Source organism: Telopea speciosissima, chromosome 11 (assembly GCF_018873765.1).
Source record: "Telopea speciosissima isolate NSW1024214 ecotype Mountain lineage chromosome 11, Tspe_v1, whole genome shotgun sequence".
NCBI lineage: Eukaryota > Viridiplantae > Streptophyta > Magnoliopsida > Proteales > Proteaceae > Telopea > Telopea speciosissima.
In genome coordinates, this window is record NC_057926.1 from 55547534 (window position 1) to 55661757 (window position 114224).

General features: G+C 38.9%; 8 protein-coding genes across 12 annotated transcripts; 5 read left to right on the forward strand and 3 right to left on the reverse strand.

The window, feature by feature from the left end:
• Window positions 1-254: 254 nt before the first annotated feature.
• Window positions 255-6826, forward strand: LOC122645887. The gene is made up of 5 exons (XM_043839288.1): window positions 255-903; window positions 1622-1780; window positions 6064-6162; window positions 6300-6455; window positions 6564-6826. Exons 1-5 carry the CDS (start codon window positions 310-312, stop codon window positions 6696-6698), a joined length of 1143 nt encoding a protein of 380 aa, XP_043695223.1. The 5' UTR covers window positions 255-309; the 3' UTR covers window positions 6699-6826.
• A 1774-nt stretch (window positions 6827-8600) lies between these two features.
• LOC122645886 lies at window positions 8601-23336 on the reverse strand. 2 transcript variants are annotated; one of them, XM_043839287.1, is made up of 10 exons: window positions 22906-23336; window positions 22684-22761; window positions 18702-19053; window positions 18373-18596; window positions 18078-18180; window positions 15775-15875; window positions 15479-15653; window positions 9230-9400; window positions 9006-9106; window positions 8601-8829 (listed from the first exon to the last, which is right to left on the reverse strand). In XM_043839287.1, the coding sequence occupies exons 1-10, from the start codon at window positions 23218-23220 to the stop codon at window positions 8770-8772; spliced, it is 1680 nt and encodes a 559-aa protein (XP_043695222.1). In that variant the 5' UTR covers window positions 23221-23336; the 3' UTR covers window positions 8601-8769. The 2 variants fall into 2 exon arrangements, with proteins under 2 accessions (XP_043695222.1, XP_043695221.1); XM_043839286.1 differs by having other exon boundaries at window positions 18373-19053.
• Window positions 23337-25861: 2525 nt separating this feature from the next.
• On the forward strand, window positions 25862-36705 carry LOC122645728 (elongator complex protein 2). The gene is made up of 10 exons (XM_043839067.1): window positions 25862-26191; window positions 26318-26405; window positions 26571-26656; window positions 27185-27338; window positions 29989-30152; window positions 30269-30946; window positions 32462-32783; window positions 34063-34277; window positions 35769-35946; window positions 36145-36705. Exons 1-10 carry the CDS (start codon window positions 26048-26050, stop codon window positions 36654-36656), a joined length of 2541 nt encoding a protein of 846 aa, XP_043695002.1. The 5' UTR covers window positions 25862-26047; the 3' UTR covers window positions 36657-36705.
• Window positions 36706-39726: 3021 nt separating this feature from the next.
• LOC122645729 (UDP-N-acetylglucosamine--N-acetylmuramyl-(pentapeptide) pyrophosphoryl-undecaprenol N-acetylglucosamine transferase) lies at window positions 39727-65127 on the reverse strand. Of its 2 annotated transcripts, none has more exons than XM_043839068.1 (6): window positions 65098-65127; window positions 46762-46920; window positions 45825-46661; window positions 44915-45023; window positions 42799-42934; window positions 39727-39846 (listed from the first exon to the last, which is right to left on the reverse strand). In XM_043839068.1, the coding sequence occupies exons 2-6, from the start codon at window positions 46908-46910 to the stop codon at window positions 39731-39733; spliced, it is 1347 nt and encodes a 448-aa protein (XP_043695003.1). In that variant the 5' UTR covers window positions 46911-46920; window positions 65098-65127; the 3' UTR covers window positions 39727-39730. The 2 variants fall into 2 exon arrangements, with proteins under 2 accessions (XP_043695003.1, XP_043695004.1); XM_043839069.1 differs by having other exon boundaries at window positions 45825-46664; window positions 46766-46918; window positions 65096-65126.
• On the forward strand, window positions 53499-54236 carry LOC122645401. The gene has a single exon (XM_043838708.1). The coding sequence runs from the start codon at window positions 53499-53501 to the stop codon at window positions 54234-54236; it is 738 nt and encodes a 245-aa protein (XP_043694643.1).
• Window positions 65128-66194: 1067 nt separating the features above from the next.
• Window positions 66195-68797, reverse strand: LOC122645983 (DNA N6-methyl adenine demethylase-like). The gene is made up of 2 exons (XM_043839426.1): window positions 67605-68797; window positions 66195-67469 (listed from the first exon to the last, which is right to left on the reverse strand). The coding sequence occupies exons 1-2, from the start codon at window positions 68771-68773 to the stop codon at window positions 66554-66556; spliced, it is 2085 nt and encodes a 694-aa protein (XP_043695361.1). The 5' UTR covers window positions 68774-68797; the 3' UTR covers window positions 66195-66553.
• A 17953-nt stretch (window positions 68798-86750) lies between these two features.
• LOC122645911 (lipid phosphate phosphatase 2-like) lies at window positions 86751-100387 on the forward strand. Of its 3 annotated transcripts, none has more exons than XM_043839315.1 (9): window positions 86751-86917; window positions 88688-88912; window positions 89030-89117; window positions 89243-89352; window positions 89476-89566; window positions 90303-90491; window positions 90591-90650; window positions 99092-99320; window positions 99907-100387. In XM_043839315.1, the coding sequence occupies exons 1-9, from the start codon at window positions 86846-86848 to the stop codon at window positions 99953-99955; spliced, it is 1113 nt and encodes a 370-aa protein (XP_043695250.1). In that variant the 5' UTR covers window positions 86751-86845; the 3' UTR covers window positions 99956-100387. The 3 variants fall into 3 exon arrangements, with proteins under 3 accessions (XP_043695250.1, XP_043695252.1, XP_043695251.1); XM_043839317.1 differs by having other exon boundaries at window positions 99910-100387; XM_043839316.1 differs by having other exon boundaries at window positions 86752-86917; window positions 88691-88912.
• A 3168-nt stretch (window positions 100388-103555) lies between these two features.
• On the forward strand, window positions 103556-104317 carry LOC122645912 (60S ribosomal protein L26-1-like). The gene is made up of 2 exons (XM_043839318.1): window positions 103556-104063; window positions 104112-104317. The coding sequence occupies exon 1, from the start codon at window positions 103608-103610 to the stop codon at window positions 104061-104063; it is 456 nt and encodes a 151-aa protein (XP_043695253.1). The 5' UTR covers window positions 103556-103607; the 3' UTR covers window positions 104112-104317.
• Window positions 104318-114224: the final 9907 nt, after the last annotated feature.

Below are 114224 nucleotides of genomic sequence, written 5' to 3' on the forward strand. Positions count from 1 at the left end.
AAGACAAGAGAAGAACTTAAAAATCACAGATCACACAGGATGAAAATAAAGGGTTCCTTTGGAAAACTTTCTCCATAATAATAACTTAAAAAATAAGAGAGCCCAGAAAAAAAAAAGAACAAAGCTTATCATAAGTTTGTTTGCCACCCACAAATCCAATCTTTAAAAAGAGAATCAAACTTAGACCCTGATATGAAAAAAGCAAGAACCAATAAATCCCACTACCACAGTACCAATCAAACTGTTCAAAGCTTAAAATTTCGGAACTATTTTTCCTTTTCTTTCTCTGCGTCTCCTCTTCATTCAATCATGGCTGATGGTGCAGAGAACTCAACGGCAGCTGAAGAGATTAGATTTAGGAGACCCAGGAACCAGCCCATGACAGCTTCAGATCGAGACCCACAAATCCCTTCTATCATTCAATCTACTCGCAGTAAATCCACCATTTCTTCTTTGCTCTTGTCCACTTTCACTAATAACACCAACAACTCAGACATGAACAACATCAGAAACAGCAACACCAGCAACAATAACAATGTTTCCGATGTGTCGTCGACATTACAGCATAAAAAGAAGAACTTCACATCCTCAACATTTAGAGGGCTTGGGTGTGCGACGTCTTCACAGGTGTCAGCTCCGGAGGTTATTCGGTCTTCGGCAGATTGGCAAGCTAAGAAGGTGAGGAAGAAGAAGCAGCGGAACCCACACACGAAGAAGAACCAGCAGGGTTTGACGACGCACACCACGGTGACGAACCCCACGTCTGTTGCTGTTGTTCCTGATGTTTGGTGCTCTCCGGGGATAGCTTTCGTCGCCGATGCTGACCCTGTTGATTGCGTTGTAGCGAGAAGACCTGTGGCGGCAAGAGGGAGAATCGACGGAGAAAGGATGAATCACAGAGAGGTTTGCCTTCCCCTCCTCCCCCCCCCCTCCCTTTCCTACTTTTGCTTCTGGTATTGGTGGTTCATTCATATTGGGTTCCTGCCCTCATCCATGTTGACCTCTTCTCTGAGCATTTCTTTGTCTTCTAAAAATTTGGGTTTGTGACTGATTTCTGTTTTTTACTCTTTCTATATGATCATAAGCTTTCACATGGATAATGGAACATTGTTTTTTTCCCTCTATCTCTCTGCTCCTTTGCCTTCTTAATTTCTTTCTGGTTATTTTTGCTGGTTGGTTTGGAATTTATCCTGTACGGGTATTCCCTGTTTTTAGGTTTGCGGTTTGGTGCATTAGTATCCTAAAAGGGTGAAAAAATCTTTCCAATTTTGGTTTTATTTATCTGTTTAATGCACAAACTGCTGATCGATACTCAATAAAAGCTAGCTTTGATTTTCAGATTGAGATCATGTGGGCAATCCCACTGCTCTTGTTTGGGAAGTGCTCCTGTGGATCCATTTCCCTTCTTTATCATCAAATCTAATTGTAACTATTTGGAAGTTCGTAGTTTCTTTATTTGCCCCTCTTGATACTTCTTAGCCTTCCAATGTCCATATATCATTGTAAAATGAATTTACATTGCCCCCTTTCAATAAATGGTTGTACTGAGTTTGTGTGTGTGTATATATATCTATTTGAAAAGAAGGTTCTGAAACTCTTTTTTTCTTGGTTGCCTTGATAGCGTTCCTATACCACGAGGAGAACTTCCAATCTTGAACACTTCTCAGCATTAGATTCTCCATCTGTCTTTGAGACACTACACTCAGGATCTGATGTATTTGGAGATAGAGATAGGCATTACCGTCATTTCCGCCATCGTTCTCCAGGAGGACTTGCAGAGGTAAGCCAATGTGTATTCTCTCTCTCTCTCTCCCTCCCTCCCTCCCCCAGTTGTGGGGTTCATGTTTCAGTATTAGGTTGTTTTCCTTACTTTGATACCATGGTTCAACATGATCTCCATGATGCAAGTGGGTATAATAACTTGAATTGCTTCCTGTTTTCAAGAACTATATTTCCTGGTCAATGGTATCCCCTCTTAGAGCTTGAGAAGGCTCTTTTTTCCACAGTGAGGCTAGATCTGATAGATTCATTAGGCACATATATAATGCTTCTCTTCCACAGGATACATTTGCACTTCGAGAAATGATCACAGATGATTTTAGAAGAGGGCCTTTCAACCTACACCTTGTTACCCCCAAGCAACCGTCTGGATTGTTGGTTCTTATAGCTCTTTAGTCATAATCACTTAAGAAACCATGCAACCTAATTCCTCCTCAATGCCACTTCAGTACACCCTAATGTTTATAGAGATGTGGTTTTCCCCTGTATTCATGGGGAAAAGCAGACTTAGGAGTCCGTCCATTTGGGATGCTGGCATGCCAACCTGATCGAAAGCTCAAATGATTCAAACAATATAGGGTCTTAATTGGATTTGATCTCTGGCATTCTCCCAGCTGGTTTGAAATGATTTGTTGATTACGCCTATTTTTTTGCCTCGGAACCTTACTGTTATACAGATACAATGTGCTTATCTTTTGTCATTTGTCCCAAAATAAGAATATCAGGACCCAGTATTAGATGGGTCCCAGAGAACATATTTTGTTAGACCAAAAGGAAGCTTGAATAAATAATAGCTACCATGTCATTTCTTTTTTTCCTTTATTTGTTTTAATGGTTGCAAATTTTTCACGGTGCTAGGAAAGACAAGACGTATATACTTTACTCTACCAAGACTTATCCCAACTAAATGGGGTCAGCTACATATATCCTATTTCACCGTCCATTCAACTCTATTTTACGTTTGTTATTAAGTATTAACCCAGGGCTATCCATATCTATTATCCACTTTTTCTAGGTTGATTTTTGTCCCTACCCCTTGTTCTTTGAACCCCTCTATTCTGCACCATGAGAAAGACTAAACATATATCTGGTGGTTAATAAGTTCAATGATCATTATTCTTTGTTTCCCCTGTATGTATGCAATCATTTAAGTGGGATCAATCCAGTCATTGGCCCTGAACCTCTAACATAAGACACATGGTATGCATTGGCTTCCCAGCCCAAAGATGTTCCTTTTGCACAATTGGACCGACAGCTCATGCCATTCTTCCATGCAGTGAGTTAAAGAAAGGCTGCCATGTTGTAGCTTAGTTGATGCTCAGATTTTGTGGACCGGATTTCACATCACCATATGTCCATCTGGTTATTTTCCACCCATATGTATTTTCCGACATGGCAATTAAAGCTTTAGAAAACGATTTAACTTTTGCATCTTGGTTTAATGGCTGAAACTAGGGTGATGGTTCAATGCTTGTTGGGCCATAAGGTTGAGATGGGATCCAAAATGTTGGCGAGTTGCAAATTATAGGGGTGTAACAGTGGACGCTGGCCCAACAATTATAGTGTAAATAATCCAAAAATATTATACTAGCCAAAACTTTGACTAAACTCCTAAGATTTATTTTGGACAGTATGGCAGAGGAAGTATTTTACTTAAATTCGTGATGTGACTGAAGTCATGGGGTTTTTGAATACTAAAATTTGATTGGGACTTTCAATAAACATTGGTTGGCTGTTATATCTGAAGTTGATGGTAAGCAATGAAATAATTGGGAAGTTGTAAGAAAATGTTATGCACTAACCAGTCCCAATCTAGAACTGGAAAAAGACTTGCAGGAACTCAGGATCACCAGAACAGTGAATATTGAACAGTTTTAAGAGAAATTTTGTAACTTGAAGCAGACATAAGAACAGCCCAGAAAGCATATCTGCAAAATATCTTAGAAAACAGAGAACAAATATGGCCTGCATAGACACTCATAGTGCTACTAAGAGGACAGAGTAGCAGAACTAGAACTAGTACTCTAGCTAATAATTCTAAGTTCTTGAAACCGGAAATCAACAGATCATATGATCAGAAACTAATATGTCAAATTTGAGTCAAATCTGATCAGTAGCCTGATGATATTGAAGAAGAATGTAACCAGAAAATTAGATGGAAACAGGGGTGCAGCACACATATGGAGATAAGAATAATCTAACATATTATTAGAGAGAGAGAGATGACCCCAAAAAAAGGATAAGAGAATAGAAGATAAACAGGCCAGGAATCCACCCGAAAACCCCTTGGAATTCACGAAGTTGAACTTGAGAAATCCCCACAGAGAAGTACCTAATCCACAATACTTGAAGAAAAAGTAAAGTCTATTAACTCGTAAAATCATGGGGTAGGCTGTCTGAGGATTCTAAGTTCCCCTTTTTAGCACTTGGAATGCAGCTTGCCACACAGTTTATGGATTGAGAGTACCCTTGTCGGAAAGGCTCCATCAATGGAGCTATTGACGGCCTTGTGAGGTCCAGTTGAATCCCCACAAAGACACCAAATTGTGGGGTAGGCTGTCTGAGGATTCTAAGTTCCCCTTTTTAGCACTTGGAATGCAGCTTGCCACACAATTTATGGGTCGAGAGTAACCTTGTCGGAAAGGCTCCATCAATGGACCTCTTGAGGGCCTTGTGAGGTCCAGTTGAATCCCCACAAAGACACCAAGTCCACGCTCATCTCTAGGTCTAGGCCCAGGCTAAAATAAAGCTTAAAGCCCGAGTGTTGCTCTGGTCCCCTCTGTGGTAGGTGTGATAGGGTTAATCAACTTCTGATGCTTCCTCCTTGCATCATGCAATCATATCTTGGAAATAGCTCTTGTTTTACAAATTAGGTGGTGCTTCTCTGTGTGTGTACCTTCCAACTTATGGGATGATGACTTGCGTCTCAAATCTGGAAGGTTTTCTCCACAGTTATGGTGAAGAGAAGAACGAGGAACAGGAGGTTTAGTGGGTCAACGGATGCTCACTCCATTTTCTCTTCTGCTGCTAATTAATGAATTGCATGAATTTAATTACTCTAGTACTATTCAAACTAAGGTTAAAAACATTGTCCACAATTCCACATACCAGAAAACTCTGGTTTTTAACTTTCTCCAGTACATAAGAAAGGATTTATTTGATGTCAATGTGTCTACCTGTTTGATTTTGAATATTTTCACTCAAGAAGGGATAATAAAACAGTACATTGCCTTTCTGTGTTTTATGCTTTCGTTAAAATATTTGTTTGAGCTTACTATGTGATTTTTGCAATCCAGTGCTATTGGGACTTGGGAAATAACTGAATATCCCCTACTAAGAGAGTTCCTCTCATTGTTGGACAATACATTCCCTGACACTGAATCTTATGATGAAATTTGCTTCTAGTGTTAAAAAATCTAATTATATCCTTCGAATGTAAAGTAAACTTCTATGGATATGAAATCCATTGAATAGGAGCTGGAGAGGTTTTGAGAACTCAAAATCATATATACACCCTTGAGAGAAGTTGTATGTACGTTCCAAGACTGGTTTCAATGTTTTGTTCATTCTCCATAATAATGGTAGTGGGATGGGCCTACTTTCCAGTCAAATCTCTAATAAAGTCTTGTAGTAATGGAGGCAGGCACTTGCATGACAGTATTAGTTCCTTGTAGACCTGGTATGACGATAGAGAAGCACTCAACAATTTAGTCAAATATGCAAGTATCAGTGTCTTCACATTGCTTATAGAACGTGAGGGTAAATCTTCCTTCTTCTTTTTTCCTGTGAATTAGTGAAGAATGCATGGTCCAAGACCTTCAGAAATAATTCTCAAACCACTAGGAGTATACAATAAAACATGTCTACGCTTAGGCATATCCTACATAGAAATTTAAGTTTTCCAACTTCTCATTTTGGATAGTGCCATTCACGAGTTCTCTGTGACCTGCAAACTGTTGAGAGTCAGACTCATAATATGTCTGATAAAGCATTTCAATGGCAAGAACCACAGTAAAGGTGGTTAGGTTCAGCTTTAAGGTTGATTTTGCCCTATGTGTCCTTTTGATATCTTAATTAAAAAGTCCAGGCAAAAGCATCACATAATTTAGTCATTATTCCAGCAGCACTTAATCTATGTCAAATTTACACTTTTAGAGGTGTCAATCAGACATTCCTTTTAGTGTAAGACTGTGATATGTGAATAGAACATTTAATTATTGTGTGACTTGAAAATTTTTTATATGGTTTGATGTTGCATCTTTTGAATGCTATAATTGACTGCAGATTGTGATGTTCCAAAGTGGCCTGCTGCTTGGAGGAAGATCAGATCAATATGACCAATATAGAGATTGGCGGCTCGATGTCGATAATATGTCATACGAGGTTTGCATGTTGCAGTCCTCCCTTGTTATTGACCACTCATCAAACCTTTGTTCTTATTTGGTGTAATAAATTATATTTGTTGCTGGTGATACTATTGCATTTCTATGATTGAAACTTGATTCTGGTGATAAAAACAGGAGTTGGTTGAGCTGGGTGATAGAATTGGTTATGTAAGCAATGGGTTGAGAGAAGATGAGATATTCCGCTGCCTTAGGAAAAGTAAACACATGATTATGGATGATTTGCCATCATCTCTTCCAACCGAATTCGAATGGAAATGTAGCATTTGTCAAGTGGGTTTATCACTTGCCCTCCTTTCCTTTCCTTTCCAACTTCCTTCTCCCCTGTTGTATTCCCCTTGTTTAGAAAGAGTTATTTATGTGTATCTGTGGATTTTGTAGGAGGAATATGAAGCAGATGACGAGGTGGGGAAGTTGGATTGTGGCCACAGCTATCACATATGTTGCATTAAGCAGTGGCTTCTGCGTAAGAATGCTTGTCCTGTCTGCAAGACTGTTGCAAGAGTTCAACAGTAAAACAGTGGACTGGTTTCTCCTTTTGTTTCAGTAACCTCAATGTTTTGGATCAGCTTTTCGGTCTCATCTATTGCTTTGTGTATAGATTGAACTCCAAAATGAGCAAGTGTTTATTCTTTGGTGTGTAATCCACCTCCCTGTTTGCCTAACATAAATTTGGGGGCATTTTTGTGGTGGGAGCCAAGCGCTTGGATCGGCATTGCGTTTGGTTCGTCGCTCGGTACTGTGATGTTGCCATGTGCTTTATTATAATAGTAGGGATGGGGTATTAATATCATTTTATTGACGTAAGCCTCCACTCTCTTCAAAAGTATATTTCTTCCAGTTTTTCCTCATGACAAGAAACATGAAAACAACCTGCCATTGGCAATCAGTCCTGTAAAAGGAGCTGATGGTTTCAACTCTGTATACCTGATTATATGCTACTGATGTTACTACTTGACTGTTCATTCATCAATCAGATTTCAAAGAGAACCTCTCCTCTGTTCAATGCCAAAACCAAAACCATGCCTTAGGCCCAAACTCTGCAGTAGTACTCATAGTAGAACCAGGGTACCGTATGGAACCTACAAGCATGGTCAGGTCAAGAAAAATTCTATCACTGCTTGCCAGAGCAGATAGACTGAGTTGACCCATCTGCACTTAGATTGAAGTTGATGTTATTGAGGTGCTTCACTTTCCAAAGTAGCTGAAAAACTAAATGGGATAAAAATGTTTGCAGGGGACGGGGGATTTTTTTTCCTCAGGTTTGCTGTCAGGTTCGGTTGTCCGGTTCCTCTCATTGGGGATAGAAATGATGATTTAACCTCACTCGGGCAGTGTGTTCGGGCAGGGAGTTAGGTCGTCATTTCCACCCCCTCTGAGAGGAACAGACAACTGTACCAGGCAGGGTACCTAAGAGGATAATGATCCGGGGACAGGGCCGTTGTGTGTGTGTGTGTGTGTTTTGTGTTTTGGGACAGCAACCAAAACAGAAGTCAATTACTTAAAAGGATCTAAAATAGCTTTCTCAATTGATTTCAAATATTGAGCTACAGGCGCATCTAAAATAGCTTAAACCTCAAGTTTCTTTTCTACTGAAAATGGGAAAAGGGTGGGTGTGGATGGAGTGAGCCAAAAATACATGGAACAAAGAGCATTTTCAGATTATAAATGTGAATTACTATTGATATTATATTCCTTTTATCTGAGTATATAATTTAAGGGAAGCAGTTTTCTGTCCGGGAGTGTGGCCTACACCAGCACTCCCACATGTCTATATCTCTCCTCCTCAAAACAAAGGGCAGAAGTGTCTCTTTATATGGGAGGAGAGAGATAGACTCGTGGGAGTGCTGATGTTGCCCACACTCCCTGACAGAGTTCTTTGTCCCTTTATTGAGAAACATTCTCTGCGTGGGACGCAAGGGCCACGCTGAGACACATGGAGGGCGGAAATGACCAACGCACCCCCATGAATGGCAGAATTCCAAACCCCCCAATGTGCTAGTGCATGGGCTCTCATTGGCTGCTGTGAGCAGCATGGCCCCTATGTTCCACGCAGAGAATACTCCCCCTTTATTTATTTAGCATCTTAAGCAAAGCCCTTAATCCCCCCTGGACCGCTAATGAATAGTACGTCTTTCAAATTCTCACAAGGTAAATCACCATGTGTTGCTGAGAATGCGTCAATGAATACTTGGACATTGGCATTTCTCTTGTTTGTTTTCTATCCACTCACAGTTTCACTCAATCCAAGCAGTAAAAGAGATTTGAATCATAATAATTAGGTCACCATTGCTGATGAGTAGCAAGTGCACCATCTTTTCTCTAGCAACATACATGTAAAGGATTTATAAAATTCTGTTTCTCGATCTAACCTTGATTTACAACCTAATTCTTGTAACACATATTCCTTTCTTTTTAATCCTCATATATACATATACACAGTACACAAGAGTCATTTTTGGCATCTTCCCTCATAATGTACATATCAAGCACTGGTTCGCATGCCAAAAAATAAGAATGGATTGCAAAGATATGGAGAGTATGAGAAGTTGTAACTAGAATGGCGTAGATATTTCCTCCGGAATATTCATGTCACATCATGGCGATTGAGAAACTCAATTATACAAGGATGGACTTGATCTGCAGCCTGCAAGGAAAAAAAAGCAACAAATAGGAACTGTGAAACAGTCCACCTCCATGAAAATCTAGTTAAAGAAAAACTCTACAGAGTCCATACCTAATGTTGCACAACACAGAAAACTCCACTACTCAACAGGAATAACAAAAGATCCTTGAAAAAAAAAATAAGGGAAAAAGTAATACCATGCGTCCTCCAACCAAATCATAGTGTGCATAGTGAGGACCACCGGGTTCTCCAAAGATTTTACATGTAACCAAGTGCCCAGAAATGATTTTGGCTGTTTCTGCTCCACTCATGACAGAAGGGTAAATGACAAGGTAAGATTATATAATTTTATCATATTGAGGAGCTTGGGAAGTGTTGGGGGTTGGGAAGCATGGCATATGTGTGTGAGCTTGCAACCTACCATACACAGCTTCTGGTGGGCATATCAGATCTTGATCTCCAGCAAGAGCCAATACAGGGACATTGTTTTTATGTAGATGATCCTTGTAGAGAAAAGTACCACTCCTGTCACATAATCCACCTTCTCGGAAGGCTGTTGTTAATTGCAATACAAGCTTATAAGGTATTGTACCTGAGAATTGTGATCGACAGTCAATTAACAACTGATATTGATAAAGGGTTTTTTTTTTTTGGGGGGGGGGGGGGTCAGAAATAGGACACCTGATATAATCCTTAATCAAATGATGGTTCCTCCAGAAGGGAAAAGCACAAATAAATTTACAATCATGAAATAAAGCAGTAGGAACAACAGCTCTTTGATAGAGATAGCCACTTGCCTCCCCTTGCTCCAACAATCAAATTCATGTATAAACTCACTGACAGGAACTTCCCAGTCAATGGAGGAATAGAATTGAAGAGGTTCAAGCTCCATTAACTGTTTCTAATCCAGAATGTGCTCATGAAATCCAAATATTGATCAACCAAAACAATTTGATAAGTTTGATAGCTCACCTTTGATTTTGTGACATTATATGGATAAAATGAGGATGTGAGTACATGAAAAATGGTATACATTATATAAGCTTTTACAATTTCATAACTCTTCACAATGGTATTTTAGATTTTCCTTACAAGATATCAGCAAGTTCATGTTTGTAATTCTTGGGTTAAACGAAGCATAAACTCAGCCAGATAGCATTATGAGAGTTCAGGTTAGAAAGTGACTGTCTAAAGTTAAATGGGTTTGATGAGAGTTCAAGACATAAGAAAAAAAAAAATATATATATATATATATATATTGGTACTTTTAGATGCAGTGCCATTATTATAATTATTGTAAGTGAGCTCATGGGCCTCGGGCTTGCCTTGGGTTTTCACCTTCAAGACTTTAGAAGTGGCTCAGCTGTTAACTAAAGGTTAGTGTGTTTGTTTCTAGGAAGTAGTTTTTATTCCTTGTCTTAACAAGCAACTATACTATGAAGGGTTGTATGTACACTTTTCTGAAGCACGAACTTGAGCTATAAGTCTATAACAAGTGAACTTTCCTTTCAATTGCAACTCACTGTTTTGATTCACAAGAATTTAAAAGGTGGGATTCTTATGTGCCTTAACTTCTTATCTTCTTTGTCTTTTCCACTTTCTATTGTCTAGTTCAATTTTCTGCAACTCCATTCTAACCACAGGATCAGCCATGATTCATCATTCTTCAACAACAATGCCATCAAACCATCCGGAAACTACCATTTCAAACCCTACTCAGCCCCAACTAGACCTAGGATAGGATAGGAGTAATTAATTTGTTGGCTGGACCTAGGACAGGGTGTAAGGCCCCAATACACAAGCCCACCAGAGGATGGGCTGGCAGGCCAGGTCCAATCTTGTGAGGCTTTCTTAAGTAATATGTATTTTAAAATAAAGAACCCACCATGAAACTTTCTAGCTTAGTTCATCAGTTTACATGCATGTCCTGCGATTATGGGATTGGTTTTCCAGGAAAACTTCCACCATTATGCGAATACTTAAATATGCAATATTAAGGCATACATATACATGCATAATATAAATGCTCATATGCATTCATAAAGAGCATAGCTCTACATACAAATACTTGTGTATATTCACTACACAGATACAGTATATTATATTATGTATATCTCAATCTATGTAAGGCCAGGTCCAGCCATCCAGCAGCCTTTTGCCACCTCTACCCAGACAATGTAGCAAATGACTGCTTTCTCACTACTCCCAATTTTAGGTTCAGACCTAACAAAAATCGTTGCAGCCATTATTCTCCCATTAAACTTCATATGACCTAACTTTTTGGTGCAGCCTCATTGGAAGCTACGGATTGGAAGAGTCGAAATCACGTTCCCTACGTGACCGGGAGTTGATCAATCGAACAAGAAAATCAAAATTGCAACGGGAACTCCAATTGAGAGTTCCAAATACTCAACTGAGCAATTTTCATTAAACTTCATAATCTGCCTTCATTCAATCATGGAGGATTACATATATAGACTTAAAGCTGAGTATGAATAAGGAAGAAAAGAAAAGATTCCAATCTCTAATCTTCAATCAGCCAAAAATACTTCAATCAGAATCCAATCGTCTCTTCAATCAACCCAATATAATCTCAATCAGAAATCCACTCTTCAATCCAATCTTCAATCAAATCTTCAATCAACCCAATATACTAGCTAGCTGATTGATCCTTTACTTATTTAGGCATTATTTATTTAGAAACTGAGATAATCCCAAATCAGTCCAAATCTTCCCTCTTTTAGGTGCAACTTCTTTCCTTAAAATTATTGGGAAGATAAGGAATGGATGGACTATACCTGTAGGGGCTGGCCTTGCCTGGCATGCCTCTCCTTGACCCGAACCGATCTTCGAAGAACCTTAGGGTGTGAAGTAGCGGCTTCTTCATGGTCCAGGTCCAGGGCTGCATCACTTTTCCACAACTCTACATCCCTACCCCTTCTTTCTATCAACAACCATCCTACCAGAACCCAAACTCCAATATGATCCTAAGAACTAAGGTAGAAATTTTCAGCCTGGTCTGCCTAGCACCTGCAAATCTGCCTTATTAACAGACTCTAATTGCACTGGGCCCAGTAGCCCTCTTATTAATGGGCAGAGATCAGGCATAGGCTCCAGATCCAATAGACTAGTGCACCCCCCTTAAACCCATACCAAACTCACCTAATTCCCAATTAACATATTTTTATTAGGGATAAGGATAGGTACACCGCCCATGTGCGGTAAGCTAGCACGCAGCACCAATGGGGGCGCAAGATGGGGTATCATACAGGAGGAGAGGGGGGTCATTTCAAAGGAGAGGAGGAAGAGAGATAGACACAGTGTGCGCTAGCTTAAGGTACACCAGCGGTGTGCCCAGCCTTTTCCCCTTTTATTATGATATAAAAAAAAATCGTAAATTAATAATTATTGTTATTAATTGGTAATTTAATACTAAAGCAGGCTACATGAACCTGCCCAATTATAAATGGATGGAGCATGGGCATGCCTAACCAAACCCATTTTAACAATCAGGTAGGTCCAGGCTGGCCATATAGATCGAATACCCCAGTTCAATCAACCCAAACCCATTCAGTTGCAACCCCTACCCAAAAAACACAAATTTCAAAATTCCTATTTCCTAGCATTGTGATTTTTGCTTCTAACACCAACAGTGGCCATTGTTTCTCTACTTCTCCCAGACAATTGTTTCCCTTTCAATAGATCCAAACCGTCATGGGAAACCCCTACATCAATCTTTGGAGTACAATGTGTTGACTGTTAACCAATCAATGCCCATGTAAGTTCATTGAAATACAATAATTACCCAAGAAATGCCACAATGGAAATTTTCAAAAATTGCATAGGATATATATCAAAGTACAAATTTATAGAGGTAGCTTTTTTTTATACTTCGAAAATAAATTAAGGTTTATTCTTTTACTTTAAAAAATAATTAAGGTTTCTGTGTAAATTTTCCTTTAAGGAAAAAAGACAGTAAATAAGGGATAACAGAATAAAGAAGAAAAAATTACTCTGAAGACTCCCGACTAGATGTGAGACACCAATGTAATGGATCGAACGGCGTCATTAACACAATAAAAGTACAACCAACAATCACATTTGTTGGATAGGTATTCTATAATATGAAGGATGTGTTGATACTTCAAACCTGATCACTGGCGTACCTCAAAACAACTGATGCAACTGAAAGCATAGTTGCACTTTTAAGAAGAGACACAATCTACTAAACTCTCTTTTAAGCTTCCATAGACGCTAATCGAGATTTTGATCGAAACCACCGAAATCTTGCGAAAAAATTTGGTTAAGATCAAAACGAGATGCAGTGCGACTCACCAGGAATACATAGTTCGGTCGAGATTTCGTTGGTTTTGGAGATATTTCGGTATACAAACCAGTGCTTTTATAAGCACTGTTTCGATCGAAATGTGTCGAAAGTTCTACCCATTTTGTTAGTTTTGCTGGTTTTGACGGTAAGAGGGGAAAACTATATTAAAAAAAAAAAAAAAAAAACAGATTTGGTGATTTTTGGCCAAATCACGTACATATCTTGGCAGAATAAGGTGTTGGGGCCTACTACAATGCATCTGCAGCAACGAATACATATCCTAGGTTGGCTTACCTAGAGTATGTTGACGACGACACATAATGGCTACTGTGTTGGACTTCAAACATTTCTTCAGGCATAAAATGACATGGCAGTCTTTTGTGACAGTGTTGGAGGAAGGGTTCGTCGGCAGCAACAATCTTCTAGAGGTTTTGAGGCTCCCTGGAACTCTATGTGATACTGACATAAAGTCGGAGGAAAAGTTGTAATTGACAACTTGTAAGTGTACTATTAAATGGTTTTTCTTCATTCCTAATGCATATTTGAGTTGTTTTAATTGAATTTTGCGTTATATAGTGCTAAATTATGTGTAGAAGAGAAAGTAAACAACTGGGTGTGGCATACACTAGCAACCTACGGTCCAAAACATAACTACCATTTTGGGTGTTTTTTTATTTGAAGGTTCTAATATTTTTTTAGAGATGCTTTATTAGGGTTTCCATAATTCAGGCCAAAATATGGCCATTTGAACATCAAAATGATCAAACGAAAATTGAAGCCGACATGGTACAAGTTTCGGTCAAAATCTGACCGAGACCCAAAAAAAATTTATTTCAACTAGGTTGAAACTGACTTCTTAAACCTTGTCTGCAGCTGACTTATGTGCAATGTGAGATTGACATATATATATGGGACCAAATTAACTTCTTTCAATTACCAATTTAGTGTGCATGCACTAGACTAAGTAAACTAAACTTTTCTTTTCCTCCAGAAGGGTTTCCTACTACACTAGGAAGCCATTCCCACACCAAAAGTTGTTTAGGCCAGGTGGAATTGTTTGTGGGGTTAGGATATGTTGTCCACATCAACATTTAGTCATGGTTAATTTTTAAACTAATTTTGACTTCTCCATTCGTCAATACAATGTATGAAATTTGTTTGAAAAAGTCAAAAATCTATTGAAAAACAGGAACCTTTGAGAAAAAAACCCAAAACAAAGACAAAGAAAAAAGTCCCATGCAGGGTGGGCCATACAATTGAGATAGGAAACCAAATTTAACACATGACTTGTCAAAATAATTCCAATCTATCCAATGGCTAGAATGACCAGATCATTTGTCCACTAACCAAATCATTTTGTCCACATGGTAAAATAAGCCCTTGGTGTGGGAATATCTCAGAGGGCGGACCTTGGTGCAATGGTAAGGTTGCTCCATTGCAACCTAGTGGTTGCGGGTTCGAGTCAGGAAATAGCCTATGCACGAAGCCCGGGGGGGTAAGGCTGTGTACTTATAACCCTCTCTATCTCAGTCTACTTGACCGAAACAAACTGACTGGACGAGCCTTGGCGCAACAGTTAAGTTGCACTACTGCAACCTGTTGGCTGTGGGCTCGAAACTTGGAAATACCCTCTCCTGCGAAGCATAGGGGGTAAGGCTGCGTACAATTGTCCCTCCCAGCCCTGCAATAGCGGGAGCCTCGTGCACTGGGATGCTCTTTGCTCTTTTTTACTATCTCAGTCTACCTTTGTACATATAGAGTAGCTATATCTGCTTGTTTCAAGGCTAAGAATGGTGTAGATCCCACATTTGGATATCATATAAAATTTATCCCAGTGTAGTTATTCAAAAACAAAAATCTACCAACTAGAAAGAGAAAAATTAATATAAATTTAATGGATAAAGTTTTCCTAAATGGACTGTGTAGGAAGACAACTTTTTTACCATCTGGATTTATTATTTGGCATTTTGATTGTTGGATAAATGGGGAATCCTTTGGATTGACCATGTGTCAAATTTGGTGGCCCATCTCAATCATATGATCCACCATGTATAAGTTTTTCCCCCTTACTTTTCAATTGTCCTTCTCCTTCAAATGGCGAAAGTGTATTTGAATTTTCAATCAAATTTGAAAGCATCACATGACATGAATAGATGTTAGACTGGTTTGAAAACTAAACTATGACTAGACAATGGCGTGGACAATGAGTCATATGTCTAGAATGTTTGAGCTCCAAGTAATAGATCCCTAATTATATTAAGTGTTAATCTCTCAACAGAAACACAGAAGGAGATGCATAACAAAATATTTGAGTGAATGGGAGAAAAGGTTTTATAAACTTACAAAAGTTGGTCAAGACAAGCTTTTCAAATAGCTCAGGATGCATCATGTCCTGCGCTGAAATCTGAGGATTAAGCCAAGACAAGACATAAGGAGGGCGGCTTGAAAGAGGGTAAACAGCTGCCAGTAATGCCCTCAAGGGAAGAACAGGAACATTAAGAGCTTGTAGAGGATCCGCCTACTTTGCAAAGTGAATACCATCATTCTCAAATCACATTCCAAGGTTACAGGTATAAATTTGTCACATTTGAATGGAAGGGTACTATTCACTAGAAGTTGATGGTTTCATTTCCACTTACAAGGGGTAACAGAAATTTAAGTGATGAATTTGAAGAAGTATAGTCCAGTGATGATGCCAACGTAGCAACTGCTGCCAATCCAGAGTCTCTACCTTCAAAACCTTATACAACGAATGTACCATTACATAATATAAATTTATAGTGAAATTGAAACACCAAATTAGACAATCCAGCACACAGTTAATATCCAGTTAACCTAAGGAACTGTAATACTGCTTACTTATTGCATACAAACTTTAGTAACATACAAGCCAAAAAAGCATAAACTGGACAAGTAAGCCAACAATCCATGTTGAGTATTAGATTGCAAAAGCATCATCCAAACACCTTAAATAACTGGAATGTATAAAGATCATCAATACATGTGCCTTGACAAAGGCTTTTACCAAGTTGAATTAGATTGCAATGCCATCAGCCAAACACTTTATAGATCTGAAGTGCATCAAGATCAAGTGATCAACAAACCTCTATCACAACAGAATTACACACTCAGTACCTAGTAATCAAGAAAGTTGAGTAGGAAAATAATTTTAAATATTATTGTGTCTTAAAAACCTGCAAGGACTACGAATTGAGAACTGATACCAGAAAAATTACTGCAATCGATACCAGAGAAGTTACTGCAAACTTTTTTTTTTTTTTTTTTTTTAAAGGGGGTGGCGGGGATTGGTTGAACAGAAAGTGAAGGAGAGGAAGCGGGGGGAGAGGAACCCTGCAGGAGACCTTAAGACAAAAGGTAGACAAAAAAGGGGAAGTTACAAGATACCTAAAAATGGGTTTCAGTTTACCAAATTACCCAACCAATCTTTCCTTTAACCAAATTACCCAAAATTAAGGAGGGTATTACAACACTACCAAAAACAGTGTCCCTTCCTCAAACCATTTTGACATTTTTACCCCTCCTAAATTGCATAAACGATAACAGCTTCCAGCAATTGCCATAAAAGGCAATAAACAAACAGCAGCAACTCAACAAGAGGAAAAACCGATTCCTCAAATATAAGAAACTAAAGGTGATGGGAATTAAAGTTTTAATCAAAATTGTGAGGAAGATTCATTACTCAAGTGCATGTGATCAGAGAAGTTAGAGCTGTTTCACCAACTTTTTGCAATCTCAGAGCCGATTCCATTGCCAGAAAAAGAGTAGTTCGGATGGGATTAGAACTTAGAAGGTGGAGTGGAGGAAGAAGAGGTTCGCTGGAGAGGAGAGAATTTTCTCCCTGGAATATGATTTGTAGAAAATGGCTTGATCGATGACTCTGAAGAATGGATCTGAGAATCAGTGAAGCCATAGCCATGATTGAATCGATTCTCTCTCTCTCTCTCTCTCTCTCTCTCTCTCTCTCTCTCTCTCTCAGTGCTCCACCAGCACGGCCAAGAACACCTGGTGCAGCTCCTGGAGGCTCCTCTCCATCTCCTTCACCACACCGTGCTTCTCCCGAATCTCCCATATGGTGTCCACTATCTATCCCCTCCCCTGTTGCTGTACCGCCTTCTGTAGGAACGTCTCGCATCGCTCTCCCCCGTTAAAATCAGCACCTCCACCATCTGATTGTCCACCCTCTCTCCCGTCACTGTGTAGTACATCCGCTCCACTGTGTCCTTGTACTCTATTTTCTGAATCCTTTGTTTCTAAATTTGAATCACTCTGATACTTGTTGATCCGGACATCAGTTGTGGCTAGACTTTTGAAGTGTGGAAGGTTTTCTATATCCTTAACTTAGACCAGATCACAGCCCCATCAGGGTTGGTTTAAGGTTGATTTACTGTTGTCTTCAGTTTCCATTTTTGGGAGTTTCTTGTTCATTAAGTTTCTGGTTTTCCTGCTACTGCCGACAGTGAGGATTCACCTTACTGTTTGTTTCATTGGTGTTTAATCTTAAGACAGCATATTGATCTTGATATTTGAGGTACCATAGTGTCAGAGAGTCCTATATTGTTAACCTTGCTATTAAAGTCTATTTACTGGTTTTCTGTTACTTTTAACAAGAGACTACCTTGCTGTCAATTAGTCCTATTGGTCCTATTGTTTTTTAGCTTGCTGTTTAGTGACCTTAGTCCCATCAGTTCTCATCCGATCCCAGCATCATTAATAGAATCTCCATCAGCGAAAAATAAAAGATGAGGAAACGAGAGAGAAGCAACTCTGATGAGCATATATACAAACTACAAAGTTTGTAGCCAAATCCACATCACCATGATCAGCAAAACAATTTCAATTTTGAAATTCAACAACATGGCTACGTTGTTACTAAAGCACAGACATAGTACTGAGACAAATACAACATAGGTCGGCATCTTACCACATCGTGACAGCATTGCATACAGCAAGATTCCCCCCATAGAGTGTCCAATTGCAAGCAATTTACCATCCTTTGGCTTGTTTTGACTCCTTATGTATTCCATCTATATTGACAAAACTCATGACTGTCACAATTTATCACATAGGTGCCTTTAAGAAAATCAACTTTTTATACTATGAGCAGTTTAAGTTTGCACATCAACAGGAAGATGCATCAAGAGGTATCAAATGGCACAATTAAACTTAAATGAGTTATCATATTCATATCCTTTTAGCCAGAGGATATGTCACCTCACCGCGGCAGGAACATCCTCTTCCAGATAGTTATCAAAGTCCCAATCATACTTCACAATCAAATCAAGTTGTTTCTGGAAATCCTCAATGGTTGTAGTCAAACGCTCTTGCAAATCAAACAACTGTGGTGAAATAGATCGTTGTCCTTCAATAATATTTACAAGCCTTTGACTCAAATCCCTGATTTGGCCAGCAATAGCAGACTTCTGCCTTGCTTCTAACAAACCTGAAAGTTTTTCCCTGATGTCATTAAAGCGCTCAGATAATTGAGCATCTTCTAAGAGTTTTGATATTTGATCAAATAATCTAGCAGACATAATCCTTGATTGACCTTCACTGAGAAAGCCAGAGAGTTGTTCTGACAAACGGATAAATGTTTCTGTCAACTTTGTGACCAATTGTGATTCATCCCAAGGTGTCAACACATCTGTCCTGTTATCCTTGACAGCTGAGGCTTCAGAATCCGGCAAAGCACTGGTACTAACAATTGACTTCTGCTCTGTAGATAAAGCACCATTTATCAGGCCCCTGGCAGAACATTCTGTCAGCTCAGTTATTGCACTATTACTGGAAGAAGGATCAACTGCTTTGGAGTCTTCAACCCTTGTGCTCAATCCAGAACCTCGAACTTCAAGAATCCATGTATCATATCCTTGACTTGACATGTAACGTGCAAACGAAGACTGTAAGCAGTGAACTCACATTAGTAACATGTTGAAGAATATGAATGACAAAGATTGGAAGGGTACCAAGTTAAATGCAGAAAATTTACTCAATCAACTGATCTTTTCTTATGCTTCTGTTGATTGGAAAATTTTTAATGTTGAGATTTCGACCAGAATTAGAAATATACACGTGATACAATTAATAAATGGCCACTCTACTGGTTCTGGCAAACACAAAAAAAAAAAACAGCTAGTACAAATTAGTCTAGAATTAGAGAATCACGACGATTAGTAGACATAATGAATTGATAATAGAGATTACAAATAGAAAAGGAAGGCATTGGACAAGAAATGACTAGAACAGGCTTCAACTATCATTAGCAACATAATTCAAGATTCAGCCAAATCATTTTTCAGTCTTTCTTTGTCCTAAAAGAGTCTTCAACTTTCCCCAAATTACTCTTTGGCAATTGGTGCACATTGTTAAATCATCATTTTTAGTAACATAATACTCTGATGTGATTATGATGCAGTATTCTCTTAGAAAAAAGAGAGGAAAAAAATTCAGTCCCAAGGTTTAGGCTGATTGGGTCCAGATCTGACCTTTTCGGCTTGATTTAGTTTACTATAGAACCAGTTTACTACAAACAACAACAAGGAACTCGTGACCATCCTTGCAAGTGGAATTTTCTGGTTTCCTTAACACTAGGATTTGTGAGACCCATCAGAAAGAGGTTTAAAGCTTGCGATTTGGAACTCCTGAAAATCAGGAACATTATCAACATACAGCTCGTTGGAGGTCTTTTAAAAAGGCTTATGGTTTCCAGAATTCCAGGATTTCAGGAAACTTATCTTCAGCTCAATCGTGGGCTAGTTTTTAGGAGGATATTTCTCTTATTTTTATTATGTTTAGTCGTCTAATTGGGCTGGGATAATGCTTATAAATTCCAGTCCTGATTATTGTCAGTTTCCTTCTTTTATACAGTGCCATTAATGCATTAGGACACTCCATTCATAGTCTACTGCAAGAGGAGTTAGTTTTAATTTGGGTGGGTTTTTCTTATTTTATTTCTGTTTCCTTTTCCAATCGTGGTCAAGTTTCATAGCTGGTTATAAAATAATGTAATGGAAAAAAGTTTGTTTGTTTTAGGAATTGAGGTTGTTGCCTCTATCCTGTGTCCCCCTCCATGCTTGGGATTCTCTTTCTCTCTCCCCACGATCTCCCTTCTCTCCTCTCTTTCCATATTGCCAGCTCTCTTCTCTCCTCAATTTCTTTCTCTTCCCACTGACATATCCTTCTTTTGATCTGCATTATACTCTTTTTTAAATTTTTTGTTACAAAAGAAAACTGTTTTGTTTCTTAAGTTTCCCTCAGTGCTTTTTCTTTCCCTAGTTTTTTCCGGTCTATTCTTGCAACTCCTTTTCCTTTCCAGTAAATAACACAAATTTATTTCAGAATTCGAAACAAGGAACAATGAAGAGATACAAGAAAAAGATAAGCCCCTTCCCTACCCCCTCAACCCCAAAGGAGAGAGAGAGGAACATAAAATCCATTAAGGGGCCTTTGCCACCAATTATGGAAGGGCCAAAATCACATAAAACTATTAGATACCCTGTACCTCAATTAGCTTGTCTTCCAATTTTGTCAGCATCAGCCTACCAAGGTGCCCATTTGAAACCAGAAAGAGAACCAAAAAAGAGGCAATGGGTGAGGTTTCCCTAAGAATATAACCAAAACTTTGAAGGGCCATCACTGTAAGTCATCGAACGTAAGTTAAAGTGCTCCACTCCCCAATAAGCCATACAAGGAAGCACAATATACTCATCTCACAATCACCAGTTATAAAGACAACTTGTTTCCTGATTTTGGAATCCTCTACATAATGTATGGCTAGTCTTTTTAATAGGTGCTTTTGCACCATGGGTGAAGGAAAACTTTCTCCTTCATATAAATTCTTAAAGGAACAACGCAATATTCCAATTTGCTAGAGACTTCTCCCTTACTAACACCAAGTAAATAACCTCCCTAAAAACTCCACCAAATGCTTACTCTAATCACAAAAATTTTAAGCCATCTGGAAAAAATAAAATTCTCTTCCCTCTGGAGATACATTTATTTATTTAATTTGTAATAGAAAGAGATTTTATTAATGCAAAGATAGAAAATAAAACCAAAAGGTTTGGGGCTGAGGCAGCACCCAAGCTGCATAACAAGGTATATTTTCCATCTAGATAGTCTCAAATCTCAATTCTTCACTTTGGTGGCATGAAACCAATGTGTTTTTCCCCGCCTCATTGTAACTCTGAATGTTTATTTCTATCTTATAAAACTCACAGGTCTGATCCAAGATAGTTGGTACAAAACTTTTTATGTCTTTTTTGTACACAAGTACCATAAAACTTTTAGTTTTTCATTCATTTAGTGATGTTGTTATCTTTAGAACCTCACTGAGCAGCTTAGTCAACCAGGACCATCCGAAATCATTCTTTCAAACCTTCAGTAGGAAAGTAGCAGCATTTGGAATGGCATGATCATCCTGAAAGCCCAATTGCCAGAATATTTGAAACCGCAATATGGTGCATTCCTCAAATATATTTAAGGTTTTTTTTTCTATGTTCTAGTTCCAAATTAGAACAGTTTACCTAGTTCACATTTCAGGTCAAAGAAAGGGTAGAAAATTTATTGGCATGCATTTTTTTGGCAATAGTTAATGGATCACGAAGCATTGGGGATATACAGGAATCAAGATAAAATGGCTTCCTAGATACATCAATCTTCAAATACCATAGATGATCGCCCCTACCCAAAAAAAAAAAATGCAAAGTAGTCACATAAATATTAGTACACTCAATTTTCATAACAAAAAACAAGAAACTATTGCCTTTCGCTTTTAAAAGATTATTACCTCCAAAGAGAAAAAATGGACATAGAACCCAAATATTGTAAACTGTTAGTTGAGCAACTCTGTTAACATGAACAAAATTCAATAGTATATTTTAATGCCAAGAAGAAAATAAGTAAATGAATAAAAAAAGACGATGGTCAACTGGCAATTGACACATTAGAGACCCATACTACATTGATTATTCTTTGGGTTAATAATATTGTAGGACCTTAAATGGAACTAGGACTACAGTAGGAAGTTGTTAGAATAAAAAATTGGAAAGGTTCAAACTTCCAAATAAGACCAGAGAAAATGTGGCTTCCTATCGGTTCCTCCTTTAGCTACCTCACACACACCCCACCCAAATAAAAAAAAAAATTTAAACACAATGGGAAACTCCAAACTAATAGATTCTGTCATGTTTTATTAAATTAAGGGTTGTACTGATAATGAAGTCAACAGGCGGGACCAAAATAGGGACCAAACTAGTGATGGCGCTCATGAGTTAAGAGTTCTTGAAGTACCAGACGGTTGGCTAAAAATTTAACGGGGTCTCAGATAGTTAATTGTTGATTTTAATTGTGATGAGTTGATAATGGTTATTAGCAAGACAAGGACATGGCATCGTCCGTAACAAGGCTAAGGTAAACGACTGTCCGCCCCCTCTGTCTTGAATCAAATGACAAATTCAGCCCAAATAAAAACCTTATGCAAACTAATCACAAAAGAATTGAGAGAATGAGGAATGAAAGAGCTAGCTCACCCCAGGAGAGAGGTCAAATCCAATGGCATTCGTTCCCACCCCGGACAAAAGCAACAACGGATGATTCCTCAGAGGGGCCTGAAATTGTAAGACAAACCGAAAAAAACACCAAAAAAAAAAGGAACAAAATGAACAGTAAATCCCTTACACAAGTTAACAACGGAATTTTAGCGGGGGAAACAGGAAATAGATGCAATGAGCATAAATCAAGTCAAAGTAAACCTTGGGAGGAGGGTTGTAGCGCCAGAGAGCAAGCCTCCAATCGCCGTTGGCAACAGATACGTAGTGAAGCTCGTCCGCGGTACAGATCGAAGACTTTGTGTTTGGGTTCTTCTCTATAGTCACCTCACTCACGACGGCTGAAGAGGAGGACGACGACGATGTCGAAAAGGCCCTTACCCTCAGACTAGAACTAGACATCAACCTCAACCGCTGCGACTCCGCACGCACGGCGGTTCCAGACACGGCGATACGTAACTCAGGCTTCGTCCCCGGCGTAATTGGGTTCATATAACAGGTAGTGACCGCCATATGCATCGCCGATCGAAGGTCCGGTTGGATTAGATTCAAAGTATCCTACTTTCCTTCCCTTCCCTCTGTTTTTCAGCCTTTTTGCAGATTTGCATAAGAAGATAAACGGCTCCGACAACAATGGATTTTGCAAAAATGGCGCTTCGCTTTCGCTTTTGCTTTCTCCCTCGTTTTCTTTTTTCTATCGTTGAATTGATGTTGAGAAAGGACGCGGGTCCACCCTTCTATTCTCAAATATGTAAGGCTACTTAGGTCTTTCTGCTCCCTCCTGGCAACAGGGTCGAGTTGAGCCGGGCCTTTTAAAACCCCAGCCCAACCAGAGTCCCCATAACTGAGCCCAAGCCCGGCCGCCAAAAAAATCCAACCCTGATCAGCCCTCAGGGTCGGGCTTGGCTGACCCTGATTGGGCCTGACCATGGGAGGGTGAGAGGAAGAAGAATAAGACAGAGTCGAGTTGGGCTGGGCCGGGCTCACTTGATGCCTCATCCCTATACCGGCCCGGCCCTGACTCAGGACTAGAAATTCCCAACCCTAACGCACCCTCGGGGCCAAGATATATCAACGCAAACCCTATTTGGGCTTAGGGCGGACTCGAGTCGTCAGTGCCAAACTTGCACCCCTAATTATATTCCAAGAGTGTGATCATTTTTCAAAATACTTTGTCATTTCCATTCTATAAAGGCCTTATACAGTTCGTGAGAGTACAAAAATTGGCTAATACTTGCAAATCATTTCCCATGCTTTTTTTCCTTTCACAAGTATAAAAGAACTCCACCAAAGTGTTACCACACGACTTCAGTAACATCCCGTATGCTTGAAATTTCATTTTGTATCATACATGAACACAACTTTTCTTCAATTTCTTTCCAATAAACATTGAAAATCTTTGGAACTTTCATCTCATTACAAGGGGATTCTAATGGAGACATTAAAGCCACGACACTAAAGAGGAAGCAGACAATTGTAAAGGATCTTAACCCCCCAAAAAAAAAAAAAACGACAATTGTAAAGGATTATGGGTTAAATGGGAAGTGTCATTCCCTCCATCATAAAAACCTAATTTTGTCTTTCACTGTTTCCATCTAGAATACATTCTTTAGCACTTCATTATAGTTTTGGAGAGAAGCTTGAGAGAGATGTTAGAATGACAAGATAGTCCTTCGTTCTCAACGATCTCATAATTCTCATTACAGTAATTGACAGGCAAAAATAGATTGATAATTAAGAAACAATTGTTACATGAATCATTACCCCAAACTAGCAAAATAATTTGGTTCAAGTTTCCCTTCACCCATGATGAGGGAATCCCTCCTTCACCATGGCATAGGTACAGTCCGCTAGGCAAAGGGAGGGATGATTTCAACCCGTAACAATAGGGGGTGAGAGTTTGTGATGGGACAAAAGAATCTTTTCCCTAAAATAGAGGGAAAAAGATCCCCACACAAGCTATGCGGGGATGCTTTACTACAATTCACACATCCTTACCGTGTGGGTCATGCACTGACGCTTTCTCTCCTTTTTCGATCCTGTGGGTTTCCTATTGATGAAAACATTTTCTGCACTGTGAGTGGAGATGGAATGCTTTTTATAAATAAAGATGCAAAGAGGTCGTCATTTTATACGGAAGAGATAGAGAAAGAGGTTGTCAACGTTCCTTCCATCGCTTGCTTATAGAACCTTTTCCCTAAAATAGAAAAGAAAAGATCCTCACACAAGCTATGCGAGGAATGTTTTATACGGAAAAAAGAACTATGAAGGGGAGCATGCACGCTTTGTCTGAGGTGGGCAAAATGATCACCCCACCCCCATGAAAGACAGAAAAGCCTACTCTATTGATGCTTCCATGTATATTTCCATTGGCCCCCATGCATGCACAAGGACCACACTCTCCACGAAGAATTCTCTCCCAAAATATATTTAGGGAGAGGGTTGGGCATGTTACCAGCTTTTAGTAATTATCACCTCCAATTTGCGGACACCTCCAATTCCTCCAATTCCTCTAATAGGGGGAGTGGACCCCACCTTGAATAATGTTTTTGGGCAGGGGTTAAGGTGGTCATTTTTGCCCCCATATGAAGAATTGGAGGACTTGGAGGAGATAGCAAATTGAAGGGGATAACGATTCAACAACATACACCAATCAAAGCACTAAACACAAAAAGGGTAAAAAAGGTCTTTTTCAAAGGGCGAAGAGAGAGGATGACACGTGCTAGGCACCCCTGGCATGCCCAGCCTTTTCTCATATATTTAACTCCCTAAAGAAATACTTATATTTTCCTTGCATGAAAACACAGAAAATTATTATTATTATTATTATTTTCTGTAATTATGCATATTGGGAAAAGGCTATGCACAGTCCACACCACCGGCTGCTGGTCCGCATAGCGAAACATACTGGTGCATGCCGCTAGCTTGGGGGAAGCGAGCGGCGGCGTGCCCAACCCTCGCCCAAACATATTTTACTTTTTGGAAAGTATCTGCATTTCCTTGCAACCAAACGGAGCCGTGGTGTTTACGCATACTTTCCGAACAGCGAAACTCATTCATAGGGTTGAGTGGTGAAAGAGCCTGAAACTGTTTGATGCGGCGTTTGGTGTTGGCCAAATTGAAAGAACAGAGTAGGAGAGTACTAACTACTAAGTAGTGAGTAGTGAGTACCGAGAGCTTGCAGGGCAAATCCTTTCTCGTTATCACGTTAGCATCTCTTGTTACTTAATTTGCTCGTCACAGCAGAGAGACAATCCGTCGTTTGAACCTTCTAAAACGAGGAAGTTACCCTTCTCTGCTGGTTGACGGTTTACTTGTATAGTTTCAAATCCAAGAGAGGTAAACAATGTCTTCTTCTTCGAGTAGCATAGAAGTGGAGAGAGCGTTCATCGGAGCTGGTTGCAATAGAGTCGTCAATAACGTCTCCTGGGGCCCCTGCGGTTTAGTTGCCTTTGGCGCCCAAAACGCTGTCGCTATTTTCTGCCCCAAGGTTAGACCTTCCTATGTTGTTGTCGTGTTTTTTATTTTTAAATTTGAATTTCCTTGTATTATTTGCTCAAAATCTTCGCTATTTTTATTTTTTTTGATAGATTCAGTTCTTTGATTTTGTATACAGACTGCCCAGATTTTGACCACGCTTCCTGGGCACAAGGCTCTCGTCAATTGTACTCAGTGGCTACCGAGTTGTAAGGATGCATTCAAAGGTACGAACTTTTCTATTCTTATTCCAAACAGATGCTATAATGTTTTCTGCCTCTTCGAAGTCGACCACTTAATTCACTGAACTCAATCAAGACGTTGGGGAGAAGCTGTTTGATTAGGATTAATTGTGACTTTCTTTAATAATGAATCTCCTTGTTTATCCACAGTTCAACAGTTGGAGAAGCATTTTTTGCTTTCAGGGGACACTGATGGTGTCATCATTGTATGGGAATTATCTCTTAAAGACGGAAAGGTGCGTGCTGGGGTATCTTGCATTTGTATGAAATTGAAATGTTATACATGATATTGCCTAGAGGAAACTGAATGCACTGGGCCCATTCCCTGTTATGTGTAGTCCGCACCCCTCTCCTTCCCAGAAAAAAAGGCAGCATAAAAACCATTCTTTGATATATCATACTGTGAATCAGAACTTATCAGTGGCATGTTACCCCATCAAGATTCCATAATTCAGGGTTCTTCCATCTCATAACATCAAAAGGAGCCCAAGGATAACCGTCTTATGCTCATCTATATTGAATATTTGGGAAATACTATTAAATATTTCTGACAGCTACATTATCATTGTCTTTTGAAAAAATATTCTATTACTAATTTTTGCGCTTGTTATAGGTGCAACCCACTAACAAAATTTTTACAACAAACTCTGACATTTTACCTATGACAAAATTTTGTTTATTTCAAATGTTTGCTGGACTTACATCACAATGAATGTTCTCATCTATTATTATTTTAACTGTCTTCTGTTGGCTCATTTTCACAGTGGAGGTATGTGTCACAAGTACCACAATCACATAAGAAAGGCATCACATGCATCACTGGAATTATGGTTTCTGGAGCTGTTTCCATATTTGCTTCCACTTCTTCAGATTGTACTGTTTGTGTTTGGGAAATGACCTTCTCTCCTGCTGTAGGAGGTATGCCAATGTTCATTTGTTACAGATTATAGGTCATTGCATATGATCTTTATTAAATCTTGCAGTGAGCTGCATAAACATTAGATTCCTCAGTGGTTTGCCATCTCCGATGTTTGTTAGCCATTGCCAATATTGCTTAAGGAAAACTTGTTATGTTTTGGTTGCTAAAATCTTTCAGCACAAGATTTATAGAACATGTTACTATTCCAGTTATCAGATATTTGCATCCCAGAGTTTATAATTATTTTATCTCACATATTCTTTTATTTTTTACTGATATTTCTACATCTCTGTCCATTGTATGGTTCGCAAAGAGATGATTTCAGCTTATTTAGTTCCAGAGTATTGCTCCAATTTTTTGCTAAAATTATCTGGCTATAATCCTGCTATTGTTTCTTATTTGAGTTATATTATTCATATGTCCAAGAATCTCACATGCATCTCTCTCTCTGGGTTTAACAAAGCAAACCTTAGCTCTTGAGATGTTCGGGTCCCAAAAACTATGTTAATCTGCAAACACAGGTGATATTGGGTTTTATCTTGAAATGCCGAATTAATGCCCATAACATGTGATTAGATCAAGTCGTAATGTTTCCTGTGGAGCATATTTACGACTACTATTTCTTGTGCATGTGCTTGCTTACACATAACAGTTCTTTAAATCTACCGAGTTTCTGAGATAAATAGATAATTAGACCTACTGATGTAGGACAAAACATGAAGAACAAGAGACCAAAACACTGTTCACGTCACTGTTCACATGAACAGTGTCACAGCCCCTATATTACCTTGGTGTGAATGCTACTAGAAGATCCTGTGGGGCCCAGGACCAGATCGTGTGAAGACTTTTTAGAAGGGTCAATTTTGTCTCTGTGTGGGGGGGGATTAGGAGTTTAGTTTAGTTTTTATTTTTAGAATTATTCTCTTAGATATTTTGTGGTTGTTTATTAAATAACCATAGCTCTTTAGTTTCTAATTCCAGATTTAGAAAGTAGGCTTAGCTTTTATTTCGAAGTTTCTACTTTCCTTAAGTTTCTATTTTGTTTGTTTCCTTTTCTTGCAAGTTTCTAATATTCTCTTACTGGTAAGGCAAGCATAGCTGCACATAAATATGTAATGCCCTTAGAGGCCCCCACAATGATTATGATGAATGAAAATATGCTTTTGTGCAAAGTTTTATTGTCCTATTATGTGGATGAAGGGCTGAGAGGCCTGGCTAGTGAGAGCCGAATCTCCTTATCCTTTACCTTCTATTTCCCTCTCCTTCTTTCTTCTCTTCTTTTCCATTGATCCCCTTGTGTACTATGATCTTTGAGTTTGCGGCAAACACTGTGAATACCATCCGAAGGCTGCTATCATCCCTCCAACACCCCAGATTATTGTTGCTGTTGCTACTTTTGCTGATCCAATAAAACAAAGGCTGCATAACTCCACTCGATCCCAGTTCTGGCCTGTTCTGTTGGCTGGATTGCTCCATCTTCATAATCTATTTTCATTCCACCTTCATAGCTTCACTTCCATCCATCAGAACCTCACCAAAATTGCAGCATAACATCACCTCTACAAGGCCTGCACTTGATCCTTCTAGGAGGCCAAGTGCAGTGCTGATTTGGCAAGTTTTCTACAAACCTTCTAATTTGGTGTTTTCGCCATATCTCACAATTCATCCATTCAAACTGAGTGAAACTTCCAGCAGTATTTCACCACCATACAAGCATCCTTCGATCCAAGTTTGGTTGGATTCCAAAGGCTGGTTTGGTTTGAGCCCTAACTTTCTAATTCTTCTCTGCCTTGTTTCTATTTTGGATTTGCGGGTTTACTTTGGACTAAATTAACCCTAATTTAGTCTTACATTATTTGGTATCAGAGCCTATCATCTCTAGGGTTGATGTTAATACAAGGAAGATGAAGTCAGAAGTTCCTTTCCTGGGCAGAGGGATCTATCCTTCTTCTTTGATTGGTTGGATTCTCTAGAGGAATATTTTGACTGGTACAACCCGACAGAGGAGCGGAAGCTTAGGTTTGTTTACTCCCGATTGACTGGTTATGCTAGAAAATGGTGGAAACTCCATGAAGAGAGACTCGTAGCTAGGAGACGTGAACCTAGGACTTGGGAAGAGATGAAGTACAAGTTGAAGAACAAGTACCTAATGGATCATATGCGCAAAAGGCTCTCCCTTTGACAAGATTACCCCCCAAAGCCACTTACACTTGAAGAGATCGTGAAGCAACTAATAGATCAAGTGGCCTCTTTTGAGCAAACATTTAAAGCCACATTTGGTCCCCATCGCCCTCCACCTCCAACAAATGCTACCATGTAAGTCGTTGAAGTTTTGAAGATGGATGAGCAACAAGAGAAGGCAGACTCAATGATCACAACCATTGAGTCCATTCCGGAGAAATGAGAGAACTTTTCATATCTTTTTTTTTTTGGGAGGGGGGGGGGGTTGGTGGCATTGGAAAGCTGGGAGACTCTATGGGCCTAGCCTTTTTCTGATTTGTCAGCAGCTAGTTTGCTCCTAACATAGATTTATGGATTTGGGTTGCATAGATGACCATGCTTAATTGGTTTTCATCATTTCCATCTTAATCCACATTCTGCAGTTGGTACAGTTAAATGTTAATTAAATAGTTTGTGTGATCATTGTAGGTGAATGTAAACTTTCGTGTCTGGAAACTCTATCTGTTGGTTCAAAAGCTATAGTTGCAGTTTCGTTGGCAGAATTGCCTGGGACTAGTACTGGTCATTTGGTCTTAGCAATGGGAGGATTAGATAACAAGGTTCATCTTTATTGTGGAGAGAGAACAGGGAAGGTTTGTATCCTCAACTAATACCTGTTTTTTCCTTCCCTCCCTTCCCCAATTTTTCCTTTTCCTATATCCCGTGCATATTTTTTCTGCTGTTTGATATATTGGTTTTCTCCATCCAGTTTATTCATGCTTGCGAATTGAAAGGTCACTCAGACTGGATCCGAAGTTTGGACTTCTCATTACCTATTTGTACCGGGATTGAAATGGATAGCCTTCTCCTTGTAAGTTCATCTCAGGATAGAAGCATTCGCATATGGAAGATGGCCTTGCATAGTTCTCCAGATAATACTAAGGTACCATACAGAAAAGAAGAAATAGGCTTAACATCGTATATTGAAGGTCCTGTACTTATAGCTGGTTCTTCCTCCTATCAAATTTCTTTGGAATCCCTGCTTGTTGGACATGAAGATTGGGTATATTCAGTGGAGTGGCATCCTCCTTCATTTTCTTCTGATGGGGGAACTGATTTTTATCAACCCCTGAGCATCTTATCTGCATCTATGGACAAGACAATGATGGTCTGGCAACCTGAGAAAACCACTGGCATCTGGGTGAATGTGGTTACTGTTGGAGAACTAAGTCATTGTGCGTTAGGTTTTTATGGCGGCCATTGGAGTCCAAGTGGAGATTCAATTTTAGCTCATGGCTATGGTGGATCTTTTCATCTTTGGAAAAATATTGGTGTTAACTTTGATGATTGGCAACCACAGAAAGTTCCATCTGGTCACTTCGCAGCAGTGATGGATGCTGCATGGGCCCGATCTGGTGAATATTTGCTGTCAGTGAGCCATGACCAGGTAATATATGGACCAGTTATATTTTGCAGTTTCATGAACATATTTTCCTGATTCAGAGTACCAATGGTCCTTCATTTTGACTTGATTTGCAGCATAATTTTTTTTTGGTAGTTTCTTCTAGGTATTCTCAGTTTGTTGAAAGATACAAACTGAAAATCTGCTACTGTTGGGTAAAAGAAGGGGGGGGGGAAACCGGTGTTCAAAAATCTGGCTGGGCAGTCAGACCATTTGACCTACCAACCCTTTTCATTTAGCTTCGTGTAAATTCGTTGATTTGGTCAATAGAACATCCAACCCAGGCAACCATTACTTGACTGGTTCCCGGAAAATACTTATTTATTGTTGATGTGTGTTGATATACATTGTTGTAGCCCTTACTTAACAGCTCGAGCTTTTTGGGATAATTGGTTGTAACATGGTATCAGAGCCAGTTGGTCGGATGTTCGATACTTGGTAAGTGTGAGGGGTTTGTGTTTTGTGTTGTTGTGCTCCTACGCTTTGTGCCCTTTGGTGTCACGTGAAGAGCTGTGTGTGTGGGCCTGCACATGCAGGGGGGTGTTTATGTGTGTTGATATACATTGTTGTGGCCCTTATTTAACAGCTCGAGCTTTTGGGATAAGCGGTTGTAACACATATAACATTTGTATTGTATACGAATATTGACATATGAGAAACAATTGTCTGAATGGTGAAATTTGAACTTTTATACCCTAACCCATCTCTAGCACACTCTAACAGACTCCTCATTTTAACAGGTTCAAACTATATCACAGTATTCGTAGTATTCATATATTTAACAGTGTTGAGTCGAACCCATTTTTGAACGTTCTCACTGGCCTGGGAATCGGTGACCTCCCACCCAGCCTCATTATCAGATTCAATGCCCACAGCCAGTTTCTTTGAAAATCGTGAAACACTAATGCTCCGTCTGATTTGTCCCCTTAAGTTTATTCTCCGTAAAAATTATATTTAAGAGCAGAATTGCCATTCAAAAGAGGGCATTTTTAATTTCTTAATAAGGGTATACTCTCTTTTGTTCTGTTTCAGAAACATTTTATTTTGTTATCATTTTTCACATATATTTTTTCTTTTTTGAAATCTAGTCTCATACTTCACCGGAGGTTTTCTATCATGACAATGAGGGCTTTGAAGCTCATAAAAGGAAAAAGGGGGGGGGGGGGGGTTAAGCCCACACACGGGGGTTTGTGGCCTCCAGTTTGTTTTTATAGATATTATAAAGATTTTATCTTGAGAATTTGAAATTCCACATTTTCAGTCTTTTATTCTTGGGATTTATCTGTTGCAAACCTTCCTAGGACAAAAGAAGCATGTCAACTTTCTGAGTAACTTGGCCTTGAAAGTGAAGTGATAAATCTTTTATCATTGTATAGAGGGGGTTTGTCTCTGACCTGGACGGCTGGACCTGACCTGATCAACCCTCATCTAATGTTGGAAACTTTGAATTTGTTTCATCACTTTATATGGATCTAATGTGCAAATTCTTAAAAAATGCAGACTACACGTATTTTTACTCCTTGGAAAAATGAAGTTTGTCTCAGAGATGGACATTATTGGCATGAAATAGCTCGACCACAAGTTCATGGTCATGATATTAACTGCGTTGCGGTCATTCGGGGAAAGGGTAACCACCGGTTTGTTAGTGGAGCAGAAGAAAAAGTTGCTCGAGTATTTGAAGCACCTCTATCATTTTTGAAGACACTGGCTCATGCAACTGCTGAGAAATTTAGTTTTCCTGAAGATCTTCAGGAAGAGATTCAAATCCTGGGTGCAAATATGTCTGCTCTTGGGTTATCACAGAAGCCCATTTACAGCCACTGTAGGTTCTCTCTCTCCCTCTCTCGCCTTGCTCACTCGTGCACGCATATAGATCATTGAAATAATTTCCTTGTTGCCAAATGAATGCTGATTCATCTTAGTTCTGGTTGAATCTTAATGCTTTTTTTGGTCTTAGTGTATTATCCTTTATTCTCATATTCGAAATTCATAATACCAGAATTTAAGGGCAAGAATGTTGGAGGTTCATCGTTCTTGTTATTTCTGCCCTGATCCAACACTTTAACCTACCCAAGTCACGCATTTTGCTTCCTTTATGTTTGTTCCCCGACCCCATTCCCCTCTGAATGTAATGAACAAGTTTTATTCGAATGGCTAATGGAAAGAAAATAACTCCCCCTTCTGCAATTCTCCTTGTCATTTCCTACTATGATTAAGGACTGATGAAAATACTAATGGTCTTTGAGGTGAAGCAGTAGGAATCAAGTTGATTCCAATTTATTATTTTTTAAAATCTCATTGTGTAAAAACTCATCTTTGCTTTATTTTTCTTAATCTTAAAAAGAGTTTTACTTTCACTTCCCAACCTTTTTATCAATTACAACAGAAAACAGGGAGGGGGTGGGCGTGGGAGTGGGTGGAAGTATTATCATACATACTTCTGTACAATTTCATTATTGTATCCTCATTGACTCAAGAGTAGTAAATGATGACATACAGTATTATCCACGGCTTTATTAACTTTCTCTTGAGTTTGGGAATTCTATGTCTGAAATATCTTCAGAAGGGGATTGACTACGGATGCAATTTTTTTTCAAATCTTTAAGCACATGATAGTTATTGTTTGGTTTACAGTTTTTCCCCTCCCCAACCTATTTTAGAAAATCTATGTTCAAGTGATCGTATGTTATATAAGCCTTGATACGAGCCATTGTTGATTTAGAAAGATGTACCGAACATGATTTCTTTGCCAACACACTCTCTACTTTGGGATGCTTTTACAATGTTTCTTTTATAAGCAAGAGATTGCTGCTTGGTCGTGTAGCCCCACCACCAGCGTGGGGGCCAATAAGAGCGCACGCACTGGGGCATCAACATGGGTGGGATTTTTTATTTCAGAAGGGTCTGGGTGGTAATTTCGTGTGTTACTGTGTCTGGGCATAGGAGCGATGCGATCAAGCAGCATTCTTTTTCCCTTCTTTTATATATAATCTAGTTTGATGATTTTGCCAGCATCATGCACTCTTACATCATTGCAAGTTTTATGACCATCGGATTTCCCCCCTTAACTCTCTCTTTTAATGTATCACTTGTGAATGCAGCTGCAAATGATGCCCCAAATGGAAATGGAAATGTTCTAGACACCCTAGAAACTATCCCTGATGCTGTTCCAATTGTTTTAACAGAGCCTCCTATTGAAGATCAACTGTCATGGCATACACTATGGCCAGAAACACATAAGCTTTATGGTCATGGGAATGAACTATTTTCTTTATGCTGTGATCATGGAGGGAGGCTTATTGCTTCATCATGTAAGGTATAAAATTTCATTCCTACTATTATCTTTCTTACTTGAGCTTTATGGGCCATTATACATCATATTTAGAGACATTACCTTGGATGATATTTCCTTCTTTATTGAGTCCCAAAAGCTTCCTATATGATATTCATATAGACTAATTTTTAGGTGGATAATTTGATGTTGGTCTGCCTAGTAAAAGTGCCTAGAAAAGTGAGGAGACAAAGGGACCCTGGGGTTGAGATTCATGGTTTCAGAAACTGATTGATTGGCTATTAAAAAAAAGTTATACTTGGTCCTTGAAACAACTAATAAACAGGTTTAAATGGTGGACAAATTAGGCGTGAACTTAAGTGGAAATGTCAGAATTCTGCAAATTCAGTAGGAAGAGTAAGAGAAAATTGGGAAACGAAGGTTGAGGTTGAAGTTTGGCCAAAACCTGAAAGAGCAATGATCTCAAGAAAGGGTACAATTAAGGTGTTTATGACTTCTCTACACATTTTGGACGACTTGAGGCTGTATGATTATAGGTCATGGTTGTTAGTCATGGATATGGGAGATTGATTTGGAGTTGGAAATTATAAATTGACTTCAGAATATCTGTTGATAAGCATCTATAACTTATTTTATTTTTGATAAGCGACTGACATTTTTCACTATTAAGTGTGGCACGTAAAAGCCCACCCTACCAGGAGGTCTTGGGTTCAAGCTTCCTGGTTGTCATCACCCATCCCTCCCCTTATGTATGTGTCAGACCTATACTGTATGAAATGAAATGAAAGATACAGAAGATACACTATTAAGGGATTTTATTTTATAATTGGGGCTAGGGTTCAGTTCTAAGGGATGAAACAGAAAATAACAGAAAGAAAGGGCATGGAAAGCAGGATATGATATATTAGAAGATGGAAGAATAATATAATAGGAAGAGAAAGGGGAAGGATTGAGAACTAAGAACCTTGCCTAGGTTTTCAGCCTAGTGTTTTCTCTTATCTGAGATCCTTTTCTCCAAACTCAATCACTTTAATCCACATTAATTCCCATGTTTTGGAATACTACTGTATTTGTTACCTATTTTTGATAAGATAATTACATTGTTACCTGTTTCAAAACTTGCAAAAAGTCTCTGTACATTTGCCCCTCCCAGACCCTACAGTAGCGGGAGGCCGGGAGCCTTGTGTACTGGGACGCTCTTAATCACATCTCTTACTCAATAGTGACAGAATTTCTGGATTGTTTTCATAAGATATTATCATTTTTTTGGGGGGGAGGGGGGAGGGGGGAGGGTGAGGCAACAACTGTCTTCTGTGAATTGCCGGATTGGTCTTGTCTGGATAGATGCTGGCATCTGGACAATTATATAGTAAAAAGTGAATGCTATTACTGGTGTTACTTTTTTTCATAGTGGGTGCTGCATCCATGTTTCTAATCGGATCATTAGTTTTTAAGTTCACGCTGTTCTATCTGCTTTTCCGTTTTATAAACTGTTCATAAACATCAATCTTGCAGGCCCAATCAGCAACAGTGGCAGAAATATGGCTGTGGCAAGTTGGATCGTGGAAGGCAGTAGGGCGCTTGCAGTCTCATAGCTTAACTGTGACACAGATGGAATTCTGTCATGATGACTCTTTACTTTTGGCTATCTCCAGGGATCGCCAGTTCTCGGTGTTCAGACTCACAAGGACAGGTATAATCTCAAGTCCAATTGCATTGCCTTCTGATAACTCTGATGGGGTTACCCATGCACTTTTTTCTTGATCAGCTCTCCAACGAGTGAGCCTGGTGTTCACAGTTGAGCTGTATGATAGTATTTTCATATTTTCATTTTCTATTAAGCTTTAACCATTCATGATAACTGAAACATATCTGGTTCGTTATGAAGTAGGGGTAGATGAAGTCAGTTACGAACTCATTGCGAAGCAGGAGGCACACAAAAGAATAATATGGGCATGCTCATGGAATCCATTTGGTCATGAATTTGCAACAGGCTCAAGGGACAAGACTGTCAAGATCTGGTCTGTGGAAAGTGGGTCTTCAGTTAAGCAGCTCATGACTTTACCACAATTCAGCAGTAGTGTTACTGCCTTATCTTGGGTTGGTTGCGATGCTACAAGGAATCAAGGGATTCTTGCAGTTGGAATGGAAAGTGGACTCATTGAACTATGGAGCCTTAATGGCAGAGCTGATGGTGATGGCATGGCACTGCCTGGGTTCAATGCTGCTCTTGCAGTTAAGCTTGATCCATTCATATGCCATGTTTCTACAGTACACCGTTTGGCATGGAGAAACTCAGAGAAGAGTGCAGAGTGCAGCACCATACAGCTCGCATCTTGTGGAGCTGATCATTGTGTTAGAGTGTTTGACATAAAGGTTGATTTAATTAATTGTATTAGTTAACTGCTACTGTGGTATGAGGTAGCAAGCCATTACCAGTTTAATTCTGGAATTATCATAAAGATGTCCAATTGTTGTAGAACTGCAGATTGTAGAGCGAATTGGTGATGGCAAAGGGAAAAAAAAAAGAGTAAAAGGTGCGGGAATGGTATAATCCACATGGGATCCACATGTTCAAGGTAGGAGAGAGAAAACAATAAAAAAACCTATGTGAGAGGGCAATGTACACTAGCATTGCGGGGGGTGGGGGGAGAGGAACTTTTTCCAAAAGAAAAATAAGAAGACCCTTTCACCCTTTTGCCTCCAAACAAAGACGGTTGAAATGGTCTACGGAAATAAACCTTTGATTGATCAAGGTGCTCTAACCAAACACCCCAGGAGGACATCAGTTGGTCTATTTCCTGGACAGACGGTCTGCATCTTAAATGAACCATTGAAAGGGTAATCCAAACTTCAGTCCAGAATGCCAAGATTGCGCATGAGGTAGAGGTCAGAGGTCATGGAATGAACATGACATACCTGTTGAGCCATTTAATCACATAGAAAACAGTAACCACATATCAGGGTAGCCTCCTATAATTTGGTTCATTTAACATATAATTTCTCATTGTGTCTGGTACTGTAGGCTTTGATGAACACTCCCAGATATTAAAAAATCCCAAATCAGATAATATTTAGTAGTAAGAAAGAATAATATACTTCATCATCTTTTCATGTTTTTGGAATCCTAAAATGGTATGATTCTGTTTTTTTTATAACTTATTAAATCATCTTACTTCACTATAATCATTTTGTATACACTTCACTTTTCCCCCGTATTGCACTAGTATACGGAGTAACAAGATCACCAACCATCATCGAGCAAGTTAGGGAGGTTTTTTAGCCAAATTACTATGAGCATCATCCATAAGGCTTCTTCAATTACATGAGCCACCTACTCATACCATACATAATTTTTTTTAAATATATATAAATACATATTTAGATGGGTCCGTGGATCTTCTGCGTAAGATTGCAGCTGCCAGTATCAATCCACTTTGCCAGCAAAATAATCCTGATTACCTCTTCCAACTGCCATCCCATCGTTGACCCGGTCAATCTGTTCTCGAACACCATATATAAGATCACAAAGATTTCTATGATTATTACACAGCAAGCATAGTTTATAGCCTTCTGAAGTTAGAAAAGAACCTATATATATCATCAGATACAAATATTTCGCAGTAAGAACTTTGGGCATCATTTACCAAAAAAAGAAAAAAAAGAACTTTGGGCATCCTTAATTAGTATTCTACCATGTGGTGGTTAAACTATTTTGCAGACTGTTAACTTCTTGAACCCCACTTGGTGTCTGGTCAAGAATGCAAGTTCAGTCCATAATGCTAACCTTCATTTGGCCCCAAAGTGAAATCCATATGAATTGTGCAGCAATGGCAGTCATTTGACATTCACAGACCCACACAATCCTGGATGCTTACATCATATATTGTCTTGTTTATGCCTTCTGTTCCCAAGGTTTCGATTAAACTGTACTGTAGGAAAAGAGCAACATAAGAGTACATTCCTTAGATTTCTTGCTCCATCTTACATTATGGAACAACTGAGGGAACCAGAGCTGTGAAGCAACTTAAAATGGTTCGGAAAAGGATTAATATTAGACGCATTTCAACTCGAACAGTCAAAAGTGAACAGAATTTTAAGAGACCAAAACCAAGAACATCTGACAGGGCAGGTTAGGTAGGAAGCCTGCCTCCAAATGCAGACTTCGCAGAAAATTTTCCATTCTTGAATCTTACCTCATATAAAGCAAAAAAGGAAGCACCGGCATTTGTACAGCTTACTGGTCAAATATGCTTGGAAAGAAGTCTTTGATTCTACCAAATCTAGGATTTTGAACTGGATGATGGTCCATGACAATAAGTGAAGATTTACTCATGGGACAGTATATCCTATTCTGGAAGAAAACCAATAGTAATCCCTAAAAGAGTTGGATCTTTCAGAGATTGTCTTGTCAATTCAAATGAACGGACTAAAGTGTCTCTCCAAGTCTAACTTTACCGCATCAATTTTTTTCTGAGTTATGTATTTTGCTTATGATTTCTGGCTAAACTCAAAGATGGAGCGGGACAAAGTCTCCAACTGCTTTAGCCATCACCATTACCCCAAGTTCCGTGTGATAGATCATATTCTCAATCTACTCCCCCCCCCCCCCTAATTTTTTATTTTTTTATATAAGAGTGAATTTGGTCCCATTTGAGTAGGAGCAGACTTTAGTTGCTGTAAATTGATGCCATCAGAATCATTGATATCAACCAGATTCGCCAGTTCAGCAAGTTGAACCGGAATGAGGACCCAAAAACAGGTCATCCATTAGAACAATCATGTTAGTTCTGCATTAAAACATTGATTGTAACCACTACTGTATCAAAACTCTTTCCCAGGTCAAGAAGGAAAAGAAGTTCTAGGTTTGGGACCTTGTGGAGGTTTGACTCATTTTACCATCGGGCCTTGCCGTATCAAAATTCTTTTGCAGGTCAATAAAGAAAAGAAGGTCAAAGTTCTCTTCACCAGAACCATGAGGCTCTGATCATCAATTATTCTGAAACAAAGCCTCAAATGATGGAAGCTATGGTCCAAGACATGAGGCATTGGTTATGCTGTTATGATCATAAAAATGTTTGTCAACTGACTCATAGCATGCGTTCACGGACATTAGATTGATCATTCAATATCCCCAACCTAACTCAAAGTTATATTTTATTATTCTTCTTAACCACAAGTGAAAGATCAAACAGAAAGAATCTGAAACATCTGGTCTATGGAATCCTTAAAAGGATCATATGCAATAAAGAATTAATAAGAACGGTTGATTTTTGACAATGGTAGCTCTAGCCACTTTTGTGCACCAAGTGTACTGATAGTTAAACTCATGTTCTAGGACACATCTGATTCCAAGGAAAAGAGACGATGTCTTTGCCTTGAATGTAAGTATGTGGCATAAACTTCATATAAGGGATGTTAGTCGTCGAGAGAAAAATGTACCTCTTCCATCATTTACAACTTTATTACCACACTCCCTACACTGTTAATAACTTCACAAGAGAAAGAATGTGTTGAGCAATCTCTACAGAAGCACCAGGTCGTGCCGCTTTCATAGCCTTATCAGACATTTCTGCCATCAGACTCTCATTCCCTGTCCAATATATAGAAAATTGTGAGGGGTGCTGGAGTACAACAATCGAAAAATAAATAACAATAAATAAAGTTCCTCATAAAACCTGATAAACGATAAAAAGTATTGCATTGCCTTGGTTATTCAGCAAAACAAACAAACTTCGCTCCCTCAAAAAAAAAAAGACACCCTAAGGTTTAACATCTTCTTAAGGTTGCCTCCATCACTCCCCTTCTCATATCCATCCATATGCTAGCTTAACCTGTTTTACTCAAGAACATGCAGCTTTTATACAACCATCTCACAAATAAAAGCCTTATCCTTTGGATTCTCTCTATCCCAGCCCTCCCTCAATTCATCTCATCCCCTCTTTAATCAGTAACAGTTTCATTAGAAAAGGTGAAAGAGATGATTACAATACCAATGAACAGGACAAATGCATGACCAATCAGGCAAAAGACCACATACAAATTCATTGTCCCAGATATGTAAGACTACATCAATGTTAATACAATTTCATAAATACATAGGTCTTGAACTAAGTGTAAATGTTCAAGGACATGGACACGGACACGGACACATGTGGGCGCCAAACATGGATCCAATGTCTAACAAGAACCCTCAAACACGATAAGCATGCACATCTATATAAATGCAATCACCTAGGAGTTTCTCTCTCAGAAAACCTATTCATAAGCTAGCCCGGTGCCATAAACCAGCTGTCATCAGGATGGCCAGTGGGAGAATGTAGTAAATGAAAGTTCCAAAGCCCAAAGAGGCTGACAAGCAATAGCATCTAAATTGCAGTAAAGAACCCATTCTTGCATAAAAGTGGTTATAATACAAACTCGTTCTATTTTCTAATGACCTGCCAAAATAAAAAAGGATACAACAACAATAACAACTCAGCCTTATCCCGACTAAATAGGATTTGGCTAAATGGATCCTTGCCCTCCAATCAGCTCCATTCAAGGTCATACTTGATACAAGGCCTAAGCTATGCATGTCTTTCCTCACCACTTCTCTTAGGATCATTTTAGGTCTTCCCCTGGCTCTTTTAGTTCCTTCAATCTGAATCAAATCACTCCTCTGTATTGGAGCATCCAAAGGCCTCCGTTGAACATGGCCATGCCATCTCAAACGACTTTCTCGCAGCTTATCATGTATAAGAGCTACTCCACAATCAACAACAATATGAACCTTAAAAGCTTGAGGACACTTGTACTCACACACACAACTTCAAAGTTGATAAGGAACTGAATTAGGTGTTGCCTTGGAATAGGGAACTCAGATAATGATAAAGGCTACTCATGATAGTGGGAGTTTCCCTACCGTAGTATATGTTTAGTTGTGTGGTGTGTGAGGGTTGTAGAGTTGTGTTTTATCTTTACTTTGCCTTAGTTATTTGTTTTTAAGTTGTAATTAGGACAATTATTGTTAATTAGGTGTTGTCTTGGAATAGGGAACTTGGATATTAAAGGCTACTCACGATAGTGAGAGTGTCCCTTAGTTGTATGGTGTGTGAGTTGTAGAGTTGTGTTTTATCTTTACTTTGCCTTAGTTATTTGTTTTTAAGTTGTAATTAGGACAATTATTGTCAATATATCCTTTTGCTGATCTTTTGCCCCCCCCCTAAAAAAAGTTATAATTAGGACTTAGACTCTTAGTAGGTTTCCTATTAAGAGTATATGACTGGAATATAATATAAGAGGCACGGCTGGTCCATGATAGGAATTATTTAGTGTCCTATTGTGTTCCAGGATTCTTCTCACATCATCTCATTTGTTCTCTCTTGAGGACTAATTATCCAATTCTCTGCTTCTACATCATATCAGAGGAGTAAAAAACATACTACAGTGGCTCGGTCAAGTGCAGAGGCTGAATACAGAGCCATGGCACATACGGCAGCTGAAATGATGTGGCTGAAGTCTCTTGCTAGGAGTTGGGATTCTCAGTTACTAAACCTATGGAGATGTATTCTTCTCCCTTTCTCTCTTCTCACTTTATCTTCTTCCTTCTCTCTTGAGGGCTGGTTATCTAATTCTCTGCAGCTACAGATAACATGTACAGTTCCCTATTGATTAGGAATAGGCCAAATGTCAATTAGGGTATCCCTTCTATAATTAACATCGCGGGGGGGGGGGGGCGCACAGTCCATAAGTTTTTCTCTCTTCATTGAGTCTGCAACTGCCAATTGTCTTGATAAACATGCAATGCAACTTAGAGATGCCATGATTCATGTACAAGGCAGGCAAATGTAGACTATGAGCAAGGGCATTTTCCCACAAGTAAAATAGATGGTGGGTAGAGGGCAGACCTCGGCGCAACAATAAGGTTGCTCCATTGCGAATTAGTGGTCATTGGTTCAAGTCAGGAAACAACCTCTCCACTAAGCAGGGGTAAGGTTGCATACATTATGACCCTCTCCAGACCTTGCAGTGGCGGGAGCCTTGTGCACTGGGTACGCCCTTTTAAAATAGATGGTGGGTCTAACATATAAAAGGAAAATAGACATTTCCTACGTGGGATGTTTGGAGATTCCAACAGGTTTTGCATTTTAAGGAAAATTTCAGCAGTTCAGCTACAGATGCTACAAAAATTTCATGGAGTTTCATCGCGAAGGAGTATTATAAATTGAGTCAATTCTTGAGTTAAAAGAACCAAACAAATAAAAATCAAGGATAACAAATTCAAATCAACTTTATCAAAAATCCCCCAATCCCCATCCCCCCCCAAAAAAAAAAATCAAATTTCAAACCCAATAAACTAATTAGGGGCATATATGCATATGCTTTTCCAAGGCTGCAATGTTTAGGTGTGATTCTTAGAGAGTTGAAATCAGTTTTGCAATTGTAACACTGGTTTTGCCTGGACAGAAACAAAGTGAAGCAAATAATGTAGTACTGCCTACCATTAGAACTCTAATATAAAAAATTGGAACCTTCATCAAGGGGAACTATATGGATGACAAACCTAAGATCTCTTCAATTGCAATTGCAAGAGTAGTTGAATCAAGTTCATCTTCTGTTATAACCTTTGAACCAGCTATATCTGCCATGATAAAAGCATTTTTTGTTTGATGTCCCTCAGCAACATTTGGTGACGGGATCTACAACATTAAGAGAATAATCATTTCATCAAACAATCCAATGAATCCACTTGGGACATAAAAAAAAAAAGGGATAATAACTTTTTCAAACTAAATTTCAGCGTTGAATGTTGATATCATCTCATGCAATAGCAAAGAGATAAAAGGACAACTACTCAGCAATAAGATGAGCTGGACAGGATAGGTAACAATACAGTTTTTTTTCTTTCAAAAAGGAATTCTCTGTTTGTGTTGATCTTCACACGTTATCAAAGGTTTGAACTATATATTGACCCACAGAGTGGATAATGAGGATTGACGGGCTGCAGAGTAATATACCATGAACAAGTTCAGCTTGATAAAGCACATGTCAGATTTACAAAATTAATGGCATCCAAATAGCAATGCAGGATGAAATACATAGCAAAACCACCTTGACTTAACTCAGACCCCTTTGGTTAGTTTAAATTCCTGACCTCATTCAATTTGTCATCAAGAATCCATAATCCATCTACACCTCTCTCCTTAACTACACACTTTTTGGAGCCTTTTATAATCATTTTGGGTGCATTGACTGATGCCAGAATGCAGGACAAATGCCACGAAGATGGAAGGTAATGATGTTTATATTAAGGAAATATTTTTCCTGGTCATTTCCTTTTGTAGGTGTTTATGACAGGAAGAAAACAGACTGATCTTTTAACGAAAAGTTCAATACATTACATTCAATGATGAGACCATGATAGTGCAAAGATTGATAATTTTGGAAAGGGTTTAAAGGTGATAATTATTTTTAATTTTCTTTTAACTTTTTATTTGACTATTGGAAAATACAGCAGCAGAGCCAAGGAAAGCTAGTGCAAACAAAAGGATTGGCCAAACCCCATTCTGCAATGACCAAATACTAAGGAAAAAGTATGATCCTCCCATGTTATGACATCAACACACAAAAGAATGATAACTCTGCTCTCATTTCTCTAAATTAAAGTTAAAAAGGGAAGCGGTGGACCAAAATGTCACATCATGTTACCTATCACAGCTTCAATGGAAGTATAATGCACCTTTAACAATATATAAGAGGAAGTAACCTGAGCTGCAGGGTGGCAAGGATTGCCTTCCCAAAAGCATTATTTCAGACACCAGTAGGACCAGAAGTCTCCAGGTCACCTTATTACTATGGCCTACAACCGCCAACAAAAATTTGTGAAGCATAATGAGTATGATCCCTCTCCACCCCCGATTTTGATCAGTAAACCTATAATAACCATATCATTGGGTCCCTAAACTCTATAGACTAATGTTGATAATGGATCTCGCCAGACGTATCCCCTTAACATTTGGGATCACAATTTGCAATATAAAAACAAGTGCCACAAATCCCAAACCCTTGGAAGCAACATGATTACATGAATCTCCAATTTACCAAATAAAGGCATAAAGTTTTATTGTAGTAGGTTTGAGTGTCCACCAAAATCATCATTTCCTATGTCGAGAATCTCATCATGCTTAAACTCAAAAGCATCTTCTATTTTGGAAGTCACATTAGCTTCCTAGCACTAGATGAAGACAATGGTTACGAATAAAGACACAAAGTGCCAAGGCACAAGGACCTCAACAAGACCAAAGTGGCCATAAATGCTCTTGGCTCATTTCATATGTCATAGATATGTTTCTTACCTAGGTTAGTTCATCATAGCAATGTTTTGTAAACATACTGGAGGCCAGATCATTATATTCCAAAAGTTCAACAGTTGAAATAATTCAAATGTATAATCTAAACAGTTTGCGCTGTTGAGAAAAGAAACAATAGAAATAGATTAGGAGTCAAAATATAAACACATGGGCACTTGGAACCACAAACAATCCTTTCTTTTCATTTCAGATATATGCAAAAGAGACAGTTCATGTTCATTTGAGACAATTCCATTATCAACCATAGTTTCAATAAAGTGCTTTAACGCCTTAAAGGGAAGAAAGCTTGTGGTCAAAATGTATGACTACCAGAATAGAAGGTTTTCCAGTGGCCAAGATCTCAGAGCAAGTCATTGCACCAGCTCTAGAAACAACAAGGTCTGCAGCCGCATATGCCAAATCCATTGAATGCAAGAACCTTCAAAGTGTGAGTACATTCAGATTCAGACTCAAATTGAAAAGCTACAGAAAGAGAAGGTAAATATGAAGTGAAATGCTAGAGGTGAGAATTGGACAAGATCACTAAACAACACCTCAAAAAGTTGTCCAGCAATTCAATATCAAATTTTAAAAAACGCTAATTTTATCAGTTTGTCCTCGATTGCAAACAAATTTAAGGACTCTAGCAGTTTAGAAATCAACTTAAATAGAATCATATATCAGCTTGAAGTCTTCATGGAGGATAATCATTACCAGCAGTTTTGAGGCAGGAAAGTTGCTAAAAATAATGAAGGAAACATGAAAACACTTTCAAGAGAGTTTTTTTCTTTTCTTATTTATCCAAGTAAACTGGCAGAATAATGTATCATAATTTATTATTCTCTTGTAATTTATTTCCATCTTCTGTTAGTTTGTCATCATGATATATCCAAAAAGTTTTGGTACTAGTAAACTTTGATATAGATACATTATTCGATATAGATACATTAGTATGAGGTTTGGAATTCTTATATCATTCCTCTATCAGTGTCAGGTAGACAGAATTACCACGTAGTTACATATATATTTTTTTATCTCCCCCACCACCCCCCCCTAAAAAAAAAAAAAAACTTCCTCCTTTTGTGAGAGTGTGTGTGTACTTGGGGTTTCCCTAGTCTGCAGAGTCAGTAGTCTCACTTACTAATCTCATCGACATACAAATAGTAATAATTTAGAACCAAAGGAAATCAACGAAATGAAATGACAATAAAAGACCCAAAGAAGACAGAAGAAGACTCACGAACTCAATAGCAAACGGGGATGATCCCTAACGAGGCTCTCCATCTCATCAAATGCTTGAACACCCGTCTGCCATATGATGAACATGTTCTTATGTTCCTGCAGCATCTGGTAATAAATGTTCAGAAGCGCAATGTTAATCGCATTGGCACCAAAAGATCCCCCGAGCACCAACACAACCTTGGCCTCTGAATCCCCAGCTTTTTTGGCTGCCTTCGGAAATAAATGGGACCTTGCCACGGCCTTGGACGCATAATGCCTCAGAGACAACCTAACAGGATTCCCACTTACAATACATTTGTGCTTGGGAAAATACTCAAGTGACGAATTGAAAGCAACAAAAATAAGATCAGCAAAAAGCGAGAGAATTCGATTAGCTATCCCGGGCATAGAATTCTGCTCTTGAATCACGAGCTTCAACCCATTGAGTGCCGCAGCTAGGCACACAGGCAAGGAGACATAGCCACCAGTCCCGAAGACGACCTGAGGATCAAAATCATTCACCACCTTCCGACACTGTACCACATACTTGAACAGACGGAACGGCAGGAGGAGATTTTGGAGAGAAAATAAGGGACGGGTCAACGGCACGGCGGGGATAGAGACGAAATCGTAGCCCGCGGAAGGGATTGCTGTGCTTTCCATTCCATGTTTGGTTCCAACAAAGAGGACTTGAATGCTAGGGTTAATAGTCTTGAGTTCATCAGCAATGGCGACGGCAGGGTAGATATGGCCACCGGTACCTCCAGCGGCAAACATGATCCTTAGATCATCGCCGATTCTAGTTGGAGGGGAATGATTCTCCCTATCAACAGCTAAGCAGCAGGAAAGCTTGAGACTCCTGAAACCACAACAGAGTAATCAGACAAGACTAGAGAGAGAGAGAGAGAGAGAAAGAGTCTGTTGGTGTGTGTCGGTGTGTGAGGAGAATGAAGCACCTGCCTTGTGATAGATGTTGAGAAGGAAAAAGAAGGGGACTTGAGCTTGAGTACTGAGTTGGAAGAGATGGGAGTGAGTGAGAGAAGAGTGATGGAATCCATTGAAGCAGAGATTGAGGTTGATCGAAGCTCTGCTTCATACAATGCATTCGTGTAAGTTGGAGAATCGAGGAAGGAAGCTCCGAGGTTGTGTGTGTGATATGTCAACAGTCAACCTCTTTCTTTCGGGCAGCAGTAAGAACATGGGAGGGAGTACGGTCCGGATTAAGACCATGGAGGACCAGAGTAGCTGTGGCCCTGTACGTCTTCCAATTAGTCTACCATGAGAATGATCAATGGATGCTCCACCATTTTCTGAGAATCTAGGGCTGATCTGTAGCTAGCCCGACGAATCGGAGGCCGAATATTACCGACTGGGGATACTCTGCTCATGCCCCACCCCCCACCGTGCTGCTTGTGGTGGTGTTCATGTAGCCCAATCACGAGTGCGCGACACTTTTCACTTGTTAGAGACTCAGAGCCCGTAAATTCGCCAACCAATGATAGAAAATGACACTTCAAGGTGAATGTTCTCTGTCCGGTAGTTTGGTTGAGAATCTACCACACAAACATGAGCAATTTAGCTCTCTGTTCTCCATTCTCGGGTCCAAAACTAATAATAATAGCTGGCCCATTTCAAATCCAATTCTTGTGGTGTCTTCTATCACCTCTACCTTACATCCTTATTCCAGGCCCATTTCAAATCCAAATGTTACCGAACCCATTCAAAACCCAGCTGAATTAACTGGCCAATTACCTTTTTTATCCTCTTCTTTTCCTAACCCTAGCCCATGATCCCTTGTTGGTTCGAAACCCAGCAAACCCACAGATAACAACCGCTCAACACAATCCATCACACATTCGAAACCCAACAACCTGCACACCTCAACCCAATTCTTCATCTTCTTCACTCGTTTTTTCACACACCACAGCTGCCATTGCCCCACCAGACCCTGCCTCCCTTCATCATTTCCTCCTCCACCACGCCCTACCCTATCTGCCACCAAACATCCCCTCCCCGATTTAGTTGAACCGACTTATCATACACAGGCATTGAAGTCGCTGGAGTGGCATGCGGCAATGTCAGAAAATTTAACGTTATTTTTCGTACTGAAACCTTGTCTTCGGTGCCTCTCTCACAATGTTGTAGGTTGCAAGTGGGTGTTCCGCATCAAACAACACTCGAATGGTACTTTCAAGTGCGTCTTGTCACTAACGGGTTTCACCAACGCCCTGGTATCGACTATGCATAGACTTTCAGACCCGTCATAATGCCTTCCACTATTCGTTTGATACCCTCTATTGCTATTACAAATCAGTGGCCACAACTTGATGTCCAAAATGTCTTTTTACATGGGGAGCTCGCTGAAACAATTTTCATGACCTAGTCACCAAGCTTAATTTGTTGATCGTTTGCATCCTGATTATGTTTGCCATCTTCACAAATCATTATATGGGCTCTTTGGTACAACAGCCTAAATGGCTTCTTGTTGAATTACGACTCTATAGCTTCAAAACTGACACCTCTATGTTCATTTATAGAGTTGGGGATGTAGAACTCGATTTTCTCATCTATGTCGATGACATACTTCTCTCGGGAAACAGTTTTGCAGCATTACAAACACTTATTGGTGCACTGTTTGCCTCCTTTGCTCTCAAGGATCTTAGAGATTTGCATTACTTCCTATTCATTTCCGGTTGTCTGCTGGTATGCTTCTTTATCAATGAAAATACATAACGAATTTGCTACAAGGCTCTAATATGGTTGATGCTAAGCCAATTTCTACGCCTATTGCATCCAAACCTCCTCTTACACTTCAATCAGGTACTCCTTTGTCTGATGACATTGAGTAATGTTGGGCCGTTAGAGCTCTCCAATACCTTACCATGACCCAGGCGCCAGATACTAGCTTTATAGTAAACAAGGTTGCCCAATTCATGAATCGACCTACTATATGCATTGGACAGCTGTTAAACAAATTCTTCGCTATATTAAGCACACGCACTCTGAGGGATTGTTTTTTGAATCGTCTTCCACTCTCACCCTTACTGCCTACTTGGATGCCAATTGGGCGGGCTGGCTTGCTTACAGGAAATCTACCACTGGCTACGCGGTCTATCTTAGTTCTAACTTGGTTTCCTAGTGTTCGAGGAAACAATGTACTATATCCCGCTCTTCGATGGCGGCTGAGTATAGGGTTGTTCAACTTTGTCTCACCTTATCCCGGCTCCTTGTGATTTGGTGTGACAAAATTTCATGCGATATATCTTTTGACGAATCCAGTGTTCCACGCAAGGATGAAACACATCTAAATTAATTTTCATTTCGTTCAAGAAATGGTCGATTCTCATCAATTGGTGGTTTGGTTTAATTCTATTCTTGATCAAATTGTTGACATACTCACCAAGGGTCTCCCTCGTTCTCGCTTCACTCTTCTTAAAGGCGCTCACAGTTGGGTCTCCCCCGCTGAGTTTGAGGGGGCTTGATAAAGATAGAACACATGATCCATGTCCAGCTCATCTTTTCTGAATCATGTCTACCTCATCACATTATGTTACTTTTGTGTTTGTTACACAGTTAGTTATTCGGATTTTTATCTGTTCCATTACTGACACGCTCCATTTTACTCCATTACACTCTTAGATGATTGACACGTGTATATGACTGATCCAACGGCCAAATTTGAAATATAAAATTCCAATTGTTTTACACTTTTCATTTTTTTTAACTTTCCATTTTCAATTTTCCCTTTCTCTCCTCTTTCACTATCTGAACATTACGTGTTTCTCTCTACTCCAGCCTTTCTCAAGAGAAACCGTCGGAGATGGAGCAGCTGTGAGCGCAAGGATCCATAGAGAGACAGTCGGAAACGTTGCCGTTGTGAGTGTTGTGGCTTGCCGACAAGCCCCCTGCTCCAACCTCTTCCGTCTCTCTCTCTACTCTTCCCAATCTCAAGAGGATCCGCTACGAACCTCTTTCTGGTTTTCATTTTCACTTTTCCTTCTCTCTCCTCTTTCACGAACTTCTCTTCCGTCTCTCTCTACTCCTCTTCTCAACAGAAGCCACCAAAGACATTGCCACTGCGAACCTCTCTCCGTTTGCTAGCAAGACCCTGCTACAAACCTTGTTAGATTAATCCAATCCCTTTGGGTTTAACAAGGATAAACCCTAGAACTATCATGCCCATATGAATCCTAGAACACAACAGTAATGGAAATAGAAAGGAAGAGATTGTACCTTTCACCTTCGTATGTTGATAAAGAATAATAATAGAATACCCAATTAGATCTCCTCCTTAATCTGCAGTCTTAGACCAATAAACCTTGAAGGGATCTTCTGCAATCCCCTGTTTTCACTGTGAGCGCCCTTTTCTTTCACGTTTCTTTACCTCACATTCTGCAGGTTTTTTAGGAAAATGAACCGTAAGCTATGGCAATGAGGACGACATACTCCAGGCCCACTCGGCCATTCAACCTTCCGGCGAAAGGACGCCGTACTCCGACGGGCCCTGCTGGCAATCTTATGCCCGGAAAGTGCCTCTCCGGCAGACAGAAAAACCCAATAAACATGCTGGTTTTTTTTAAAATAAAAAAAAAACTGTCGCTGCATCCGACTAATCACCCCACCGTAGGCCATTCCGTCACCAAGTGCGAGTTCGTCGGCCATCAATGATGGTCAACAGCCATCCAGGGTATGTATGGCAACCATTCTGTTTCAAAAAATTGGTTCTGAGTCAGAATCGATTTTTTCTGTTTCTAGATTTGTGGAGTAATTCTATACAAACAAATGTTGTATGGTAAAAAATTGTTTCTACTATTACAGAAAAACAGAAATATATATGGATTTATGGTTTCCTCCTCCATGAGGATGCTCCACAATGGATTCATGGCAAGAAAAAAAATGCTAGAAGGATTTACCAGACACTAAAGCCAAACCGAGTTTAATAGAATGACATGCTATCTCTCTCATAAATCTCATCAAACAACAAAGATGATTTTATGGACTAAAAACACCCATTCACAAATCCCAAATCGATGACTCCCTAATTCCACCAAAATAAAATAAAAAATCAATGACTCCCTATAACCACTCTCCTCCACAATAGTAGCAACACTTTCCTCCCACATCTCCTTGGGTCCTTCCTTCCATCCCCATAGCTTTTTATCTGTGAACTGCCCCCCGACCCTAACCTTCTTCCCCGCAAACAATCCCCCAATCACCCCCCCACACTCATAGGATCTCCCCCATTTCTTTTGAGAACTGAGAGGAGGTGAGCACCTCTCTTCACTAGTCCTCTCCTTCAAGAGAGAAAAAAGAAAGTGAGATAAAGTTGCACACACACACACACAAAAGAGAGAGAAAGAGAGAGGAAATGACAATGGTAGAAGCAGCCGCATTGCCCCTATTCATCCTTCTCTTCATCTCAATATCCAAATCGAAGCTCACCACCAACTATTACTAGAAGACTTGCCTTCAAATGGAGTAGATCATTCAAGATATCGTCACCACCAAGCAGATCAACAACCCCACCACTGCTGCTGGCACCCTCCGCCTCTTCTTTCACGACTGTGTGGTCGACAGCTGCGACGCCTCCGTCATCATCACCTCCACCCCCTCCAATAAAGCCGAGCGCGACCACGACCTTAACCTCTCCCTCTCCGGCAACGCCTTCGACGTCATTGTCCGCAGTACTTTGGATGTGAAAATTTGGATTTCGATTAGGATTCCGACGATTTAGGTTTCGACGACATCGACTTCTCCAATCCTCTATGCAAATCACTAGCGCCCAATTAAATTTTTTATAAAAATTTCTACCACCCTCTATCCAAATCACTAACACCTAATTACAATTTCTGTAAAAAAGGGGGAAAAACCATTTTTTCTGCCATGAGGAGATCCAGAACGATCTAAAGGCAAGTCCTACTTCAAGCATATTAATAAAAACAAGGAAATCATACTCGCCAAGAGCCAACTTGCGGAACTCACCATCGTCGCCATGGAAACACAAGCTCGAACAGTCTTCCTCTCTCTTCTACTTCACCATCTTTAGGGTTTCGTTTCTGTTCTCCTTCAGTTTTCCTCTTTTTTCAATCTTTGGAGTAAGCCGACGAAGAAGAAAGAAACGAGAGAGAGAGAAGTCGAGTTACAGGAAGGTTTTGTTATGTTTTGATAGTAAATTCCATCAATGCCCTTAATTCACTTAAGTCCACTTGATTCACCGAAAAATTGGTAGAATCAATTCTAAAATGTGAGAAACACCATTTTGGTGTTTCTCAAAAGCTTGCTAGAATCTATTATATCACGTGGTCCGTTTCAAAAAATCACAGAAACGGACCGGACCTCCCATACATAATCTGTTTCAATTCTGCCCCCAGAATCATAAAAAAAACACCATAATCCATTTTTTGAAAGGTTACCATACATACCCCCAATGGCCAGAAACCCTTGTACTACTGGCCAAAAAACCAACAAAACGACCCCCTTTTATAAAAATTAAAAAAAAAAAACTATCAAACTAGTTTTCACAAAACACAACAGTAGTGTTCCAATAGTGATTTTCCAAATCAAAACGTCTATGTCATCTTTAATCGCTTACCGAGCATACAAATTAGAAGCTATTAAATAAAAAAATCCCAATTCGGACAGCGGAAACACCTTAAATTTTTTATGCAAAACATTCATTGTTGATTCTAAGTCATATGGGATGGCTCTGATGCCACTTGTTAGATTAATCCAATCCCTTTGGGTTTAACAAGGATAAACCGTAGTACTATCATACCCATATGAACCCTAGAACATAACAGTAATAGAAATAGAAAGGAAGGGATTGTACCTTTCACCTTCATATGTTGATGAAGAATAATAATAGAATACCCAATTAGATAAAGGGAGAGTGCAATCACTCTCCAACTTTGACCGGCTCGTGGGAGCGTGTTCTAGGTCCGTTTTGGCTGTTTTCGGACTCTGTGGCTTCGTTTTTTTGAGGCCTACGTTGTGGTGCCCTCTGTTGGTCAAAACAGTAAATTTAGGGGCACACTTTTTGAGGTTTTGTGTCTCTCCCTTTGTGGGGTTACATTTTTTAATTAAAATTTTGAATTTTAGCATTATGCTGATCATTTATGTGAACTTAAACTTGCCAAAACTTCTATTTGTACATGACATCATTACACTATAACATTGATAAATTTATTTTAATTTGTGTAATTCACATTATTCCACATTTTGGCTGCAAAATATTGTTTATGGGAGTCGTAAGGGACTGAGATGTTGAACACCAAAGTGACACTTCAAGTTTCTCTATAGTTTGTCAAGGCAGCAAAGTTGGTAGTATTTATCCAAAGGTGATATTTTCCAAGTTTAAAGAATATATATATATATATATATATATATATATATATATGCACATACATTTTTGGGAAGGAATGATAATTTAGGGGTTCTATATGCCCAAAGGTGATAGAATTCTTGAATTAACATTTCTTTCACGGTAAATGTGGTATTATGAGTGGACCAGTACATTTTATGCCCCAAAGGGTAAAGATGTAGGCGGTTGTGATTCTCATTTGGATGATATTGCTAGTATTTTATATTCTCTCATACTAGTTGATTTGATTATTTTGGTGTGTTTATAACATACCTAAGTTATGCTCCCATTAGATTTAGTGTGCATACTTATCTAGGTTGTACTGTCTCTAGGATGTCTATTCAGGGTAGTCTATTCTCTACTGTTCCTATCTTATTTGGAGATAACTATAAGAAATGGAAAGAGGACCTGGATGTAGCACTATGTCTAATGGAGTTGGACTTAGCTTTTAGAGAGCCTAATCCCATAGTTACAGCCACTAGCACCACTGAGGAGAAACAGAAATTAGAAAAATGGAAAACTGCTAACAGAAAGTGTGTCACCTTGATGAAAATATCTATCCCTGAGAATATAAAGGACAGTGTGAAAGAGATGAACACTGCAACTGAATATTTGGCTGCCATCAAAAAAGTTTTTGAGGTTTCCCAAAGTGCTGAGAAAGCAGAATTGATGAATCAAATCCTCTCAGCCAAATTTGATGGCAATGGAAGCATGAGAGAGCATATTCTGGAGATATCTTCCATGGCGAAGAAGCTGAAAAATCTGAAGACTAACCTAGATGATGATTTTCTAGTCTCTCTTACACTGAAATCTCTTCCAGAGCAGTATGCGACTTTAAAGACCACCTACGCGGCCTTGAGGGAAAAATGGACCATGAAAGAGTTGGTCTCCATTTGCACACAAGAAGAGCATAACAAGAAAAGTAAGAAGAAAATTGAGAGTGCAAATGTCACCACTTCTAAGGGTGGTGTTGGACCTTATAGGAATAAGAAGAGGTTTAGCAAGAAATGCAGGTTTAGGCCATATGATAGGGCTAACAGGGAGAGAGCACCTCATCGGGATCAGTCTTAAGCAGGCAAGAAAGATATGGGCGGTCTAGAGTGTTTCTGGTGTCACAAGAAGGGGCATATGAAGAAGGACTGCAGGGCTAGGCAATCCTGGTTGGCAAAGAAGAAGGATTCTAGTACTCACTTGTCCCTTGTTTGCTTTGAATCCTTTAATGTTAATTGCCCTATGGATTCATGGTGGATTGATTCTGGATCCTCTATTTATGTCACTCATTCCTTGCAGGGGTTCATCAGAAGGAGGACACCAAGCAAAGATGAGGTGGAGGTGTTCGTTGGTAATAGAGTAGAAGTTGTTGTTGAAGCCATTGGAGTAGTTAGAATTATCTTGTCTGGTGGTTTATTTTTGGATTTAGAAGACATTGTGTATGTTCCATCCATGAGGAGGAATTTGATTTCTGTTTCAAAACTTTCGAGAGTGTGATACTTTTTTAATTTTAATAAAGATGGCTTCAATTTATTACATAACTCTGTTATGGTTGGCAATGGTAGTTTTGTTGATGGGCTTTACAAATTAAACTGTGATTCTCCAGTAGTTTTGAATGTTGGTTCCAAGCGATCTTCCATGTTGTGGCATAAGCGCCTGGGTCATATATTCGTGCAGAGGATGGAGAGACTAGTCAGAGATAAGATTCTTAGACCTTTAGACTTCCATGATTTATATGATTGTGTGGATTGTATGAAGGGGAAGATGACTAAAACAAGGAGGATGAAGGCAGCTCGTAGTAGTGGTTTACTAGAGCTAGTACATACAGATATTAGTGGTCCATTTCCTACTCCTTCACTGGGTGGTCAGCGATACTTCATTACCTTTATTGATGATTTCTCACATTATGGGTACCTCTATCTCATTTCTGAGAAGTCAAACTCTTTGGATGCCTTCATGATCTACAAAGCTGAAATGGAAAATTTTCTTTCAATGAGAATTAAGACAGTGAGGTCTGACAAAGGAGGAGAGTATTATGGCAGGCATGGAGATTCTTCCCAACTACTTGGTCCCTTTGCCAAGTACTTACAGGAGCAAGGTATTATTGCCCAATATTCTATGCCAGGCACACCACAGCAGAATGGAGTTGCAGAAAGAAGGAACCGTACTCTGAAAGACATGATGAGGAGCATGCTTAGTCACACCAATCTTCCAGAGTCCCTTTGGGGGAAGCAATCAAGACAGCTGTTTATATTCTAAACAGAGTGCCCAGTAAATCAGTTCCAAAGACACCTTTTGAACTTTAGACTGGAAGAAAGCCTAGTCTAAATCACTTGCATGTCTGGGGTTGTAGAGCTGAAGCGAGGTTATTTAATCCACATGAAAAAGTATTGGACCCTAGGACAGTCAGCTGCTTCTTTGTGGGATATCCTGAGATGTCCAAGGGTTATAGATTCTACTGCCCTAATTCAGTGAACAGGATTGTAGAAACCAATCATGCCAAGTTCATTGAGGATGGTGGTGGATTTCCTAAGCCTAGAAATCTTATTTTTTATGAAGAGAACACTGTTGCATTTGATGTTGTGCCTAGTACCAGTCTCCAACTGCCTATTATTGTTGATCAGGCTGCACCTGAACTTGCTGAAGAGGTGCTGGTTGAACCAATGGCACCTGTTGAACTAGTGGCAGTAGCTGATCCCATTGATCCCATTCAGCCAGAGGAGATTTTGAGAAGGTCTGCTATCGGATCCGATTACATGTTGTACCTGACAAAGGGTGATTTTAACATTGGGCAAGAAGAGGATCCAACCAATTACAAGCAAGCTGTCAGTAGTGCAAATTCTCAGAAGTGGTTGGAGGCTATGCAGGATGAGTTGTTGTCTATGGATAACAACAAGGTTTGGGAATTAGTTGATCTTCCAGAAGGTTGTGCACCCATAGGCTCCAAATGGGTGTACAAAACTAAGACTGATTCTCGAGGTAGAGTTGAGCGCTACAAGGTCAGGTTGGTAGCAAAAGGCTTCACACAGAAGGAAGGTGTGGACATTTATTAGACCTTTTCTCTAGTGTCCACAAAAGATTCTTTCAGGATTATCATGGCACTTGTAGCTCATTATGACCTAGAGTTACACCAGATAGATATTAAAATGACATTCCTGAATGGAGATCTAGCAGAGGATGTTTACATGGTTCAGCCAGAAGGTTTTGAGATTATAGGGAATGAGAGAAAAGTTTGCAAGCTGAATAAGTCTTTATATGGTCTAAAGCAAGCCTCAAGACAATGGTATCTCAAATTTCATGAGGTGGTAGTCTCTTTTGGGTTTTCAGAGAACCCAATAGATCATTGTATCTACCTGAAGGTCAGTGGGAGTAAGTTCATCATTTTGGTGCTTTACATTGATGATATCTTACTGGCATGTAGTGACATGGCGTTGTTACTTGAGACAAAGAGTTTTCTATCAGCGAGTTTTGACAAAGTTGGCCTCACCCATGTCCTTGGTGTTGAGATCAGGCGCGACAAGAAGCGGGGATTTCTAGGACTGTCTCAAAAGACTTATATTGAGAGGGTTCTCAAAAGGTTTAACATGTCTACTTGTTCAACTGGTGATGTGCCAATCAGCAAGGGGAATAGACTGAACAAGATGCAGTACCCTAGAAATGACATTGAGAGGAGTTCCATGGCTGACAAACCCTACGTTTCTGCAGTAGGGAGTCTGATGTATGCGCAGGTTTGTACTCGCCCGGATATAACCTTTACAGTCAGTGTTTTAGGGCGGTTCCAATCTGGTCCTGGTTTAGCACATTGGACGGCAGCAAAGAAGGTCATGAGGTACTTGCAGAAGAGCAAGTATCATATGCTAGTCTACAGCAGGGGTGATACTCTAGAGGTTGTGGGGTTTTCTGATGCTGACTATGGAGGTTGCACTGATGACTTGAAATCCACTTCTGGTTACATCTTCAAGATGGCAGGTGGTGCCATCTCTTAGAAGAGTGCCAAGCAGTCCATCTTGGCATCTTCTACTATGCAAGCAGAGTTCATTGCTCTTTTCGAAGCTACAAAGCAAGTTATCTGGCTCAGGGGCTTCATCTCAGAGTTGAGGGTCGTAGATTCCATAGCTAGACCCACGGTATTATATTGTGACAACACCTCAGCAATTTGCTTCTCCAAGAACAACAAGAAGTCTGCAGGTTCCAAACACATTGAGATAAAATATCTCATGATGAGAGAAAAAGTCAATGAGAGGCAGATTATTGTGGAGCACATTGTGACTGACAACATGTTGGCAGATCCTTTGACAAAGGCATTGCCAGTGGGAGTGTTCAAGAAACATATTTCTTATATGGGTGTTGTTGAGTCTTTTGACATGTTTGTTTAGTGGGAGTCCTGTATTGGTTTGCCCTTACTTTTGTCTTTTAGACATCTATATGAGCATGGTTATTTATCTTATATATGTGTTGTCTTGCTCATTAGTTTTGCACATGTGTAACTTATTTTGATTCATTCATCTGATATATCAGTTATTGGCGGTTTGCCAAAGTCATAGGCAGTTTGCCAAAGTTATAAGCGGTTTGCCAAAGTTTGATATTAACCCAAGGTTATGGCGGTTTGCCCAAGTATTGGTTAATATCAAAGTATGTGCTTATAAGGTTGTTCAAGGCACTCTGATTTTGTAATCAGATATAGGACCTAAATGAAGTTTCAGCTTCATGGTTACACATCTCAAAGTGGTTTGTTTGACAAGTATGCCCTGTTCGTGATGACAGAAAGTTGTATACCGTATATTGAGGTATATCTTCTGCTGTTATTCAACATGGTATGTTGTTGAGTAAATCAACGTTGTGACATATAAAGGTAGAGGGATTCCATGGCCACATCAATTGATAAGGACTCAGTAATTAATCTAGCCCAAGTGGGAGGTTGTAAGTAATTTCCAAAGTTGTGGGCTTAATTAATTACTTGGACCGGTTAATTGATGGGGATCCTAATACTAGAGCTGGTTCAAGCATGTCACCCGGTTTTAATTAGGATGGGCCAGCCCTGGCCCATTATGGAAGTGGGTTAGGGTTTTGGGACAGTATTATTATAAATACTGATAAGGAGGGTCCCTGCAGTCACGTCATTCACTTCCCTATTTCTCCTACAAGAAAAGGGCGCTCACAGTGAAAACGGGAGACTGCAGAAGATCCCTTCAAGGTTTATTGGTCTAAGGCTGCAGATTGAGGAGGAGATCTAATTGGGTATTCTATTATTATTCTTCATCAACATACGAAGGTGAAAGGTACAATCCCTTCCTTTCTATTTCCATTATTGTTGTGTTCTAGGGTTCATATGGGTATGATAGTTCTAGGGTTTATCCTTGTTAAACATAAAGGGATTGGATTAATCTAACAAACCTCTCTCGGTTGCCGGTGGTACCCTGCAGTAAATGGATTTCACTCTCATGGTCTATTTCGCGAACCAGAGCCCCTGCTCCAACCTCTCTCCCTTGCTGGTTTAGAGCGCGAACCAGAACCCCTGCATATGATAACAATGATTAGAAATGATTTTTTGTTTTCTTCCTCGCAGAAAACTTGACTAAGTTAGGCCGTACCAGCCTCCTATTCCTAATAGTAATGGAAGTGGATCGGTTTAAAAGGGGGGTTCCAGGATAGCTAGGTCTTTGATAGTGCCAGAGTTGTCGGTGTCAAGCTGCCATTGTTTTTAATGGACTTTCTTGACAATGCTTTCTCAAGCTTCATGTTTTTAGCTTCTGGGTTTTTCTCATAATGTTGTTCCCAATTATTTGGCTCCTCCTCAATTTCTCTCCACTTTCATTGACTTCTCTGTTCTGTATACCTCTTGTTCTTCCACCAGCCTTAGCTCTCTGATCTTTCTCTTAGCTGTTTCAGTGTTCACCAATCTCTCTTTCTCAGAGGTTCTTGGTGCTTCAAACTATGCTTGAGCTGCAGCAACCTTCTTATGTGCAATTTCTTTAGCACCTTTGGCACAGCTAGTCAAGTGCTGGTATTCAAAATTTGTGATGGTTATTGAAGAGTTATGTTGAGATGCTAAAGCTCTTGCCTTCTTGATTTTCTCTGTATAAGTTTTTAAGCTCTCAAGAGCTATAGCTTCTGATGCTTTGACCACTTCAAGCTCCTTCATAGCAGCTTGTAACATGACCTATGCTAATTTACTATCACTCTCATTCTTTTGAATTTCTGTTCTGATGCTTGCAGCTTCTTCACTAAAAAGTTCCCTCTTTTTATTTGCATTCTTTGTTTCTGTTTGTAACTTTTGTAGTGTTTCTGAAAGATTGGATGCAATTGTTTTTGCCTTATTTTCAGCTCTATATGCATCTTCCAACTTGGATTTGTCCCTAAGGAGCTTAGATTTTAGGTTCTAAACAAGCAAGTCTGTTTTCCCTTCTAAAGTCCTCATCTGAGCACTTTCTTCAGACACTAGCTTGAGTCCATCTCGTATGATATCCTACTTTATTTTGATACGGGCTAATTCTTTCTTTTCTGTGTCCAAATCTTCATTAATTGACTGTAATAATGAAGTTTTAGTGATTCCTCTTCCCTTCCCTCATGTATTCTGAAATCACCTGATTGTTCAGTCTTCTCATCCCTTTGATCCATTGCCTTAACTAGTTGCAATTCATTCTGTAAGACTTTAACATCTGAAATCGTAGTAGCCAGTTTGCTCTCCAGTTCCTCTGCATGGTCTAGTTCCTGGGTTATGTCCTTGATTCTATTTCTGGTTCTTCCCAATTTCTCTGGGAACTGAGAAGCCTCCATTCTTCTTTGAGATTCAATTGCTCCAAGTTCCTTAACTGCTTCTATGAACAAGCACTTGCTCTTCACTTATTTCCTCAATCTCTTTCCTTGTGTTTCCACAGTGCTTGAATGAAACTTCAATCTAGATCTCTGAACCAGCTTTGGTTTGGAATGCTGTAAAATATTTAATGACAACAACAATGGGGTCAGCAGGTTTAGTAAGTGCTACAAAGATTGTGTTGATTGTTCAGACCATTACCAGTGGGCTCTTGTTTCATGCTGATGTTGCAAATTCTGATGAAGGACTTCAACCAGAATTTTAAAGAACCAAGGAAAATAAAAACCCCTCAAGAAATCAAATTTCAATAGCAGCATCAAGCTGGCAAAAGAACATCTAGATAGCTCAACATCAACCAAGAGAAAGACCATGAGTTTCATCTATGATTTACTAGTGAAACTCAGTTTTGCTCCTCTAATTTTGAAAAGAGACTACTTGAGATATTACACATCACTTCATGTATTGACTTTGCCATACAAAGAGAGGAGAGGAGAAGGGGGGTGGGGGGGGGGGGGAGAGAGAAATATTATATGACTACATTGATGTTGGCACATGTCTCCTAAAAAGAAACCACCAATCCAAAGAAACAAAAAGAACTTCAATTGCACCAATGGCCATTGCAAAAATGAGATTGTCAAGGGCATTCAGCTCTCCAGTTGAGTTTTTGGGTTACACTGAACTTCAGTAACTGGACTGAGAAAGAAATTAAAGGAGTTTAATAGGCAACAACTGAAGCCATTAGGATCCTAATAATAAGAAGGGCTAAACCAGATACCTGCCTTGCACACTCTAGAGAGATTATCAGGCCTCAATTTCCACCAGTTTCCAAAATGACACTCATCCTATTGAGTTAATAAATTACATATCATTTCCAAAGTATCTCTAAGCTATTTACCTGCTGATGGATTTCTCCTATTACATCTAGGACTGTCATAACTTTCAAATTTCAAGCTGGAAAACACAGTCCTAATTCCAGCCAACATTGCTAGCAATTTAAATATCAAAGTCATAGGATTAGCAATAGAAACTAACAGAATATAACCACTGAAATTTCAGAACAGTGGAACTAGGGAGAAATTTAGTAATTCAAGATAGGAAGATCAGAATGAACTGAAACTAGCCTAGAAAACAAAGGTTGCTCCTTGCCTCTTCTTCACTTTCGAATTCTTAGAAATAAGACTGACTCTATATATTAATCAAACTCAATCTTGGGCTTTGATGATTAGGTAGAGCTGTGTTTTCAATTGTTTGTGTTTGTTATATGGTTGCAAACCGATGAGAATGTAACCAAAGAGATCATTAACCACAAATCTCTTCGACACCCACACATAATCCAATTTAAGGAGGCAAGTTTTCATTCATTATTTTTATAGTGTCCGTCTTCTCTTTTCGAAGACATTTGAGTAGTGATCCTTCAATGTGGTTTGTTGCAGGTCATGTTGACTTCTACTCATCTAATTACAGTAATGGAATATGCTTCAGGTGGAGAACTGTTCGAGCGAATCTGTAATGCCAGAAGATTCAGTAGAGAAAACGAGGTTCACTCTTTTTGTCTACTCTCTATTGCTTCTTCCTTCTTCTTTTAAATTTTTTTTAACTCGTATTTTTCTTTGAAATTTTCAGGCGAGATACTTCTTTCAACAGCTCATTTCAGGTGTCAGCTACTGTCATTCAATGGTACAATAAGCCATAAAACGCCATTTTTACTCTTCACAACCTCACAAGTCTACCAGTCTTTGGTTGCCAAAAATGAAAGAAAGAAACATCAGGCCTTAATGAACCTCTTCCTTTACTGGCAGACAACCTTTCCTTTACTGGAACAAGACACTTCTCAATGAACGTCTTCACTTCAGGATCCTTCACCTTAGATAACCCATCAGGCCTTATTCCATCCATTACCTTCTTATATATCTGAGCTGGGTTCTTACATTGAGCCTACTGGAAGAGGTTGGAGCAGGGGCTCAATCGCAAACGGAGCTCTAGTTTGTTGCTTCTTTCTTCTCAAATGCAGCTTCTCCTCTTGAGATTGGGAAGAGTTGAGAGAGACAAAGTGGTTGGAGACGGAAGAGGTTGGACCAGACACCTCGCCGGAAATCCTAGCTATTCACATCACAGGTGCACCATCTCCGACGGTGACTTTCTTCAGAATGGCCGGACACCAGAGAGAAACGAAAGGTTTTAGATCGGGAAAGGGGAGAGAGAATAAGAGGAAAATGTAAGAATCAAAAAGTGAAAAACCAAAAGTAGAAAAACTGAAAGTTAAAATGCAAAAATAAAATAAAATAAAAAAAATATTTTAATTTGATTTTCTAACCGTTGGATCAATTAGATACACATGTCAATCATCTAAGATGTCAATCATCTAAGAGTGTAATGGAGCAAAATGAAACGTGTCAATAATGGAGCCAATAACAATCCTAGTTATTCTGTTAAAGATTCCTCATATCTAATGTTATATATATGGGTTTTTTCCAAATGCCTCCTTAAAAATGGTCAAACTTACAGATGTCTTCTTGAACTTTCATTAATTTCACGTGCACCCTTGTTTTCCAAACTAAGTACCACTATAGTCCCTCCCGTTAGACAGAGACGTTATGTTCTAACGTCTGACATTTTTTGTACATAGTTAGACTATTCTGCCATTGATAAAGTGAAATGACAAAAATGCCTTTACTTTAAAAATTAAAAAAAAAAAAAACCTGCAACCTATCTTCTCCTAATCGATTAGGGAAGATGACTTGCAGGTATCCTTCAACCCCCATTTGCCTTCCTTCCTTCTTCGATTTCTTCCAATCTTCCTTTTCTTCTTCTTCCCTGTGTTCTCTCGCTGCTTCTCCCATCTTCCTTTTCTTCTTCTTCTTCCCTGTGTTCTTTCGCTACTTATCCCATCTTCTCTGTTCAGCCTGTCAATATTCCATCTCTCTTCTTCAGTTATTCTTCTTCCATACTTCTTTATTCTATTCTTTTACTTCCTTCTTTCTTCCTCATCTTCGTACATCCATCAGTCATTTAGTTCTTCCCTGTTCTGGCGGTAACAAAGCCAGCAGCAAGGTTGTTTCGATCTCCCTAGTCCCCCCTCTCTTTTCTTTTCAGATCTGGGCTGTAAGTTACCTTCCCTTAGGCGACCCTAACCCTTGAATATCAGACCCAAAGACCTTCCCAGTCCTGGGAACCAAGTGGGAAACAAACCTGCAACTCCCTTTTGTCCACCAGGTTTTGATTTCAACAGTTCAGTCCTGCTTGTTAAAAGGAATCATTGCAACTGTTGACGATATATGTGGGTTGTGAATTATTCGTTACCATTTCATTCGCATCTCTAGTTTGCTTTAATTTCATTGTTTGGAGAAACCATAAAAGGTTTTAAAGTTAGTGAAGAATGAAGTAGAACAACAATGGCTGAAGCAGATGTGCAACGACAACCAGAACTAGTAAGAACGCAAATATGATCCTCTCGTTTCTTGTTTCTTTGTTGCTTTAAAAATTCCTTGTAACTTGCTCTTCCACAGAAGAATCGAAGGTTGTGGATCGTGTTTTGTGATGGAGATCGATCCTGATATCTAACGGATCTTGTTATAGTCGTTAGATATCTTTTTTTAGGGTTTTAAGTCTTTAATTGCCACTTTTTTTTTGGGTTTTTTGGGTTTTAAGGTTGTGGATCGTGTTTTTTTGTAGAGCAAATTACTTAGACCTCCCCTAGTCTTTCTGACAATTCAGGGAACCTCCCTTGTCCTTCTGACAACTACTCAAACCTCTCCTGCTTTTCAATCTTGGTTTCACTTAGCCCATGTCCTGTAGTATTTTAACGTCAGCTAACGGATAAATTTGAAAAACCTAAGAAATCCAATAATTATACCTATTTTCCATTTAAGAAATTACCCTAGTACCCTTACACCCTTTCCCTTTCCCTTTCCCTTTCTTCTTCTTCCTCCAGCAAACCCACCTGCTCGCTGCTCCCACCCCTGTGCAACCCCATCCACAGAAGAATAGTAATCGACGCCCCTGCGCCACTCTATACTGGTCTAGAGATCGCGAAGAGTAGAGCTGGAAGAAGATCTGATGGCATCGACAACAGCTGTGGAGGTGTCGATTTGTACATCCCACTGGCGATATTGAGATTTTCAGGAACAGAGAAGAAACAAAAATCGCCGGAGTTGCAAGAACCACTGGTACCCATGACAACGTAAGCGAATCGAAGAAGGAGAATAGCAACTGCAAACAAAAGCATTCTAATCAGTATGTTTTTCAAGGGGCTTGATTTTCCGGTCATAGGCTCCATGACTGCGCGAGAGACTCTTTCTTTCCCTTGAGAAAAACAAAATAAGAAGATACAAAAAACACAAATCCCTTAATATAATTCTTTACAAATTATTGGCCTTCCCATACATCAAAACTGTCTATTTAAAGGGTAAACAAAAACACATCCCCAGTTAGCACAAATATCTGCACTGTACATAAATTCTTTACAAGTAGAAGCCTATGCTACAAATCCCTTAATTTTTTTAAATCAGTCTACATGTTGTTTCCACATAACTATTGTTTTAATATCCTCATCAGCCACAGGCTCCATGTAATGGTTGCAGGAAAGCAAACCCATAATTTTCTGCTCTATTGACTTAATCCTAATTCTTTGGCACTGCAAAACCTCGAACAAACCTGGCAATTTTTTTGAATTAAGCAAAGCTCTTAAGCTAACAGACAGTGTAGAAGGAGGTGTGGAACAATCCCTACAAGGGTCTGAAATAAAGAAATCATTGATATCAAATTTAGGATGTGATCAACAGAGGCAGACCGGATTTAAAAAAGAAGGGAAATCCTATTTTTTTGTCCACATCCACCTGGGCGACATGGAGCTGGCCACGGGCTCTCTAGCCATCGCCTTCGCTAACATCACTGGCTACTCTGTTGTCTTTGGCCTCTCCTTAGGTATGGAACCTCTCTGTTCGCAAGCCTTCGGTGAAGGCTACCTCTAAAGCTTTATGCATCGAAACCCCAACCGGACAAGACATATTCTCTCTTAAGGAGATCGGTGTTCATGATGCCGTCGGAATTTCCAAGAAAAAGTCAGGTGGTTTCCGATTAAGTGGTTCGTCAGCCATTCCATGATAATACTTTTGATTGCAGAGGGGTGGGAGAGGAGGGTTTGCAGGAGGAAGAAGAAGAAGAGGGGAAAAAAATGAAAGGGTACATTGGCCTTTATAAGTAAGGGCATTTTGGTCACAACAGGTGTTTTACTAACCATTAACGGACTGGGGCTAAGTGAAACCAAGATTGAATAACAGGGGAGGTTTGAGTAGTTGTCAGAAGGGCAGGGTAGGCTCCCTGAATTGTCAGAAAGACTAGGGGAGGTCTAAGTAATTTGCTCTGATTAATTTTTTAAGGTCAAATGAGTCATTCTATCCTATCAAAGGCAGAATGGTCCAACAATGTTCAAAAATTAGGATCCATTATAACATATCGTCTCTGTGGACTATAGTGGTATTTAGTTTGGAAAGCAGGGGTGCATGTGAAATTAGTGAAAATTTAGGGGGGCAACTATAAGTTTGGCCATTTTCAGGGGGACATTTGGAAAAAACCCTATATATATTGATTAGCACTGTTCCTCTCCAGTGGAGAGAGAGAGAGAGAGGCGAGCTTTTGAAACGCAGTCCACAGTCATGGAACCATCCAAAACATAATAAGCCATAGCCCACAAGGACTCCAATCTCGAGGTCATACATTACATTGTACATTCACACACTTTTCACCTTTACCTAAACAACAATTACCTTCCCAGGTGCGCCCACATGACAACGTACGAGAGCTGGCAATGGCAGCTGCGCAATCCCATAATCCAAAGTCCAGACACACATGCCGACGATTTGGGCACCTGTGAGAGAGTATCCTGGCTGGACTGCGTGAGTTGGGACGCTCGAGTTTTTAGAGCATAGTTTAGAGGTACCATGAAGATCTAACCAAGAGTTTTGAGTCAAACCAAGCAGACCTGTTATTATCAATTTTTGACCTGATTATGCAAAAGCGCAAAACCACCACCAAGGAGACCATGCATGGAGTGGCTGTGTGTCAAAGCTCTGGATCTGATCGAAATCCCTCTTGAAGCCTGAGGCCCTGAACCCCACTATTGTATAAGGCCATAGGCATAGCTGCTGGTGAAACCGTGAAAAGGAAAAGAGAAGAGAAGAAAAGAAATGGATTGAACAAACACCTGACATGCTGAAACCAAAATAGAATTTCTAAAACAAAGCTTGATGTATATATGTGTATTTATTTCATGACTGCTAATACACAGACTGACCAAACACAAACATTTGATGTTGATATCCCCTATCTGACCAACTTCTATTTTCTTTCTAAGATCTGCATTACATTATAATCTATAAAACAGGAAGAAACTAGAAAGAGAAGACGACCCACTCCCTTATTTCATATCACAGATAGATTAACATTTTTTTTTTAAACACAAACCAATACCTATAACCATACAAAGAACAAGATTTCACAAAGTAAAAGAGAACAAAAATCTAAAATTTACCCAAACCCATCCCTCCAAAATCGTTACTTTTCTTCATCAGCTATGGATGACGACTCACAGTGTTTGTGAAGTTCTGATCTGCTGCTGATGCTTAGAGCTGTCTGTGGCCAACTGGGTAGAAGCCTCCGACAACCCTACAGCTGATGCTGCGGTCATAGTTTGATACTGAGGAGGCAATGTAGCAGCTGAAGGCTGAGTGTAGTACATCTGCGCGTGGGTAGGATCCGCAAACTCGTATGCATAGTTGGCAGCACCGGCGGCAGTAACAGCCATAGACTGAGATGGGTGATGCATCTGATGGTAACCCAAAATCTGCTGCTGATGCTGATCAGGAGCCATTTGAATGAGTGGCGGTGCTACTGCAGCGGCAGTTCTGTACACATTCGGGGCTAAATCGGGCTTCGAAGGAGCTGAGTTCCTAGAGGGATAAACAGACGCTGCGGGCTCTTTATAAGCAGCAGCAGAGGGAGGGATCATGACAGGGCTGGGTGGCGTTGGGGGCCGACTGGATTGGACGGTTGGAGCATCGCCAAGATTAGATTGAACAGGCAAATTGTAAGCTTGTGTTTGCCTAACAGGCAAGTAGTACATTTGGTATTGCTGATCGAGCTGCTGATGGGGGTGTTGCAGCGTTTGCTGCGCCGAATGGTACAGTGGGTAGTATGACGAGATGGGTACTGGTCCTGTGGGGTGATGGTGGATGTACTGCGTGCCTGCGGGGATAAATTGCTGCTGTTGCTGTTGTTGCTGTTGTTGCTGCTGAAGCTGCTGCTGCTGATCCAATTGTGAAGACAAGAAGTAACCAGCATCTTGAAAATGTTGTTGTTGTTGTTGTTGTTGCATCTGGATCCGATAGCTAGGATCAGAGATGTTACTCTTGTTAGGGAAAGCAGGAACCCTATTGTCTCTAGCTGTAGCAGCTGCCACTGTGTCTTGATAGAACACTGTTTTTGGGCCAGAATTGGCATCTCTGCAACATTTCAGAAACCCATTTCAGAAATCTTTCCCAGTCAAATAAAAGCTAGTTTAATTTAACCTCCTAAGTTCAAAGAAATGGAAAGAAGAAGAAGAAAAATAAAAGCAGAGAGTGAGAGATTGAGGGTGCCTGGCAGCTGCATCTGGCGATGGTAAATCCACACCCCCACTAGTCCTCTGTTGCAATTGAGGTTGTGGCGGTTTCCGAAAACCAACCGGGGCCCCATGGTCTGATCGGTCTGATCGCTCATCGTCCGAGATAACGCGGCCGTGGTTTTCACTAGCAACGGTGGTAAGATTAACCGTAACAGCTGATGATACCATTGCTGCAGCTGCAACGGTGGTCGGAACTGGTGGCGGAGAATAAATGGTGACAAAACCCTCCTCTTGCTTCTGCGTAGCAGTAGCAGTAGCAGTAGCAGCAGCTGCGGCAGCTACGTTCAGTTGCGAGAAATGTTCCTCCAGCCCAACCATCTGATCATGCAACCGAACCCCAACCCCACCATCCTCGACATGAACTCGAATCGGAGGTAAATTGGACTGAGAAGGCGAAGAAGACGTCGAACCAAACGACGAAGTAGTTTCCATCATCGGAGAATCCGGCACCGATTGAACATCTTGCCCTTGTTTATTACTAACCTGCTTGTTATGATTACCTACAGATTCAGGTTGAGCCTCCACATCAACAGAAGGGTCGACATGGATAACATCGTCGAGACCTAACAGGCAATTAACGGAAGCAGCGTCAGCGGAAACCCCTCCAGGCAGAATTCCAGAACCGTTAAGGGCATCCAAAAACCAGTTCTCAGACTTGGAATCGTCGAGGAGAGAACCGATCGAAGAGGCAGTATCGGGCTTGGTAGGGAAGAGAAAGAGGCGGAGGCGAGAGGGCTTCAACGAAGAAGTGGTGGTGCGATCATACTCCTCGATCATATTCTCAAGATCTTCGTCGGTGGTGACGGAGATGAGAGAATCGAGGTCTTCGTTAGGAAGTTGGTATTTGAGGGTAAAGTCACGACCATGGAGAAGGCTGCGAGAGAGGCGAGCGGAGAGGTCGGTCAAGGTGGAGTGGCGGTCCACGACAACGATGCGGGTCTCGCCGCCTAGGTAGCAGAGGAACTTATCGTGAGGGCGAGGGACGATGTGGCCTCCATAGCTGCACATCAAACGCAGCTTAGCGCCTGGGATGGGAGGAAGGGGCTCGTCCCAGGAATCGGCGTTGCGCGACCGGGGAGACGACTCCACTGAGTCCGGGTAGGCGAGATGGGTGGCGGAAGCCACTGCCGGTAGTGGGTCCATTCGGTTGAACCCAAGGTTGGAGTGGAGATAAAACTAACTGCTCCTCTCCCCCCTTCCACTCCTCTAGTCTTCCTGTTGGCTCTCCACTGAAGCAGTGGAGAAAGAAAGGGGAAGAAAAGAGAAGATGGTTAACGGAGGCGCAAGTTCTTATAATAATTTCTTTTCCCCCTTATTTTAATTATATATTTAAATAAATAAAAAAATGAAATCTTTTCCCAGCTTTCTTTCCTTCCAATACGGGGGGCTGTAAGAGAGAAACGGAACCCAAGAGAGGAAAGGTAGGGAAAGCTATCGGGGTTGCCGTAATAACAAAAGTTCGTAAATTGGGTGCCTGGTGGAAATACTTATGCCTCTCTTTTTTTTTTTTTTTTCTTTCAAGCCAATCAAAGGGGTGTTTTTTAAGTTTGCCTTTTTTTTTTCTTCTAAAGGTGGGTGGTGGCAGGAAGGATGTCCTGCCTATCCGTCCTGCCAACTCTTTCTCATGTCTTAGATTGTAACCAGAGATCTAGTACAAAATTAATCTAAATCGTCCATTGAATTTCCACATAGTTACTATTTTCGACTGAAAAATAATAGATAGAGAGAAGGCAGAGGGGAGAGGGGGATGTGTAGAGAGGTGGAGAGAGAGAGAGAGAGAGAGAGAGGAGGGGGGGGAGCAGGGGTGGGAGGGAACTGCGTAGAGACAGGGTGTGTGTGTGTGTGTGTGTGAGGGAGGGAGAGAGAGAGAGAGAGAGCAGGGCGCGGCGCGAGGGAGATGCATAGAGGCTGGGGGAGAAGAAGATGTAGAGGAGAGGGGGCGGAGAGAGGTTGAGAGATCATTGTCATAGCTTGTTTGAGGTAAAATGCTCAATAGTTGAGATTCAATGGGGTTAGATCGATGGTTATCAATCTAAGAATACCCTACCAATTTATTGTTATATTCATATTGTAAGGGTGCGACAATTTAATCTTTTTTTAATTATTATTTGAAGAGAAGTTCTACAATTTTACTTAAAAATAAAAAGTATGTTGCCCTCGAACCAAATTTGATTCATCTATTCGTAATAGTACATTTTCACTTACGAATAAAAGAAGGCATCTATCCTTTTGCCTCTATAAATACCTTTCCATGCATTCTTAAAAGGGAGTTTGAATCACTTGCAAGTTTTCTATACGAATGGGTGTCAACTCCTGTTTCTTTTGTTTCCATAAATGTCTCTCTTCACTATGCAGCCTGCACGATTGCACGTTCATGCTGATAATCCAAATTTTATCCCCTAACCGTACATGTAGCATACACATACATTTACAGTTTCATGATGTCACAAGGCACATATTCTATGACAATTTTGTATGGAGAGAGAGTAGATGAGAGTCTTGGGTGATGGGCCTGGACCATGTGAACCAAAGATAGATTTTTGGACCTCATAAGTCAAGAAAGTGCATAATATTCAGTGAATGGACCCATAAATAGCTCTACATGGACCATGGTAGAATTTTTTTTTGGGGGGCAGGGTTGGGGGCGGGGGCTGCTTCTAGATAAGTACGCACAAAATCAGCTTGTCAAATAATTTAACCTTCTATATATAATTGTGGAGAATTTTGAAGAATTTATTAATTACATATTATGGAGATTATCTTAATACGCATAGATAATCTCATCAGGTGGGACCAATACAATGCGAGTTTATGAATTTTGAGTTTGGATATCAGACATCTAGCACGATTTTTGGGGGCCTAGATCATTCTATAGTATTTTTGAGCTCCACACACAAGATATATAGCATAGAAAAACTCTAACTATAGTGTTCCTGCATATAAAATTTTACCTTTTATGAAAGTGATTGGATGAGATGTACACAATGTGCCATGGACTATGATTTTGTTACTTAGTGTGTGGGGTTGTAGAAGGAGGTTGTGTTTTAGCACACTGATTTTTTTTTTCTTGAATTTATTTTCAATCAATGAAATCACACAATTTCAATTTCTAACTAGATAAAAAAAAATAAAAATAAAAACTATTTTCTTTAATTTATTTTAAGAAATTAATGAAAAATTTAAATAAAAATTATACCAAAGAGGAGGGCCTTAAGATGCATAAGATCTCTAAAATCTAAAGAAAATTGAGATTATATAACTGATTATTTCGACCAAAAATTTTCATTTATTTTACATTGGATGCACACAAAAGAGATTTATTATAATTTAAGATGGCAAAACCATAAGAATAAAAAAAAGGGTAAATTACACATCACCACCTGGTTTTCAAGCGAAACTCAGATCACCCTTTGGTTTTTGAAAAAACTCAAATCACCCCCTGTACAATAACGATGTTAGTCTATTGTTAATTATTGGCATGACAGGACTATTTTACCCTTGTACTAAAATATTATAATTAAATTTACAATATTACCTTTTAAAATCTATGTTTGGATGTCAAGGGTAGTTTAGGGATTTAAATTTATTTAACTGGCTGACATCATCACTTAACAGCATAAAACTAATGGTAAGGATTAATTTGTCATATTGGGGTCTAACTAGGGGGTGATTTGAGTTTTTTCAAAAACCAAGGGGTGATGTGTAATTTACCCAAAAAAAATTTGTACCCCATTTGATACTTGCGGCAACATTTTTTCTCTCCATTTTAGAATGAAGAGAAGGAAGAGAGGAAATGGGAGGGAGGGTCATCGTCCTAGCTCTCCTTAAAATTAAATTAGGATAAGACAGTTTATTATTAAAAATAAGGGTCATGTTTTCTATGTCGCTGCGTAGGTTGCATCCAAACACATGGGGGTGGTCTTTCTGCCATTCAGGAGGGGCAGGTCGATCATTTGACCCACCCCTATGTGTTTGGGTGCAGCCTGTGACCCCGGCACAAAGAACATTGGCCTAAAAGCAAATTCATTGTAAGGTTCTAAAAATCCCCAACAAATAGTAATTATTATAGGTCAACTCAGCATTTTTGAATGGGTCTTAAGCTTTTGGACAAGAAGCTGAATTGAATGTTAATTTTTCTTTTTTTTTTGGTAAACAATTGAATGTTTATTTCTTACTTTAGACCAAGACGGATGATGACAATGATGCCTTTGCTCAATCGTCCATTCCTCTCATATAAAGTTATTGTTTTTTTATCCATTTTCATTTTATCATTTAAGATACTAAGATATTAATGGGAGTGGTATGGGTGAGCATAGCTATATATTAAATTCATTGATGAGAAATTGTAGAATATATGATACATTCAAGGGCGATCGAAACATTAATAAGGCAAACATTCATGAATAACACATTCACGATATAAAGTATCGATAGATATGTTTGATTTATGTATTCATCAAATCAAATTTAAATAGTTTAAATAATAAATTGATTTACATTTATACTATTGGGTGTATGATTGTCTTAAGGTTATGTCTTAAATTGTTTGTAATTAGGGATTTAATTGAACATTCTATTCAAATGTTTGTTGCATTGTGTATTGATGCAAACGGTGATTCCAAATACAAATATAAATATTCATAATTATGCATATTGAGCTGGGTCACTTGGGAATCTTGCATGGGTTAATGTTACATATTTGTGAAATAAGATTCTTAATCATATCTTGTTATTGGTCCTTAGATCTGAGAGGTTCTTATTATTTTTTTGATAGAAGAGAGGTTCTTATAATTAAATCCCTTAATGTTCCAATGTTGCATGAGGTAAGATTCGTGATTTAAACATTTTCAATTTGGCATCTTTAATTGGCAACAAGACGTTGATACTACTAGATATAGAATAGCATAATTCTTTATTTTCTTTAATGCTTTAAATTTTTAAAATTTAAAAATAAAAATAAAAAATTGAATAGTGAAAAGTCAAATAAAAAAACCCTAATACTAAAGTATTAAACACAGCTCCATCTACACCTAATTTTCCTTTTGAAACCAAATCTCTATGACTCATTTTGGTCATAACCCTTAAAATTCAAAGACCATAGTCATATTTTAAAAATAACTTCTATGAATATGAGTCATAATCAAAATGAGTTTTTCAAAACCCCACTATCATTAATTCAATTGTATGGAAACTATAGATCATAGAATTATAGAAATGAGTGGGGGGACCAAATATAATCTTCTGTATTCTTATACGGTTCCCCACGTAATGATCGATATGATTTCTCTTGGAACATACGTAGAGACATAACGTATGAATGATGAACCCTTCTCTCTTCTTTCAAAGGATATATGAGAATAAAACATCATGACATGCATTCCCTCTAACAATGTGTTTGGTGGGCAAGAAAATAAAAGAAAAAAAAAATTTTCAATTTTTTTAGAAAAAAAAAAGGAGAAAGAAAGACAGAAAAATTTATTGTCTTATTATATTCTTTTTTTCTTTACTTACTAATCAAACACATCCTTCAGATCCACTGGGCTAATAGAGCCACCGGCCACTACCATCAAGCATGATATATTCCATGGGAAGTAAGGTTTATAAATAGTGAGATAAAGGTAATCCTAGTTTGTCTCTCTTCTCCATCTCTATTTTATGTTTTAGGGATAACCTAATCTAATAATTCATCTCCCTTGTCGTAATGGAACTTACTTTGAATCTATCAATGGAGCTGTACTGACATATATAAGAGATGTGACTCAGATCCACCCCATCAGCTATCTTATACCTTCTTGGCCTCTCTCATCAATGTCATGAAAGAAATCATCTATTTTGTCCACTTGATGAGTTGTTATTTTATTAAATCGAGTATAGATTCCCAACCCCACTCCTAGTTTGCTCTCAATTTTCAATTTTCCACAAACACTTTTGTTTCTTTTTGTTTGGTTAAGTGATGTGGATGGTACTCTAAAATTATTTCTTCACCATGAGTGTGGTTTTTGAAACACTTGAATTGAAATATAAGGTCCTTGCAGTAAAAAAATAACTCAGTAATTAAGAATTATATATTCAGGACCTTTTTATATATATATATGCTTCTGCTATTATTTGGTAGGTGTTACTAAATCTAGCTTAGAACCACAAAAGGGTTCAGTTTTTGTCTTTTTAATTCTAATTGATTGGTTTTCATTTAGATTTAGGATCAAAGAAAGATGGTTTATTTATTTATTGATTTTACTAGCTAGGGTAAGCCCACTTTGGCTTAGAACTTTCATAAACCTGTCACAAAAAGCTCAAACCCATGAAACAAATAAAAGAGAAATAATTTGGGAATGAAGAGGAGGAAGGTATAATTTGGGAATTTCTCAGATAGATCTCCAATTAAATTAATACAAAACACTTTCAGAACTTTTGGCTTTCTAATCCATATTGGGTTAGTTTTTGTTTGAAGTGCCTAAATTACTAGGCGAAAGATTTTCATCACACAAGGTGAAGGTCTGAAATATTCTTCCACAGTTGAATTATATAGTTAGATCCCGTGGCTGAAGATAGATTTGATCTCTCTTCACGATGGGTGAAAGAAATTAAACTTAATCCTAATAACAAATAAATGTATAAATATTCAAGGAGTACTTTTTGATAGACGGCAAGAAAATAAAAATACACATGCAGTAATGAGTAAGGATTAGTATAAAAAAAAAAAAAGTTGAAAAGATATAGAGTGTGGGAATAAATAATTAATTTGAGGTCATCTACATTGAATTGGCTCCCAGGTTACTGATTTCTAATAATTAATGCCCCTAGTGGTCCTTGTTGGGCTCTTAATGAGCCTCTAATATCTTCTTATATATCTTAAACCAGAAGAATAATAAAGGGATTGAAAATCAAATTAAGGGTTCTGCTTGGAATATTTTATAAGTCTCCATGGTTACAAAGTGTTTCAAAGAATTATATTTAGGACTTTTTAACTTAAACCATGCAATCAATCACTAGCAAGCATCTCATGTGGTGGTCCTCTTGCATGCTCTTAGACTAAACAGGTAAAATCTTATCTGATAATGCTAAGTACTAACCATCCTATAAATGGATACCCTTAATATTCCTGTCTTTAAGCCCTCTAATTAGAATGTCCTCCCAAGGAAGAAGGTAATTAAAGAAGATAATTAAGTGGCATGCACTAGACACGTTGAAGGATCGATTATGCCTTAAAACTTTATACAGAGTAAAAAATCAAATGATTCTATTCCACATGGCTCTCACACGCAACCTTAATCTTTTCAAGTAAAAGTATCATTAAGGCCAAACTTAAAGTTTAAGGTGATTAATTATGTTGTCTATCCTAGTACTATTATCGGATCACACACTGCCAACTACACATGAACAGCTTTTCCAGGTAATTAAAATGTAAATAAATGGATTTTCCTTGAAGTTTTTTTTTTTTTTAATCCTTTTATGTCCTTTTTACTATGATACAAATAATGAAATAGAACCATTGGTTGTGCATATGCTTTTCATCAGTAAATATTTTTTGTACCAAAAAAAAAAAAATACAGCCTTAAAAAGAAATGATATTATTTTAGCAAATAAATCAGTTAAGAAGAAACAAGTTTTTTATGTTAATATCAATTTCGATAGGTAATAATCTCACCGTTGATGTGGCTCTTATACTTGTTAGTCTAAGCACCCACAGCCGATGTAGGATTATTATCTGGATAAACCCTATTCTCCATTGATAGTGAAACATGTCTCATTTTACTCTGGATGTTGGCAATCGATCTTGCCGAACCATGAAAATCCATACGTTGTGTAACTGTAACTGTGGGTGCAAGGAGAAAGCTTTGAATCTGGTTGGATCCCAGTCATTACTCTTTAAGGAACAGCTAATCACCCTCAAGGCTGGTTTAGAATCCGAGACAGAAAAAGAAACAGAAAGTGAGAGATTCGTCGATCACAGACAATGCCAATGGCGGGGGGATGTAAAGGATAAATTAAAAATGTTTTAACACTTAATATGTCATCACTTTTCTCCATTAAAAAGCTCACGTGAGCTTATAAAACAGTTTTAATATTTAAGGTTGCAACATTATGGCGAGCTCGATCTAATGGATTCCAAAGCATATTTGCTGTTTAATAAACTTAATTAATTACGCTATAGATCTGGATTTCCTTCTTCATCTTCAATTTTTTAACAAAAGTAATTGTTCAACGATCGATGGAGATTCTGTTTATAAGTTGTATACGAGGAATACGAGGAAAATGCAAGGACAAATCTGACATAATAAATTAATAAAACTCATCAAGATTAAAGCAATTCCATCCCCCCTTCCATTTATAAAGAATTTAAGGTTTCATTAATTTGTAATCTGTACTGAGATCTCCGAGACCAGGTTGGCATGCCTTAGACTTATTAGAGCCCGTAAAGCTAATTAGTTAGATTATGTATGAATTAAATTATAATCTGTACAAATGTAAGCTAGCTAGTGGTGTTGAATTGAAATATTAATTATATTAGGTTTTAACTTTTAAGAGGGTATGAACTTTAATAGGTAACTGATGTGATACTCTTCCAATAATTAAAATTGTAAATGTTAATATCTAATCCAAAAGCTCGAAGTATTTGGTGGAGGGACTCATAGGTATCTGAAAGGATAGAAAGTCTCAGAGATAATCGATATATATGAGACTATTCCCTCAACATTCCCCCTCACACCCCCTCACGTGTAGGTAGGACAAAACTGCCTACACGTGCATATGAACAGAAACAGATCTAGGGAAAACCAGTTCTAATACCTCATAAATATTTAACCCGTAAAGCTCGAACTATTAGATAGAGGGATTCACATGTATATGAGAGGATAGAAGATCTCATGGGTAATCGAGGGAGACTATTCTCTCAATAGTAGATATGAATTGTAATGAAATATATAGGATAGTGAAGGAAGTGTAGAGGATTATAGATTGCTTTCTTATTCCCAATTGCTATTTTATAATTAGCAGCCATCAATGACTTATATTCTTTCTTATGCGAGAGAGAGAGAGAGTCATTCTTTCCTTGTCAACAGTTTGGGTCTCTTCCCGGCGCCCCCACCCTTCCCCACTTCATATTCTATTTGATGATTGATGTAGAAGTAGAAGGGTGTGTAACACCTTTTGTATCACTTTCCAATCAATAGAGTTCCATTTCCATTTCCAACATCTAAGTCTAGTGCGGTTGTTTAAAATTATGGTCCAAGTCTCAATCTAGCTACCTCACCTTTCACACTATAAACAATAAGGGCAAGCTAAATTAAATATATGTCATCATATGGTATATCTGATGGGACTCAATTTCAATTTTGTGAAAAAATAGATCACAAGGTCCTTTATTTATGTGTAAAATTAATTTTATAAACAAAATCGAGTTTTGAACATTTGGATATCGTTGAAGTACTTCTAGTGTACGTCTACACAGAGATATATATATATGTATACATGGAATGCATGTCAATATATGAGAGATTATTTGATTGGAAAAGATTTTGAAATTTAACTAATGGTTGAACCAGGGCATGTAAATCATCGATCATTCAAAATTACTACAAGCTTGATAGGGTTACCATGGCCCGTCCTCATTCTCAATTTGATTGAAATTTGTTATTTTATTCTATTGTTTAAATAATTTCTTCTGTTAATAGTCATGCCGAAAGTGGAGAAACAACTAAAATCTATTTTTTGTATTTTTGTTAGGGTGAAACAGGATCGGATTGGGCCGGATTTTATAAAACCCTAACCCAACCCGGCATGAGTCCTCTTAGCTTAATCCAAGTCCAATCCGACCATGATTGATCCTGATCAAGCCAGGTTGGCCCTGATTGACACTGATTTTCACCAAGGACTGGGTTGGCCCTTTGACCTTGATTTTTATAGGAGCCAATTTAAATGAAAACTTGATGAAATTTAGTATGAAAAATCCACAGGAAGGGATCGGGTAGAGAATAAAGTACAAAGGGTAAAGTAGAATAAATTCCAGTTCACCAGAACGTAAAGAAATAGTTTTTAAGTGGTCAAGTAGTGTGTGTGTGCGCGCGCGCGTTCTTTGGGAGGTTTGAGCCCCAGTACAGGTCAAAAGGACGGTGGCCACAGCCCACGTTGGGTTGTGGTGCAAGACAAGCCAGAAGCCTGAAGCCTGCAAGCTTGGAGGAGAGGAGGACACGGTAACCATGTTGGGAGTAGGATTCCCTTCTGCAATCTGTGCATGGACGCTTACGGTTGCCACTGCAGGTTACAGCGTTTTCTAGTTGGATTTCAGAGAATTCAACAAAGGATCACAATATACATAAGATACAATGTCAGTATTGGAGTGGGTATGTTGGGTCTCCGTCATTGATGGGCTCTGATGAAGACAGAGCCTAGAAGACCTGCACGTAAAGGAGAGCATTGAGGTAATTCTACATCGGTTGTAGATGCTCCGACTATCAAGTATAAGAACCACAAGAGGCCATCACACTTAGAACCGATTGATTTTAAGATGGATGCTTAATAGTCAGTGACAACTAAAATGTGTCATATGCAGACGTTGGACACTTGGATCTACTCTTATAGCATCTACACGATCCTTGCAGGGGGATATTGACTGCAGCAGAAGATCTTGCAAGTGGACTGGGCCTGGAGGGAGAAATTGATAACTTAAGTGGGCCAAGACTGAGCCTAGAAGCTTGGCCCTCAGATAAGTTTAGTTCAAAGTTGAGCCAGAATTCAATCCAACTTGCAGCCTTTTTAAGTGTTGAGGATTAATGTCTTGTATCATGTGCTTTGGATTGTGGGCTGTAAGGCAGTTAAAGTTAAAAGTCCGTATGTTTTATATGAAAATTTTTAGGGTTTACATGGGGTAATTTTAAAATTGGAAATGTTATGTTTTTTCTTTTAAATTGGTAACGAGGGAATCATTAGGGTTAGGAGGGAATTCAATTTGTTAAAAATAAAGAGGTGAGAGGAAGAGAGCTTGTAACCCGCTCTCATCTCACCGCAGACATGGCACCTACCCAAGGCATGTATATCCTTGCATTGTGGTTATTTGAATGTTATTTGATCTACTTTCAAGTGAATATATTTATGGCTATGGTAGACTGATATGGCAGTCACCAACCTTGGTTATCTAAGGAATGGTTTAGATTGGTTATACATCAAATTTTAATCTCAAATCCCTCCTTAGTCCCTCTAGCCTTCCCCCAGCTCTTGCTCGTCTAGTGAGTGATGATGCTAGGGGAAGAAAATATCAAAGAATGTAAATATTCTATTTGTAGTTCGATTCTTTATTTATAAAAGCTCCTTTTTCCCCAAAAAAAAATTTTAATCTCAAATCCTATCATTTTACCTTCCTATGTAATGGCATATCATCCCAGTTATGTCCATGCACCCTTCTATGGTCCTATGCACGTTCTTTATAGGCTCTTTTTTTTTGAAATTTTTTTTTTTTGTTTTGCCATGACTCCTTTGAATGAAAACTTAACATGTGAATTAGAGAATCAGGATTCATTTATTCATAAAATCTTAGCATCATCAAACTAAACATGTGGCAGAACTAGGTGCTCGAGCATATATAGGAGTATGGAAAATCCCACACTCTTGCTCCAATTTTCTTTTCTTCTACTTCTTTTGAATTTTGGGGCAGGTTTAAGCATGGGCTAAGTCATCTGAGACAGGCTATTTTGGATAAGTTTCTTAGGAGAACCCAAATATTTGCCACGTCGTAGATTGAATGAGACCTAAATTTTTCTGGATAGATAGAACCAAAAAGTCCTTTACCCCATTTGTCCATTTTCATCCTAAATAGTTTTAAATACTTAGCAAAATAAAGCTTTTAAAACCCAAATTCTTCCTTTCTTGAATTGGTTAAACTTGATCAATTAAATGTTTTCCATGTTAACAAGATCTTCCATTTACTAATACCTTTTCAAGCCAATCATATGTTATCTTTTTGTATAGTTTAAAGATGTGTTTGTTTGGTGAGATGCCACCCTTGGATTGGTGGTCTTATCTCCAACTTTGGAGACTTGGGATCAAATCCTACCTTATGTTTGAGGAGGCTAAATTAGAGGTCACGAGATGGTGGGGGATATTATCCTTGTACCAAAAGAAATGATCGAGATAAAAAAGAAATCGACACTTTTGTATGAACAAGAAACTGTAAATACTCTGTTCATACCTTAATATATATATATATATATATATATATTATTTCTTTGCATTAAAAGAAAGAAAAATGATCGAGATGGTAGGACCTATGTGACATAGGGTTGAGAGGTGTAGGACCTCTTTTAGGTGAAGTGATGTGGTGGCATGTAGGTTAGGATTTTTCTTTCCAAGGAAGAGAGAGGGGGGGGGTGTTTAAAAAACATAACCAATAACCAAGATTGGAATCGGGTTGAGTCGATTTCGATTTGAATAGGTTGGAAGCAATTGATTTTAGCAAGTGATTCCTCAAAATTAAATTAATTTTAAGTTTAGTTTGGAAAAAATGGACCAAGTATGCTTTCACCCATTGTGGGGAAAACTAAATAGGATTATTTTTATAAGGAAAGTAAAGTAGTAGCTAGATGAGGAACCACAATACCCTGTACATCTAAAGTTGCAACATAGGAGTAGGAGGAGTGAATCTCGCAATATTCCCCAAAACTAAGGGATATAGTAATGATACCAAGGTGGAAGAACACATTCAAAATGGATTCATGCCATAATTCATCCGAAGAGAAACCAGTATATCAGAGTTGAATTGATGCATGAGTATAGTTACCAGTTAGCTAGAGAATGTAGTCTCAAGATTATTTTAGAGACTTTAGCTTGCAGACTGAGTTTCCATCTACCCACTTCGCCGTGGGCCTGGAGAGGATGAGAAAGGGTATCGGGAAGATATTTTGAAAGATACTAAAACTCTAAGAGGGGTTTGTAAACCCTAGGATAGTGGGTGAACCGTCCTTTTTGGGTGGAGGGAAACTTAGTCCTTACCTTAACGTTGTTGTTAATGAAACTTTCTATTTTTTTTTTTTTTTTGGTGAATAGAAAATAAATTAAAAGAAAAGAATAGAATACAATGCAAAACCAAAAAGCTAACCACTGGGGCATCCCCAACTAACTAAAAGAAAACAATGCGAAGGAAGTTTCTATCTTATTGTTGCCAATTAAACAAGGAGTTCAAAAATTACCACTGTTATACCCGTACCCCGGGATATAATTAAATATCATTTTTTCTCGTGACGTGTAGATACCGCTGCCATGTATGCTGGTGACCTGTTCTCCATGATGGTCAAACCTAGCTACAAAATCGTTGACCACAGCACGGGTTTGCCTGTGGAGGAAAGATTCCTCAACCGCCAGTGGGGAAAGTTCGTTGACGGCGACTTCGTCGACTACCCTCCAAGTACCAGCCCGGGAAGCGAGGAGTTCAGGAGAGAGCATCCTGGACCGTCACCTCAGTTGGATAATTCGTTCGGTGATGAGCTTAGCATTGCCGTGGCGAAGCTGTTCGGGGTCATGGGTAATAAACCATGACAGGGGAAAAGTAAGTTCTAGCCTCAAGACTTATTAATTATTCTTCCCTTGGTAACCTCGAAGTGCGGGTCCGGGCTTGAACCGCTCGAGCTATTTCATGAGAGAAGGGAATAATTTAAGTTCGGGTCCCGCGTACCTTTAGGAAGTACATTGGGGACTTATACCCATCTCTTATGAACCCATCTAAGAATGGGCTTTTCCCTAATTAAGGTTGTGGGCAGGCCCATTTAACCTATTGACCCAATGATGGGTTATTCCATCCACTTACCCACATAGGGCTAATGGGTTGACCCATTAAGCCTCATGACCCATTTGACTAGAGGTACCCAAATACCCATTTATTATAAATGATTCCTTGAGGGAGAGAGAGAACATTACTTCTCCTTCATCATTCTCATCTACCCTAAATCGTGGAGGAGAGAAAGAGGAGAGAAAGAGGAGAAGGGAGGTGGAGAGGCTTGGAGGAAGGTGGAGACCCCATCTCTTGGGCCATAAATCGTGGAGCTCTCTCATCTTGGGGGTAGGTAAGCTATTGAAGCTTCTTCCTTCTTCTATTTTGGATTTTAAAAAGGGGTTGGGTAATGGGAGAGATTGACCTAGATCTCTCTTGGAACCTAGGGAGTCGATGGAGCATTAAAGCCCAAGCTATGGTGGAGTTATTTCACTCCATTATGAGCTCTAATGTAAGGGTTCTCATTGCCATTTGAGAGATTTAAGGTTGGACCCTAATGAGCTTAGGATGGAGTTCCTAGAAGTTCTTGTGCTTTAAAACCACTTGAAAATGGGGTCCTTGGAGGGGAATCCTTCGGATTTTGGACCTGAAGGTGTGAGGGTTTACATGTGGTTTCAGACCTGCAAGAAACCACCCTGAAATTTCCTTCCTGAGAAGGCCCCTGTGAAGGTCGGATTTACACTCGGTTTCAGTTTTCTGAAACCACATCTGCATCCGACCTTGACTAAAATTGTCCTGAGCCCCTGTGAAGCTCGGATTTACACTCGGTTTCAGTTTTCTGAAACCACATCTGCATCCGACCTTGACTAAAGCTGTCCCGAACCCCCGGTTTCCTAGGATTTACATGTGGTTGCAGAATTTGGGCATGAAACCACTCCTGCAACCACTTTGTTCCTGAAACCTTATACTTAAGTGATTATGGGAGACCTTTTGGGGATCCTTTCCCTTCGCTCGTTTAACCTTATTTCACTCTTTGTTTAGGTTAATATATTCATCTTGTGGCTTATTGCTTGATCGAGGCGACAACCGATAATCTTGGTGCTTGGCGTATACGTTGTGAGTGGGTTTGGTTGTTTGGGCTTGTTATTATTATTGCACTATATATTAGGTACTCATTATAATTAATAAGCATGTTTGCGCATATTGCATAATTTTATATCTATTTGTTATAATGTTGATTGGTAATGTTGTACCTTGATGGGTCTCGGTCGGTGGGTGCAGTTAACCCCGAACACTATATACATTTATGAAGAAATTATGTTGAATGTCATGTTGAACGTATGCGTCGTGCCGTCTTGTGTAAGGCACTAAACCGGATGAAAAGTTGATGCGCCGGATTACCTCTCGGGACGATAGGACTTGCATGTAGTATATTGTGGCTAGGATTTCACACCCTTATGCTACGACCCTTACCAACAGGGGTTTAGGTGTTGGGTAATCAGTACACCGGATTCTGTGGAGGTGGGAGAGGCCGTCATGGTAGTATTGGTTATCGGGTCCGCCACCGAGTGGTCTTGGAGGCTTCGATCGGCGTAGGTCCCACGTGACAATTGAGGTTTCATTGTGGCGATAAGTTAAGTGACCCATGTGTCTCCCGAGTTGTCACGAGATATGCCATTGACTTAGTTGTTTGTTAGGTGGAAAAATGGACTTAACATGTGCATGCATCATTGGACTATGTGAATTGCGTGTTTGTGCATCCCCATCCCCTCACGGCTCGGTGGAGCTAACCCCTCGTGCGCACACTTTTTAGATTATGATGCGGGTGACGGATATCTCGCGGGACTTGGAGTGCGGCTCTCGGGTACGATGAGATTGGTGAGGAGGAACCGGAGGCCGTGTTTGAGGAACATGGCGACGGGTGTCCTTGCGATGATTGTGCCTACGGGCCGTGAGGATATTCGGGACTCGATCCCTTTTTGATTTACTTTTGAGGCTAAGGCCTATGTTGAAATACTTACTATTATACCGTTTTTGATAGTTATTAGATGGTCATTGGAAATGTAACTAATTACTGTATTTATCATCTAGCCTTTGAACATCTTGTAACTATTCGATTTATACGCTTCCGCAATACTACTGATCCTTGGAATGTAATATTCCTCTTTTCTGCATTCTAATATTATATTGTGTTAATATTGGTTATGACTGTGCGTTGGGACACTGTGTCTGTGATCCGGGCGGTTTAGTAGGATGACACGCGTCGTCCTAGTCACCCTTTATATGATATTATATTCCTTATCTGGAATAGGGGCGTGACAACCACAGATTTTAATAAGGGAAGGTAAAAGTTTGCATTTGGATGTAACTCATATATGATTTTATACTAAGTGGCAAGTCGAGCGAGCCACAAATTTAAATGGGAGGGTTGGCTTACCTTCCCCTACTCATATGCCAAATTTGGGTCTACTTGATGCATGAAAAAATCAATTGGACAAAATCACTTATGGTTAGACGATTTTATACTCTTGAAAAATAATAAAAAATTATACATAGTGGGCCTTTCAATGTAGTTAGGACTCACATATCAGTATCTTTCCATTCAATGGTCTCGATTTCATCACTTGACATGTCATGCCATGCAACAAAATAATTAAGGACAACTTTGTATACAAATAATACATGACGGATCATTCAATTGATTTTTTATTTACCTTATAAGCTAATAAGGCAAACAAATGAAGCGAAAAGATAATTTTAGATAAATAACATGAGAAATTGTCAACAATATTTCGTATACAAACAAATGAAGCTTAATATCATGTTTCAAACCAATCACTATAAAACAATAGTCTCGTACTGAAATATAAAATAATATAATCCCACAATGAAGTATAAGACCAACTAGACGGTTGGGAGGGCAACACCTAGCTACTTCTTTTTGCCTCAAAAGTAAATAAGTGTAAACATGTGGGTAGAACTAATCTCAAATAGATAATTTTAGATAAGTGACATGAGAATTCTGATCAATATTTCATATACAAGCAAATGAAGTTTACTATCATATCTCAAATCAATCACTATAAAATATTCTAATTCATAATGACTGATGAGACTGACTAGCCAGTTGGGATGAAATTTTTATCCTCTCAAGTGCACCACACTTGAGCATCCCGCGGTGGGCATGAGATTGCGGGGATGAACATTAAAGGCGCACTGCCCAGTGTACCGTTGGATGTACAAATGAGGTGCATTGGACGATGCACCGCACCACACTTGAGACAATAAAACTCTGCTGGGATGGCTTGAAGCATGTGAAAACAAAACTTCCCATATATGCAAGCTGTTGGATAATTGAATGAGAATCATTATGAACTTTGGTTATGGTATCTCCTTTTCTTAACCCCACCCGCCTCCTTTTTCCAAAGTTATTGTGGTTCCTTTTCATTTTTATTTTTTTTGGTTCCTTTTTATTTTTATTTTTTTTTGTTTTCAAGGGAGGGTGGGGCGAGGGGAGGGGAGACAGGGATCTTTGTCCCCTCTAGTTCCCTGCCCAGCCCAGTTCCCAGTGCCTGCAATAAGGAGGAGCACAAAGACTCTTGATTAGACATATGGATATAAATTGCCAACTTAGAAGTTCAAACAATCTATGGTGTTAGGTGTACATAATTCTTGTGGTTATTGTTTGGCAATGTTACATTTTCTCAAGGGTTTGAAGGGACACTAATATATTGATTACATGTCATGTCAACATCAGATATAAATGTGGTCTAATCAAATCACTTGGCAAGTCTATTGGGGATCAGATATTTCTACAAAGTAAGCTTCTAGTTATCCACTTCACAAATCAAGTTTTAAATCAAATAGAGTTCAATATTTCTCATGAAAAGAATGCAATAGAAAATGAGTCATTTAATTAATTGAAGTTCTAAAATTTAACATGTGATTAATCTAAAGATCTTTTCATACATCGAGTGGCTGCTAATCGCATCAGCTTCTTCATAGTAAAAATGAAGTTTGGTATAGGGTTAAGTGATAATGAGCCATGAGAACAATTGCCTAGTGCACTTGGTAGGAGTGTGGGAGAACCTAAAGCCCACTCTATCGGGAGGTTTTGGGTTCAAGCCTCATCTTCTCTAATGTATCTCTTGAGTCTTGACCAAACAAAATTAGAAAAATCCCTATTTCTAGGGCAATGGCAGGGTGCTAGCTAGTGGAAATTAGCGTAAGTCCAAGAAAGGTCGCATGTTCAATCCAAGTGTGTCCCATTGGGTCAGCCGTCTAAAATAACTTCCCCTTACATCTATGTTGTATACCTCTAACTGCCAAATGGTTACACTTAGATGCGAATGAATGCATTGGACCCATGGTTCTAAGAATTGGTATCAAATTTGTTAATTCGATCAATCCGCATTGCCATATTGGTGGTGTACTGGTATCGGGAGAGGCCAATACCTATTCTTGGCCAATCTTGGGTCGGGGATTTTCCAATCCGATCCGGATGAAATTGTGAATGTGGATCCAGGTCAATACAAACTGATTGATATTCGACTGAGACCGATACGGTATCTGATACCGATTCCTACAACCATGATTGGCCTCATCACCTGTCGTTCCTAAAACAAAAAAAAAATAAAAAAAAATTATATTTCTGTGACTACCAAATGAGAATAAATGCATTCAGGTGGTTGTATCCGTTTCGATTGATAATGGATTGATACCGATACGAATAGATTATACCATAAGTTTACCCTAAAAATATTAATACCATCAATTTTTGGACCATTTTACCCTCCAGCGATACTGATATTATATCGTATCGGCCAATGCAGAGACCCAAATTCACCTGTCATACTATCTAAAACTGTTAATGGAGGTGGGACAACCACCATCAATGAAATGAAGTCCGAAAACCGATTTTTGGGCTTTTATTTATTTAACCCCAACATTGAGGAACTATACCGGCTGGCGCCAATATTGTACGCAACTGCTTTTCAGATTTCAAAGTTCAAACGTGGATGTTGGGTCCCCCTTTCTCTCTCTCGTTCTCTCTGGCTGGCGGGTTACTCCACTGTTCTTGGGGTCCCATTTGAATCCTTTTTGTCTCTGAATCGAACTGTCAGATTTTCTTTTGCAATTCCCAAGCTTCCCCTGGAAAGTTGAAACCCTTGCAGGTAACAGAAACATTGAGGTTTTGCTTTTCTTTCATTTTCTTTTTCTTTTCTTTTTTTTTTTTTTTTTTTTCTTTTTCTGTTTCTTCTCAATCTTTGTAGGCCAATATTGATCTGTTCTTATCTTGTGGATAAGATTTTGTAATCTTGTTTGATTGGCCATTGTCTCAACTTTCTCTTTCAGCAACTTGAGTTATTTTCCCACATTATTACTGGCATAATTGGTGTTTTGACACTTTTGACTTGATAATTGACGTATTTCTATTTGGAGGGTAAATGATGCATTGTTTCTGAGAGTCCCATTGTTGTTACTGTCTTTGCATAATTTTGTTCTTTCATGCCTTCATGATGCCTTGGAGGAAATTGGGATCGTTTTGTTGCTTCTTCAAGAATTTCAATTTCCGGGTTTTGCCCCAGGTGGGTATGATTCTTCTTTCTTTGTTATGCATTCACTGCTTCTCCATTGCTGGGTCGATATGCCCCTGATTTAATTTTAACAAGTTTAGCTTCCGCTATTCTGCTCCGTTCTCTATGGAATGAAAGCATTTTATGATTTTTTCTCTACCTAGCCGGTTAAAAAGTAAATCATAACTTCAACCTTCTGCCCCATCTTGAGTTGTTCTTTGCTCGTGTTTCTGGTGCCACTGTTTGGCTGCTTGTTTTCTTACTCATCTGGTTCTTTGGACATTGAATTCTTCCAAAGTTTTTGGTTAGATGAAGTGGGTAATTTTTTTTTTTAAATTTTAAACTCGCTGCTATTAATTTGATTCAGTTTCAAGTTCTTTATTTTCCCTTCTTTTGCAAATTTAGGAATTATAGGATGCTTCCAAATTGCTCTTTTATCCAATGATGAGTTATGAAGGATGAAAGGCGTGAATGTTTCATGGGTTGCAATCTTCATGTGGGGAGGGAACGTTGATTTGCATGTGAAATATGTTAGGGCTAGACTTTCTAGTATTAAAATTTTAGAATCAAAATATTTACCTGAACCCCTTGGGGGACGAATTTGCAGTCTCGATCAAGCTTCGGTCTTTACAAGTTGAAGGGACTCTGTTGAATTTAATTAATTATATATAGAATTCTACATTCATATTTTGGTAAAATTTTCTTAGCATATAACTTTTTTTTTCTTCTGATGAAATACCTTGTAATCTTCGACGATTGGGAATTGTTCTCCTACTTAGCTCGTATTTTTTTGTATTCTCTGTCTCATTGCATGGTTTAAGTTAAACTTGTGATTTAATTTGGGACATTCATCAAATAGTCTTGCCTTATTGGACTCCTTAGCCACTAAAACCTATATTGCCCATAGGATTAGTTCAGATTTTCTGATTCAGCCTTTGGTTCATCCTTAGATTTTCAGAAGCTATTCCACCCCCTAAATACTGAACTCAGTTTGAGTTTCAGCCTCATCTATCTATCTGATTTTGTGTTATCTAATTTCTCCCTAACCTAGACGTATTCTTTGATAAAGGTCTTGTTATTTGGTACTCTTTTGATCTTTCAAATACATTATTACATTAATTTTGTTATGAATCATCTGCATTATTTTTTTAGCAATGTTACCATTAACTTCTGCCTGTGAGAAACCATCTCATGAAATACTTGCAATCCATTTCCTACACAATACTAGTTAATTCTGGTGGTTATTATCTCATGGAGGTGGATTTTCAGACCTTAGTGGTGACTGCAGTCATGTATTTTGTTACTCCCTCTGTTCCACAAAGATTTGCATTTTGAAAAGAAAAAAAAACACACATTTTAAGGAATTGTTATTAGTAGTAAGTTAGTACTCTAAATGTCTCACTTTATCTAAATTATTTCCCAAGTTTGTCCTCATTTACAACACAGAAACTAAGTTTGCATTAGTATGATGATGGGTAAAATGGCAAAACTACTGAAATCCATGCATTAAATTCTGGTAGTGGTAACATTTTGAAGCAATTAAAAGGTCCAAATTGGGCATTTTCTTAAGAAACAGAGGGAGTATGGTGACATTTTTTTTTTATGAATCATTTTGTTATATTGGAATGGCTGCTATTTCAGTAACATTGAAAGGCATTATTTATATTTTGCAGTACCTAGTACCAGTGTGCAGGTTTTTTTGCTACCTGGGTAGCAGTTTGTATTTGAAAATATCATAGTGTCGCTGACATAATCTCCTGTGATGTTACATTTCTGTTCTAGCAGGAAAGAATGAGGGAGGCCCAGCTTGGTGCACACACTGTAAGGTCCCATGGATTTGTGGTTGCTAAGTCACACAAGCATGATTGGCTTATCCTGTTGCTTCTTGTAGTGATAGAGATCATTCTCCTTGTCATTCATCCATTTTACCGTTTTGTGGGGAAGGATATGATGACTGACCTCAAATATCCCCTGAAAGCTAATACTGTGCCTGTATGGGCCGTGCCGGTAAGTTACATATTCTATATGGTGCTGGTTTCATTAAGTAGAATTATGTAGGTATAACTGTACTCACCAGTTGTAAGCTACCTCAATTGATGAGCCTCCTGTTTCATTTATAACCAGCTGTATGCAGGTGTGTTGCCCATCGCCATTTTTCTTGTCTTCTATCTCCGTAGGAAAGACGTGTATGATCTCCACCATGGAATACTAGGTACTGTACTTCTTCTTTTATAATATTATGACGTTGGGGAACTGGGGAATCCTTTTGTGCACTATCAGCTAAAAGAAACTACTTTTTAAGATTGATCTGATGGTGTAAGCTATATGCAAGAACAGGCCTTTTATTCACCATATTGCTAACGGCGGTTTTGACGGATGCAATAAAAGATGCAGTTGGTCGGCCTCGACCGGATTTCTTTTGGCGTTGTTTCCCTGACGGGAAGGAGGTATGCTCTGTCTCTTCAGATTCTTCTAAGCTATCATTTAGTCTTATTCCTTCATAGTAGTTTTTATTGTAGTTTTCACTAATTACTTGATGACATCATTGTTTTTGGTATTTGGTTGCTTAGTTATATGATAATTTGGGTAATGTCATTTGTCACGGAAAGGCCAGTGATATAAGGGAAGGACACAAGAGTTTCCCAAGTGGTCACACTTCATGTAAGCAGCAGTTGGTTGTATCTATTCTTCTGTATTTACTTACTGTTTGGTTTAGGATGAACATGGCAAAGAGATTACTAATGTGCAATGAAGGGAACTTTTGAATCTTGAGCTACAGTGTATAAGGAACCTTATTCCTAGCTGATTCTTTCTTCATTCTCATTGTTCATCATGCATGTAATGTTCTGTTGGTGTATACATTGACGCTGCACTTCCCTAATAGTTCGAGCATTTAGGTGAAATGGTAGCGAACATGGAATCAGAGTAGGGAGGTCAAGTGTTCAACTCGTGGGAAGTGCATCAGAAGAGTTTTCCCAACATTTCTTCTCCCTCGGTGCCATGTGAAGGAAATGCCGCGTGAGCTCCACATGCAAGGACTATGGGATCTTGGCATGCACGTGCCTGGGAGTGTTGGTATATTCCTTGGCATGCATGTGCCGGGGAGTGTTGGTGTATTCATTAACGCTGCCTTTCCCTAACAGTTTGAGCTTTTAGGTGAAATGGTAGCAAACATGTTAGAGATATTCATTTGACATTAATAGTTTGTACTAAACAGTTAAAAGGGACTCAAATAGTGTCAAAAAAAAAAAAAGATGAGAAATATAATTGGTTTGACATGTGGCACTGGTTTTTCAGATATCTTTATATCCCATCATTTGTAGCAGTCATTGTCTATGTTATCTTTTCCGATTGTTGGGAATATATGATTCATGAACACCTCTATTTTATAACGCAGGGTCCTTCGCAGGTTTAGGGTTTTTGTCATTGTACTTATCAGGAAAGTTAAAAGCTTTCGATCGTAAGGGTCATGTGGCAAAACTATGCATTGTTTTCCTTCCTCTTCTTGCGGCATCTCTTGTTGCCATTTCTCGAGTTGATGACTATTGGCACCATTGGCAGGATGTTTTTGCTGGAGGCCTCTTAGGTTTGTCCTACTAGGGTTTATCACTTAATTGTTGCTGCAACCAGTCAGAATGCCTTTTAGTATTGGACTTGTCATCTTTTTTACATTGCATTTCTGCAGGTTTCGTAGTGGCAACATTTTGCTACCTACAGTTCTTCCCACCACCATATCATACTGATGGTAATATTCTCAATTTTGTTGTCTTTTCTGTCAATAATTATTTATGCTGTACTTTTCCTTGTTAAATATTTCCACATAGAGAATTTATTTTGTGGTCTTTGTTTATTTAGAATGTAGATGTTATTCATGCCCTATTTTTCTGGATGTTAGATGAATGATCATCACATTTGTCTAAGAGACCACTAGAATTGGGTAAGGGTGGTCGTAGATCAGCTATAGATACACTATGTTAGGTACTTGACCGGTACGCCAAAAGCTCCAAAGCTGATGGAACACGTTAAATCAAGCCATTTATCCTATCCCATACTAGGCTGGCCCAATCTAGTGCCCATACGCTAGAGTGAGCCCCACTAGGCACATAACAAACCACCACACTTCCGCAGCCATCGTCCTTGGTGGCTCTCACTCTAGGCAGCTTTCACTTTGGCGGTAGGTAGCCCTTTCCAAGCAGCTCTACTCTGCTCCAGGGTTTTTGCCGGGCGGCAGGTAGCCTTTTCTTGACAGCTTTCACTCTACTCTAGGTAGCCCTTTCCATGACTTGAACCCGTGACGTGGTGACCAGCTCTAATACCAAATGTTAGGTACTTTACCGATACGCCAAAAGCTCCAGAGCTGATGGAATGCGTTAAATCAAGCCCTTTATCATATTCCATACTAGGCTGGTCCAATCTAGCGCCCATACACTAGAGTGGGCCCCACTAGGCACATAACACACTATCTCTTCCGATGGGGGAAGGGAAGTGAGATCTAATGATTGATTTTGATATTAGATGAGCAGTCATGCTGTGATCGTTCGGGAAACATGGCCCCACGCGCTACACACAAGAATGAATTGTTATGCGGTCGGTCAACTATTTCTATAGGGTAGCCTATCAAATCAAATCACGTATATCTTTCCAAGTTACAGTTTGAAATAGGTCTTTTTGCCGTTCTAATCTCAGATTGTCACTGTTGAAGTGACTTACTTAGTTATCACGGTGTCTAGGTGAACCAAGGCATTGGAGGGGCCCTGGACGCAAGGTGGCACCAACAAGGCGACCAAGTTGGCCAAAACGCGACCAAGGCGACACTAATTGTCAAGGCGGTCACCTAGGCGACGCCTTGACAACTATGGTGACTTAATCCAAATGAGCTAGATATTTAAAAAAAATTCTTGCAGCTAATCCTCTAAAACTTAGGAAAGTGAACTAAATTAATAAATATTCTGATGCCTCTCATACTTGGCAAAATTCCATTTGGTTGTTCTTCCACTTTGATACTGTCAGAGCATGATTTTTTCTTAATTTTAGGATCTGCTTTGACGTTCCATAGTAGTTGCTTCCTGGAGAACGCCCGTTATTGTTGAAGTTGGTTCTTTTTCCCCTATGGGCTTCAATGTAAGCTGAAATAATACCAACACCTTAGGCAACCAGAGGAAGAGAGAGACAGATAGGGAGAAGAAGAAGGAGATGATGAGAACTGAAGAGGAGAGAAGGCTGGGCTTTAGAAAGATGATCTCCCTATCGGTGGCTGCAGCTTTATTATATCAGCAGACTCTTCGTAGGCTTTAGTAAGAGTCAAAGTCTTAATCACAATTACAAGGTAAAGTATAAATAAAAGTCCTACTTAACCTAACAAGTCTACTTACAATCGGAAAGATAAGAAACATCATCTAAACTACTTAGACATAACCTGAAATTATAATCCCACAATATAGAGGTCTATGGACACCCATGGATCCCCAACTGAGACACACACACACACACCCCCACAAGCTGGAGTATATATGTCTCCCAAACCTAGCTTGGAACAACCACTAGGAAATGCAAGACGAAAAGAACAGAGAGTGATCAGAGAAGCATTGAGTGAATCCATAACCACATATAACTTTGCTGAACTTATCAATCCAAGCACGAGGAGACAAGTTAAGTAGGAGTCTAATTTTGAGTCTTCTATATAGTTTGTAAGGGAGGCCATCATTGTACACGGATTTGATAAATAAAGTTGTTTTGCTGCTCTTCTTCTCCATTGAAGATCTCTTGTGTTTGATCAAGATCCCTTGTGCTTGATCAAAAGAACTCCTTGTGTGCGATCAAGGTAGGTTGGTGTTTGATCCGATCGAACCACCTTGCGATGTGAAGCCCAGGTTTTATTTTCTGTTGTTCTTATTATTCCATCTTCTTCTTCATCCATTAACAAGTAAGTATTCTTCTATTTTCCAAAGATTACATGTCACATGTTTTTTGAGATTAAGCAATGCAAGCATTAGATTCCTTCAAGATTTTGACCATAGGTTCAAGAATCCTAATGGTGCACTCGTAATAAGTTTGACCTAATTCTGACCATCTGATCTGGAGTTAATTTCATTATTCCAATTCTTCCCTTTATTCCCAGATCTGGATTTCTGCAATTCTGAGTACTGATTCGATTTTGATTATTCTGTTGGGTTAATATTGCTGCATAATTCTGTCACATGTCAGATTTGATCAGTGATCAACATTCTGTTTTCAATTTGATAAACTGGTTTGAGATTTGACTGAAATACCCCTTTCCTAGTGCAACAAGGACTGGTTCATAAACTCAGATTTGTCCATGGGATTGATCTGAGATTTTCAGCAAAGGTTCTTCCCCCATAGAACAGTTCTCGACCTGAATTCTGTTCTGATCTGACTATCTGATTTGCTGATATTAGTTATTATCCTAATCTGAATTTATTCTCTGCGAAAAGATCTTGTTTATTGGTATTATTTTGAGTATTCAATTACAGTACTACATTAAATGGCTTAGGTGGAGAACTAAATGGGAGAATCAGTTAAGGGAATAAGAGCAGGAATTAGTGGAGAAAGAATAACATCCACATCTAGCTGAAGGCTCTCATCCGAGAAATATCATGTAGATTTAAAATAATAGCACTGACAAAGTGTTGACGTGTAATAGGATCATAACATTTATAGCCTTTTTGAGTGTAAGCATAGCCATGAAACTCACACTTGGTAGTACGCAGAGATAACTTATCAATACTAGGGTGAAGGTTATGAAGAAAATAGGTACACCCAAACACCCATGGAGGTAAACCAAACAGAGAGGCATCAGAAAACACCATCGAAAAAGGAGTTTAATTACTAAGAACAACAAATGGCATGCGATTGATCAATGAACAATCAGTAAGCACAACATCACTTCAAAGTACTTGGGAACATGCATATGAAACATTAAGGAACATACAACCTCTAACAAGTGTTGGTTTTTCCGTTCAGCAACACCATTCTATTGAGGAGTATAAGAGCAACTAGTTTGAATGAAAATTTTTATGTTGGGTACATTCTAAAGCATTATTTGAATGAGAAACTTTAATTGATACATCAAATTGAGTCTTAATTACAGAAAACTATTTAAAGGTGGATAAAAATTCAGAACAATCCTTTAACAGATATAACCACGTCATCTGAGAATGATTGTCAACAAAGGTAACAAAATAGACAAATCCCAACTGACCGTTGGCACGACACAGACCCCACACATCAGAATGAACTAAGGCAAACTAGGAAGAACCACGAGGAGCGTCACATGGCGGAAATGAGGTATGGCGATGCTTTACAACCTCACAGTCTTCATACTCAAGATGAGAGATCTTCTTGTTACTGGGAACCATTTGTTGTAGCTTGGAAAGAGAAAGATGCCTCAAACAATAATGCCATTGGGGCGGAGAGGTAGCAGAAGTAATCGTAGTAGTGGAGTCATCAAGGTAATAGAGACCGTCCTTCTCACGCCCGCCACCAATCGTCTTCCTTGTCTAGAGATCCTAAAAAACACAAGTAGTATTAAAGGCGACTGGGCATTTAAATATTTCGTCAGTTGACAAACAGACAAAAGATTTAAAGATAAGTCAGGAACATGAAGAACATATGTTAACATAGGAAAATAGAGTAAAGAGAGACCCAAATGCAAATACAAGAATAGAGGAGTCATCAGCAAGTATGCCTCGAGAGGGATGTACAATCTTATGAAGGGAAGAAAGAACTTGAGACTTATCAGTCATATGGGTAGAGGCACTTCAATCAATTATCCAAGGAGTGGACGAAGTGTAAGTAAGCAATGTGGAAGTACCTATATGGGCCAAGGTGGCTGTGGATGACGAAGCGTCGGTGGACTGTGGATGGCTAAAGATTCTGGAGAAGCTTAAGTATTTGATTGTAGTAATCACGAGAATTGGATGATGCAACTTCAGAAGAGTATACAATATTAGTGTCGCAAGAAGGTACCCTCTTTGACTTGCCCTCAAGCACAACAGGATTGGCTAATGGTGGAACCCACTTTGGTCGATCATGTTTAGCCCAATATATATCAACAATATGATTTAACTTACCAAGGAACACTGTCTGCTGGATCGGTCACCCTATTGTCCACCTATAGGACCACCATGACCTCCCAAAGAGCCACCTCCTCTCCAAGAGAAGTTGGAACCACAGCCGCTTCCAGCAACAAAGGCTGAGCTGTCTTTAGGAGAGGTATCAGCTCGGGAAGGAGTAACAATTTGTTGAATATGGGCAAAGGACTCATTAAGTGAAGGAACTTTCTCCCCAGCAAGCAGCTGACTCATAATAGGCAGATAGTCAGAGTTCATTCCAGCCATGAACTTGGCAGTATGAAATTCTTTCAGTTGTAGTTTCAATTGTTCCATATTAGTAGTAAGGGGCTGATGAATTTTGAGCTCTTTTGTCATACCCTTAAAGAGACTGAAATACTCATTCAAGGAACGATCACCCTGTTTCAAGTTATAAATTTTGTCATATAAATCATAAGCACGGGATATATTCTTTTCTTGGGAGAAGGTTTGCTTCAAGTCATCCCACACTCCTTTTGCAGAGTGGTGTGGAACAAGACATTGGTTGCAAGAGTAAGATAAATACTGTTCCACAACCAGATGAGTAGGGTGTCATTCGCATGCATGCATTCCTCATAAGTTTTCACATCAGCAAGATCCTTTGAATAAGCAGGAGAGTCAGATTGAAGATATTTTAGTTTCTGATGCAGATAAGTCACTTAGAGGACTTATTTTAGTGGAAATAAGCCTTGGGATGGGTTATGTATATATTGGGCCTTTGATTCTATGTGTTTATTTTGTAATTGGCCAATTTAATAAGCCTAAAATATGGGTAGAAAGTAGGAAAACGGAATTTTACTTCATTAGTTTAGTTAGAGTCCGTTTTCTTTATTATTTCACTGTTCTAGTCACTTTAGGATACCTTATTAGTTAAGGATTGTGTTAGGCCTTTCCTTTTTAGTGTCCAAGTCTATTTTTGAGTCTTCTATATAAGTTTGTAAGGGAAGCCAACATTGTTCACGAATTTGATTAATGAAATATTGGCTTGAGCCTTTGTGAAAATCCTGAGATAGATACCCATTCCCTTCCCCCATCACCTTCCATCGATTATTGACTCCAAGCTTAATTCTATTCAACTCGATTTCAAGAGACTACCGAGATTGCTGGAATTCAGAACAGGGGCCAACCCCATCATCGATTTGAGAGAAAATAAAGTTTCCCAAAACCCTAAAAGTTGTTCGATCTATTTTCTCTCTATTCTGATCAGTTTCTTCTATTGGGGAGTTCAACTTAATTCTTCAAGAGGTCATTCAACTTCAAGTGCAGCTTCAACAGGTTATTAATTTGTGGATTATATTTCTTGTGGTTATCAATTTGAGATCCCATTGCTCTCTGAAATTTTTTCTATTTGATCCTGTTTGGGATTAGACCTATTCTTGTTCTAGTCTTACATTAGTTTCCCTTTTGAGTTGATATAAACTTTGACTTCTTGAGCTCATAGCAGATAATCAGCAACTCTTGTGAGTTTGATGGTAGTGATCTGAACATTAACATTGTCTATAGTTGATGTGGGATCAGCCGTTATGCACCAATGGAAAATAATACCAATCACATCATCTGATCTGATATAATAGAATAGAACGGGATACAAATCCCACAAGGCAGCACCTTATTGGAAAGGTTCCCTACCAAACAGCAGCAATAACTCCTTGAGATTACCCAAATTGGGATGAAAATTAGTAGTAGCAACAGATGGTGGCAGATGACCACCAGAATAGGGGAAAACAACCCTAAATTCTCAGATTGATCTGATAAACAGATTAAAGATAATGCTGAAATCGATTCAAAAAAATGTGCCAAAACAGGGTATCGCAGGCTATATAAGGAGAAAATTTTTACAAGAAATCAGGAGCCCATATTTGCTCCAAACTGAGATCGAAGAAGCCTTTATATGGGTTGAACAAAACCCCAAATTTTCAATAAGATCTGCTGGCCAGATCAAGAGTAATTTTAACTTCCTGAAAAACTACCTAAAACAGGGTATCACATGGAGGATTTGTGAGCAGCAAGAACATAAGATCAGCAAGGCTGATCAGCGCCATAATCAGGTCTAGTAGTCTTCTAGTGAGGGATAATCAACCCTGAAAAGGTGGTGATGATATGCTGGGTAGATAAAAATTAATTGAAGATCTTGATTACTCTTCAAAATAGAATTCCAGAATTGCCGCAAGCTTGAATATGGAATTAACTGAATCCAATCAACTGCTCACTCCATGTAAATCAATAAAAAGGTAGTGCCATAGTAGAGACCCTAGTTTATCATAATATCACCATCAACTAGGGCCTAAAATATATTAGGCAGCATACGTTGCTGCAACCATAACGAGAACCTTGTAGGCCTTCAAAACCAGAATCGTGTGTTGATACTGGTTATCAAAGGTGCTCTGATACCATGAAATAATACCAACACCTTAGAAAATCAGAAGAGGAGGGAGAGATGGAGAGAAGAAGAAGATGATGATTAAAAGCGAATGGGAGAGAAGGCTGGGTGATAAAGAGATGATCTCCCTATCGTAGGCAGCATCTTTATTATATAAGCAGGCTCTTAGTAGCAGAGCACTAAGAGTCAAAGTCTTAATTACAAATGCAAAGTATAAATAAAAGCCCTATCTAACCTAACAAGTCTACTTACAATTGGAAAGATATGAAACATCATTTAAACTAATTAGACATAACCTGAAATTATAATCCCGCGGTATGGAGGATCCATGGACACCCATGGACCCCCAACCAAGACACTCACACTCTAACTCTAACAGAAGCAATACTTTTAAAACAGGACTAAACATCAGCGTTGCATTTGGTAGTTCAATGGTCTGACCATCCGGTCCCACAGATGATCGGAAGTAATGGTTATATCAATACACAAATCTAATGCTTACTATGCAAATGGCCTGTTTGGCATGTTGGATGAGGCTGTGCTTTCATGCTTGGCATGTTGTGTTCTCTGTGTTCAAGTCCCCTCATGTGCATAAATTTAATAATACTTTTAAGTGTTACATGGCCTCTTAAGCTGGTTGTCGGACCATCTGGTCTAACTGATTTGTTCAAACCAGATAGTCTATTGACTAATCAGTGGTTCTCAGAGAACCTCCATTCCTTCAGGTGTTATTCATGCCTCATGGTCAATGTCCTAAACAGTCTGATCCAAGTCGAACTGCCTGAGAAACATTGGAAAGAGCGCTCTTGTTTCTTTCTTATGGGAGAAAACGGTGGGCAAAGTAGATACATTGATGTGAAATATTTCATAATTCTTTTTGTTTTCAAAAACATGATTCCCACTAGAAAAGGAAAAAGGGGGAGGGGGGGGAAGAAAAGAAAAAAGTCATTTCTTCTGTTAATTGATTTCTTCTTTACATGGTGTGCACATTCAGGGGCAGAGCCAAGATTTTCTTTTGGGTACCAAAAGTTTACTAACTCTTTCTTTACTGAAGTATTCTTTTCCCATTGACAATACCAAAATCGAAGAAAACTTTTTGATGTTTAACTAAATATTTCAATATTTGGAGATATAGGTTAGCATTGTTTCTGCTTTATATACGCTTGATTTGTGAATGGTTAAAAGTCAGCATATATATTAATATTTTTTGGGGGTTGGAGGTAAGGCACTTGCATGGAACTAAAAAATCCAGAGTTGGTCCCTTTAAACCTTGTTTACATACTAGGAAACAATTTTATTCTTTCTGGGGGATGGGGGTTCATCCCCAGCTCCACCATATATACAATTTTGACTCCTCTACTTGTATCAGTTGGATGGTGTATATCTGTTCAGAACACTAGTAGTCTATGCTTATATTGCTTTTTTTCTCATTCATTGTATTGATAAGGCTGTTTTTATTTTTATTTACTTTTTCCAAAGAGCCAAAAAAGTATCCTACATGTGTGGGTACAGCCAAAGAATGAAAGATAATGAGTAGATCTGTTATACTGATATTTGATATAAATGGTAGTGTTGAGGAGATGCCCTCCATGACAGTCGTGGCTTATCTAGTTTGTTCTTTTCAAGTCTTAGACAATAATCTTAGTGCCCATATTCCATGTTTCTTCTTAAGTGGGTTGCTGATCTTCTGGGCTGCAGGTTGGGGGCCATATGAATATTTTCGGATGTTGGAGGAATCACGTTCTAGTGCGCAACCAAATGTTTCTGTAAATGCATTCACTGTGCAGGCTGTGGAGGTAGAGACTGTTCACCAACAGGGAACTCCAAGGGCCAATAACTTTTCCATATTATCTGGTGCACATGATTCTAGCACAGTGTTGGATGAAATGGAAACAGGGAGATTAGATGAAATGGAATCTGGGAGGAGGTAACCTTGTATAAATTGTAATTTGGTTTAGCCTGAAATTCTGCTTCTGTGCTATTATGTACCTATTCTAATGTAAATATGAGAAGACACTAGTTCCTCAAATCAACCATGTATTGTCAATTTGTTTTTATCTATTCTGGAGGGGAGGGGGAGAACTTACTCATTGTAGGTCCAGTGTCATGAGAATGCTTTTGTGAATGAGATGCAGAATAATGCATGCATGATGAGTAGGGATATAATTTTCTAATTCTATAATAATTTGGAAGTGCTACCGAAAGTAGAAACAGTGAAGTACTATTCTTTCCTGGTAATCTGTTATTTGTCAAGATTTATAAAATAATTGTTGGTTTCTCCATTCCACCCCCCAACAGTGGTCCCATTAAACTTACTGACAGCAATCACCATTGAATATTTAGTGCCTGGTTTTGGGTTTGAGGCTTTGTGCCCTGAAGCATGGGGCTTCAGTGTTAAACCCAGAGCTTGTTTAAAAAGAGCAGATAACAAGATCATAATTTTCTGCTTTTAGTAGTGTAATTTTTAATATTACTATGGTAATGATTGTTGTATTAAACTAAGAAAAACACAGAAGGCAGGAGGAGTTGATGCCGCTACTCTTGAAGGTGTCCAAGCAGTGACTGTGTCCATGTATGAAGCAGATCTTTGTGTGGGCTAGCATGTTGGAAACTTTGGCGTTGTTACTCCAAGCTGAGGTCCATGGCCTTCTCTAGTCCTTTCACAATCGGAAAAAGGAAATAACAATCTTTATGTTATAGAATGCACCACCCATGCCCCCAATTTTGCAAGCCCCTTAGAGAATTGACTGCCAGCACCTCTCCTACTATGTTGATGGAAGGTTGAGAACTGATACAAGACTGTACAGAAGACTGAAGAACCAAGCATTTAGACATTTGGTTAAAACAAAATGTTAACAGTGGAAGGTTAATATAACTGTTTCATATTGCATAAATTAGTCATAGCTTGAGCAGGAACCTTGTACATAAGATATTAGGAGTATAATGGCATCTTCCACTTCATTCTATGTTTTTATCTGATTCTGTTTTTCTTTTCTGTACATATTGAAATTTAAAGCATTATCTATGCTCCGCATATACAATGCAGCAAACTAGGCTGTCAGGCTCCTCTGCCCCATACAAGGCACTGGTGAAACATGGAAAATGTGAAGAGGATGACTAGCATGACCATGGATTGAAGAATTTGAGTCGGATCGGTCGAATCAGCCGGGGTTGATCCCGATTCTGGCCCATCTGGCTCGGCCTATCGTTCACCGATCCAGACTGATTTCCAATCCAATTGTCCAGGACCTATCCAGAGCCCGATTCCGGGTTTTTAATCCTTAAGCCAGACACTACTTTCGGTAGTTGATTGGTATAAAGGTGCTGTTGCATCTCATTACATATCAGGAGTTTTTATCTCTCTGATTTGATTCATCGCTCCAGTTGGTTGATGTGCCTACCCTGTTGTAGCAGCATCTGTACCATTTGTCTACCTCCTGGCCTCAGGAGCTATCTAGTGGCAACCCCTGCCCCAAAAATTGCTTATGTGGTCCAATCCATGTTGGAGGCTTCTAGATGGATGATCCTTATTGCTCTAGACATTTTTCTTGTTTGGTTGATGCTATAAGAAAATATGCTTTGGTCTATAGAGCAAGGCATCGAAGCCATGGCTTACATTCAAAAATTCAGATAGGCAAGTGAGGCTTTTCTTTTTGACATGTAAAATTGGTATTCTGGCTTCTTGAAGCTCATTTTGCATTAGGTTTTGCCAAAGAAGAGATTCAAGCTCACCTAATATTCACAACATAGTTGAAGTATAGAATTCAGATTTTGTTTTGAGCTGTTTATGTACGTACTCTGATGGTTATGCCAAACTTGAAAAACTGAGAAACTTTGAATTTGTAAAAGAGGCAATAAATGATTAGGTCCTATGTGGTTTGATATGAAGAAGTGAAATGCATTTTTGTACTTAAAAGTTGCAAGTGATTGTCTTGTTCTTTACAAACTTGTACTACTTAAAATTTGGGAAAAACTTCCCCATGCTGCTAGAGTGCAATTCCTTCTCATAATACCTTTTTTCTCTTACTCAGAGTATGTGGGTTTCATGTGAATGACACCTTTTTTCAAGACAACCATTGGTGTGGCGTGTGGATTCCTTTTCCATACTAGTAACATAGGAAATCCTCTACCTTAAAATATATACACTCAAGCCTCAAAAGTTAATAGATGATTGGAGCTTGAAAGTTACTTTTGTGAACATTGGGGCCTATTTATGAACTAAAATTATTAGAAAATGTAAAAGTTGCTTTTAGACGGGGAGTCGTAATAAGCTTATCATGGTTGCATCAACGGTAAGTCAAACTTCAAAGTCTAATTCAATCAAATACTCTCTCACTAATGGGTTACTGGCCGCACAGGCTCTAATGAAAAGAACGATAAATACAATTATACTAACCTTTTTCCAAGTCACCTAGCATACACCCTAGCCCTGATCCGAACTGGACAACCAAAATTCCAGGAGACAGGCCTCCTATCTATTCTGGCTGCTGAGTCGAGAATCCGTTTTTTATCCGGAAGGAGAGAGGTAGCTTGTGTGCCACTAGCTGCCTTGATTTTTAACAAAATCGATTTTCCGTTATGCCCACATACCCTCTTGTAGTCCCTAGATTTGTCATTTGGTGAATTCTATTTGAACTAAACTCGGCATAACGCGGTCCTTGAATTTTAGGCTTATCACGATGGCTCATCCTAAGTGACGTGGCCCTAGTAGAAATTATTTTAATTTTATAAGTTTAAATAAGAATGCTCTATAAAAGCAAATTATAATCAATTGTTTTAGTTTAGTTTTGCACGTCTTTTTCTCCTTACCATAAACCCAATAATCATTTAAGAACATCATCATGTGAGCCGTGCCTCGGGGTCTCTTTCAACCTCATTTGACTTGTTGCATGGCACAACTAGGGGCAAGTAAGTGCTCCCAAATAGAAATAGGGTAAAAGGAGCCTCTCCAGGAGCGTGGCTACTACACCCAAACCCAAGCCCTAGTGAAAATGATCGCCTTACCCCCCAAGAAAGGTGAAAATCTCGTCCCTATTGATGTTTTTACGTGTGTTCCGCCAACAGAAGGGCCATGTTCCCAAACAGAAAACTATCCCCCATAAAAATAATATGGATAAATAGAAATAAAAACTAGATTGAAACTAACATTATGTATGCATGTTTAGGGATGAGATTAAAACTAGCATATCTGTACATGTAGAAGGATAAAATAATAAAAGGAAGTAGTTCTTTGTCTGATAGTGTGGCCTACGCCAACAATCCCATGTGTCTATATCTCTCCTCCTCAAAACAAGGGGGGGGTAGAGGTGTCTTTTCATATAGGGAGGAGAAAGATAGACTCACGAGAGTGCTGGCTTTTCTTGCTTCGCCTCTAACAGAGTCAAGGCAATAGTAGTCATAGATCAGTTAGCTCATAGTTGCTTGGTTGCATGAACGCTAACGCAAAGTAATTTGATTGCTGGGCATGCTAGCATGCTCTGGCTTTCTCCGCATGCTCCCTTTGCATGCAATGATGTGGTAGCCAACCTCTCATTCTAATTCAATGCTCCACACTCCTAGACAGATAACTTTCTTACAATAATAAAATATAAATAGTGAAGATGAAGAGTAATTACTCTCCACGTTTGGGGAGATGATTTAGAGTCTTGACTCATTTTGAAAGGGTAAAATGAAAATATAAAAAACCACTTAAAATGTATAAAAAATAAATTTTCTTCCAAAGACATGGGTATTTTAGCCAAATGTTTAGATTGGTGGATACTTTGGCTATTTCTTTCTTCAAAATGATTATTGAAAATATTTCCCCAAAACTTTTGCCTTAGAAAAATGGTTAAAAGATGAGTGAAAATGTTTACCTAAAAAAAAAGATGCGCCGAATATGCGCAGCCTGGAAATTCCAGGCCAGAAAAAGTTGGGCTAATTTTATGACCGGGACGATCGGGCTTGGACTGGTCCATCCAAACAGGCTAAGCTCCATCGCCATTTAATCAGGGCAATATAGTATGTATCAATGCTGAAGGGGCATTTTCGAGTTTTTATACCAAAAGCCCTAGTTCTCCTCCTCACCTCAGATCCCTTTGAGGTCGCATATATTTACCTTCTTCGGCGCCTTTTAAAACCCTTTCCGAGAGAGAGAGAGAGAGAGGAGAGGAGAGCTTCGTCCCTGTCCTTTCGCCAGATTCCTTGATAGTAGCAGTAGAGAGTTAGATCAGCCATGAAGTACAATCCAAGGGTCTCGAGTTCGAGGCGCAAATGCCGAAAGGCACATTTCACTGCACCGTCGAGTGTGCGTCGTGTGTTGATGAGTTCCCCTCTATCCTCAGACCTGAGAAACAAATACAACGTCAGATCGGTCCCTGTTCGGAAAGACGACGAGGTCCAGGTCGTCAGGGGAACCTACAAAGGAAGAGAAGGTAAGGTAGTTCAGGTGTACCGTCGCAAATGGGTCATCCATGTAGAGCGCATCACCCGGGAGAAGGTTAATGGATCCACCGTCAACGTTGGCATCAACCCTTCGAAAGTTATCGTCACGAAGCTCAAGCTAGACAAGGATCGCAAAGCCCTCCTCGATCGTAAGGCCAAGGGTCGCGCAGCAGACAAGGCCAAGGGAAAGTTCACTGCCGAGGATGTCGCCGCCGCCGCTGGACCCTCTCTTCAAGAGATCGATTAGGTCCTTTTGTTCGTGCTTCTTTTCTGTTTTTAAGTTTTTTTTTTTAAGAGAATCCCTTCTTTATGTTTTGTTCAGGAACATGGATGATTAGTTACATTTTCTACCATCTGCGGATTTGACAATTGAGTAATTTCTTGTTGCATTTATATTAATTCCGACTATATGAAATGATTTCAAATTGTTGGCATCAAGTAGTACATACATTGTCTGATTATCAATTAAACTGTTGCAACGTTCATAACTTTAGCTTTGCATATCCCCTTTTCGTGTTGCATATAAATGGCAGTTTTTGATTGCTTGCATTGTTTGTATTTCTAATTGATTTGTATTGAAACTAAAAGCTGGTTTTGTAAATCCAATCAAGCGATATCAGAGCCCAGTAGTTTAAACTTATGGTTTGGTTATTGTACTGCCGTGGACTTTCATTCACGGGCTCAGTGAGTTTACTAAATGTATTGACTGATTATGAACTTACCAGGTCCTAGTGAATGAAGAATAGTGCAGTTAGGGATGTTAGGGTAATCTAGTCTTATTAATAGTGGGTTGGGACCTTGGTTGTTTTTCTGAATTGTAGTCTCATTGAGGAGCTATAATGTTAGGCAATGTGGCATTGCCATGAGAATTTGATTACTTATGTGTGATATCCATTAAATGTATTTTTTTGTTCTTAGGGTGACATGACAAATCATCTATTTCTATGTTTTTTCTAGTTTTACAATTGGATTAGTCAAGAATGAAAAAAAAAAACTCCTATAGGAGCTGGAGTATTTGTTACTGGGATTTTTTTTGAAACACTTGTCCTGTGTGACCATCAATCTATGAGACTTCTAATATAAGTCCGCTTGAGACCTGTTCCTGTCATGTGTACTTGCAGCCCTAAATAGGCTTTTGATATGGTTCACATGGTGCAAAACATTTTGATCATCGATTCAGGATTCCATCTTATTGTAACTTGCTTCTCCATTATCCTTTAGTAGAATCTATATGTAGAAAGTATTTAGCATTGCATTTGTTGCCTTGAAAAGATAATTTATATGGCTAGTCTTCTTTTTGTTCTTGGGGTTTAGTTGTCTGATCCTCACCGGTCATTGAGATTATTCTTTACGGTTGAATTCCAACTGATCCTTGTTGGATGTTCTCTGTGGGACTCAGGGTATGTGGGAAATAGTGATCTTCAACAATCATGTTGACTATATTTTTGGTTTTTTCCTGGCCTTTTGGAAAGGCGAATTTGGTCTCAGGAGAGATTGCAACCATACAGGCAGGGTCTTGACATATATGCATCGGTCTTGGCCTTAATGATGGAAGAATTTGAGTTTGGTTATTTTGTGGGGATCTATATACATTGTTTCCCATGAAGTCTATGACTTATTTGGAACCCAAGATCTAGCAATTCATTAGTGGACTCCTTGGCCTAGGAAGAGGTTAGGAGGGATTCCACTAATGTTGAATTTACCTACATGAAGTGCTTGGGAGTTTTGTTGTATTATTATCTGTTGCAGTGGTTGCATATTGCTGTTTCTTGTTTCTTTGGCTTTTGCCCAGTATGATTTTACTGTTATTCATACAAGAGGATGAGGTTGTGGAAAAGCTTAATCAATTCGTGATTATTTAGAAGTGTTAGCATCAAGTGTTGATTATAAGCTTGCAAATATTTACCGCAATTATAGAAAGGAAAGGGAAGTTGGGCCCTTCAAAGGAGTACTACATGGGCTGCTAATTGCCAGCATGGAATTTACGAAGGAAAGGGATGAGGTACTGGAGGGGGGAATTGGTTTTGCACTGTGGATGCTGGAGCTTAAAACTTTTAGTTATGCAACGTCATCATTTACTAGTTTGCTTCTGGGTATGGGGTCTTCATTCAGTGTTTGAAACAATAGATGTATCTCATTGAGTGCTTTTATGTGAATTATCAACGTGCGATTGTAGTTTTATTACTGTGTTTAATTATCATCCTTCTTGCATGTCTTTGTTTGTATGTTTTTAGATGAAATGAGCTTAGGCCAGTGGGGAATAGATGTTACTTGTGCAGTAACATCAGTATCAGTTAAGTTCAACCTTAGCTAACAGGATATGTGCTCTGCTCACCATATATGGCCAAAGTTAATGGAGTATTGTTATCTGCAGTGTAATTTGTCTGTGCCAGTTCCGTTGGGGCTGTGACTTGCACACTTCTTGATCTAGAGATATTATCAGGGAATGCATGAGTATGGGTGTGTGGTGAATAGTCACCTGCACAAGCAAATCAACTAGAAGGGACAGGAGATCAACGAGTCTTCGTATACTCCTTAATCAGGTATTAGGATTACATAGATTTGGTGTGCTTGTTGTTTATCAAATTATCAAGAGTTAGTACTCTTTCCTACTGTGTGGTGAATAGATTTACGTCGTAATCTAATTTATCTTGTGATGAATAGTTTATTTTCAGGCATAGGTTGGTTGCATAACCACAAGAAAGATGATATAGAAATTAGGAAAGTTTCCTCTTGGATGCATGTTTTTAATGCATTAGTTGCGTATGCATTATTTTGGTACTAGATTGGTGCTTATTCTGTTCTGATAGGCTGATTTAAGTACAAGCACATGATAAATGGCTTTTAGCATTTACATGTGGTAATGCCCTGTAGGAATTCATATATGAATTCCCTACACTTACAAAAACTATATTTGGCGTCCCTATAGCGCTCTTATTACATCTTGCGAGTTTTGTATTTAAGAAAATTTAGGATATGTTTTGGCTGTGCAAGATTGTTTCTCTGGTGAGATTTTTAACACTTGTATATTCAGTTCTCTCTACCTTTTTTGGTGGATCTAATGCATTAAAACTTTTGAGCTTCAAAGCATTATACTTCCAGAATGGATCAAAGTTTTTGCTTTTGTTACCCCACTTTGATCCTTGGCATATAATAAGCTTTGTGATAGAGAAGATCCTGGTTGTCTGCTTAATCTGTTGCCTGTTGCCAGGAAAGATTACTGTAAAATATGATTCCTTGATCAGAAAGTTGACTATATAACCTTCTATCTGGGTTTCTGTTTATTTATTGGTATAGGTTCTCTTCATGCTTATTACAATTTACATGGCATTGTTGTATTTAGTAGACAGGTGAGGATTACCTTGTCACCCCGTGGGTTTCAGACGTCACCACCTGAACCCAAAAACTAAAGAAATCCTGTCATTTTGATTGTTGGTGTGGGTTTAGTAAAAGTGAGAGCATATATATCTGAATCTCATCTTGATATCTACCACCACTAGTCAGGTGTTTTGAGTGTGGAGCAAGGTTATGGGTATATGTATTGGGTCTCGGTTGTTACTGGTATGGATTGGGCCATATCGAGCCTGTACCGGGTGTCAATTTCAAAATTAACTTTATGGCTGATACAACTAATCCTCAGTGTCGATCACTGGCAATAGCAATGCATTTTGGTCAATACAATATCGATACAATACCCATATGTAGAACGACAGTGTGGAGAGTGGTTGATGCTCATTGGTGGGCATGACTAAGATTGGATATTGTGTTTTTCAGTTAAGAGGTTATGAATTGGAATTTATGCCTTGCTTGTTTCAAGACATGAAGGCCTTACTGGAAGTGAGAAAGCTCATGAAGCATTAGTTTCTAGAGAACGGAACTCTACCCCCAATCATCAGAAAAGGGACGAGAAAACGTACAGGAGAGTCTAGATTTTCTTCTGTTATGTCTTAAAAATGCAGAAACTGCGAGTGATATGAACCATTCCATGACGAGGGATAGTAATGGGGGAAGATTTTGCACTTGTCTCTTTCTCTTCTATCAATATTTGTTAGATGTTAAACAGTCTACACAATTCCAACTTATCGCTTAGGAGAGAGTTTTAATGTATGCCCAGATTGAATTCTTCAGCCTTGAATAACAATCAGTCCATTTTTTCTCCTACATGTTGAAGGTCTGAAAAGCTCTTTCACTTCATTTTTCCCGAGTCTCCACAGTAATCAAGATAGGGAAGACTTGAAGGAGATGATTCAAACAGGTCTTGAGTATGCTTTGAATCATATGGGCAAGGATCATTGGATCATCCTTTCCCAAATGTTGCTTTTAATGCCTTTTGGATGTCGTAAATTGCTTTTAGTTTATGCAGCCAAGCGTGGTCAATTGATCTGATCCAGTGACTCTTGGCTCACTTTTTATTTTATTTTATTTTTTTTGTTCCAAGTCAGTCAATCCTATGATTTTCTACGTATTAGATTTTCCTCTCTGAATCATTTGTGCTTCAATTGCAAAGCTGTTCATTAATTTAAGAATTGTCTTCTTAAATTATTTTTCAAAGTTTTGTTCTGTTTAATGGTTAACTAACCTTTGTGGACTAAAGCTTTCTTATAAATCAAAGGATGTATTAGGGTAAGTTATCCACCAAATTTAAATATCAACTAAACTTACTCATCGCGTGAAACTGATCCATAGTTCTATATACACCCTACCTTTAAAAAAAAAAAAACCCTCAAACCCCACCCTTCATGGTTCATGCGCCTTATTTTTGTATGTAAAATGGTTCTATCAAGAACAAGTAAGTTTATATTAATAGGAAACTTGAAGCATTAAAATGTTTGGGTTATCTCATGTTTATTTTTTTGGTAAAAGGAACTCATTTATTGAAGAAATGTGAAAGCTCATGCCTGTGAATTACATAATTCAAGAAGCCATGTATTGGAATTAGGCCATACTATCGTACACGTTACCGATAGGGCATTCCTGAGAGTCAGCCATAGTATTGTACTCCCTTGGAATTAAAGTGAAGTTACAAGTTTCAAAATAAGAAGGAAGATAAATAACATCCTCTAGGATAGACTTCTAGACTTCAAATGAAAGTTTGGGGTACCTCATGTTTGAAATATATAGTTTGAGAGTGTGTGGCTACGTAGGCCATCGAAGAAAACCTTATCCTCCATATCAACATTCGGTGGACTAATTTTTTTTGGGTGCAACGATAGTTCAAAGTCTGAAACATGGATGCGTGATCATATGTCTAAACATAATAAATTATGGAAGATAGTTGTCTAGTCCGTCAATCAGTTAATTGACATTGTGATCTATAATATATCATACACTCAAATGGAATAAAATCTACTTGTTAGAGGAATCATTGAAACCACCCTCTCTTTCTATTTTCTCTCCTTATTTTGTCCTTGAATCTCCATGATCCGCAGACCAGCAAGTCCCTTCCCATAATTTATTAAGTCTTATAGCATGAAATTTAATTTCTAAAACTCTTTCGATGGAGTAGGCTACCTCCCTCACACAAAGCATTATGTCATGCCACCGTTTGTTTGGTGCAAGTCTCCAATTGTTAATAGTAGGGGACCACATCAGACCGAACTCTTAATGGTTCGGGTTCGGTTTGTGGATCCAGAGAGGCAAATTGTTTGGTTTGGTTTGGGATAGCCCGACGGTGCACCGGTAGCCCGAACCGTTAGGCCCGAACCCAAACCGAACCGACCTAACCCGATAAATAAGTAAATCAATAAATGCCTAATGCCCCATTGCCCCCTAAATGTGTTGTGATAGTTTCTCACTTTATCTCATATCCTTTGTTAATGATTACCCAACCAATTGTATCCATAGGCCATAGGACATAGGATACAAAGATGCATTGTATTTGAAATATTTTATATACTTAAAAGAGAAAGAGAAGAAAAATTAGCACTAACCGGACCTTACTAGTTATATAAAACCGGTACCAAACCGAATCCAAACCGATATCAACTCGTTATCATAAACCGAAACCGACACGAAACCAAACCGCACCGAAACCGAATATTTCTTAATGGTTTGGTTTCGGTTTCTATAAAAGTCACACCGAAACCGAAAAGCCCAAACCGAAACCGGCCCGAACCGGCCCATTGACACCCCTAGTTAATAGAGAGGAGACTTGGGAACGAGTCCTCCCTCACATTCGCAGGGCAGTGGGAGAGGTCAAGTCACAAGTCCTTAAAAAACAAAAAAAAAGAGTTTTCGGGTCTTTTATTTACAGATTTCTAGAAATCTGCTTCTTGGGTTAAAAAAGATATGATAATAGAAATTATTTCATTTGCGAGCCTGGTTAGAACAGTTAAATTACATTATAGTAAAACCTATAGTTCCGTTTGGTTGCAAGGAGAATTAAAGAAGAGGGAAGTGAAATTTTTATATTTAAAAAAGAAATTTTTGTAATCATTACCTTATATGACAATATCACCAACTTCAAATCATTTCGTACTTTGCATCCAATTCTCTTTGGTTTAAAATATAAGATAGATATAACATGTAAAATGTATCATTATTAAATATGATAAAAAATTCAAATAATTTATACAATCACATGGGATAATGATTACAAAAGTTTCTTTTTTAGATTTGAAAATTTTTCCTTCCCTTCACTTTAATCCCCTTGCAGCCAAACGAAGCCTATTGGTTGTGGGTTCAAAATTTGGAAACAGACTATCTTGTAAAATAGGAAGTAAGATTGCATACATTTGTTGCTCCCAGACCCTACAATAGTGGAAACCTCGTGCACTGGGACACTCTTTATAAGCCCATGAAGCCTGAGTCTGCCCTAACTTCTAGGTTTCTTGCATTTTGGTAAGTGATAAAGATTCCAGTTGAAATACTTTTGTTGGGTCTGCCATTTTAACCTAGTAAACCTAATATGCTGGCTTCTTAAGCCTCTGAAGTTTACCCATTAGCAGTGGAGGGTTTCCTTATTGTACCACCTTAAAAAAAAAGGGAGAAAAAAAATAAAGCATTATGTATAACAGATCCAGTACGTGTCTGGTTTATTTTACATAGAAATCCCTAATATAATTAGGGAGTATTTTTCAAAAGGAGAATTCCATTTTCAATAATATGATTTCATGATTTATAAATTAGTAGTAGCTGATGAAATTAAACTAAATCAATCAAATATTTAGGGGGGGTGGGGTTTGTCAAGAAACGAGAATTATGTTAGAGAAAATTGACTCCAGCTGCCAAAGTAGAATGTACAAGACACGAGGATGGGCACAGACATCAAACATGAGATAGGAAAACCTGGAGGCAATTCTAACTAAACGGTGGGCCTCCCTAATAATGTCTCAAGAACATGAATAAAAATGGGTAAGAGATTGCTGTTTGGTCATGTAGCCCCTGCACCAGCGTAGGGGCCAAAGAGAGCGTACATGGGAGTATCAATAAGGTTGGGCGGTAATTTCATGTACTCCTATGTCTGAGTGCATGAGCCACGCGATCAAGCATCACTCTTTTTCTCTTAAAAAATAATAAAAAATGTGACTTGTCCTGACTAAATCATCAAGTTTTCTGAAAGACGAGTCCAATAAGAAAACTTGATATTCAAACTATGTGAATCCAAATGAAGCTAAAAAACTGGATAAAATTAAGTTCATTGTTCCAGGTGGTCGTTTCTAGGTTGCCATGAAGACTAGGCTAAAAGAAAGAATCCCATTAGCAAAATAGTTCTAATTTATCTTGGGGACTCAAGTTGTAAGAGATTGCCGATCTAGAAGATTTGAAGTCCAGCATGAGTGTACCAAAGCAATCTAAATGAATCTATTTGACCGTAGCTGACCCTCCATTGAACCTTAATAGTAAATTAAGGACATCAGGAACTATATCACTCACATTGTGGGAATTCTTCTTGTCCATATTTGTAGACATTAGAATAATGTATAAGAGTATTTATCTAAAGCATCCCCTTAAAAGGAGATGTGTAAAAGATGATTTATCTCATATGTATAATTCATGTGAGAGGGTTTCTCATGCTGTTAGCGTGGGAAAGAATCTGCACACTACCACCAATTAGTGATCTAAAAAAAATAATTTTGATGGAAAGTGATGTGGCAATTTTGACAATTAGGTTTGATTGCATCCCTCCATATATGTTTACACATAGGCTCCTCATATTTCTTTATGTCCTCTTGGTAATTCTGGATGTTTCCATGCTTTATTTTACTGGCATGGTTAACTCTGATAGTTTTGAAGGTGTTGACATGTGAGCAGAGGACCTTGGTGTGTACTTGCACATAAATTTTCAGCCCCATCTGATTTGCCATGTCGTAGATCTAGACATCAAGTACTGATCATTTTTACCCATGGGTCGTTGTCCACCAAATTAAATTGCTCCCATTTATTATAATTTAACCTTAAGTTTCCATTTGTTTCCATGAAAAAAAGTTTCTAAAAAGAAAATGGGGAAATTTTCATTTATAATGTGGATCTTTTGTGCTGCTTTACCTACAAATTTTCTTTAAATGGTTTTTGCCTGTGAGGCAAATAAATCATTAATTAAAATGCAATTTACACATCATTAATAGCCGACATCGCCAACTAAGTCAAATATGCATAGTAGATTAAACATTGCTAATTCTTTTTCTTTGGTAATAAAATTTGCTAATTCATACCCTAAACTGAAAGTTTCAACCCATATATCGTTCATAATTTTATCACCAAATCAAATATATTTCTAAAACTCATTTCATAGTAGATAATATCTGAGCTTTGCTTCTTCATATTTCAGTATTAATTAAAGGAAAGTTTCAAACCATCCTCCTGATTGGCTTATTCAATTACTAAATCAAATATTTCTAGAAGTTCATAGTATACACACTTGAACACTTTTTTAATTTATATTTTGCTACTGGAAAGTTTCAACAGATTCTCTTCTATAACATATAATATACAAATCAAAATCAAAAAGTCAATAGATCTGATGGATCGCCTATTTTGAGCGAACATAAGGGTTATCTTGAATAAAAAAATAAATAAAAAATTCATAAGAGTTATTATCTTCTTGTGTTTCTCGTGTCCGTGGTTGGGAACCTCAAGTAGAAGTATCTAAATGGGAAAAAGAACTTTGTCCGAGAGTTTAGCGTACATAAATAGAAATGGACACATGGGATTGTTGGCGTAGGCTTCATTCTTAAACTAAATATATGGGTTTTATGAAAAAAAAGAGTTTGCCTTTGTGTGGTGCTTGTGTCCAGACATAAAAGGAGGCAAACTGATAGCCCCATTTCCCATGAAAACAAAAAATCCTGTCTTTTTTGCAGGATCTGGCTCTCCTCCACCCGTGGTCTGTGAAATGACCCAAAAACCCCTCTTTTGGCTGGGCTGGATCCTCCAGCTCCCGCCACGGTTGGAAGAGCGCTGAATTTCTTTTTGCATGCTCTCTCACAAAAAGTGAAGGTTTCACAGCCTCTCTTTCCTCGAAAACGTACCCCTATTTATGATTCGTAACTGGGCTTCCCATACATCCGAATTAGTACCCGAGCGTTGTGGGAAACCCTCTCCCTTAAATTAAAGTCAACTTATGAGTTGAGACAAGCTCACGTAAAACCTGCTATTAATACAGTCTAGAATTCAAATGTATGAGGTTGAAGAATGGTACAGCGTAGCGAGACAATTTCAACCCAATGACTTGGTATAAACTATATTTTTTTCAAGGATAATCAAGTAAAACCTATTATTACTCTAACATTATTAGCGTTAACATCGATTAGAGTCAATCTTAATTAATGGAGTTTCTAATGTGTGTTTTAGGAATCCAAAATGGACTTTTTCTAAGTCATATATGTTGTGTAATTGCTTGTGGGAGTGATATATGTATCTGTTTACTTTTCTATATAAAGGCTCATCGCTTAATACCTTTCCATACTCATCAAGTAAGCTGCTCTCTTCCTCAGCTTCATTCTTTCAAAATATCTCTCTCTCTCTCTAGCAATCTTAAGAAAAAGGAACAAGAAGAAGAAGAAGAAGAAGAAGAAGAAGAAGGAAAGAAGATGAATAAGTCTTCATCATCAATTCCAATTTACGGGAGCTTGAAGAGGTTATTGAGTGGGAGAACATATCAGAGACTCGATGGTACTGGTGGATTTGTTATCAGGAAGAAGCTGAGGGTCTTGAGACTGGGAGGAGGGAACAGACGGTCATCAACATCAAAGATAAGAGAAAATAAACCAAAGCAGCTGCAACTGAAAAATAAGTGGCCCATGAAGGTTTTGGGGAAGATTCGTGAAGGTTATATAAACATGATGCTTGGGGTTGCAAGCAACGTTGGGTACTTGGAGGATCCCAAAAATGTTTTTGGGGAAAAGAGGATTCCAAGAGGGAGACCTATTCCATCAGTTTCCAAGTTGAATGAATTTGACAAGCAATT

Bases quoted from the DNA above. Each gene is read 5' to 3' on its own strand.
- LOC122645983 (XM_043839426.1), bottom strand. From the start codon at position 68,773: ATGGACCCACTACCGGCAGTGGCTTCCGCCACCCATCTCGCCTACCCG. The intron at 67,470-67,604 runs GCACCCTCAATC...GAAATGTTGCAG, and splicing joins TCGCCAGATGCAGCTGCCAG to AGATGCCAATTCTGGCCCAA.
- LOC122645728 (XM_043839067.1), top strand. From the start codon at position 26,048: ATGTCTTCTTCTTCGAGTAGCATAGAAGTGGAGAGAGCGTTCATCGGA. The intron at 26,406-26,570 runs GTACGAACTTTT...GTTTATCCACAG, and splicing joins TTGTAAGGATGCATTCAAAG to TTCAACAGTTGGAGAAGCAT. The intron at 30,153-30,268 runs GTTTGTATCCTC...TTCTCCATCCAG, and splicing joins GTGGAGAGAGAACAGGGAAG to TTTATTCATGCTTGCGAATT.
- LOC122645911 (XM_043839315.1), top strand. From the start codon at position 86,846: ATGATGCCTTGGAGGAAATTGGGATCGTTTTGTTGCTTCTTCAAGAAT. The intron at 89,118-89,242 runs GTACTGTACTTC...ATGCAAGAACAG, and splicing joins TCTCCACCATGGAATACTAG to GCCTTTTATTCACCATATTG. The intron at 90,651-99,091 runs GTAATATTCTCA...TCTGGGCTGCAG, and splicing joins ACCACCATATCATACTGATG to GTTGGGGGCCATATGAATAT.
- LOC122645401 (XM_043838708.1), top strand. From the start codon at position 53,499: ATGTCTATTCAGGGTAGTCTATTCTCTACTGTTCCTATCTTATTTGGA.
- LOC122645887 (XM_043839288.1), top strand. From the start codon at position 310: ATGGCTGATGGTGCAGAGAACTCAACGGCAGCTGAAGAGATTAGATTT. The intron at 1,781-6,063 runs GTAAGCCAATGT...AATTGACTGCAG, and splicing joins CTCCAGGAGGACTTGCAGAG to ATTGTGATGTTCCAAAGTGG. The intron at 6,456-6,563 runs GTGGGTTTATCA...TGGATTTTGTAG, and splicing joins GGAAATGTAGCATTTGTCAA to GAGGAATATGAAGCAGATGA.
- LOC122645912 (XM_043839318.1), top strand. From the start codon at position 103,608: ATGAAGTACAATCCAAGGGTCTCGAGTTCGAGGCGCAAATGCCGAAAG.
- LOC122645729 (XM_043839068.1), bottom strand. From the start codon at position 46,910: ATGCATTGTATGAAGCAGAGCTTCGATCAACCTCAATCTCTGCTTCAA. The intron at 45,024-45,824 runs GTGAGTCTTCTT...CACACTTTGAAG, and splicing joins CCCCGTTTGCTATTGAGTTC to GTTCTTGCATTCAATGGATT. The intron at 42,935-44,914 runs GTAGTCATACAT...TTAATGTTGTAG, and splicing joins CTGGAAAACCTTCTATTCTG to ATCCCGTCACCAAATGTTGC.
- LOC122645886 (XM_043839286.1), bottom strand. From the start codon at position 23,220: ATGCATATGGCGGTCACTACCTGTTATATGAACCCAATTACGCCGGGG. The intron at 22,762-22,905 runs GTTTACTTTGAC...TTACAATTTCAG, and splicing joins GCTACAACCCTCCTCCCAAG to GCCCCTCTGAGGAATCATCC. The intron at 18,181-18,372 runs GTGAGGTGACAT...TTGTCAATATAG, and splicing joins AAGAGGATGTTCCTGCCGCG to ATGGAATACATAAGGAGTCA.